The sequence below is a fragment of the Crotalus tigris genome, unplaced genomic scaffold (assembly GCF_016545835.1).
Source record: "Crotalus tigris isolate CLP2741 ecotype Arizona unplaced genomic scaffold, ASM1654583v1 scf7180000018590.145928, whole genome shotgun sequence".
Classification (NCBI taxonomy): Eukaryota; Metazoa; Chordata; class Lepidosauria; order Squamata; family Viperidae; genus Crotalus; species Crotalus tigris.
In genome coordinates, this window is record NW_024097091.1 from 12,109 (window position 1) to 145,928 (window position 133,820).

General features: G+C 47.3%; 7 protein-coding genes and 1 long non-coding RNA gene across 15 annotated transcripts; 5 read left to right on the plus strand and 3 right to left on the minus strand.

Moving 5' to 3' along the window:
* Positions 1-53,232: 53,232 nt before the first annotated feature.
* On the minus strand, positions 53,233-59,522 carry FBXO2 (F-box protein 2). Its single transcript, XM_039355002.1, has 6 exons — positions 59,370-59,522; positions 57,913-58,162; positions 57,536-57,662; positions 56,425-56,520; positions 56,206-56,341; positions 53,233-53,556 (listed from the first exon to the last, which is right to left on the minus strand). The coding sequence occupies exons 1-6, from the start codon at positions 59,370-59,372 to the stop codon at positions 53,422-53,424; spliced, it is 747 nt and encodes a 248-aa protein (XP_039210936.1). The 5' UTR covers positions 59,373-59,522; the 3' UTR covers positions 53,233-53,421.
* A 404-nt stretch (positions 59,523-59,926) lies between these two features.
* Positions 59,927-67,427, plus strand: LOC120313263 (F-box only protein 6-like). 4 transcript variants are annotated; one of them, XM_039354998.1, is made up of 6 exons: positions 59,927-60,394; positions 60,918-61,176; positions 62,137-62,263; positions 64,130-64,225; positions 66,091-66,226; positions 67,059-67,427. In XM_039354998.1, exons 1-6 carry the CDS (start codon positions 60,065-60,067, stop codon positions 67,203-67,205), a joined length of 1,095 nt encoding a protein of 364 aa, XP_039210932.1. In that variant the 5' UTR covers positions 59,927-60,064; the 3' UTR covers positions 67,206-67,427. The 4 variants fall into 4 exon arrangements, with proteins under 4 accessions (XP_039210932.1, XP_039210933.1, XP_039210935.1 ...); XM_039354999.1 differs by having other exon boundaries at positions 64,130-64,214; positions 67,059-67,124; XM_039355000.1 differs by having other exon boundaries at positions 60,211-60,398.
* Positions 67,428-67,918: 491 nt separating this feature from the next.
* Positions 67,919-75,424, minus strand: MAD2L2 (mitotic arrest deficient 2 like 2). Its single transcript, XM_039355004.1, has 9 exons — positions 75,377-75,424; positions 75,152-75,203; positions 74,520-74,638; positions 73,563-73,634; positions 72,641-72,741; positions 71,166-71,260; positions 70,884-70,957; positions 69,481-69,573; positions 67,919-68,369 (listed from the first exon to the last, which is right to left on the minus strand). The coding sequence occupies exons 2-9, from the start codon at positions 75,189-75,191 to the stop codon at positions 68,328-68,330; spliced, it is 636 nt and encodes a 211-aa protein (XP_039210938.1). The 5' UTR covers positions 75,192-75,203; positions 75,377-75,424; the 3' UTR covers positions 67,919-68,327.
* Positions 68,743-72,631, plus strand: LOC120313267. The gene is made up of 3 exons (XR_005558100.1): positions 68,743-68,982; positions 71,148-71,276; positions 72,472-72,631. It is a non-coding gene; the product is annotated as an uncharacterized LOC120313267 (long non-coding RNA).
* Positions 75,425-77,914: 2,490 nt separating the features above from the next.
* On the plus strand, positions 77,915-89,154 carry DRAXIN (dorsal inhibitory axon guidance protein). The gene is made up of 6 exons (XM_039355003.1): positions 77,915-77,959; positions 86,012-86,425; positions 86,939-87,235; positions 87,554-87,634; positions 87,778-87,867; positions 89,026-89,154. The coding sequence occupies exons 2-6, from the start codon at positions 86,023-86,025 to the stop codon at positions 89,136-89,138; spliced, it is 984 nt and encodes a 327-aa protein (XP_039210937.1). The 5' UTR covers positions 77,915-77,959; positions 86,012-86,022; the 3' UTR covers positions 89,139-89,154.
* Positions 89,155-90,787: 1,633 nt separating this feature from the next.
* Positions 90,788-104,434, plus strand: LOC120313268 (angiotensin II receptor associated protein). The gene is made up of 5 exons (XM_039355005.1): positions 90,788-90,907; positions 96,745-96,779; positions 99,287-99,398; positions 100,582-100,783; positions 103,787-104,434. The coding sequence occupies exons 1-5, from the start codon at positions 90,881-90,883 to the stop codon at positions 103,897-103,899; spliced, it is 489 nt and encodes a 162-aa protein (XP_039210939.1). The 5' UTR covers positions 90,788-90,880; the 3' UTR covers positions 103,900-104,434.
* Positions 104,435-109,695: 5,261 nt separating this feature from the next.
* On the plus strand, positions 109,696-121,052 carry CUNH1orf167 (chromosome unknown C1orf167 homolog). 5 transcript variants are annotated; one of them, XM_039355007.1, is made up of 10 exons: positions 109,696-110,040; positions 111,135-111,257; positions 113,256-114,762; positions 115,873-116,054; positions 116,188-116,326; positions 116,430-116,592; positions 116,747-116,919; positions 118,585-118,720; positions 119,884-119,994; positions 120,766-121,052. In XM_039355007.1, the coding sequence occupies exons 2-10, from the start codon at positions 111,176-111,178 to the stop codon at positions 120,817-120,819; spliced, it is 2,547 nt and encodes an 848-aa protein (XP_039210941.1). In that variant the 5' UTR covers positions 109,696-110,040; positions 111,135-111,175; the 3' UTR covers positions 120,820-121,052. The 5 variants fall into 5 exon arrangements, with proteins under 5 accessions (XP_039210941.1, XP_039210944.1, XP_039210943.1 ...); XM_039355010.1 differs by lacking the exon at positions 113,256-114,762 and having other exon boundaries at positions 111,118-111,257; XM_039355009.1 differs by lacking the exon at positions 111,135-111,257 and having other exon boundaries at positions 109,909-110,040.
* A 3,305-nt stretch (positions 121,053-124,357) lies between these two features.
* LOC120313270 (methylenetetrahydrofolate reductase-like) lies at positions 124,358-129,087 on the minus strand. Its single transcript, XM_039355011.1, has 2 exons — positions 128,884-129,087; positions 124,358-125,287 (listed from the first exon to the last, which is right to left on the minus strand). The coding sequence occupies exons 1-2, from the start codon at positions 129,070-129,072 to the stop codon at positions 125,072-125,074; spliced, it is 405 nt and encodes a 134-aa protein (XP_039210945.1). The 5' UTR covers positions 129,073-129,087; the 3' UTR covers positions 124,358-125,071.
* Positions 129,088-133,820: the final 4,733 nt, after the last annotated feature.

Sequence of the window (133,820 nt, forward strand, 5' to 3'; positions counted from 1 at the left end):
GATTTTCCAACAGCTCCTCTCCAAAGCTGCCTCAGCTTCAGCTGACACAACGCGGGAGGGTCCTTCTTACGTGCCTTGGGTCTGTCCCGGCTAGAAAAGTCAAGTAAACTGAGGCAGAAGGGAAAGGGATGCTTTCCTTGGAAACACACAAGAGAGCCCGTTCCTTCCTCTGCTCCTTCGCTTTGCCTCCATGCCTTCCTTCTTGCTGCCTCAACAGATCTCTGCAGGCCCCCAACTGCCCAGGAGGAAAACGGATGGACTTCCCTCCCTCCACCAGAAGTCTGCGCTCCGAGAAAGTCGTTCCCATCTCTTGCCTCAAGAGAAGGTAAATATGCTGAGATTTTCCCCTGGGGGCAATTGTCCTAGACACAACGCCAACACAATGCCAACTCATTTCCTTCCAATGATTTAAAGAATTATTTTCATTTTTGTCGTTCACGTTTCATTTTGTCCCTCCTTTGGCATCGTTCCTTTAATGATTCCGTTCCACCATTTCTTCGAGATTAGACAGACTAATGAATAGTAGCATAACAGAATTGGAAGGGACCTTGGAGGTCATCTATCCAACCCCCTGCTCAGGCAGGAAGCCCCATGCCATCCTGGACCCATGGCTGCCTAGTCTCTCCTTAAAAACCTCCAGTGATGGAGCACCTGCAACTTCTGGAGGCCAGATTGATTGTTCTCACTGTCAGGAAAATTCTCCTTCGTTCTAGGTTGCTTCTCTCCTTCATTAGTAGCTGACCACACGGTGCCCATTTCTGATCGTAGTTTGTCCCCCTTTTCCTTTTCCTGACCCATTGGTGGACCTCCCTACGATTCCCTGACTCTTTTCCCAACCTCCAGATTTCGCTTTACAAATACTACGGGGTGAAACTACGGAACTCGAGACAGAAAGACCTGGTCAAGGAACAACTGAAAAGTCTTCTGGGTTTTTCATTTCAAGAAGAAACAGACAGAGAAGTGAGTGGAAGTGGGGTTTCTGCAGGGGCTGAGCCCTCCATCTGTGTGGGGCCCTTGGTGCTCTCCGAGCCGGGTGGCTTTCTTGCAGACCTTTTGTTACCCAACTAGGTCACATCATCCGTGCTAGAAGGGAGTGGGGTTTGTGGGGAGGAGGAGGAGGAAGAGGAGGAGGAGGAGGAGGAGGAGGAGAACTGTCTTTGGTGCTCTCTGAATTTCATTTTTTTTAAAGACATTTCATTACCCAGCTAGGTAACATCATCTGTGCTAGAAGGGAGAGGGGATTGCTCTCCTTTTGCAGGTGGTTCTCAACTTACGGCCACAAGTGGGATTGGTATTTCCATTGCTAAACAAGGCAGTTGTTAAATGAATTGTGCTAGATTTTGTGACCTTTGGGGCTATGTTGTTTAAGTGAATCACCGCAATTGTTAAGGGAATCCTGCAATGCCTTTTTTATATTTGCTTTCTTCAAGGATGCTCTAACTTGGAAAAGTCACAGAACAAATGGTTGTAAGTCGAGGACTGCCTGTATTTAATTCCTGTCCACCCTCCCAAAGCTTGGAAGGAATAAAAAGAAGGGTGCAGGTAGTACGGCAGTTCGTTTAATGACCATTGAAAGTTAGGACGGCACTGAAAATGTGACTTATGACCGTTTCTCCAACTTACGGCCGTCGGAGCATCCTTAGAGTCACCTGACCAAAATTTGGGTGTTTGGTTCCTATTTGTGACGGTCGCAGTCTCCCAGGGTCACCTGATCCTCCTTTTGCGACCTTCTGGAGAGCGAAGCCAGTGGAGAAGTCAGAGGCACTTAAGAATTGTGTTACTAACTGAACAACTCCAGTGACTCACTTAACAACTTGGCAAGAAAAGTCCTAAAATGGGGCAGAACTCCCCTAACAAATGTCTTGCTTAGCAACAGAAATGTTGGGCTCATTGGTGGTTGTAAGTTGAGGACTACCCGTATATTAACAATAATAAGACGATAACATCAGTGACTCTTCTTGACCGAAAGAGGATGATCCTTTTTCCACTGGCTCATAAATTTATTCCTAGAGAGGCAGGAAGAACAAGGTAGGCAGAGGGTGAAGGACTGGAGCTGGGTCTCCACAGGGAGGCTCCAAGCGTCAAGATGGTGGCCACAATGCGGCAATTGTTCCATCCTGGCATGAATTTTTTGACCATGGGACTTCAAACTTGGCGACTTTCAGATTTGTGGACTTCAACTCCCAGAATTCCTCAGCCAGCACTCTGGGAGTTATAGTAATAATACTAATAAAGTTGGAAGGGACCTTGGAGGTCATCGAGTCCAACCCCCTGCTCAGGCAGGAAACCATTTCGGACAAATGGCTGTCCAGTTGAAGTCCCCAAGTCTTAAAAGTTGCAAGCTGGGGGATTCTGGGAGTTGAAGTCCCCGAGTCTTAAAGTTTGGAGACCTCTATTTTTGACCCATGGACCACTCTTGTTTGGAGCAAACGACTCCAGAATGTGGCTCACCTCGAGAGCAAAGAAGAGGTGGCTCTTGCTTAGCCTTTGTCACAGAAGCAGCCTGCAATAAAGACAGACGATGACGGGTCAAATGTTGAAATGTCCTAATTCGCAAGCATCGCTTTGCTTAGGGAATCTCTGAAGCCATCGGAGTGGTTGCCTTTTGCCATCTTCCTGAGATCCTGGTGGCCCTGAGGCAGGTTGGCCACTTTGTGCGTGCAAAGAAACCTGCTCTGCAAGAAGCCCCCTTTCAGGTAAGGCCAGAGATGGGCTTGCAAGGTCTGAGACTCAGGACAGAAGAACGCTGGGGGATTCTGGGAAGGAAAGTCCAACGTGTTACCAGCGCTGGGAGGTGGAAATTCTCCATCTCCACCTCCCGGAGGGCTGTTTTATAACGCTAGAGGAGGTTATGAGTTGCCCCAACAAACATCTCCAGTAGACCCAGAGATGCTTTTTCAGAAGGCAACTGGACTTTGTTTTTCCTTCCTTTCACTTCTCAGCCAAGAAGCTTCTTCTGTTCTGACTGAGAAGGGGATTGGACCGAGGGATGATGGAGAATAGTTCTTATCGCCTCATCCCTTCCGGTGGTTGATGACCACTTCCTGGACCTCAGTGTGGAGGTGGAAAAGGGACCCCAATTGGAGGCCAGACATGTGGACTTCCCAAAGACATCCAGTGGGCCATTTGGGATCCAGAACGGTGATCTAATAGGTCTCAGGACTTGATCCAGCCTCAGAGCTCTTTCAGGGTGTTTATAGACACCACCCCCCCGGTACAGTTCTTTCTCTGTTTATTATACAACAAAGAACGTAGATAGAACAAGCGAGTTGGAAGGATCCTCAGAGGTCTTCTAGGTCCAACTCCCAGCTCAAGCAGGAGACTGTATATCATTTCAGACAAATGGCTGTCCAGTCTCTGTTTGAAAGCCTCCAGTGATGGAGCCCCACAACTTCTGGAGGCAAGCTGTTCCACTGGTTAATTGTCCTCACTGTTGGGAAGTTTCTCCTTAATTCCAAGTTGCTTCTCTCCTTGGCTAGTTTCCCTCCATTGCTTCTTCTCCTGGTGCTTTGGAGAACAGGTTGACTCCCCCCCCCTCTTTGTAATCACAGGACCCACACTCTTGTTTTGAGAGACAAATTCGCACAGCCGTGATCCTGTGCTATGGCCACGCAGCCCTGGGAGCCCAGCCAGAGGACCTGATGCCTTTAGCGGAACACATTGTCTCTGAGATTCTCTTCCAGTATTGGACCAGGAACAAGGTAGGCTGGCTTCCACCCTGGACTTCTCTTTGCCCTTTTCTCAGAAAGGGGGGAGTCATGTCACCGGTCTTCCCGCTGAATTAAGATGGAAAAAGAACCCCCTGTGATTATTTTCCTGAATCGCCTCTCATTATTTCCCCTCTTTATTGCGAGAACAAGGACAATCTGGAGTCCTTAGCTGGGTTGCCTTCTTGCAGACATTTCATGACCCAGCTGAGTAATGTTATCAGTGCATTGTGGGAAAGGAGGAGGAGGAGATGTTCTTGGTGTTCTCTGCTTAGTTGTTTTCTTGCAGATATTTCCCTACCCAACTAGGTAACGTTATCAGTGCTAGAAGGGAGTGGGGTTTGCTCTCCTTCTACATACGAGTGGCTTGCCCTGTCAATGCCGGCAGGACTGTTGTTTTTCTTCTTCATATTTCCTTCATCTATTGTTTACCTCTGAACAGTTTCTCTGGTGTTAATCACCGCTTATCTGGGTTTGCATTGCTAGTGAGGAAATACAAGGAATGTCTGAGGAAATCCAGCTGGCTCGCAGAGCACCACCCCTGAGCGACAAAGACCCCCCTCTATTGAATTCTCTGACTGCCCATCTTAGAGGCAGAAGAGAGTAGAACGACAGAGTTGCTTGGAAGAATCCTGATCTCTGGATCAGCAGGAACCCTCCAGCCCCCAGTTAGGCCTCTAATTCAGATTCGCCCCCTATTCCGATTGCAGAGTAGATGTTTAAATGCTAGTTGTTCATTTATCTATTGGAGGGTCAAGCCGCCTTTATTACACTCAAGGCAGCGGACAAGCATAATATTCTTCCCTCCTTCCCCCAACAACCTTGTGAGATAGATGGACTGGCCCAAAGTCTCTCAGCTGGCTTTCATCCTAAGACGGGACTCGAACTCACAGTCTCCTGGTGATTGGCCCAAAGTTACCCATCCAGCCTTCACGCCTATGGTGGGAGTAGAACTCACCATTTTGGGTGACGGCACAAAGTCTCTCAGCTGGCTTTCATCCTAAGATGGAAGAAAAACTCAGAGTCTCCTGGTGACTGGCCAAAATCACTCAGCCATCTTTCATGCCTAAGGCGGAACCAGAACTCAGAACGTCCAGGTGATGTTTTGATTGGCAGCCCCTCAGAGTTCAACAGAAGGTGGTTGGCTGCATCGAGGTTTCAACCAATCAGTCCCTCCGCTTCCTTCTGGTTTCCTCTAACCCTCCGCTATCCACCCTGTGTAAGGACCTACCCGACTTTACATCTTAAGAAGACAGAACTCTTGGAATATCTCTTCCAACAGACATCTTTATTAAGAGAAGATGGTTGCAGGCGTTCTAGGCAGGATCTGAGGAGTTCTCTCCTATCCTTCAATGTTTTAAGTGTTCCCAAGTAGCCCCCACTCCACAGTTCTTCCGGGTGAAAATTCCCCCCCCCCCTTTTCCCTTAGTGCCGGCAAAAGGGAGACTTCAGAGAGGAGTAGATGAAAGGCGATGGCCATATTGTTATGGTCAGTCCTCTTGGTGAGAATCAACATCCAGTCCTTTTGAAGTTTAAGGAAGGAAGTGAGAGCCATAAACCCCCCCCCTGCTCATCCCCCTCCCCCTTCGTAGTATGGCAGAATCCAGAAAGAGCAGAAATGGGTTTTTTCCATAGTAGATCACTAGAAATGAAATATAATTGGATTCTGCCTTTTCCAGGATGAAGCCTTGACGAAAGCGTTCCTGACGTCCGTGATCAGGATCACCAAGGCTCTTGTCCAGACCAAGAGTCAGGATGTCCATTTACCCCACAAATCTGAACTGGCCCTCAATATAAATGTAAGTGGGGGGACAGGTGATCCCGGGACAATTTATTTCGGAAAGTGAATTTGGGTGGAATTCTATGGAATATACCAGGTTCTCCTCGCCTGCCATTCAGCCCCAAATGGTTGTTGCTAAGTGGGACAATTGTTAAGTGAATTCTGCCCCATTTTACGACCTGTCTTGCCACCGTTGTTAACCGAATCACAGCTGTTAAATTAGTCACATGGTCGTTAAGTGAATCCGGCTTCCTCGTTGACTTGGCGCAAAAAAGGGGATGACGTGACCCAGGGACACTGCGACCGTCATCCGTATGAACCAGTTGCCAGGTGACTCCATTTTGACCAGGTGACCATTAGGGAATGCTGCTGTGGTCGTAAGTGTGAAAAACCACCATCAGTCACTTTTTTCCAGTGCCGTTGTAACTTCGCATGGTCCTTAAATGGGTGGCTGTTCAGTGGAGGACGGTTGTGGTCTATTTGGCCAAGGGTGGCTAGGCACAGAGAGATTCTCTCAAGTGGGGTGAGACACTGTGCAGACGCCCCCCAGGGCAGGAGCTCTCGGTGAGCATGCGGAAGCACAGAGGGACCCCCAGCCTCCCCGCCATGATGGCAGCAGTAAAAGAAGGGAGCAGGAAAGGGGAGGAGGCTAGCGTGCAGACAGACGATGTGGGGAAAGCGAGAGAAGGCAGGACTGTAAGGACCAGGTGTTCAGCAGAGGGAGGGCACAAGGCAGAAAACGCTGTGTGACTCGTTGCCCCAAAGGTGCTTTTTCAGGAGGCAACTGGATTTCCTTGTTTTTCTTTGAAGACGTTTCGCTTCCCCTCCAAGAAGCTTCTTCAGCTCTGACTGGATGGTGGGGAACGGACGGGTTTAACTGCCCTAAGTGCAGGCTGGTTGTCAGGTGACCCCGAGGAAGACTCGTCTCTCGGAACTTCGGATCTGGGTCATAAGGAGTCCTGGAGAGATCTGTCACAACTTTAAATGGTGGCTAAGCGACCAGTTATAAGTTGAGGACTTCTTGTATCAACCAGAAAAAGCATAGGGGTGGGAATAGAGCCAGTTGCATGGTGGCCATATCTCTGGAGCTTGCTTTGATGTGTTTCCTCCTCCTCCTCCTCCTCCTCCTCCTCTCAGGAAGTCATTGAAAATGAGCCCGTGAGTCCCTTGTCCATCAGAATTCTTCATCAAGCGATCATCGCAATCACCTGCATGACGTACGTACCTGCACCGCCCTCACCTTTTCACCAGGGTTTGTAGGAACCGGGAGTTGGACCCAGTTATGGGATTTCCATGCCAAGTCCCCAGGCTCTAGAGCATGCGTTGAATTAGCAGGTCAGTCCCAGAATTTGGAAGGGTGAACAATTTGCAGGCTGGCCATCTGGACAGTTCAGATCTGGGAAACAGGTGAGCGTGCTGATTTAGATGTGAGGGGTCCTTGGTGCTAACCAAGAATAGAATAGAGATGGAAGGGACCTTGCAGGTCTTTAGTCCAGCCCCTGATCAAGCAGGAGAACCTATGCCATCTCAGACAAGTGACTGTCTAGCCTCTTTTTAAAAATCTCCAGTGACGGAGCGCCCACAATTTCTGGGGACAAGCTATTCCACTGGTTAATTATCCTCGCTGTCAGGAAGTTTCTCCTTAATTCCAGGTTGCTTCTCTCTTTGATCAGTTTCCAACCATTGTTTCTCGTCCTTCCCTCTGGTGCTTTGGTGAACGTGACCCCCTCTTCCTTGTGACAGCCCCTCAGATACTGGAATACAGCTATCCTGTCTCCCTATTTCTTCTTTTCTTTAGACTAGCCAAACACAAGTCCTGCAGCCGTTTTTCGTATGTTTTACTCTTAGGGCCTTTGATCTTCTTAATTGTTCTTATCTAATTTGCTTCCAAACTCTCAACATCTTTTTTGTGATATGGTGACCAAACGTGGCTGCAATATTGCAGGTGTGGTCTTACTAGGGTTGTATAAAGCGGTACTAATACTTCGCGTGATCTTGATTCTATGCCTCTCACAGTTCCTGTTTTTAAGCCAGGTCTCGCCCAATCCGTACTTGTAGCTTTGATTTTTCCTGCCTAGATGTAAATCTCCACCCTGAAACTCATTTTATTGGATAGGGCCCATTGTTCAAGGTTGACTCAGCCTTCCATCCTTCCGAGGTCGGTAAAATGAGGACCCAGATTGTTGGGGGCAATAGGCTGACTTTGTAAAACCACTTAGAGAGGGCTGTAAAGCACTGTAAAGCAGCATATAAGTCCAAGTGCTATTGCTCTGTCTAGTTTAATGAAAAAAAGGTCTGGGGGTGACACGATAGCAGTCTTCCAATATTTGAGGGGCTGTCACAGAGAGGAGGGGGTCAACTACTCTCCAAAGTACCTAAGATAAAAAATCAATATATGGAAACCTATCAAAGAGAGATCCAGGAGAAATTTCCTGACACTGAGAACAATCAATCAGTGGAACGCTTTGCCTCCAGAGGTTGGGGGTGCTCCATTACTCCAGGTTTTCAAGAAAAGACTGGACAATCATTTGACCAGGATTGTATAAGCACCATCAAAAAGCAAGGGTTGGACTAGAAGACCTCCAAGGTCCCTCCTAGCCTCACGAGTCTACGATCTTCTCACACCCCCTCCTCTTTTCTTGTTTTCATCAGTCGTTTGAAGCCTACATTGAACACTGAGGTGATGTCTAAGTTGGTGAACACAAGCATCCAGAAGGTGTTTTCCCTGCCGGCTATGACCATGACCAAAGTGAATGCAGGTAGCCCAAACCAGTCAACCTATACTCAGGTGAGCAGTCCAGATGAAGCAAAGCAATATGAGATCCATCTGGACCTTTGGTGGGAGGACAAGGTGAAACATGAATCAAGATCTCCTCAAAAGCTCTGAATCCATCCATTGAGCCAAATGGCACCTTGGCCTGTCCCTTCATCCCTGGCCTTGAAAGAAGGCTTCCATTTCTCATTCTACCTTTCTTGATAGGACTAGTATTTTTAACTTCTAAACATCTCCATGGTCTTCCTCACCAGCTTTTCCTCTCTTCCTTCACTACTACTACTACCTTCTTCTTCTTCTTCTTCTTCTTCTTCTTCTTCTTCTTCTTCTTCTTCTTCTTCTTCTTCTTCTTCTTCTTCTTCTTCTTCTTCTTCTTCCTCTTCCTCTTCCTCCTTCTTCTTCTTTGTTCTGGTTGAAGTGTCTTCTCAGGACCAACTCCCAATGCCTTTGGTTCCCATACGAAAGAAGGGCATACGGTGGTGCAGAACAACCATGATCTGCATGCATTAGCTATCATTCCTAGGTCATCTCAAAGAACCCTCAAGAAAAGGTACAACTTCTCTGACCTGAGTTTGATTCCTGCTCACTTTGGGGACATATCCACGACAGCTTCTTGGCCACAAGATGGAAGGGCAAAATCCTACGATGCAATTCCCAAAATAGAAGCAAAGCCCAGATTGTCTATTTGTTCCTGTTGAGATCCTAAGGAAGCTGCAAGAAAAGACTACATGGACATTGTGGATGTCCAACCTTGGCAACTTGAAGACCCTGGACTTCAACTCCCAGAATTCCCCAGCCAGCATGCCACAGTGGGACACCCCATTGTGGAAGAGCACAACTCCTGATATTGTTGATGCTGATAGATTTCCCTCCCAAATCAACTAGATCAACCATTTAATCAGAATTATTTCTGAGGGAAAAAGATTTACAGGAGGTCCTTGACTTACCACTGCAACTGAGTCAGAATTATGACCATAAGTCATTAGAGTCATAGGTTGAGGCACTAAGTGGCCAGACGGGATTTTTTGGCAGTTTTTGCAGTGGTCATGAAGTGAACGCGGCAGTCATTAAGCGGACACTGCAGCTATTAAGCGAACAACATGGTCGTTAAGGGAATCCATTAGGCCCAATGGGTATTTCTTGTTGGAAGCTAGAAGCAAATGCCCAAAACCAGCAATAAAGGTCAAAAAACGTGGGACAAGGCAAACAGCTGTAAAGGCGAGCCAGCACCCAAAATGCAATCATGGAACCTTTAAACTTTAACTTTGAAATTCTTACTTTGAAATTTGGTCTTAATGAGAGGTTGTCCTAACTTTAAATGGTCACTAAGCAACTGGTCATAAGTCGAGGAGAACCCATACTACTCCCATGTAGCTTGTCGAAGCAGCCTTTGTTTTCTCCTGCTTTTTCCACCAAGGGAGAACTTTGTAACCTCCCCAAGGGGAGCTGTAGAAATTCAAAAAATCTACCCATAAGTCAGATAAAGAATTCTGTCCAGCACTATATTGGGGCTAGTCTTGATAAAGCTAAGCGAGGTCAGGCACAGTTGGGTCTTGGATGGGCAACTGCAACTAGTCCTCAACTGACAACAGATCATGTAGTGACCGGTTGAAGTTACAACGGCATGGAAAAAATTGAGGTCGCAGCATCCCAGGGTCACCTGACCCCCTTTTGCGACCTTCCGACAAGCAACGTCAATGGGGAAGCTTGATTCATTTAATGACCGTGTGACTAACTAAACAACTGCAGTGGAAAGAAAGGTCGTAAAATGGGGCAAAGCTCACTTAACCATTGTCTCGCTTAGCAACAGAAATTTTGGGCTCAGTTGTGGTCGTACGTTGAGGACTGCCTGTCTTTGAATATCCTAGAATTGCAAGGAAGACATTCCACCTCTTAGTAAACCTTTTGTGGACGACAACATTACGGAAGTCCTTCTGTTCCTCGCTCTGAGCAGAGAAAGCATTTCCTCTGGCTCTTGAAGAAAAAACGGCCCTGCAAGATTGGCCGCTTCGTTTCCTGCAGAGATGGGGAACGAGGGCCATATTTCGGACTCGTGGCCTTCAATTCCCAGAATTCCTGAGCTTAGGAAGTCCACAAGTCATAAAAGTGGTCTCGTTCCCCACCCCTGGTTGTTCTGCCTCCTGGATGCGCTGCTCCTTCCTGTACGCCACCCCTTCCCTCTGATGTCTTCCTCCTTTTAGGACCTTTATCACCGGACGGTGACCGCCTGCAGCGCCATGCTCACCAGCTTGCTGTCGGAGGCTCCCAATTTGGATTCCCTGCAGGAGATCTTGATGGTGAGGCTTACTCTTGTTCTGGCTGGTTGCACTGGTCGGCCAGAGGTTCAGACGGGACTTGGCAATGTTGTCCACCCGTAAGAGTCCTTCCCAAGGACCAGGGATAGGCAGACGTTGCCGTTGGTTGGCAAAGTATTGTCACAGCTGCGGAATGGAACAACTCGCCAGGGGACAACTCGACAATTCAGTTTAATTATTTAGAACAGTTAAAACGTTGTTTGAATTTTTGTCATTCGCATTTCATTTTGTCCCTCTTTTGGCATCCTTTCTTTAATGATGCTATTCCACTATTTCTCCGATATTAGCGTAATCCTTCATTTAGTGGCCATTCGAAGATACAACGGCACTGAACGGCTGGTCAGAAGGTCGCAAAAGGGGACCGTGAGACCCCGGGACCCTGCAACCGTCATAAATATGAGTCAGTTGCCACGCATCCGAATTTTGATCCTGTGACCACGAGGATGCTGCAACGGTCCTAAGTGTGAAAAACAGCCACGACTCCCTTTTTCAGTGCCATTGTAACTTTGAACGCTAAATCCCAATAGCCCTTATCCTTATATGCCGCTTTACAGTGCTTCTACAGCCCTCTCTAAGCGGTTTATGGAGTCAGCATAATGTCCCCAACAATCTGGGTCCTCATTTTACGACCTCAGAAGGAAGGAAGGCTGAGTTGACCTTGAAACGGTCAGGACTGCGGGCAGAATTAGCCTGCAATACCGCATTCTAACCACTGCACCAGCAGGGCTCTCAATGAACTGTTGTAAACCGAGGACTGGCTTTATTCCAAAAATCTTCAATTACTGGTCTAGTTTTGAGTCTAGAATAGACCTAAACTGCCAAATGTCTCAACTTCATTTGGCTCCTTCAATTTTCTCCCCAGTGCTGGCAAATTCTGTGGATCTTCAAACTGTTAATCACAAATTCTTTCTTTCTTTCTTTCTTTCTTTCTTTCTTTCTTTCTTTCTTTCTTTCTTTCTTCCTTCCTTCCTTCCTTCCTTCCTTCCTTATCTCTTTTTTTTTCCTGGCAGCACACAAATATCTGGATTGAATCTCCCAAGATTCACGAGAGAGAGAGGGCCATTAAAAGCACCCGGTACCTCCTGAAGTTTGTTTCTGAACAGACAGATTTCGACGTAAGTCACAGTTCTGGATGAGAAGTGAAACTTTTTCAGAGGAAAAATAAGTAAGAAAGTCCAGTTGTCTTCTGGAAAAAGTGCCTTTGGGATGTGACCAGGATGTTGTCAAGAGTCCTGCTCGAGCAGCAAGTTGGAGGGGAATTAATCCACAGTCCCTCCCAGCTCTGTATTTCTCTGATTTTAACCTTTCCTTATTCTAAGGGCCTGGGGGTCTCCAGCATGGCTTGCTTGGCAGACGGAGGGGGGGAACGTAGTTCCTGCCAGGCTCTGGGCTGGCCTCACCCCCTAGTGACTTCAGACTCTCATGATGAAGCAGCACATCCCACCTTCGTCGCCACTGTTAAGATTCGGATCTTGAAAGCATTAAGCGAGAGGAGTGTTGAAACAGCAACAAGTTTATTTAACTCTGAACAGAAGCAACTCAAATAGCTGCTGCGCAACTATTTATATGGTCAGCCTCCAGGCAGCAGCCAATAGGCTTAAAGTAACAGTTTCCCGCCCAAAACCTAATTACCAGCCTGGAGACAGCCAGTCTGGCTTAAGTAACAGCAGCCCTTACATTAGACATTAAGCAAGTTATTCAAAGCAGTTATGACCAATACATTACACTAATCTTCTATGATTCTATGAGTCTAAGGTTCTATGATTATAAGGTTCCATGATTCTAAGATTGTATAATTCTATGATTCTGTGATTCTAACATGGTACAATTCTATGATTCTGTGATTCTAACATGGTACGATTCTATGATTCTATGATTCTAAATTTCTATCATTCTATGATTCTGTGATACTATGATTGTAAGATTCTATAATTCTAAGAATCTGTGATTCTAAGATTCTATAATTCTAAGATTCTGTGATTCGAAGATCCTGTGATTTGAAGATTCTATGATTATAAGGTTCCATGGTTCTAAGATTGTATACTTCTATGATTCTACGATTCTGTGATTCGAAGATTCTGATTCTATATTAGGCTGAAAGCTTCATGAGCCCCCTTCTCTTCTTTCTCCTCCTTTCTCCTTCCTTTCATTAGACCACAGCTGACTTTTATCTGCTGGGGCAGCTGGTGGCGTTGCTGGGCCTGCACATTGGTGACAGTGTCAAAGAAATTGGCCAGACCTCTGCAGAGGCCGCCTACCACCTCCACTGCATCATCCTGAACAAAATGGGTGAGAAATTTTGACTCCCTCGCCAAGGGGCTGCCGTGCTCTAAGGAGACCGCAGATGCACGCTGCCCAGGAGAGCAGTGGGTGGCACAGCCTCTGGCTTGACCAAGACCCTGGGCACTGGGCTTGGCAGAGTTGCCTTGAATGTGCAATTGATATTGGCTTCTCTCGGGGCCAGGGGTCCTTTTAAGGCTGAGTTCTCACGTTACGTGGGACAGTTAGGCTAAGCACCTCCGGTCACCCAGCGCGGGATTGTCAGTCTTGGCCCACTGTTTGTGTCTTAGCGTGTTTTGCAAAGCCACATTTTAGTAATTGGATGGCTGGATGTATTGTGGGAAGGGAGAAAATGGGTTAACAAAGTTACTGATTGGGTGGACAGTGTTAAGGGAAAAGCTAAAGGACGAGTGATTAGCCTTAGAATAAATTCTACGTTAGTTTTATAGTTTCAAGACCATTTCATATGTCTTCTCATGTTTTAATTGGGAGCCCTCCACAATCAGTTGAAAGGCAGGCAGTTGTACAAATGCTTTAAAAAGAAAGTAAAGGCTCTGATAAATTTGGTAAGTTAAAAGCTTAACCCAGTGATTGTGAACCTTGGCAACGATAAGACGTGTGGATTTCAGCTCCCAGAATGAAATCAATTCAGAGCCTAATGGTTAATTTGCACAACAGGCAAAATGTAGTCAGAGTTAAATCCAGTTAGATTCATTCGTTCGTTCATTCGTTCATTCGTTCGTTCATTCGTTCATTCATTCATTCATTCATTCATTCATTCATTCATTCATTCATTCATGTAATTTGTTTCTTATGTAACCCTGTTTATTTTCTCTTTAAGGTCCAGCCTATTGTGTTAATCTAAAAAAGGGATAGAGGGAGGGAGGGAGGGGACAGAGGGAGGGAAGGGAGACAGAGCAGGAAGGGGGAGGGAGGGAGAGGAAGAGAGAGAGGGAGAGAGAGGAAGGGGAGGGAGAGAGGGGGGAGGGAGGGAAGGGAGAGAGAGGGGGAGGGAGGGAGGGAGAGAGGGAGAGAGGGAGGGAGAGAGAGGAAGGGGAGGGAGGGGAGGGAGAGAGAGGGGGAGAGGGAGGGAGGGAGAGAGAGGGAGGAGAGAGGAGAGAGAGGGAGAGAGGGAGGGAGAGAGATAGAGAGAGAGGAAGGGGAGGGAGGGGAGAGAGGGGGAGGGAGAGAGAGGGAGGGAGAGGGGGAGAGAGAGAGGGAGGGGAGGGAGAGAAAGAAAGAGGGAGGGAGGACAGAGAGAGGGAGGGGAGGGAGGGAGAGAGAGGGAGAGGGGGGGAGAGAGAGAGGGAGGGAGAGAGAGGAAGGGGAGGGAGGGAAGGGAGAGGGGAGAGAGAGGGAGGGGAGGGAGAGAAAGAAAGAGGGAGGGAGGACAGAGAGAGGGAGGGGAGGGAGGGAGAGAGAGGGAGAGAGGGGGGGGAGAGAGAGAAGGAGGGAGAGAGAGGAAGGGGAGGGAGGGGAGGGAGAGAGAGGGGAAGGGAGGGAGGGAGAGAGAGGGGGAGAGAAAGGGAGGGAGAGAGAGAGGAAGGGAGGGAGGGGAGAGAGAGGGAGAGAGGGGGGAGAGCGAGGGAGGGATAGAGAGAGAGGAAGGGGAGGGAGGGGAGAGAGGGGGAGGGAGAGAGAGGGAGGGAGAGGGGGAGAGAGAGGGAGGGGAGAGAGAAAGAGGGAGGGAGGACAGAGAGAGGGAGGGGAGGGAGGGAGAGAGAGGGAGAGAGGGGGGAGAGAGAGAGAGGGAGGGAGAGAGAGGAAGGGGAGGGAGGGAAGGGAGAGGGGAGAGAGAGGGAGGGGAGGGAGAGAAAGAAAGAGGGAGGGAGGACAGAGAGAGGGAGGGGAGGGAGGGAGAGAGAGGGAGAGGGGGGAGAGAGAGAGGGAGGGAGAGAGAGGAAGGGGAGGGAGGGAAGGGAGAGGGGAGAGAGAGGGAGGGGAGGGAGAGAGAGAAAGAGGGAGGGAGGACAGAGAGAGGGAGAGGAGGGAGCGGGGAGAGAGAGAGAGAGAGAGAGCATGCCTGCTTTAGCATCACCAACCCTAATGCAAAGATGCACCAGGCTGGGGTTCGAGAGTTCCCCTGCCCAGGTTCCTTTTCCTTTTAGCAAGAATTTTTGTCACCCTACACAGCAAGGCTGAGCTCGGACAGCCATTTTTTTCTTTGCAAATGTTTGTTTGGCAAGGTCCTCAGAACAGCAATATGTAACACACACACACACACACAGGGCCTGAGGATGGTGCCAGGAAATGACAGTTGGGTGGGGTTCTTAGTGCTCTCTGAGCCTGGCGGTTTTCTTGCAGACCTTTCAAGACCCAACTAGGTAACATCATCAGTACTTTTCTCTGTGTTTTGCCCTCTCAGCACTGATGGCCATCATCACTTGCTGTGCAGGTTCTGAGGGGTTGCTTGATAAAAAAATACAGGAAACCAGAAGTTCCCTTTAAGCTTTACATTTTTATTCAGCTGAACAAAGCCCCGAATGAGAAGAAATCCGTGTATTTATTCCTTCTGATTACATAAGCAATCCACCCGGCAGAGCTGACACACATAAGATCAAGATTTCGCCCTGTAAGTCTGGCACACTGTAGCTAAGAAGGGAGAAAGCAGAAGTAGCTAAAAATGTTCCCTTTGGGGGGTTTCCCTAAAGACCTCGGACGTTCCCGGGTGGGTTAGGACGTGGGCTGTTTTCCTTGCTGCCCTTTCACGACCAGCCTCCATGACTCTGCAAGGGCCCAAAGTCAGCGGGGCTCTCGGCACATATTCACAATTGATACTTCCTATGCTGTCTCCTGATTTGGATCAACACACTGATGATGTTACCTAGTTCGGTCATGAAACGTCTGCAAGAAAACCACCAAGCTCAGAGAGCAGCAGGAACCCCCCAGTTCAGCCCTGAGCTACACATTTTCTCTTCGGTTGGAACGACTAAACCAGCAGTTGGGCGAAGGATGTTCAGAGGTTCTGAAGGCCAAAATCTGACCTTGTGTTTTTTTCCCTCCCTACAAAGCTCAAGAGATGGAGAAGAAGAACAAAAACAGGAAGGGGCATACAGTAGGGTGGGCCAAAGAAGATCTCCAAAGTTTGGGCCCTGGGATCTTCTATAACGACATCTCCAAAATGGCTAAGGTAGGTTTTAGTCCAGCCTTTTGCCTTCTTCTTCTTGACCTTCCTTTCTGTCCTCCTCCTTAGGACCTGGAGATGCTCCAAAAAGCCAGTGTAACAGTGGGGAGGGCATGATCCAAAGGCTGGAGTTTGGCTGTCCATCCCATACAATCCATGGGATGACTGTATAAGAATGGATTAGAATCAAGATCATGTGAAGAGTTAATACCACTTTGTAGTGCCTCAATAAGGCCACACTTGGAATACTGCATCCAGTTTTGGTCACCACAATGTAAAAAAGATGTTGAGACCCTAGAAAGAGTGCAGAGAAGAGCAACAAAGATGATTAGAGGGTTGGAGGCTAAAACATAGGAAGAACGATTGCAGAAATTGGGTATGTCTAGTTTAATGAAGAGAAAGACGAGGGGTGACAGGATAGCAGTGTTCCAGTATCTCAGGGGCTGCCACAAAGTAGAGGGAGTCAAGCTATTCCTCAAAGCACCTAAAGGCAGGACAAGAAGCAATGGATGGAAACTAATCCAGGAGAGAAGCAACCTAGAAATAAGGACAAATTTCTTGACAGTTAGAACAATTAATCAGTGGAACAACCTGCCTCCAGAAGTTGTGAATGCTCCAACACTGGAGGTTTTTAAGAAGAGATTGGACAAGCATTTGTCTGAAATCATGTAGGGTTTCCTGCCTGAGCAGAGGGTTGGACTAGAAGACCTCCAAGGTCCCTTCCAACTCTGCTATTCTATTCTAATGGACGGAAGAGGCAATTGCAGCTGTCATGTTGGCTTCTTTTTACCCACACCGTAATATCAATGAACATCATTGATGACATGGAATAAGCCCTGCCTCTCTGTACAATGTCCTTTCCCCAAATCTGGGTCAAAGTATTTGAACACAACCACCCCTTGTAGAGACAAGAAAGTCAAAAACCCTGATTCATCTCTGTGTGGTCTCCTTTTCTTCTCTCCGATAGGCCTTTGGTGAGCATCTCTCCCCCATAAACATCACAGACCTGATGCTGAAAATAATTGAGGCTCTCACACATGAGGAGAAGACCATTTGCCACTCTGCTGGAGTACTACTCCTCTCCTTCCTGGAGGAATGTTGTATGGACATGGAGGAAGTAAGAAATGGAGGGTTTGGAGCAAAAGGGATATAGGAGATTTTGTAGAAAAGAAGGATGAGAATGGATGAGACCTTGTGCTCTGAGGCCCTCTTGGTGATGACAACACTTTGGCTGGTTTTAAGAAAGTTAGGGCTGGATGGGAGACCACCAGGTGATCTTAAGGCTATAAAGTTGGGTAAACCTTCCAGAAGAAGGTAAGGGCAAAACAAAATAGACATGTTGTTTTCATAAAAACTTTATTTAGAGAGCCACTTGGATAGAGGGGTTTTTTTGGGCCCACAGTCACAATTCTGTGATGATATTTTGTCCCATTTATAGAGGGCCTCCGCGCCTCTATTGTGGCCAGTGCAAATTCGGTTCAGTGTTGTCCATATCACACGGGGCTTGATAAACCAGATGTTTTTTTCCAAAATGTAAGGCAAACTTTGACACTGTGTGGGCCAATTTTTTTCCCCAATGGGTGGGAGTGATCAACTCCACTGCATCTCCAGTGGAGACTGACACCGGAGCTCATCCCTCTGATCTCTGTTTTGCTGTAGATACCCAAGATCCTCAGGGAAATTTACCATCGTCTCCCCAACATCAGTGAACCGGCCACGAAAGAAAACACCCTGAAGTCCGTGTGTCACCTGGCATCTAAATGGGTGAAAGAAGTGGTGGACTTTCTCCTGGAACGCTCCCCGGATTGCGATCAGTAAGAACGTCAAGGAGATGACGACTCCTGTTTTCTTACGGTCTACGGAGATTCTCAATCATTCGTGATAGTGGAGTATATCTGTAGCTGGGGTGGAGGATGAGGGTGGAGGTTCGTCCTCCGAGCTTCTGCCTGGTTTCCGAATGTTTCATTACCAGGCTGGGTTTGTGGGATGTCGGTGTTCTGCTTGTAAGGGCTTCAGGTGTGGGTGTGTCGAGTGAGGGTTTGTGAGTCATCCGTGATGGGGAGGGGACCTCTTTGGCTTTGGGCAGGGGGTTGGACTAGAAGCCCTCCAAGGTGCCTTCCAGGCCTATGAGCCTAGGAATGAGAGAATAACAGAGTTGTTAGGGATCTTGGAGGTCTTCTAGCCCAACCCCCTGCTCAGACAGGAAACCTTACACCATTTCAGACAGGTGGTTGTCCAATCTCTTCTGAAAAACCTCCAGTGTTGGAGCATTCAGAACTTCTAGAGGCTGGTCGTTCCCCTGGTAAAATTGTTCTCAGTGTTAGGAAATTCCTCCTTAGTTCTGGGTTGCTTCTCTCCTTGATTAGTTTCCATCCATTTGTGCAAATGATTTGTGTTGGTGAACAAGCCCTCTTGATGTGGACTCCCCCCCGTGGGACCGCTGCCCCATATGCTGTGGCTTTGGGGGGGGCATGTAGGAATGAAAGAGGGGGAAGCTGAGCTGGTTTTCACCTTCATTGTGGTTTGCAGTGGTGGTGACTATCTTTAGCTCAGGTGAAGGAAGCGGGTAAAGATTCGTTCTTGTGGGTTGGTTTCCAAATGTTTTGTTACCAGGCTACGTAACAACTTCAGCAGAGTTTAGGGGATGTTAGTGTTCCTCTGTTTATAAGGGCTTTGTGTTGTGATGGGGAGGGTCTTGTGATGGGTCTAGTGATGGATCTTGTGATGAGTCAGTTGTGGGTCACGGGTGAAGATCTTGTGAGGAGTCCTGTGATGGTCACGTGCTGGTTGGGGGGAGTTGTGGTGGGTTGGTTGAGGGTCGGTGTCATCGCCGGTTGGCTGTGCAGTCGATTTGAATGCTGCAAAGGTTATAAGGATGAAAACTGGTCATACGTCCCTTTTTTCAATGCCGTTGTAACTTCAAACGGCCACTAAATGAACTGTTGTAAGTCCAGAACTACCTGCATAACTGTCCATGGAGATTCCCACTCATCCAGGTCCTCCTTATCCCAAAGGTGCTTTTTCACGAGGGAACTGGACTTTCTTCTTTTTCTGTTTTCTTTGAAGACATTTCGCTTCTCCTCACAGAACCTTCTTCAGCTCTGACTGAAGGGGAACGGAAGGGTTTCATTGATTCTTGACGTCCAGGAGAGATTTTTGTCTTGTTGTGGAAGACTGAAGACGGTGACCCTGAAGACGCAGATAAGCTTCCAGGTAGCTTGAACGACCCGCAGAAAGAATGCAAACGACCAGCTGCCTGCAAGGAAGAGAAGTCCTTTCATTGCCCACCATCCAGTCAGAGCTGAAGAAGCTTCTTGGCTGAGAAGCGAAACGTCTTCAAAGGAAAAAACAAAGAAGCAAAAAAGTCCCGTTGCCTCGTGAAAAAGCATCTTTGGGATAACGACCTGTATATTTCTTTTCTTGGATGAAAACCGTTAGTTTGGCCATCACCACAAGCTCCATCAGTTCTCTAATCCATTGGAGCTTTTTCACCTCTGGACTGACAGTCTCTTCTGAAAGGGGGAAAGAATCTGATTGGTCCAAATCTATTTTTTCCACCTCTGCAGAAGTGCAGGAGAGATATGGAGGGCGCTGACAGAAGACCCATATGTGAAGAAGAGACTTCTAAGAGCCCTGCAGAAAAGGCTGCAGGGAAGGCGCTGTCGTTGGCTGTAGACCCTGGGATGCGCACACTCCGTTCCCAGGGTCCAATTATCTGTTGCTGGTGGGCCCATCAGGGCTGAATGCCACCCTGGAGGTGAATTCTTTGAAGAAACCAAAATAGCCTCCGGAACCGGTGAGAGAAAGGCCGAGAGCTTCGCGTTTGCCACCATTTCCAGCAGATCATCGGAGACAGGAGTCAGCAGTTTCAGGAAGCAAGCAACCGGTCCAGGTGAGACGATATTAGTTTTTGTTGCAAAGTGGACCATTGAGAAAATTGCCTGCCTTTAAAGCAAAGCTGGAAGCCTAAAGGGAGGAGGAGGGGGGAGTTTTGCTTCTCCCTCACCCCCTGAAAAGTGGCGGTTTCAGCGTTTTAAGACTTTTGAAAACTTTTTGAACTCAAGCTGAATTGAAGGAATCCGCCTGTTTTATTATAGAGGGAAAGAAGACCTACTATTATTATAATTGGGAAAAGCCACCTTAACTGCTTTTTTTTTAGTATTTTTTAGAACGTTCGTTTTGTATATTTACTGTTGAAACTTTCTCCTTTTTTTAGTTTCTCCCTATGTAGGTGAGGAAAGAAACAGCGTCCCCTGGTGGTTATTTTGTAATTTTTATCTTTGTTCCTTTTTCTACACTAACTTTGTTGATTCAGCTGTGGAGTTTGGCTCAATGCCCAGACATTTTTCTCTCTCTGGGAGATTACTAAGAGAGACTGCTTTTCTTTTTTGCTGTGTCTGGTTCCCTTTTGGATTTGCTTTATTCTTTTCAAAATAAGGGAAACTGCAGAACAAGATTTGTAAGCTTTTTAACTGGACTATACATTGGATACTGTTTTTTTTACCCTGCTCCTTTTTTTATTCTTTCTTTTTTGTCAACCTTGCTGTATGGATATAAACATACCTTTTATGTCCTTTTTATTATTATTTCGTTTAGAGACCTTGTATTCCTTTTTATATTTTTTTCCAGCATTTCCGACATCCCTCAAACTCTGCTGAAGATGTTTCACAGTCTGCTAACGAAACATTTGGAAACCAACTCAAAAGCTCGGAGGACGAACCTCCACCCTCAGCCTCCACCTGAGCTACAGATATTCTCTACTATTACGAATGATTGAGACTCTCCATAGATTATAAGAAAACAGGAATCGTCATCTCCTTGGGGTTCTTACTGATCGCAATCCGGGGATACTCCAGCAGGTGGTCCACCACCTGGTTTACCCGTTTTGAGGCCAGGTGACACACGGACTTCTTTAGTGGGCGGTTCACTGATGTTGGGCAGTCGCTGACAAATTTCCGTGAGGATCGTGGGTAGCTACGGCAAAACAGAGATCAGAGGGATGAGATCCAGCGTCGGTCTCCAAACCCTGCGTTTCTTACTTCCTCCATGTCCATCACACATTCCTCCAGGAAGGAGATGAGTAGTACTCCCGCAGCCTGTGAAATGGTCTTCTCCTCATGTGTGAGAGCCTCGATGTTGTCATCAGGTCTATGATATGCGTGGGGGAGAGATGCTCACCAAAGGCCTATCAGAGAGAAGAAAAGGAGACCACACAGAGATGAATCAGGGTTTTTGACTCCCTTCTCTCTACAAGGGGGGGGGTTCAGATACTTTGTCCCAGAGGCAGGGCTTATTCCATGTTGTCAATCACGTCCACTGATATTAGGGTGTGGTTAAAAAGAAGCCAACTTGGCAGCTGCAATTGCCTATTCCTAGCCATTAGAATAGAATAACAGAGTTGGAAGGGGCCTTGGAGGTCTTCTAGTCCAACCCTCTGACATGGCTTCCCCATCACAAGACCCATCAGAAGATCTACACCTGTGACCCACACCTGACCCCTCAGAAGACCCACTCGACACATCCACACCTGGAGCCCTCACAAGAAGAATACCAACATCCAATATTTGCAAATAGTGGAGAGGTGGACCTTAGATAAGAAAGTGGGAATCACCTGAGCAGATGAAAATTTGGTAATTCAGATTAAAGATCAGAAATATGCTCATATTAAAAGAATTTATAATGAGTTAATAAAATTGGATTTGGAAACAGAGCTAGTAAAAGATTGTATGATTAAATGGGCTCAGAATATTCAGGAACCGATTTTATTGGATTTATGGGAGTTAATTTGGATTAAAAATGTTAAATTTACACAGGCTCCAAATTTGAGGGAAAATTTTTATCAAATGTTTTATAGATGGCATCTGGATCCTAAAAAGTTGTCTTGTATGTACCCGAACCTGCATCCTAAATGTGGGAGATGTGGTAGCTTGGATGCAACTTATTTTCATGTTTGGTGGACTTGTAAAAATATTAAAGCCTTTTGGATTATGATTTGGTGGAACATTCAAAAGGTTTTTAAGAGGAAGATTAAGTTTACTCCCCAATAATTTCTTTTGGGTATTTTTGTGGATTTTGATGCTAAAGAAACTATTTTAATGTTGACTTTCATAACAGCAGCAAGATTATTGGTGGGTCAATATTGGAAGAAAGACTCTCTGCCTTCTTTAGAAGAATGGGTATTTAAGGTTTCTAATTTAGCAGAAATGGCTAAAATTTCTCTTATTTAAAGGATCATTCACAAGAGAGATATGTTATTGTATGGAGAAGATGGATAGAATATGTTCAGAAGAAATATGGAACTACAAAATTTCATTTATTTGATGAGTAATGGATTTGTTTATAAAATTATGATGTTAAAGTTTGAAGAGAGTTAAGGGTTAGTATGATTTTGGTTATTGTATAATTAGTAAACTTAAGCAGAATATGTTTAATATGTTTGTATAACCCTGTACTTGGCTCTGGGAAGCTGGGGGGGAGGGGGAGGGGGGAGGGGTGGGGGGAGGATGGGTTGGAGGTTAAATAGGTCAGATAAGTAGAAATAGTTGTTTTCTTTTGTATATAATATTGATGTTTTAACTTGGAGAGAGGAATTGCTCGGGCATTTCCCCTGGACCGCATCCGGAGTGAGAAGATAGGAGGAAGGGGCGAAGTAAGTAGGAAGGTTGAGGAGAAGGAGGAGAGGGGGAGAGTGAGGAAGAAGAGAGAAAGAGGTAAGTAAGAGAAGAGGTTAGAGGGTGGATGCGGTTTGAGGGGAAATGGGTGAGCAATACCGAAAGTTGTCTGTATAAATTTACTTTATTCTTTATCTGAAGTATTCTTTATGAATGTAATGAAAAATTGAAAATAAAAAATCTTTTACAAAAAAAAAAAAGAATACTGACATCCCTCAAATTCTGCTGAAGATCTTACCCAGCCTGGTAACGAAACATTCGGAAACCAAGCAGAAGCTCGGAGGACGAACCTCCACCCTCATCCTCCACCCCAGCTACAGATATTCTCCACTATCACGAATGATTGAGAATCTCCATAGATCGTAAGAAAACTGGAGTCCTCAGGTCCTTGAGGTTCTTACTGATTGCAGTCCAGGGAGTACTCCAGCAGGTGGTCCACCACCTGGTTTACCTGTTTTGAGGCCAAGTGACACACAGACTTCAGGGTTCACTGATGTTGGGGAGATGGTGGTAAATTTCCGTGAGGATTGTGGGTAGCTACGGCAAAACAGAGATCAGAGGGATGAGATCCAGTGTCGGTCTCCACTGGAGATGCAGTGGAGTTGATCACTCCCACCCATTGGGAAAAAAAATTGGCCCCCAGAATGTCAAAGTTTGCCTTACAATTTGGAAAAAAACATCTAGTTTATCAAGCCCGTTGTCAGAATCCAATTATATTTCATCTTTAATCATCAAATATAGAAAACCCCAATTCTGCCTTCTCTGGATTCTGCCATAAGAGGGAGAGAAGGGGGAGAACAAAGGGGCTTTATGGCCCTCACTTCCTTCAGTATACTTCTAAGGAATTGAATGTGTTTATTGCAACATCAAAGAGAGACTTTGAATGTAAATAGCATCAAAGAACCTTACCATGACAAAGAGAGCTATTTACCTTTCATGTAGTTTATCTGAAGTCTCCATACAGACGGAAGAAAGGAGCAAAGGGGTGGAATTGTGATGCCTGAAACTATCACTGGAAGGGGGGTGATTGGGTGGGACTGCTGGGGAACCCCTTAAAACCTTGAATGGGAGAGCTTGGACCCCAAGTACTGTCTAGCACACCTGCAACCACTTCTTCTTAATAAAGGATTCCTGTTGGAAGAATTATTCCAAGAGTTCTGTCTTCTTAATATGCAAAGTGGGGTGGGTCCTTACATTAGACAGGACTTGCAAAATTAATCCACCTGGAAGGGAGGCCCTTGTCGGGGATTTTGCAAAAATTTACCATGTCAGACAATGGAGCAAGAGAGGGGGAAAACTCCCTGGAAAGAGAGCCGCTGACCCAGTTGGAACCTTGCCAGATGTTGGGATCCGAGAGGTCAGATTCCTCAGGAGAAGAAGTGGTGGAGACACGGGACCACAAGCCTCACTGGTCAATGGGCGTTGGAAAGAAAAGTGAGTGGGGAAAGGAATCAAGAAAGGTGACCCGGAGACGGGGGGCCAAGCAACCAGAATGGAAGCAGGAGATGGAGAAATCCCTGCACGCAAGTGAAAAGGGGGAAAGCTGGGCACCGTACTCAGACCGGATCCTAGAGAAAGCTATTGACCTGATGAAGAGAACTCTCAGCTCCCTAGGAGAGGAGAATCCTGAGCCCTACGGCCGCCCCAGCTCCTGGAACCGCAAAGGAAGAAACACCGAGGGGGACGTGGAACCTGCAACCCCAGGGACAGCTACTGATCCAGTAGCCCCCACCCCCTACCGGACCACAGATGGCAACCTGGACGGAAGACATTACCACCAACAACGGAGGCACCGATCCATTCCAAGACGTCCACCGTTGGAGGTGAAATTCAAAGGGGAGCCAACACGCTTGGGGTTTTTCCTAACCCAAGTCCTCAGCTACATGGAGGAATACGGGCAGGACATTCCCAGGGACAAAGCCCACATCCGGATCGTGCAATCTGCCCTGGATGGACCAGCTGCAGATTGGGTGGTGAACTTGCATGACTCCAATGCCCCAGAACTCAGTAACTTCAACCGTTTCATGTCCTCTCTGAGAAGACGATTTGAAGACCCCCTGGCTGATCGCAAAGCCCGTGAAAGAATAACAACGATGAGGCAAGGCAAACGCCCGGTGGCTGAATATACACAAAAATTCCGGGCCATTGCAAGCAAACTGAATTGGCCAGAAGACATCCTCCTTAGCCATTTCAAAGACGGACTAAATTATGATCTATATGACGCTTGCCTGCCCCGAGGGGACCCACACCAACTTGAGGAATGGTACGTCTTGGCAGAGGAAGCAGAGATCGACATATTGAAGAGACACCGCCGAGGAAAACAATGGAGCCGCCCCCCGCCTGAGCTGACACACGAACCGGTGAAATCATCGGCTACATCCAAGAAGCAAATGGGGTGTTTCAAGTGCGGAAGAGAAGGGCATCGAGCTGTAGAATGCCGTTCCAAAGCCCCCCAGCACAACCAGGACAGATCCCCAACCAACAAATCCAGAAAGTCTTCAGCTAAGCCAAAAGAAACAGCCATGAGAATGATGGACATTGCAGAACCCCCCACCTCTACTCACCAAGGGGAAAGAACTCCAGCCTACACCACAGGGCCGGTGGATGCCTCAGATGACAGCTCGGAGGGCGAACCCCTGGTAAGTGGATGCATCACACCCATCTTCAAAACAGTGACTATATTAATCCCCCCCATGCCCGAAGCTGTGAAGGTGAAAGCCTTAATAGACTCTGGCTGCACCCGCTGCCTCATTAGCCCAACACTAGTGGGGAATCTGGGCATCCCATCCAGGAGACTGGAACAACCAATCTCATTTGGCCAGCTAGATGGATCCATAGCAGGGGGGGTGCCAGCTACCCTAGCCACTCTGCCAATACACCTCTCCCTGGGCAACCATGAAGAGGACATAACGTTTGTGGTGACCCCAGGTATGGAATGCCCAATGATTCTAGGGATGGAATGGTTGAAAAAATGGAACCCCTGGGTAAATTGGAGGACGACAGAAATCAAATTCCCGAAGGGGGACCCTATGGACTTAAAACCCCAAGGGAGGCTACCAGAATCAAGAATAGAAAAAGCATCCATAGGAGAGGAAAAAAGATTAACAGAAATACCAGAGGAATATAGGGACCTTGCTGAAGTCTTCAGTGAGGAGAGGGCGAATGAGCTTCCCCCCCCACCGACCCACAGACTGTACCATTGAATTCAAGCCTGGGGCAAAACTCCCGAAGCCCAGATTATACTCCATGAGCCCAAAGGAGAAGGAGGAAATGGAAAGATTTATAAAAAAAAAACCTAGAGAGAGGTTTCATTGAGCCAGCCAAGCCTAAAGTGGCTGCCCCGGTCCTTTTTAGAGAGAAGAAGGATGGCTCTTTACGTTTATGCGTGGATTATAGGGCCCTGAATACAATCAGTGAAAGCAACCTATACCCGCTGCCCCTCATGAAAGACATGCTGTCACACCTATCGAAAGGGAAAAATTTTTCTAAACTAGACTTAAGGGAAGCTTACTATCGCGTGAGAATCAAGGAAGGGGACGAATGGAAGACTGCATTTAACTGCCCCATGGGGTGCTATCAATTCAAAGTCTTGCCATTTGGATTACAAGGGGGCCCTGCAGTCTTTATGCAATTAATCAATGACGTTCTAAGGGAGCACCTGTTTAAGGGGGTCCTTGTTTACTTGGACGACATTCTTATCTTTACTGAAACAAAAGAAGAACACGTCAAACTTGTCAGAGCGGTTTTAAAGAAGCTGCGAGCCGCTCACCTATATGCCAAACTCTCAAAATGCGAATTCCACCAGGAAAGGATAGACTACCTAGGTTATCGCATATCCCCACAGGGCATTGAAATGGACCCAGAGAAGGTCAAAGCAGTATTAGATTTGGCACCACCCCGCACAAGAAAGCAACTACAAAGTTTCCTGGGCTTTGCAAACTTTTACCGCCAATTCATCCCCTCATTTGCCTAGAAAGCCTTGCCCCTCACTAACTTGCTAAAAATGAAGGGAGCATCCTCAGTAAAACCTAGCCAGCCACTAACATGGAGAATGGAGTGCCAAGCAGCGTTTGAGAGACTAAAGAGACTTTTTTCTGCCGAACCAGTACTAAGGCACCCAGACATGGACAAGCCCTTCGTAATACAGGCAGATGCAAGTGATGTGGCAGTGGGGGCTGTTCTATTACAAGAAAACAATGAAGGTGTATTGCAACCCTGTGCATATACATCCAAGAAACTCACGGAAACAGAACAGCACTGGCCCGTATGGGAGAAGGAGGCTTATGGGATACGTTGGGCATTACTCACATGGCGACAGTTCCTGGAAGGCATCAAAATCCCCTTCCAGATGTGGACTGATCACAAAAATTTGGAAGCCCTGAAAATGTCCAGGAAACTCAATCCTGAACAAGCCCGCTGGTCCCAGCATTTTTTTTATTGAAAATTTTTTATTTTTTAAACATATAATCATTTATAAAAATACAATAAAATTTTAAAGTAGAAAAAAAAACCCTTACCCTCCCTCCCACCCCCAACCCCCCTCCCTTCACTTCCCAGAGCAGAATACAGGGTTAATAATAAAAAAATATATAATAATTAAGAAAAAAGAAAAAAAAGAAAAGAAAAAAAGAGAAAAAAATATCATAATTAACCTTTAACTCCATAACCTATAAAACAATTCTCTATAATATTCAAAATTCATTCATAAAATAAATGAAACTTTTTAATTCCATACTTTTTCTGAATATAATCTATCCACCTTCCCCATACAATAATATATCTTTCTTGTGTATGATCCTTTAAATAAGCAGAATTTTTTGCCATTTCTGCAAAACTAGATACTTTAAATATCCATTCTTCTAACGTAGGCAAGGAATCTTTCTTCCAATATAAACCTACTAGTAACCTTGCTGCAGTTAATAAATTCAACATCAAAATAGTTTCTTTTTCATTTAAGTCAACAAAAATACCAAGTAAAAATAGTTGAGGAGTAAACTTTATCTTTTTTCTAAAAATCTTTTGAATGTTCCACCAAATCATAATCCAAAAAGCCTTTACTTTTTTAAAATTCCACCAAATATGAAAGTATGTCGCATCATTATTGCCACATCTCCAACATTTGGGCTGTATATTGGAATACATACAAGATAATTTTTTAGGATCTAAGTGCCATCTATAGAACATTTTATAAAAATTTTCTCTCAAATTTTGAGCTTATGTGAATTTAACATTTCTTATCCAAATTGTCTCCCATAAATCCAATGAGATCGGCTCCTGTATATTCTGAGCCCATTTAATCATACAGTCTTTAACCAATTCTGTTTCCGAATCTAACTCTAATAAAACATTGTATATTCTTTTTATATGAGCCGGACTTTGGTTTTTAATCTGAATAACCAATTGTCTATCTTCTAGTGTTATTCCCTCTTTCTTGTCTACAGTCCATCAATCCATTATTTGTAAATATTGAAACCATGACTATAGAATATTTTGCTGCCTTAGTACATCTAGGGATTTCAAATGCCAATTCGAACCAGAGCGAATTAACAATTCTTTATATGAGATTTTGTCAAAATTTGTCCCCTTAGAACGCGGTTCTCAACCTATGGGTCGCGACCCCATTTGGGGTCGATTGACCATTTCACGGGGGTCTCCAAACCCCGCTGTCCATCATTTTTTTCCCTTTTCTAACTGTTCTACTTCCTTATTTGGCTATATAGAAAGTGCCGTTCCTGCCTCCCTCCTCCTTGCGCATGCGCAGCTTTTTTCTATTTAAAGTTAGGAAGTTTCGGTTTCGGAGCACGTGGAGGAAAACAACACAGAGGACAAGCGAGAGAGAACAAGCAGCGGAAAGCAAGAGAGAAAACAACTAAAAACAGTAAGTTTCCTCTCTGGCCTGCCGCTGAGCTTCCTCTGCTTGGCAGAGGAATATATGTACCGTATTTTCCGGCGTATACGGGTACTCTCTAATTATTTCAGTGGAGTTTAAGTTTGTAGTTCGTTTTGTTAAAGTTAAATAAATGAATCAAAAATTCTTGCATACTTATCTCTCTAAGCGTCAAGGATCGCAAAGCAACATGAGCCCCAAATTACTTTTGTGCATCAATTTCTCACTATTTCCCATTGTGCCAAGGCAAGGTTTTTTTTTTTTTGCATCGTATCGTAGAAATCCCCTCATTTTCCCTGCTGCCCAGCCGCTTCTCTCTTTGTTCCGGCCTCTCCCCTCGTCGCCTGCTGCGCTCTCCAGACTACTGTTTTGGGCTCCTCTCGCCACCACCCCCTCCCTCACTTCTGAGTGCCACCTCCGCCTCCGGAGCCGACCCTCCCCTCTGCCCGCTGCCCTGGTCAAGTCCCTTCGCGCGCTCCACTCACCACTCGCTTCTGTCCATTCAGGGCTGTTTGCACTCTGCTCCTCGTAGCCACCGATGCCACCTCCTCGCCATGTCCCAGCGCGGCGCTCCTGCTGGCGCACGCTCCACTCCCCGCTCGGCTTTAGGCGCCCTCCATTCACGAGGCGCACGCCAAACGCACCACAAGGATCGAGTCTCTCTCGGGGATGGAGGGCACTTAAAGTCGAGCGTGGAGTGGAGCGTGCGCCAGCAGGAGCGCTGCGCTGGGACATGGCGAGGAGGTGGCGGCGGTGGCCACAAGGAGCAGAGCGCAAACAGTGCTGAATGGAGAGAAGTGTTTCTCTCCATTCAGCGCTGTTTGCGCTCTGCTCCTCGTAGCCGCCGCCGCCTCCTCGCCATGTCCCAGCGCGGCGCTCCTGCTGGCGCACGCTCCACTCCCCGCTCGGCTTTAGGCGCCCTTCATCCCCGAGGCGCACGCCAAAGGCACCACAAGGATCAAGTCTCTCGAGCTCAACCTACCAGCAGGAGCCCCGCGCTGGGACATGGTGAGGCAGCGGCGGCTATGAGGAGCAGAGCGCAAACAGCGCTGAATGGAGAGAAACACTTCTCTCCATTCAGCGCTGTTTGCGCTCTGCTCCTAGCCGCCGACGCCGCCTCCTCGCCATGTCCCAGCGCGGCGCTCCTGCTGGTAGGTCGAGCTCGAGAGACTCGATCCTTGTGGTGCGTTTGGCGTGCGCCTCGGGGATGGAGGGCGCCTAAAGCCGGCCACGGAGTGAGGAAAGTGGGGTCAGGATGATCTGGAAGCTGAGGCAGGCAGGAGCCATGGAAGTGCAGTCGGTATCTGAGCCGTCGGCAGCGGCGGCGGGGGCAGTGGCCCCCGGCACCAGTGCTCTCCCTTTGGAACCGGCAAAGGATACGGACCGCCAGCTGCGTCTTCGCCTCTGTGTCCTCAACCGAGCAGGATTACGTGGGCACCCTGCGCTTCCTGCAGTCGGTAAACATCGGGGCTCCGGAGGGTATGCCTGGACCCCAGAAAGGGGAGGGGGTCACTGGGGCAGGCGAAAGATTGCGTCAAGGAAGAGGAAGGGCAGCTGTGCATCTGCTGCGGTGATGGGACCCGTGGCGGCCACTTGGCGGCCACGCCCACTCAGTGGCCACGCCCACTCAGTGGCCACACCCACTCAGTGGCCACGCCCCTGGGGTCACCACAACATGGGGAGCTGTATTATGGGGTCACAGCATTAGACAGGTTGAGAACCACTGCCTTAGAAGTTCCCTCAATTGCATGTCTGGGAATCCCCCAGATAGGTATTTTATAATTTAATCTATAATAATACTTCTTCCAAACACGATGTAAGGCATTCCTCAAAATATGAGATTTAAAAGTCCAATCAACTTTCTTATTAAAAATTAAATATGCATGCCAACCATATATTAAATCCCAACCTTCCAAAAAAAGAATATCCATATTTGTTAAATTAAGCCAATCACTTAACCAAGTTAGGGCGGCTGCATCATAATATAATTTCAAATTAGGTGCTGGTCCCAGCATTTTCACCAGTTCCAATTGAAGCTCAAACATTTACCAGGAAGAAAGAACTTCCTGGCAGATGCACTATCTCGCATGCCCCAATATAACAGTGCACGAACCACAGACTCTAGACCAATAATGGCACAGTCACAACTGGCAGCACCAGTAACCACAAGAACCCAAGCCAAATTAAAACCACAACTGGACAGCCAAACTGGAATTGAATTCAGAAAAAGTTTGGAAACAGATGAATGGTTCCAGAAAAACAAAAATGTGTGCACAATGAAAGACGGGTTGCCTTGGATAGGGGAAAAGTTATATATACCAACAACTCAAAGAGTCACTTTCATGCACCTTTGCCATGACACAAAATCAGCAGGGCATTTTGGATTTGTAAAAACTTTACATTTAATTAAACGGCAATTTTGGTGGCCATCCATGAAAAAGGACATTGAAAGTTATATAGCCAGTTGTCCAAAATGTGCCACGGCAAAGAGGTTGCAAGGGAAAGTGCCAGGACTATTGCAAACAGTGGCAAGTCCCTCAGCCCCCTGGAGAGAAATAGCCATGGATTTTATAGTGGAATTGCCAGAAAGCAATGGGAATACTGTGGTCTGGACGGTCACGGACTTGTTTTCCAAACAGGTGCACTTTATCCCTTGCCAAAAGATTCCCACTGCAAAAGCCTTAGCAAAACTTTTCATCCAACACATTTACAGATTGCATGGGGCACCCCAACGCATCATCTCTGACAGGGGGGTGCAATTTACGTCTGCATTTTGGAAGGAATTTTTATCCCTCTTAGGAACCACTCAGGGACTGACATCTAGCCACCACCCTCAAGGAAATGGGGGGGCTGAAAAAATGAACTCCGTACTTAAGCAATATTTAAGATGTTTTCTTAGTTTCCAGCAGACCGACTGGGCGGACTTACTTCCTTTTGCAGAAGTTGCCTACAATAATGCAGTCCACTCCAGCACAGGTTACACTCCTTTTCAAATAGCCACCCGTCAAAGTTTCAACCCCATGCCAGAATTAACCCCAAACGAACCAACGATCCCTTCGCTGAAAGAATGGATGGAGAAACTACAAAACACTTGGCCAATAGTCAGAAAAGCACTAGATGAAGCTAGGCAGGCATACAAAACACAAGCCGATAAAAAAAGGGTTGAGCCTATACCATTCATTATAGGAGAAATGGTGTATTTATCTACAAAATACCTAAAGTCCCTACAGCCCTGTAAAGAACTTGGACCAAAATATATAGGACCTTTTCCAATTAAAAGAATCATAAATCCAGTAACAGTAGAATTAGAATTACCCAAAAATCTCAGGCAAATACACCCAATTTTTCATTGCAGCTTACTGAAAAAAGAGCATCAGTCACCTCTACGGCCAAAAATCCCCCCCACCACCACCTCCAGTCATGGTAGAGGGTGAACAACACTTCGAAATAGAAGAAATCCTTGATTCTAGGAGATATCATGGAGCAACTCAGTACCTAGTTGCCTGGAAACACCTCCCTCCCTCACAAAACGAGTGGGTCCATAAACGTCATGTCAGAGCCCCGAGGCTATTGAAGAAGTTTCACACAGAGTATCCTAACAAGCCTGACTAAGTTTTATACCTGTTTTGTTTTCTTTCAGGTGGATCTCTCTTATTTTTAAGAGGGGCCGGATGTCAGAATCCAATTATATTTCATCTTTAATCATCAAATATAGAAAACCCCAATTCTGCCTTCTCTGGATTCTGCCATAAGAGGGAGAGAAGGGGGAGAACAAAGGGGCTTTATGGCCCTCACTTCCTTCAGTATACTTCTAAGGAATTGAATGTGTTTATTGCAACATCAAAGAAAGACTTTGAATGTAACTAGCATCAAAGAACCTTACCATGACAAAGGGAGCTATTTACCTTTCATGTAGTTTATCTGAAGTCTCCATACAGACGGAAGAAAGGAGCAAAGGGGTGGGATTATGATGCCTGAAACTATCACTGGAAGGGGGGGTGATTGGGTGGGACTGCTGGGGAACCCCTTAAAACCTTGAATGGGAAAGCTTGGACCCCAAGTCCTGTCTAGCACGCCTGCAACCACTTCTTCTTAATAAAGGATTCCTGTTGGAAGAATTATTCCAAGAGTTCTGTCTTCTTAAGATGCAAAGTGGGGTGGGTTCTTACACCTCTTTTTGCCCTCTTCAAGAACTGTTGTTGGCTTCCATAATAGCCTCCTTTTTCCATCTTCAAGAACTTCTATACGCTTCCATCAAAGGTTCCATTTGCCATCTTCAAGAACTGCTACAGGCTTCCATCAAAGAATCCTTTTGCCATCTTCAAGAACTACTATAGCTTTCTGTCAAAGCTCCATCTTCAAGAACTGCTGTAGGCTTCCTTCAGAGCTTCTTTTTGCCAACTTCAAGAACTGCTGTTGGTGTCCTTCAAAGCCTCCTTTTGTCATCTTCAAGAACTTCTTTAGGTTTTTGTCAAAGCCACCATTTGCCATCTTCAAGAACTACTACAGGTGTAAGGACCCTCCCCACTTTGCATCTGAAGAAGACAGAACTCTTGGAATAATTCTTCCAACAGGCATCCTTTATTAAGAGAAAATGGTTGCAGGCGTTCTAGACAGGACTTGGGGTCCAAGCTCTCCCATTCAAGATTTTAAGGGGTTCCCCAGTAGCCCACCCAATCACCCCCTACTTCCAGCAACAGTCTCAGGCATTACACTCCCACCCCCTTTTCCTTACTGCCGGCTGGATGGAGACTTCAAAGAAAACTACATGAAAGGTAATAGCCCCATTCTTATGGTTAGCTCTTTTGGCAATACACACATCCAGTTCCTTTCAAGTGTACCGAAGGAAGTGAGGGCCATAAAGCCCCTTTGTTCACCCCTTCCCTTCAGCATATGGCAGAATCCATAGAAGGCAGAAATGGGGTGTTTTATAATTGATAACTATAGATGAAATATAATTAATATAATTGGATTCTGACAACAGGCTTTTGTCAAAGCCTCTTTTTGCCCTCTTCAAGAACTGCTTTTGGCTTCCTTCAAATCCTCCTTTTGTCATCTTCAAAAACTGTTGTTGGCTTCCTTCAAAGCTTCCTTTTCCAATGTTCAAGAACTACTATAGGCTTCTATCAAAGCCTCTATTTTCCATCTTTAAGAACTGCTATAGGAGTCCGTAAAAGCCTCCTTTTTCCGTCTTCAAGAACTGCTGTTGGCTTCCATCAAAGCCTCCATTTGCCATCTTCAAGAACTCCTGTTGGCGTCCTTTGAAGCCTCCTTTTGTCGTCTTGAAGAACTACTATAGGGTTTTGTCAAAGCCTCCTTTTGTCATCTTCTAGAACTGCTACAGCAGAGGTTCTCAACCTTCCTAATGCCGTGACCCCCAACCATGTGGTCGTAAGTCGAGGACTACCTTTATTTCCCTGCGGGCGGGGCAGGAGGAGGCGCACACGCTCCGCCTCCTCTCCTGCGTCTGGAGCACATGCTGAGCAGGCCGAGGGTGCACGCAGGCCATCGCCCAGCAACCGCCTCAGCCCGGGAGCGCCGCTCATTTGTGGTGCCCCCCCCCTGCGCCGGCCGAGGCCTAGATGGGAAGCAGCAGCAACGGCACAGGCCAATCACCAGCTGGGCCACCAGCTGGCCCAGCCCAAGGGAGGTGAGGCACCCGCCGTGCCCCACATGCGCCAGCAACCCTCCCTCCAGCCGCCGGCCTCCCACCTCCCACCCCTGGCCCTCTTTTGCTTACATTTAGTAGTTGCTCAGCAGGGAGGGGTGGAAACATCCAGAAAGCTCACCTTAGCTGCAGACAACTTGCAGCACCTTTTGCAGACTGGGGCTTTTGGCGGGCTCAGCAGGGCAGAGACAGCCTGGACAATTCCTATTGGCTTTGGAAAGCCAATAGAATTAGACTCTATTCAAGAGAGTCTCTTCTATTGGCTTTCAAAAGCCAATAGAATAAAAGAGAGGAGCACAGCTAAGGAAAAGGGGGGAAAAATGGCGGGCTGCGTTGTTTGGCAACCCCCGTGAAATGGTTGTTTGACCCCAAATGGGGTCCTGACCCACAGGCTGAGAACCACTGTGCTACAGGCTTCCAAGAAAGCCTCCTTTTGCCATCTTTTGCTGAGAATACGGTTAAAGGATAGTTAACATCAATTTAGATGGAAGAAGAAGGAGCAGATACGGAGGGAGACCCAGGCGACATAGTATTGAATAACTGGAGGTTGTATAAAAATTTATAGAAGTATATACCGAGAAGGTTAGATAAATAGAAGTATTAATGTAAGAAAAAAATAATCTTATTGTATATAATACAGATAGGGAAATTTGGAGAGAGAAGTTGCTCGGACGTTACCCCTGAATTGTATCTGAAGAGGGATGAGAGGGAAGAAAGGAGAGGAGAGAGAAAAGAGTGAAGGAGGGGAGAAGGAAGTAGGAAGGTTGGAGGAGAAGAGGAGAAGTGGGGAGGAGAGTGGTGAAGGAAAGAGAAGAGGGGAGGAAGAAGAGGGAAGTAGGGAAGAGAAGAAAGGGAGAAAGAAGGTAGAGAAGAAGGAGTGTGGATACAATGAAAGGGGAAATGGGCGAGCAACACCAAAAGTCATGTGTATGTATTTATTTCATTTTATTAAAAGTATCTGTAAGGACCCTCCCCACTTTGCATCTTAAGAAGACAGAACTCTTGGAATAATTCTTCCAACAGGAATCCTTTATTAAGAGAAAATGGTTGCAGGCGTTCTAGACAGGACTTGGGGTTCAAGCTCTCCCATTCGAGGTTTTAAGGGGTTCCCCAGTAGTCCCACCCAATCACCCCCCTCTTCCAGTGACAGTTTCAGGCATCACAATCCCACCCCTTTTTTCCTTTCTTCTGGCTGGATGGAGACTTCAGATAAACTACATGAAATGTAAATAGCCTCCTTTGTTATGATGAGGCCTTTTGGTGTTAACCACATTCAAACCCTTTGAGGTTGTACCAAAGGAAGTGAGGGCCATAAAGCCTCTTTGTTCACCCCCTTCCCTTCATTGTATGACAGAATCCAGAGAAGGCAGAAATGGGGTTTTCTATAATTGATAACTGGGGATGAAGTATAATTAGATTCTGACAGTATCTTATATATGAATGTAAAAAGAATGTATGTTAACATCTGATAAATATCACGGTATATGTATGTGGGAGAGTTTGGAAAAATAAAAAATTATTTTTTAAAAAAGCCTCCTTTTGCCTTCTTCAAGAACTGCTGTAGGCCTCTGTAGCCTGTCACTTTTGACACGTGTGTCATAGGTTCCCCCTGAGTGGTGCACAGCCTGTCACCAGTTACCAGGGAGGACAATTAATGTTTTATTTTAATTCAGCAAACCAAATAGCAATGTATTGCATCATCTATATATACAAAGACTATTATCCAGACAGAGGACTCCAACTGCCTTATGGTACAAGGATGAAATATAAAATATCTATAGAGATGCAGGATATATTCAGGTTTTCCGTCTTCTTTCCATCCACTAGGCCAGTTCTAATCTGTAAACAACAATAGCTGGATGCAAAAAATAAAAGCCATTTACCACCTCTACATATTTGACATATTGCAATTACAGCAAGCTGCAGTTGTAGGCCAATTATAATTAATACCACTTTACAATGTTTTGGTAAGACCACACTTGGAATAACTGCATCCAGTTTTGGTCACCACACTATAAAAAAGACATTGAGACTTTAGAAAGAGTACAGAGAAGAGCGACAAAGATGATCAGGGGACTGGAGGCTAAAGCATATAAGGAAAGGTTGCTGGAATTGGGGATGTCTAGTTTAAGGAAGAGAAGGACGAGGGGGGACAGGATAGCAGCGTTCCAATATCTCAGGGGCTGCCCCAAAGAAGAGGGAGTCAAGCTATTTTCCAAAGCGCCTGAAGGCAGGACAAGAAGCAATGGATGGAAACTAACCAAAGAGAGAAGCAACCTAGAACTAAGGAGAAACTTCCTGACAGTGAGAACAATTAACCAGTGGAACAACCTGCCTCCAGAAGCTGTGAATGCTCCAACACTGGAAGTCTTTAAGAAGAAACTGGACAGCCATTTGTCTGAAATGGTATAGGGTTTCCTGCCTGAGCAGGGGGTTGGACTAGATGACCTCCAAGGTACCTTCCAACTTTATTACTATTATTATTATTATCGATCATCGCACAGTCAGCCAGATGTTCAGACTGGATTTGGCATTTTGTCTACCTATCGAGTCCTTACTCAGGGCCTGGGATAGGCAGATGTGGATGTTTGATGGTATTACAGATATCGTCGCAGGATGGAAGCAGTTCCTAATAAGGCCGCCTTTTGCAATTGACTAATAGCGAATTTGTCAATGCCAATTGTGTTCAAGTGGTGCTCCAGTTGTTTTGGGATTGCACCCAAGGAGCCTATGACTATTGGTACTACCCTTGCTTGCTTTTGCCACAGTCTTTCTATTTCTATTTGTAGGTCTTTGTATTTTGTTATCTTCTCCAGTTCTTTCTCTTCTATTCTGCTATCTCCAGGCACTGCCACGTCCACTATCCAGACTTTTTTGTCTTTCTTATCGACAATTGTTAAGTCTGGGGTGTTATGTTGCAGGTGCTTGTCTGTTTTATTATTATTATTATTATTATTATTATTATTATTATTATTATTATTATCATTATCATTACTACTATTATCATCATTATTGTTATTACCATTATTATCATTATTGTTATAATTGTTATTTATTATTTTTCTTGTCTTTAGTGCTTTTATTTGTAATGCTGGCACGTCACGATAATAAACATTGACTTGAATAGCTCTTTAGGCATGGTTACTTCAGGATCCTTCATTAGTTCTGGAAAGTCTTGAGTGGCGAGACTGTCTAACAGGGCTTCATGCAGGCACTCTTGCCTTGCCACCTCCCAAGTGTGTCTAGCAGAAGACCCCAAAGCAACGGGATTGTTGTCATGGTAGGATATGTCTGTTCTGACCCTTCCCCGTCCCCACTGGGGATCCCAATCCCTGGCCATGACATCTACAACGGTTTTATTTATTTATTTATTTTTAGGAGACTTATATACTACTTTAAGTGCAAGCACTCTCTAAGCCAGTGGTTCTCAACCTTTTTAATGCCGCGACCCCCAACTGGTCGTAAGTTGAGGACTACTCAATCGGTCGTAAGTCGAGGACTACTCAACTGGTGCAGCACCGTTTGCAGAAGGGGACTTTGGCGGGCTCAGCAGGGCAGAGACAGCCTGGACAATTCCTATTGGCTTTTGAAAGCCAATAGAATTAGACTCTATTCAAGAGAGTCTATCCTATTGGCTTTCAAAAGCCAATAGAATAAAAGGGAGTAGCACAGCTGAGGAAAAGGGGGAAAAAATGGCGGACTGCGTTGTTTGGCGACCCACCGTGGTGTACGCGGTGTACACCAGTAAGCAATGTGTGTATATATATATATATATATATATATATATATATATATATATATATATATGTAGGTCTTTGGTTGTTCGGGTTTTCTCCCGCGTAAAATTGGAAGTGTCTTGGCGACGTTTCGACGAAGTCCCATTCGTCATCTTCAGGCTGGTGTTTTCAGCTTCGTGCTTCGAAGCACGAAGCTGAAAAACCAGCCTGAAGATGACGAATGGGACTTCGTCGAAACGTCACCAAGACACTTCCAATTTTACGCGGGAGAAAACCTGAACAACCAAAGACCTACATACAAACACCCGTGAAAACCTCAGAAAACAAATATATATATATATATATATATATATATATATATATATATATATATATACACATTGCCCCCAACAATCTGGGTTGTTATGGTTATGGTGAAAAGCAGCTCTTGAGTTCCGTAGAGAAGATATGGTGGGACCTCTCTCTCATCTACCAATATCCCACTCAGTCTACCAAATAGAGAAACACACACATGAATCTGTGAGACTTGTAGGTGCCCACTAATGTTGACATCCTTATGGAGATGTCCATCAGCTGCATCAAGAAGAGCCGAAGGAAATTGTCCTTCCTTCCCCAGCCGTAATTGGGAATGTTGGCTTCTCCAGTAGGGAGCATGTCCAGCAAGGCTCCTGAAGCGCCAAGTGTGTTCTGATTGTTGTCATGGAGGCTGTAGCCAAGTGTGAGATTGTGCAGGAGCTGGGGACTCTTGTTGACCAGTTGAATGGCAAAAATACACCACAGCATATTAAAGTCACCAATGGAGAAGCTCCTTTGCAAAACACTGTTCATGTCATTATTGTCATCATGAATAGAAACAAGAAAATACTTTTTTGTTTTCAATTTAACCCTGAGGTGACTGAGTCTCAGGCCAATACCGGTCCAAATCCAGAGGCGAATGATAGTTACCCATCACCTTGAAATTTTAACGAGTGTTGAAAAGGTGGGATGGAGATCACCATTTATTTATTTATTTATGAGACTTATATACCGCTTTAAGTGCAAGCACTCTCTAAGCGGTGTACACCAGTAAGCAATGTATATATATATATATATATTTTACATTGCCCCCAACAATCTGGGTCCTCATTTTACCTACCCCGGAAGGATGGAAGGCTGAGTCAACCTTGAGTCGGTGAGATTTGAACCGCTGACCTGCTGAACACAGTCAGCTAAAGTGGCCTGCTGTCAGAATCCAATTATATTTCATCTTTAATTATCAAACATAGAAACTCCCAATTCTGCCTTCTCTGGATTCTGCCATAAGAGGGAGAAAAGGGGGAGAGCAAAGGGGCTTTATGGCCCTCACTTCCTTCAGCACACTTCAAAGGACTGAATGTATGTTTATTGTGGCCTCTAAGCGTTAACATATCAAAGAAGAGTAATTGCCTTTCATGTAGTTATCTGAAGTCTCCATCCAGACGGAAGAAGAAAGGGGATGGAATTGTGATACTTGAAACTATCACTGGAAGGGGGGTTGATTGGGTGGGACTACTGGGAAACCCCTTAAAACCTTGAATGGGAGAGCTTGGACCCCAAGTCCTGTCTAGCATGCCTGCAACCATTTTCTCTTAATAAAGGATTCCTGTTGGAAGAATTATTCCAAGAGTTCTGTCTTCTTAAGATGCAAAGTGTGGTGGGTCCTCACATTAGACAGGACTTGCAAAATTAATCCACCTGGAAGGAAGACCCTTGCCGGGGGATTTTGCAAAAATTTACCATGTCAGACAATGGAGCAAGAGAGGGGGAAAACTCCCTGGAAAGAGAGCCTCTGACCCAGTTGGAACCTTGCCAGATGTTGGGATCCGAGAGGCCAGATTCCTCAGGAGAAGAAGTGGTGGAGACACAGGACCACAAGCCTCGCTGGTCGATGGGCGTTGGAAAGAAAAGTGAGTGGGGAAAGGAATCAAGAAAGGTGACCCTGAGAAGGGGGACCAAGCAACCAGAATGGACGCAGGAGATGGAGAAATCCCTGCACGCAAGTGAAAAGGGAGGAAGCTGGGCACCGTACTCAGACTGGATCCTAGAGAAAGCTATTGACCTGATGAAGAGAACTCTCAGCTCCCTAGGAGAGGAGAATACTGAACCCTACGGCTGCCCCAGTTCCTGGAGCCGCAAAGGGAGAGACACCGAGGGGGACGTGGACCCTGCAACCCCAGGGACATCTACTGATCCAGGAGCTCCCACCCCCTACCTGACCACAGATGGCAATCTGGACGGAAGGCACTACCACCCACAACAGAGGCACCGATCCATTCCAAGACGTCCACCGTTGGAAGTGAAATTCAAAGGGGAGCCAACACGCTTGGGGTTTTTCCTAAACCAAGTACTCAGCTACATGGAGGAATATGGGCAGGATATTCCCAGCGACAAAGCCCGCATCCGGATCGTGCAATCTGCCCTGGATGGACCAGCTGCGGATTGGGTAGTGAACTTGCATTACTCCAATGCCCCAGAACTCAGTAACTTCAACCGTTTCATGTCCTCTTTGAGAAGACGATTTGAAGACCCCCTGGCTGATCGCAAAGCCCGTGAAAGAATAACAACGATGAGGCAGGGCAAACGCCCAGTGGCTGAGTATACACAAGAATTCCGGGCCATTGCCAGCAACCTGAATTGGCCAGAAGACATCCTCCTTGGCCGTTTCAAAGACGGACTAAACTATGATCTATATGATGCTTGCCTGCCCCGAGGGGACCCACATCGACTTGAGGAATGGTACGTCTTGGCAGAGGAAGCAGAGATCGACATATTGAAGAGGCACCGCCGAGGAAACCAATGGAGCCGCCCCCCGCCTGAGCTGACACACCAACCGGTGAAATCATCGGATACAGCCAAGAAGCAAATGAGATGTTTCAAGTGCGGAAGAGAAGGGCATCGAGCTGTAGAATGCCGCTCAAAGGCCCCCCAGCACAACCCAGACAGATCCCCAATCAACAAACCCGTAAAGTATTCAGCTAAGCCAAAAGAAACGGCCATGAGAATGATGGAAATTGCAGAAACCCCCACCTCTGCTCACCAAGGGGAAAGGACTCCAGCCTACACCACAGGCCCGGTGGATGCCTCAGATGACAGCTCGGAGGGCGAACCCCTGGTAAGTGGATGCATCACACCCATCTTCAAAACAGTGACTATATTAATCCCCCCCATGCCCGAAGCGGTGAAGGTGAAAGCCTTAATAGACTCTGGCTGTACCCGCTGCCTCATTAGCCCAACACTAGTGGAGAATCTGGGCATCCCATCCAGGAGACTGGAACAACCAATCTCATTTGGCCAGCTAGATGGATCCATAGCAGGGGGGGTGCCAGCTACCCTAGCCACTTTGCCAATACATCTCTCCCTGGGAAACCATGAAGAGGACTTAACATTTGTGGTGACCCCAGGTATGGAATGCCCAATGATTCTAAGGATGGAATGGTTGAAAAAATGGAACCCCTGGGTAAATTGGAGGACGACAGAAATCAAATTCCCGAAGGGGGACCCTATGGACTTAAAACCCCAAGGGAGGCTACCAGAATCAAGAATAGAAAAAGCATCCATAGGAGAGGAAAAAAGATTAACAGAAATACCAGAGGAATATAGGGACCTTGCTGAATTCTTCAGTGAGGAGAGGGCGAATGAGCTTCCCCCCCACCGACCCACAGACTGTACCATTGAATTCAAGCCTGGGGCAAAACTCCCGAAGCCCAGATTATACTCCATGAGTCCAAAGGAGAAGGAGGAAATGGAAAGATTCATTAAAAAAAACCTAGAGAGAGGTTTCATTGAGCCAGCCAAACCTAAAGTGGCTGCCCCGGTCATGTTTAGAGAGAAAAAGGATGGCTCTTTATATTTATGTGTGGATTATAGGGGCCTGAATACAATCAGTGAAAGCAACCTATACCCTCTGCCCCTCATGAAAGACATGCTGTCACACCTCTCGAAAGGGAAAATTTTTTCTAAACTAGACTTAAGGGAAGCTTACTATCGAGTGAGAATCAAGGAAGGGGACGAATGGAAGACTGCATTTAACTGCCCCATGGGGTGCTATCAATTCAAAGTCTTGCCATTTGGATTACAAGGGGGCCCTGCAGTCTTTATGCAATTAATCAATGACGTTCTAAGGGAGCACCTGTTTAAGGGGGTCCTTGTTTTCTTGGACGACATTCTTATCTTTACCGAAACAAAAGAAGAACACGTCAAACTTGTCAGAGCGGTTTTAAAGAAGCTGCGAGCCGCTCACCTATATGCCAAACTCTCAAAATGCGAATCCCACCAGGAAAGGATAGACTACCTAGGCTATCGCATATCCCCACAGGGCATTGAAATGGACCCAGAGAAGGTCAGAGCAGTATTAGAATGGGCACCACCCCGCACAAGAAAGCAACTACAAAGTTTCCTGGGCTTTGCAACTTTTTACCGCCAATTCATCCCCTCATTTGCACAGATAGCCTTGCCCCTCACTAACTTACTAAAAACGAAGGGAACATCCTCAGTAAAACCTAGCCAGCCACTAAAATGGACAATGGAGTGCCCAGCAGCGTTTGAGAGACTAAAGAGACTTTTTTCTGCCGAACCAGTACTAAGGCACCCAGACATGGACAAACCCTTCATAATACAGGCAGATGCAAGTGATGTGGCAGTGTGGGCTGTGCTATTACAAGAAAATGATGATGCAGTATTGCAACCCTGTGCATATACATCCAAGAAACTCACGGAAACAGAACAGCGCTGGCCCGTATGGGAGAATGAGGCTTATGGGATACGTTGGGCATTACTCACGTGGCGACAGTTCCTGGAAGGCAACAAAATCCCCTTCCAGGTGTGGACTGATCACAAAAATTTAGAAGCCCTGAAAACTTCCAGGAAACTCAATCCCAAACAAGCCCGCTGGTCCCAGCATTTTCACCAATTCCAATTTAAGCTCAAACATTTACCATGAAGAAAGAACTTCCTGGCAGATGCACTATCTCGCATGCCCCAATATAACAGCGCACGAACCACAGACTCTAGACCAATAATGGCAGAGTCACAACTGGCAGCGCCAGTAACCACAAGAACCCAAGCCCAAATAAAACCACAACTGGACAGCCAAACTGGGATTGAATTCAGAAAAAGTTTGGAAACAGATGATTGGTTCCAGAAAAACAAACATTTGTGCACAATGAGAGACGGATTGCCTTGGGTAGGGGAAAAGTTATATATACCAACAACTCAAAGACTAACTTTCATGCAACTTTGCCATGACACAAAATCAGCAGGGCATTTTGGATTTGTAAAAACTTTACACTTAATTAAACGGCAATTTTGGTGGCCATCAATAAAAGAGGACATAGAAAGTTATGTTGCCAGCTGCCCAACCTGTGCATCAGCAAAGAGGTTGCAAGGGAAATCGCCAGGGCTATTACAACCAGTGGCAAGTCCCTCAGCCCCCTGGAGGGAAATAGCCATGGATTTTATAGTGGAATTGCCAGAAAGCAATTGGAATACTGTTATCTGGACAGTCACGGACCTATTTTCCAAACAGGTGCACTTTATCCCTTGCCAAAAAATTCCCACTGCAAAGGCCTTAGCAAACTTTTCATCCAGCACATTTACAGATTGCACGGGGCACCCCAACGCATCATCTCTGATAGGGGAGTGCAATTTACGTCTGCATTTTGGAAGGAATTTTTATCCCTCTTAGGGACCACTCAGGGATTGACATCTAGCCACCACCCTCAAGGAGATGGACAAGCGGAACGCTGCCAGTCGGTACTTGAGCAATATTTGAGATGTTTTTTAAATTTCCAACAGAGTGATTGGACGGACTTACTTCCTTTTGCAGAAGTTGCCTACAATAATGCAGTCCACTCCAGCACAGGCTACACTCCTTTTCAAATAGCCAACGGCCAAAGTTTCAACCCTATGCCAGAGTTAACCCCAAAAGAACCAACGATCCCTTCACTGAAAGAATGGATGGAAAACCTACAAAACACCTGGCCAATAGTCAGAAAATCACTAGATGAAGCTAGGCGGGCATACAAAGCACAAGCCGATAAAAAAAGGGTTGAGCCTACACCATTCATTATAGGAGAAATGGTGTACTTATCTACAAAATACCTAAAGTCCCTACAGCCCTGTAAAAAACTTGGACCAAAATATATAGGACCTTTTCCAATTAAAAGGATCATAAATCCAGTAACAGTAGAATTAGAATTACCCAAAAACCTCAGGCAAATACACCCAATTTTTCATTGCAGCTTGCTGAAAAGAGAGCATCAGTCACCTCTACGGCCAAAAATCCCCCCCCCACCACCTCCAATCATGGTGGAGGGGGAACAACACTTCGAAATAAAAGAGATCCTTGACTCTAGGAGATATCGTGGAACAACTCAGTACCTAGTTGCCTGGAAACACCTCCCTGCCTCACAAAATGAGTGGGTCCATAAACGTCACGTCAGAGCCCCGAAGCTATTGAAGAAGTTTCACACAGAGTATCCTAACAAGCCTAACTAAATTTTTTACTTGTGTTTTCTTTCAGGTGGATCTCTCTTATTGTTAAGAGGGGCCGGATGTCAGAATCCAATTATATTTCATCTTTAATTATCAAACATAGAAACTCCCAATTCTGCCTTCTCTGGATTCTGCCATAAGAGGGAGAAAAGGGGGAGAGCAAAGGGGCTTTATGGCCCTCACTTCCTTCAGCACACTTCAAAGGACTGAATGTATGTTTATTGTGGCCTCTAAGCGTTAACATATCAAAGAAGAGTAATTGCCTTTCATGTAGTTATCTGAAGTCTCCATCCAGACGGAAGAAGAAAGGGGATGGAATTGTGATACTTGAAACTATCACTGGAAGGGGGGTTGATTGGGTGGGACTACTGGGGAACCCCTTAAAACCTTGAATTGGAGAGCTTGAACCCCAAGTCCTGTCTAGCATGCCTGCAACCATTTTCTCTTAATAAAGGATTCCTGTTGGAAGAATTATTCCAAGAGTTCTGTCTTCTTAAGATGCAAAGTGGGGTGGGTCCTTACACCTGCAGTACTGCACTCTAACTGCTGCGCCACCTCGGCTCATCATTTGTCGAAGTACTAATTTTTATCTGGCTATTAAAGGGGATTCAAAATAATTCAATCATTAAAATAGAACTATCATAAAAGGAAGAGGATTTTTAATGTGAGAAACAGTTACAAATTCTAAAAAAACCCATATTTGTTTCTATAAGGATCAGGAATTACGTATCAAGCAGCGGTTATAAAAATATGGAACTGGGCTGGGCTGGGGCCACCACAACCGTTTCAATCACTACTTTAAACAAAAGTTAGCATTCAAGTGACAAACTCAAGTTTGGGTGGAAGGAGGAAAATTATCTGGAGTTGTTACAGTTTTTATTCCGCCCCATCTTTGGATTTTAGCTACTTCCACAAAATAGGTTTGAAAGGGAGAAGCTTTGGAAATCCAGACGATTCAGGAAAGTAGACAGGTCCTATAATATAGGAGTCAGTGAAATAAAAAGAAAAATAGGAATGTATTAGGACTGCAAAGAGAGGAAATGTCAGGTCCCAAACGGTTCCCTATTTTACTTACCTTCCTTCTGTCCTTCCATCTTTGGGACCTGCCATTCTGTCGCCAGAGGGGAGAGCCCAGCGTTACTTGCGTGTTTGTATTTGCTCGCCAGTTCTGTTTCCTTTTCCTGATTGCCATGGGGAGGGATATGGTAGCTCTCCGAAGACGGGCGCGACGAGCCGGAGGTCAGCGAAGCCAGAAAGTCACGTGCCAAAAGCAACGGCTGATCGCCCCGAGACGTCAACTGATTGGATGCCATTCAAGTCCCCGTGTGGCTTTGGTGGGAGGGTTTTATGGCCTGAGTGACTAAATGGTATTAACGAACTTTTACCTCAGACCTCGCCTTGATTCCCCCACTGTTACTGATCCCCAGATAAAAGAATCCTGTTTGAAGCAGTGATTGCCTCAAGAGTTCGAATTCTTGGGAGAACAGCCGAAGTGGGTCGTTACAGGAAAGGAAACTCCAGCACAGGGAAAGACTTACGAAGGAAACTGACAAAAAGGAGCTTGGTCGAAAGTCATTGTTGTATGCCATATTTTTGTTAAACTGAGAATTGCACCAATGGGATGATCTCCTGGCCGGGAATAGCTCCCCTCCGGCCTTTCCCATCTCCGATGGCCCGGGCATATCGGAGGCCATTGCCTTGCAGGGGAGGAGATCTCCCTGGACCAGATTCCCTCCCTCCGACAGCCGATGCTCTTTTCCTTTGCGGCAGCAATCCCACCTCTGTGGCCAGTACATATATATATTTGAACCCCCAAAGATCAAATTGACCCAAATTGACTCCATACTCACAAAGCACTAGAAACTTGAAATTGCATCACAGTGATAGCCTGACATCTCATGGCCATTTTGAATATTGCAAGTGGAGGCCAGTGATAATAATAATAATAATAATAATAATAATAATAATAATAATAATAATAATAATAATAATAATAATAATAATAATAATAATAATAAAGTTGAAAGGGACCTTGGAGGTCATCTAGTCCAACCCTCTGCTCAGGCAGGAAACCTTATACCATTTCGGACAAATGGCTGTCCAGTCTCTTCTTAAAAAATTCCAGTGTTGGAGCATTCACTGCTTCTGGAGTGAATTCTGGAGGCAGGTTGTTCCACTGGTTAATTGTTCTGTTTCTCCTTAGTTCTAGGTTGCTTCTCTCCTGGATTAGTTTCCATCCATTGCTTCTTGTCCTGCCTTCAGGTGCTTTGGAGAATAGCTTGACTCCCTCTACTTTGTGGCAGCCCCTGAGATACTGGAAGACTGCTATCATGTCCCCCCTCGTCCTTCCCTTCATTAAACTAGACATACCCAATTCCAGCAGCCGTTCCTTATATGCTTTAGCCTCAAGTCCCCTAATCATCTTTGTTGCTCTTCTCTGCACTCTTTCTAGAGTCTCAACATCTTTTTTACATTGTGGTGACCAAAACTGGATGCAGTATTCCAAGTGTGGCCTTACCAAGGCCTTGTAAAGTGTTATTAATACTTCACGTCATCTTGATTCTATCCCTCTGTTAATGCAGTAGCACTGTGTTGGCCTTTTTGGCAGCTGCAGCACACGGCTGGCTCATATTTAGATGATTGTCCACTAGGACTCCGAGGTCCCTCTCACAGTTACTACTATTGAGCAAGGTATCTTCTATGCTATACCTGTACATTTGGTTTTTCTTGCCTAAATGTAGAACCTTGCTTTTTTCACCATTGAATTTCATTTTGTTAGATAGTGCCCAGTGTTCAAGTCTGTCCAGAACCTTTTGTATCTTAAGCCTATCTTCTGGAGTGTTGGCTATTCCTGCCAGCTTGGGGTCATCTGCAAATTTGATAAGTTCCCCATCTATCCCCTCGTCCAAATCGTTGATGAAGATGTTGAAGAGCACTGGGCCCAGAACAGAGCCCTGGGGCACCCCACTACACACTTCCCTCCATGTAAATGCGGTTCCATTGAGGACCACACGCTGAATATGCCGGTCAGCAAGCTACGGATCCATCTGGTGGTGATGCTGTCTACCCCACATTTTTCTATCTTGTCAAGTAGTAGGTTGTGATCTACTTTATCAAATGCCTTACTGAAGTCCAAGTAAATTATGTCCACAGCATTCCTCTGATCCACTAATTTTGTCACTTGGTCAAAGAATGCAATAAGATTTGTCTGGCATGATCTGTTTTTGACAAACCCATGTTGGCTTTTAGTAATAACTTTGTTTGGCTCTAGATGTTCGCTGATTCGTTGTTTGATTATCTTTTCCAGAATCTTCCCAGGTATCGAGGTCAGGCTGATAGATCTGTAATTTCCTGGGTCCCTTTTTTTTTCCTTTTTTGAAGATGGGAACTACATCAGCTCTTTTCCAGTCCTCTGGTAGTTCCCCAGTGCTCCAGGATCTTTGAAAAATATAGTTCAGTGGTTCTGAGATCACATCTGCCAGTTCTTTGAGAACCTTGGGGTGTAATCCATCTGGTCCTAGTGGTTTGAACTCGTCTAGGCTGGACAGGTGCTCACTTACCATTTTCTTGCCTATCTTAACTTGTTTTTCTATTCTGTTTTTATGGCACTATTTTTGATAGGTTGGTCTGTTTTTTCCCCTTGTGTAAAGACAGATGCAAAAAACAAGTTAAATAGTTCTGCTTTCTCCCTGTTGCTTGTCATCTTGTCACTTTCCCCCACTAATGGACCAATCATTTCCTTCACTTTTTTCTTGTTTTTTACATGTTGAAAGAAGCTTTTTTTTTGTTATTTTTTACTTTGGTCGCAAGCCTTAGTTCATTTTAAGCCTTAGCTTTTCTCACTTCATCTTTGCAGGCTCGGGCTATTTGCTGATATTCTGATTTAGTTATGTGCCCCTCTTTCCACTTTCTATACTTGTCCTTTTTATCTTTCAATTTGCCAGCCATGCTGGTTTCTTTTGAGAGTTGTTATTTTTCCTCTTTGTTGGTATTGTGCTAGACTGGGCTTTTATTATCTCACTTTTCAAAATTTCCCAAGCTTCTTGAGTAGTTTTCCCCTGGAGGATTCTCATCCATGGAATCCTTCCCAAGCCCTCTCTAAGTTTATTGAAATTAGCTCTCTTGAAGTCCAAGACTCTAGTTTGACTATGTTCTATTTCTTGTGCTTCCATAATGTTGAATTCCAATATTGCATGATCACTTCCCCCCAAGGTTCCTGTGGCTTCAACACCTTCTATCATTTCATCTCTGTTAGTGAGGATTAGATCCAATATGGCCAATCCCCTAGTTCCCTTCTCTACTTTTTGGGAGACAAAGTTGTCTGCTAGGTTTGTCAGGAATCTGTTTGGTCTTCCACTTGGTGCAGAGTTTGTCCCCCAGTTGATATCAGGGTAGTTAAATTCCCCCATTACTATTGTGATGTGCTTTCTACATACCTTAGTTAACTGACTAGCAAAAAGTTCATCTATTTCCTCTGTTTGGTTGGATGGCCTGTATATACACCTATGGCAATGTCATTTTCCCTCTTTTATATTGACCTATATAAATAAATATAAATATTGAGCCATATAAATAAAAGCAATCGGGGGACAGATCAGCGTAAATCCTGTCTGGGATTGGGCTTTGAACCCCTCGGATGGGACTAGAGGTGCAAAAGTCCTTCAAATTAAATGAAAATTGTTGCTTTAAAAGCCTATGGGAAATTGCATCGCAATTATAGCATGCCACCTCCTGGCCTTTTTGAATACGGCAGGTGGTGTAAAGAAATCTCCAGATATAATTTTTAAAATAACTCTACGTATAGTATGGCTATTTAGGAGAGATGCCGCATCATATTCTTTCCTGAGGATCTGTCAAGCCCTTGTGTATGTTTAGACCTTATAAACCTAAGAGATGTAGGTAGATATAAACCTAAGAGGTAATCAAGGAGAGAAGCAACCTGGAATTAAGAAGAAATTTCCTAACAGTAATAGTAATAGTAATAGTAGTAAAGTTGGAAGGGACCTTGGAGGTCATCTAGTCCAACTCCCTGCTCGGGCAGGAAACCCTACACCATTTCGGACAAATGGCTGTCCAGTCTCTTCTTAAAAACTTCCAGTGTTGGAGCATTTACTGCTTCTGGAGGCAAGCTGTTCCACTGATTAATTGTTCTCACTGTCAGGAAGTTTCTCCTTAGTTCTAGGTTGCTTCTCTCCTTGATTAGTTTCCACCCGTTGCTTCTTGTCCTGCCTTCAGGTGCTTTGGAAAATAGCTTAATTCCCTCTTCTTTATGGCAGCCCCTGAGATATTGGAATACTGCTATCATGTCCCCCCTTGTCCTTCTCTTCGTTAAACTAGACATACCCAATTCCAGCAACCGTTCCTTATATGTTTTAGCCTCCAGTCCCCTAATCATCTTTGTTGCTCTTCTCTGTACTCTTTCTAGAGTCTCAACATCTTTTTTACATCGTGGTGACCAAAACTGGATGCAGTATTCCAAGTGTGGCCTTACCAAGGCATTGAAGAGTGGTATTAATACTTCACGTGATCTTGATTCTATCCCTCTGTTAATGCAGCCTAGCACTGTGTTGGCCTTTTTGGCAGCTGCAGCACACTGCTGGCTCATATTTAGGTGATTGTCTACTAGGACTCCGAGGTCCCTCTCACAGTTACTACTATTGAGCATGGTGCCACCTATGCTGTACTTGTGCATTTGGTTTTTCTTGCCTAAATGTAGAACCTTGCTTTTTTCACCATTGAATTTCATTTTGTTAGTTAGTGCCCAGTGTTCAAGTCTGTCCAGATCCTTCTGTATCTGAAGCCTGTCTTCTGGAGTGTTGGCTATTCCTGCCAGCTTGGTGTCATCTGCAAATTTGATGAGTTCCCCATCTATCCCTTCATCCAAATCGTTGATGAAGATGTTGAAGAGTACTGGGCCCAGAACAGAGCCCTGGGGCACCCCACTACACACTTCCCTCCATATAGATGCAGTTCCATTGAGGACCACTCGCTGAGTACGGCCGGTCAGCCAGCTACGGATCCATCTGGTGGTGGTTCTGTCTACCCCACATTTTTCTATCTTGTCAAGTAGTAGGTTGTGATCTACTTTATCAAATGCCTTACTGAAGTCCAAGTAAATTATGTCCACAGCATTCCTCTGATCCACTAATTTTGTCACTTGGTCAAAGAATGCAATAAGATTTGTCTGGCATGATCTATTTTTGACAAACCCATGTTGGCTTTTAGTAATGACTTTGTTTGCCTCTAGGTGTTCGTTGATTCGTTGTTTGATTATCTTTTCCAGGATCTTCCCAGGTATTGAGGTCAGGCTGATAGGTCTGTAATTTCCTGGATCCATTTTTTTTTCCTTTTTTGAGGATGGGAACTACATCAGCTCTTTTCCAGTCCTCTGGTAGTTCCCCTGTGTTCCAGGATCTTTGAAAAATATAGTTCAGTGGCTCCGATATCACATCTGCCAGTTCCTTGAGAACTCTGGGGTGTAATCCGTCTGGTCCTGGCGATTTGAACTCATCTAGGCTGGACAGGTGCTCACTAACGATTTTCTTGCCTATCTTAACTTGTGTTTCTGTTTTGTTTTTTGTGGCACTATTTTTGATAGGTTGGTCTGTTTTTTCCCTTTGTGTAAAGACAGATGCAAAAAATGAGTTAAATAGTTCTGCTTTCTCCCTGTTGCTTGTCACCTTCTTGCCACTTCCACCCACTAATGGACCAATCATTTCCTTCACTTTTTTCTTGTTTTTTACATGTTGAAAGAAGCTTTTTTTGTTATTTTTGACTTTGGTCGCAAGCCTCAGTTCATTTTGAGCCTTGGCTTTCTTCACTTCATCTTTGCAGGCTCGGGCTATTTGCTGATATTCTGACTTAGTTATGTTCCCCTCTTTCCACTTTCTATACTTGTCCTTTTTATCTTTCAATTTGTCAGAGAGTTCTTTATGCAGCCATGCTGGTTTCTTTTGAGAGCTGTTATTTTTCCTCTTTGTTGGTATTGTGCTAGACTGTGCTTTTATTATCTCATTTTTCAAAATTTCCCAAGCTTCTTGAGTTGTTTTCCCCTTGAGGATTCTCATCCATGGAATCCTTCCCAAGCCCTCTCTAAGTTTATTGAAATTAGCTCTCTTGAAGTCCAAGACTCTAGTTTGACTGTGTTCTATTGGTTGTGCTTCTATAATGTTGAATTCTAATATTGCATGATCACTTCCTCCCAGGGTTCCTATGGCTCCAACACCGTCTATCATTTCATCTCTGTTAGTGAGAATTAGATCCAAAATGGCTAATCCCCTAGTTCCATTCTCTACTTTTTGGGAGACAAAGTTGTCTGCTAGGTTTGCCAGGAACCTGTTTGATCTTCCACTTGGTGCGGAGTTTGTCTCCCAGTTGATGTCAGGGTAGTTAAAGTTAATTGTGAGGACAATTAACCAGTGGAACAGCCTGCCACTAGAAGTGGAGGGTGCTTCATCACTGGAGGTTTCTAAAAGACTGGACAGTCTCTAGTCTGAAATAGTATAGGGCAGTGATGGCGAACCTTTTAGAGACTGAGTGCCCCAAAACTGCCCTGCCCCGCCACCCCCCGCCCACAGGGCCACTCACTACGCCATGGTGGCCACGCCCTCCACACGCCATGCATCATCTGTGTGTGACGGGGCATGAGGGCGGAGTCTTGTCCCCGCTGCCTGGCTGCCATGGGCTTGGCTGTGCCGCTCCATGTGGTCTGCGCCTGGGGGCGACTCTCCTCCAGGGGGGATGCTGGTGAGGAGGGGGAGGTGGGCTGGGGCGATGGCATGTGTGCCCACAAAGAGGGCTCTGAGTGCCACCTCTGGCATGTGTGCCATACGTTCGTCACCACTGGTATAGGGTCTTCTGCTCAAGCAGGGGGCTGGACTAGAAGACCTCCAAGGTCCCTTCCAGCTCTACTGATTGGTTGATTGGTTGATTGATTTTACGGCCGTGTTTACAGCCAGGGCGAATCAGTCCGGCCTTTGACACCATCAGGCGGGCTAAAGACGAGAGGCTGAGCGTTGATTTTTTCGCTCTCCGTCTTGCTTGTGTGGCCAGGTAGACGAAACGTCCTGCTCTTTCCTTGGAAAGAGAAAACCCCAGCCTCTGGAGGAGGCCCCCCAGGGTGCCTTGGCGTGGAGGAGGCGCTAAGCGGTGGGAAATGCAGCATGTCTGAATTTACAGGTAGTTCCTCGGCTTACCACCTCAGGGGAACCCAAAATTTCTGTTGCTTAAGCGAGACAGTTGATAAGCGAGTTTTGCCCCATTTTTAACAACCTTTCTTGACAGCGTTGTTAAGTGAATCACTGCTGTTGCTGACTTAGCAACGCGGTTGTTAAGTGAATCTGTCTTCCCCATTGACTTTGCTGGTCCGAAGGGCGCAAAATGGGATCACGTGACCCCGGGATGCTGCGACCATCATAAATAGGAACCAGCTGCCAAGCATCCGAATTTTGATCACGTGACCATTGGGGATACTGCAGTGTGGGAAATTGCAAAAATCAATGTTTCAGTGCCTTTGTGACTTTGAACGGTCATTAAATGTCGGTTGAGGACTATCTGTATTGTCTAGTTTAGCCGTTGGGGGCGTCTCTCTCTCTCTCTCTCTCTCTCTCTCTCTCCCTCCCTCTCCCACTCTTTCTGTCTCTCCCTCTCTCTCCCTCTCACCCTCTCCCTTTCTCTCTTTCTCTCCCCCTCTCTCCCCCCCCTCTCCCTCTCTTTCCCCTACAACATTTGACCTTTCTCTCAATCACAATCACAGCTGTGACTTTTTTTTTAAACTGAAACTGAATTTATTGATGCATTTGCCAAACGGAGAATGCAGGAACTTTATTCTTCCAACCACTGGAAAAAAAAAGGGGAAGAAGCGCCTCCATCTTGTTCTACTTTTATAAGGTAATCTTTGCCAATTCCAAGGCCTTGTTTTGCAGCCAGAGTTTCCAGGGGGGGCAGGCTGTTCCGTGGGCAAATGAGGGCTAAGGTTCCACCATCACCGTGCTGGATGTCACCCGGGCGCCGTACCAGCCCTTCCAAAACACCGTATCCTGACCGCCGTGTTCAAAATGGACGAATCGCACGCCGGGACCATACTCAGCGAAGGTGTGAGTGATCTTAAGTAAAGGAGAGAAAGATAAAATTCAGATGAAAGAGAATCAAATCAAATCTGTTTACTATTACACCACACTATAAAAAAGATGTTGAGACTCTGGAAAGAGTGCAGAGAAGAGCAGCCAAGATGATCAGGGGACTGGAGGCTAAAGCATACAAGGAACAGTTGCTGGAATTGGGTCTGTCTAGTTTAATGAAGAGAAGGACGGGGGGGGACAGGATAGCGGTCTTCCAATATTTGAGGGGGGTCTCACAGAGAGGAGGGGGTCATCCTATTTTCCACTCGAAGCACCTGAAGGCCAGACAAGGAACAATGGATGGAAACTAAACAAGGAGAGATTCAACCTGGAAATAAGAAGAATTTTTCTGACGGTGGGAACAATCCACTGATGGGACAGAAGTTGCCTTCAGAAGTTGTGGGAGCTTCATCATTGAAGGCTTTCAGGAAGAGACTGGACTGCCATCTCTCAGAAATGGGGTGGGGTCTCCTGCTTGGGTGGGGGGGTTGGACTAGATGACCTACAACAGCGGTTCTCCACCTGTGGGTCGCGATCCCATTTGGGGTCGAACGACCATTTCACGGGGGTCGCCAAACAACGCAGTCCGCCATTTTTTCCTCCTTTTCCTTAGCTGTGCTCCTCCCTTTTATTCTATTGGCTTTTGAAAGCCAATAGAATAGACTCTCTTGAATAGAGTCTAATTCTATTGGCTTTCCAAAGCCAATAGGAATTGTCCAGGCTGTCTCTGCCCTGCTGAGCCCGCCAAAAGTCCCATTCAGCAAATGGGGCTGCAAGTTGTCTGCAGTGAAGGCGAGCTTTCTGGATGTTTCCACCCCTCCCTGCTGAGCAACTACTAAAAATGTAAGTAAAAGAGGGCCAGGGGTGGGAGGTGGGAGGCCGGTGGGCGCAGGGAGGGTTGCTGGCATGCGTGGGGCCCAGCAGGTGTCTTACCTCCCTTGGGCTGGGCCAGCTGGTGGCCCAGCCAGTGGTCGGCCTGCGCCGTCACTGCCCCTTGCCAGCTATGCCTCAGCCGGCGCAGGGGCAGCACCACGCATCATGTGCGGCGCTCCCGGGCAGGAAAAGCCCCCGACTTATAACCGGTTGGGTAGTCCTCGAATTACGATCGGTTGGGTAGTCCTCGAATTACGACTGGTTGGGTAGTCCTCGAATTACGACCGGTTGGGGTCGCGGCATTAAAAAGGTTGAGAACTACTGACCTACAAGGTCCCTTCCAACTCTGTTATTCTGATGCCTATTACAGCCATATGGCCAGAAAATTATCCAGTTGTAGGCTACATATATACAGAGATATACAAAAATGCATGATATAATGATAAGAACACATATAGTAAAATTAATTTTAAAATTTAAAAAAGATGGATGTATCCAAAGAAAAAAGATGGTACAGCATCCTTAATTTATAGACATTTGTTTAGCAACCACTTCATCGATATTATAGTCAAAAGGCCGGCCCTATTAGCTGTTAACCAACAAAATAAAATGCCTCGTCACTAGTTAAGACAGTCCTATTAAAGTTAGGGTATATTCCACTGACATGTAATAATCAATGCCATCTGGAGTTTTTGGAATCTCCCATAAATTAGGCTATACGTTATTAAGCTATTAAACAGATTTTACTACACAGAGGGTACAGAAACCCATTCCTTCTTACTGACTGTGGGAAGTCAGCCACCCAGAGAAGGAAATATTAAAAGGGCAGGAAAATATATTTTCTCAAAGGATCTTGAAGAGGTAGGAAAGCATGTTTTCTTAATAGCCCCAAGTCTGCCTCCCCCAAGCAGAAGCCAGCTCTGTACAAATGCAGATGTAAACCATCAGGAAAGTTGGAGCTAGGAGATTAGGAAGACAAAGACTTAAAATCTGCATACCCCACCTGAGACAGGACATGGTAGGATTAACCCACAAAGGTCAAAGGCACAACCAAACTTGGGTCAGAATACATGACACAGGAAATAGCCTCAGAACAGGAACAGGAAATAACCCCAAACAAAAGGCTTCAGGGGCTATAAAAACCTATTTCCTACATGTGCTCAGCCCTTTTTTCTCTCCTCTTTGCTGCCAGAACCATCTTCCTGTCTGGCTCTCCTCTCCAATAAACTGCAACCTTTTTCCCAAAGCAGTTGCCATGTTTGTTCCCAGCTTGGATGAACCAGAATGAAGACTTTTCTTCCAACATGACAAAAGCAGAGAAGAATCAAATAGGTCCAAATGTAAATTTTGACAGAATTCGAAACAACGTCTTTAGACCCAGCTACCTCTATAAAATCACAATACGCAAAATCTAAAAATAACATTTTCAAATATATTTATCTGATTTATGTTTCCGAGGAATCCCCAGTGCCACTGCGCAGAATGTAGCCACCTGCGCTGTAAGAGCAGAGAATTCAAAAGGCCAGCCCTGTTTTATTTTAATTTTTTTGACCTTTTTTCCCCCTTTGCAAAATGGAGCCCCTTTTTCTCCGCCCAGGGAATGGGGGAGCGGCGTCCCACCCCCTAGTTTGGGAACAGGATGTCAACCTCCTGCTCAAGCATCCAAATAAAGTCTGGATAAATGAAAGAGCCAGAAAGCGAGGCCATTTCTCTCTCTTCCTCCTTCGCTTCTTGGGGGGGGGTCTCCTTCCTGAAACGAACCTCAGTCCACTCGCCCTCGTTGTCCTGGGGGACCGCAATGGTTTCGCTTTCGAATTCGGCCACCACATCTTCGCTCGCGGAGAGCAGCTTCACCTTCAAGTTGTAGAGGCAGCCGGCGTCACAGCGAGAGGCATACCTGGAGGAGGAAGTGGAGCGGAAAGCAAGTGGTGACCCAGGGCAGAACGGGTGGGCGACCCTCGGGGACCCCTGGCCACTCACCAGTCCTTCACTACAATTTTGGGCTGGGTGGTGTCCATCAGCTCCTCCCAGTAGCCTTCAGCTTGCAAGTCAATCACTTGGGATTTGCTGCACCAGCTGAGGAGCAAAAGAATAGATAAGCTTTATTGTCATTTTTTACTGTGGGCATCCTGGCACACGTTAAAAATGAAATTCTGTTGCCTGCTCTCAAAAGTGTACACATACATCACACACATGTAGGCATGCTATATACATACATATATATGTTTTCTGAGGTTTTCGCAGGTGTTTGTATGTAGGTCTTTGGTTATTCGGGTTTGCTTCTAGGAGCACGAAGCCAAAAACACCAGCCTGAAGATGACGACGAATGAGACTTCGTCGAAACGTCGCCAAGACACTTCCAATTTTACACGGGAGAAAACCCAAATAACCAAAGACCTACACACACACACACACACACACACACACACACACACATATGTATATGTATATGTATATATACACACACCTAGACCCTTACATATATAAATACATATAAATATAAATCACTGTCCATCTTGAATAAATAACAAAAAGAGGAAGTTGGAGAGTTCACAAGGTTGATCCTGTATGGAACAAAACTGTGATTGAATCTGGATGTTCTGCTTCAGATACCACAGAGTCCCCCCCCCCCCGAAGGTAACAAGGAAAACAGGTTGTGAAGAGGAGGTGTCATGTCCCAGACAATCTTACACACCCTGCTCAAGCAACACTTCTGTGCTACGTCCTGGATGGAAGGGAGAGAACTGCCAATGATCTTTTCTGCCGTCCTCACCACTCTCTGCACCGCCTTCCTGTCTGAAGCAGGGATGCTTCCAAACCAGACTGTGATGCAATATGACGGGCTGCTCTCGATCGTCCCTCTGTAGAAAGTGGTGAGGACAGGGGAAGGAAGATGTGCTTTCCTGCTGCTTCCAGGTCTGATGTTCTTCTTTTGACCAGAAGGACTAGATACTTGATTTTTTTTTTTTTTTACAAAAAAAATGAAAGCAGACTGCTTTGGCTCCCCTTGGGTCCCTGAGCTCTTGGGACATTGCAGCATGCACCCGCACCCGCCTCCAGAGCTGCCCAGCCGACTGTAAAATGGACTCACTCAAAAGAGGACACAAAATAGGTCTGGACTTCATCCCTGGGGAAATCCTTTCCGAAATCCCCCGGCAGCTCTTCCGTTTTCCAGCCGTCGCCACCATTTTGCACATCCTCCCAATGCTGGAGACCCTCTAGGACCGAGCAGAAAAGCCTCAAATGACACTCACTCTGCCCCAAATATCCCCCCCCAGCAGGGTAGGGGAATGAATTCTCCCGCTTGGAGGGAAAGGACCCTCCTGATGCCCTTTGAGGGCCTCCCCTCTGTAGCCCAGGGACCCCCGAGAGAGCCTGGCTCAGGAAAAGGGGCCAGGGGGGAGGGGGCTGCCCAGATCTGGGCCAGGGGCTGCCCCCTCCCCTCGCAAGGCTGGAGTATCCGTTTACCTTCGCCGTTTGGGTTCTTGATCAAATTCCGCTTCTTCTTATTGAGAAAGTAGACGGTTTGCCAGCTCTCTGTGCCTTCCACGTCGGCGTCGTTGCCCGCAAAGCCCTCCGCCTGGCATTTCAGCAGCCAGAGGGCCCCCCCGTCCACCAGCGCCTTCCACTGGGAGCAAACCAGGCGACACACCAGCACCAGGTCGAGGGCGGGCAGCCCGGCCAGGATCCGCACCAGGAGGGGCTCCGGAAGGGCCTCCTTGAGGGAGGGGCAAAGGGAGGGAGTTGGCCCACAGCTCAGACTGGCTCCTCAGTTTGGCTAAATGAAGGTTGGCCCCTGGCACCCATGCTACAGGCTCATTTCAGACTCTGCTGAGTTGGTTCCCCCCATTGCCACTCGGAAAGCAATAAAGGGAGAGCAGAATCTGCCTTCAGAGGCAACTTTCCGGCCGATCTAGTTGCTGACCAGGGATTTTGTTCGGAGATGGAGCCTAACAGGGCTGCCAAGGGGATGAGTCAGTCTTTCTTGCTGGATCCTCTGCAGCAGGGACTCCGTTGTCTTCCCCCTGGATCAGCCCTCGTCCTCCTTTACTCCTGAGCCTGAAATTTCCTTCCCAAATTCCCTCTTGCAGAGTTCCGGTCCTTGGAAGGGAGGGGGCTGTCCTCATCACGCCCACCACCCCCAGCAAGAAGGCGCAAGGACTTCTGTCCCTTTTTAGCTGCCTTTGGGGCGTCCCCTGCCAGCATTCACCCTTTCAGCACTGGAAGCTTTCAAGAAGGAACTGGACTGTCAGAAACAGCGTCGGGTCTCCTGCTTGGGCAGGGGGTTGGACTAGATGACCTCCAAGGTCCCTTCCAGCTCCATTCTATTCTACTGCAACCAGTTTTGGTCACCACATTATAAAAAAGATGTTGAGACTCTAGAAAAATGGAAAGAGGAGAGCAGCCAAGACGATCAGGGGACTGGAGGCTGAAACATAGGAAGGACCTGGGCATGGCTATAGTGAAGAGAAGGACCAGGGCAGACATGACAGCAGCCTTCCAATATTTGAGGGGGGTCTCACAGAGAGGAGGGGGTCAACCTACTTTCCAAAGCACCCAAAGGCCAGACAAGGAACAACGGATGGAAACGGATCAAGGAGAGGTTCAGCCTAGAAATACGGAGAAATTTCCTGACGGTGGGAACAATCAACCAATGGGACAGAAGTTCCTTCAGAAGTTGTGGGAGCTTCAGCACTGGAAGCTTGCAAGAAAGACTGGACTACCCTCTGTCAGAAATAGAGTAGGGTCTCCTGCTTCGGCAGGGGGTTGGACTAGATGACCTCCAAGGTCCCTTCCAACTCTCTAATTCTAATTCATTATTCTCTGACCCAATCCCTGCACCCCCGGGGGGGGAAGGAATTAAGGGCTTTTAGAGTTTGGGGGAGCTCAAAAAGAGGAGGGGGTAGGGGATCCCCAGCACTTACCATTGAGGGGGTGGCCCTGCGGGCGATGCCAGGCGGTGCAAACGGGCAGGCGGGCAAGGGTGGCGAGTGAGACAGCAGCCTGGCAGCATCTGGGGGAGCCGGCCGAGAGACTCCGCCTCCCTCCGGGGCTGGGCTGGGCCGGGCTGTTTGTCGCAGGCAAGTAACTCCAACGGGACGCCGGCCAGGAAGGGCTGGGAGGGGTCACTCCACCCCCACCCCCCCCAATCTATGCCAGTGCAACCCCCATGGCGGGAGGGGGGGCTAACTTGGCAAGGATTGAACAGGAGGGGGGAGAATACAGGGGGATTCCCTCTACTCTTCATTGGGGAGGGGGCTGAGGACGGCCCCATCACTTGGCAGGATGAACATCCCCGATCCGTCACAGTCCTGAGATTTCCTCGTGGTGTCCCATCCATGCCACGTAGCTTTCCAGATCATTCAGCGCGAGCAGGGGCTGATCAGGACGCGACGGGAGCCCCCCTCCCCAACCATTTGCGCTGTGGACGCCAAAGCAAAGGAAGGGGCGCTTTGCACACGCTCAGAAGCGCTCTTTCAGCGGCGCCCTTGGTTTAGCCGGCCGGATTCCCGGATGCCGCGGCTCTTCCCGGGGATCTGAAAGAGAAGTGCGGCGGAGACCCCCGGCTCCCAAGCACGGGGCGGGGGGGGGAGAAGGGAATCCCGCTCATTTGCATGCGATGACGCATACCCCGCCAGGCCACGCCCTCCACGCAGCAGGGAGATCTTCTTCAGACGCCCCCCCCCCCGGTCCTCTCCCCTCTTCTTCCCACCTGGAGACCCCGCAGAAGGTGAGCAGCCTCCCCGGACTCCACCTGCCGCCCCTGCCGGCCACTTGCGGGCTCCGAAGGGCGGAGAGAAGCGATGCAAGGGAAAAACCTGGGCAGCGAACTCGGAAGTCTGGGAAGCGGCGCGCTCCTCTTCCCTTTCGTAGCTCTGCCAGCCCTCCGGCCACGTTTCACTTTCGGTTTCGCCTGGGCGCTGTCCGCGGAGCATCAGCTGCGCTTCTGGCAAGTGCGGAGCCGGCGGCGGGTGGGGCGGGCGCTCCTCCCGGGGTGGGGGGCGGCCTGGAGGGAGGGGGAGGCTTCCGGGCGTGGGGGCGAGGAAGGCGGCCCGAGCGGGTGCCGGGGGGGGGGGGTCCACGGCCCCGGCTATACGGCTCCGGCTCTTCCAGATGTCGCTGCCTTCAGAAGAGACTAGAGCCAGTCACTTGTCTGAAATGGCGTAGGCTCTCCTGCTTGAGCAGGGGGCTGGACTAGAAGACCTCCCGGCTCCCTCCCAGTTCTGTTCTGTTCCTTGACTTGTTCCTGCCTGGAGCTGGAGACTCCATCGAGGACTGTTGGAGCCCGTGCAGGGCTGCCCCGTTTCCCCCCCCCCCTTTGATTAATCGTCAGCTCAGGTAGACTACCCCCTGCCAGGGAGGTTCTACCTCTGCGGCCCAGCTCCAAGACCTAGCCTTCCTCTCCCCTCTCTCTCTTCTTTCTTCTCTCTCTCTTTTTTTTTTCCTCTCTTTTTTTTTTCCTCTCTTCACAGGCGGCGAGCATGGAGACCCTGCCCGAGGACGCCCTGCTTGCGGTGCTGGTTCTCGTGCCCGCCCGGGACCTGGTGCTTTGCTGCCGGCTGGTCTGCTCCCTCTGGCGTGGGCTGGTAGACTTGCCTTCGCTCTGGAGGCTCAAGTGCCAACGGGAGGGCTACCGGCCAGAGCCACTGGACAGCCACGTCCCGGACTGGCGGGATTTCTACTTCCTGTGCAGCCTGAAGAAGAACCTGATCAAGAACCCCTGGGCTGAAGGTGAGGGGGGGGAGTCAAAGGGGCTGGGCTGCCTCTCTTTTGAGGGGGTGGGGTGTGTCAGGTTTCAGATCACTCAAAGTTTGTTTTCCCTGCCTCTCCTGACCAGCCTGCTCTGATCCTGGATAAAGCGAATCAGGGCGGGGATGGAAGACCACCAGGCGATCCAAACAGAGTTGCCAACATGGCTGAGCAATTTTTTTAAAAAAAAAAATCCTGAAATAACACAATGCCACCAGTTCCATAATTCTGCCTCCAAAAATTAGCCTGTTTTAAGGCAGGGGTCTTCAAACTTGACCCTTTTATGACTCGTGGACTTCAACTCCCAGAATTCCTCAGCCAGCCTCCATTTTGTTTGTTAGATTTAAGACCGGGGTCTTCAAACTTGGCCCTTTTATGACTCGTGGACTTCAATTCCCAGAATTCCTCAGCCAGCCTCCATTTTGCTTGTTAGATTTAAGACAGGGGTCTTCAAACTTGGCCCTTTTATGACTCGTGGACTTCAACTCCCAGAATTCCTCAGCCAGCCTCCATTTTGTTTGTTAGATTTAAGACGGGTCTTCAAACTTGGCCGTTTTAGGACTTGTGGACTTCAACTCCCAGAATTCCTCAGCCAGCCTCCATTTGTTTGTTAGATTTAAGACAGGGATCTTCAAACTTGGCCCTTTTAGGACTTGTGGACTTCAACTCCATGCGTGCCTGGCTGAGGAATTCTGGGAGTTGAAGTCCACAAGTCATAACAGGGCCAAGTTTGAAGACCCCTGTCTTAAATCTAACAAACAAAATGGAGGCGTGCTGAGGAATTCTGGGAGTTGAAGTCCACAAGTCATGACAGGGCCAAGTTTGAAGACCCCCTGTTTTAAGGCATATCCTCCTGGTTGTCTCTTATTCCTTACCTTGAAATGTTTCCAAAGCACTGAAACACACAACTTCTTTGTGTGTGTTTGTCTCTCTCCTCCACAGAAGGCTTTGAACACTGGCAAAAAGAGTTGAACGGAGGCAGTGGCTGGAAAATCGAGCAGCTTCCGGGAGATCACGGGAGAAATTTCCCTCTTCCCCATGTTCAGAAGTACTTCGTGACGTCTTACGGGTCAGCAGCGTGACAACGGCCAGCTGCGGGATTCCTTGGGGTTTTCTCACATCTGGATCTGACTGTCAAAGGACGGGCTCCTTCCAGGATGGGAATTTCCAGCCGAGTTTGTCCCACAGGCCGCTTGGAAGCTTCAAATCCCCCAGGATATAAAGTTTTATTTTTATTTAGTTTATGTACGGGCTGCCCATCTTAGCACAAGGCAGCTTCTACTATTAACAAAATAGAATTATATAGATGAATATCTATATGTTAGATTAATATATTATGTAGATTAATATCTTTCCCCCCCCCCCCGGCTCATCTTACTCACTCCCTCGCCATCTTTTAGCTACTGTATTTCGCATTTTTATACAGCGAGTCCTCCTCTTACAACAGTTCGCTTAGTGACTGTTGGAAATTGCAACAGCACTGAAAAATGTGACTTGTGACCGGTTTTCACACTTACGACCGTTGCAGCATCCCCAGGGTCATGTGATCCAAGTTGGTACGCTTGGCCACGGATTCACAATTACAACGGTCACAGCGTCCCGGGGATCATGACCTTCCGACAAGCAAAGTCAGTGGGGGAGGCCGGTTTCGCTTAACTGAACGACTGCGGCGATTCGCTTAACGACTGTGGCAAGAACAGTTGTGAAACGGGGCAAAACTCACTGAACAGCCATCTCGCTTAGCGACATAAATTCTGGGCTCAGTCGTACTTTTGTACAGGTAGTCCTCGACTTAATGACCACCAGTGAGCCCAGAATTTATGTCGCCCCATTTTACCACTATTCTTGCCACAGTCGTTAAATGAATCACTGCGGTCGTTCAGTTAGTAACACGGTTGTTAAGCGAATCTGGCTTTCCCCAGTGACTTTGCTTGTCGGAAGGTCGCAAAAGGGGATCGTGTGATCCCCGGGACGCTGCGACCGTCGTAATTGTGAACCCTTTGCCAAGAATCTGAACTTGGATCACGTGATCATGGGGATGCTGCAACGGTTGTAAGTTCAGTGTTGTAACTTCAAACAGTCACTAAATGAACTGTTGTAAATTGAGGACTAGCTACATAAAAATACAAAATACAATAGTTAAAAGATGGGGAGGGAGGGAGGAGGAGGAGCAGGGGTGGAGGTGGGATCCGATATTAATCTATCAAGCACCACCCTTATTTCAGCCATCGCTGTTCAAAACAGTGCAGACTTTCCCAGGAGGGGCTATACCAGTGCTTTTGAGGAGGGGTCCCTACCCTGCTCAAAAGCACTTGAAAAGTCCCAAAGATGCTTTTTTTCATGAGCCCAATGGACTTCCTTGTTTTTTTCTTTGAAGATGTTTCGCTTCTCATCCAGGAAGCTTCTTCAGCTCTGACTGGATGGTGAGGAATGGAAAGATTTATACTCCTTGCAAACAGCTGGTCATTTGCCTTCTTTTAGACGGTCGTTGAGGCCACCTGGAGGTTTACCTGTGTCCTCAGGGACACCTAAATAGTGCAAATAGGTGTGGAACTTCTTTGGACCTCTGAAAAGAAGAAGGCTCCACACCCATTTGCACCATACAGGTGACCTTAAGGACACAGATAAACCTCCAGGTGGCCTCAACGACTCTCCAAAAGAAGGCAAATGACCAGCTCTCTGCAAGGAGTAAATCCTTCCATTCCCCACCAATCCAGTCAGAGCTGAAGAAGCTTCTTGGAGGAGAAGGGAAATGTCTTCAAAGAAAAACAGGAAAGTCCAGTTGCCTTTTGAAAAAAGCACCTTTGGGACAACCAGGACCTGGATGACCGAGAATCTCCATAGACATTTACTTGAAAAACCATTTAACAATGATTCGTGGTTTGCGTTCCGCATGGAGGCCCGGAACAACCTGTGGTTTTCTCTTCCCGGCCAGATCATGCATGAAGAGGCAGCTGATCACCTTACGGGATGAAGGCTACTGGGACCAGTTGATGGATGACGCCCGGCCTGATATTGTGGTGAGCGACTGGTGAGTGGCAGGCAGGCGAGGCGGACGGACGCACGAGCACAAAATCGAGTTCGGCAGCGCTAAGAACGGCTCCCTCAGAGCAGGAGGCAGAATACGGCAACCGTTCCGCTCTCCTTGCTTTCGCACAAAAGGAATATAGCTACTCCTAACGGTTCATTTAGTGACCGTTCAAACTTACAACGGCACTGAAATCAGTGACCATTTTTCACACGTCCATTGCAGCATCCCCAACGGTCACATGATCAAAATTTGCCCGCTTGACAACTGGCTCATATTTATGACAGTCGCAGCGTCCCCAGTTCATGGGATCCCCTTTTGCTGCCTTCTGACCAGGCAAAATCAAGGGGGCAGCTGGATCCATTTAACAACCGGGTTACTAACAACTGCGGGGATTTGCTTAACGACGGTGGCAAGAGGGGTCATAAAATGGGGCAAAGCTCACATATTTATTTATTTATAAAATATTCCATCTTGCCATGGGTAACTCTGGATGGCTTGTGGTTATATCTAAGCTGAAACATAAAAAATTAAAATTAGACCTTAAAACCGAGGATACGTGGGGGGAGGTGGGAACTTTATTATTATTATTATTGATTATGGCACAGTCAGCCAGATGTTCAGACTGGATTTGACATTTTTGTCTATCTGTCAAGTCCTTACCAAGGACCTGGGATAGGCAGATAGGGATGTATGATGGTATTACAGATATCGTTGCTGAATGGACGATGTTTATTGTTGTTGTTATTATTTTATTCATTAAACATGAACCTCAGTCAACTGAACATTCACATTGGCTGGCGCTGATGGTTGACACAAGTTGCTGTCAGCATCCTAGGTGTCAACCAGGTATCTCCTTAAAATGTAAGATGTTCCGAGTAGCGCAGTTTTTTGTAACATTGCTGGAGTTATTGCAGGAAGCTGCAGTTTCTTGATGTATTTTGCAAAGTTTTTGGACATCGTTCCCAGTGCCCCGATGACAGTGGGTATCACTGTTACACGTTTCATCCACAATCGCTCAGCTTCGATGGCCAGGTTGTGATATTTTGTCATTTTTTTTCCCCAATTCTTTTTCTTTGACTCTGGCATCTCCTGGTACAATGGTATCAATCAGCTGTACGCTTTGGTTCTCTACAACTAGAATATCTGGCGTGTTGTGTTCCAAATGACGATCTGTCTGTATTCGAAAGTCCCACAAGATCTTCACCCTCTCATTCTCAACAACTTTTTCCACCCTATGTTCCCACGACTTTTCGGATACAGGGAAGTCGTACTTTTTACACAATGCCCAGTGGATTAATTTTTTATTATTATTATTATTGATCATCGTACAGTCAGCCAGATGTTCAGACTGGATTTGGCATTTTGTCTACCTATCGAGTCCTTACCCAGGACCTGGGATAGGCAGATGTGGATGTTTGATGGTATTACAGATATCGTCGCAGGATGGAAGCAGTTCCTAGTAAGGCCGCCTTTTGCAATTGACTAATAGCGAATTTGTCAATGCCAATGGTGTTCAAGTGGTGCTCCAGTTGTTTTGGGATTGCACTCAAGGCGCCTATGACTATTGGTACTACCCTTGCTTGCTTTTGCCACAGTCTTTCTATTTCTATTTGTAGGTCTTTGTATTTTGTTATCTTCTTCAGTTCTTTGTTTATTCTGCTGCCACGTCCACTATCCGGACTTTTTTGTCTTTCTTATCATCATCATCATCATTATTATTTATTTATTTATTTACCACCTCCATTGCGCTGATCCCCCATTGGGGCCCTTACGAAGAGATAGGGCCACAATACAGGACCACCTGTGTCCTTAACTGATCTCTTTTAAGAGCTGACATTCTCTCCTTTGGCCCCATCTGTCCCCAGGTACGCTGCGCGTTTCGACTGCGGCTGTCAGTACCAAATCTGCGTGAGACTCCTGTCCAAAGACTATATTGTTCTCCAGGAGTTTCTGCCGGAAAAGGTGGAGATCGAACAGTGGAGTGATGCAGAATGGCGCAAGGTGGGTTCCCACCCCCAAGATTCAGCTGGTGGCTTCAGTTGAGGGGCCAAAGGGTTCTTTATTTGCCAATAAAGGAGAATATTTGTAGCTCAGGGTTGAAATGAGGGGTCCTTGGTGCTCTCTGAGTTGGGCTGTTTTCTTGCAGACGTTTCATGACCCAACTAGATGACATCATCAGTACTAAAAGGAAGAGGAATATACAGAGAGGAGATGGGGGGTGGAGGAGAAAGATGGGAAGAAAAGGACTGTGGGGTCCTTGGTGCTCTCTGAGCTGGGTTGTTTTCTTGCAGACGTTTCTTGACCCAACCAGGTAACATCATCAGGGCTAGAAGGAGTAGCGTTTGTGGAGAGGAGGAGGAGGACTGTGGGGTCCTTGGTGCTCTCTGAGCTTGAGGGGGTTTTTTTGTGCAAACATTTCATTACCCAACTAAGCAACACCATTAGTGCTAGGAGGAGGGAGGTTTGCTGTCTGTTTATTATCCCTTCTAGCTCTGATGATGATATCCCCTTGTGGGGTCATGAAACGTCTGCGAGAAAAAAACCCAGCTCAGAGAGCACCAAGGACCCCCCCCGTTTTTTATTTTATTTATTGTTAAACTTACACGCGGCCCATCTCACAAACATAATGATTTTACTTAGCAAGTATTAGTGTCTTGCGGATAAGGCTGCTTGCCGTGTGTAACACGCACAATGTGGTGCTTTTAGAACCCACCACCAGGGTTAGAGCTGGCAGTTTGTAAAAATCCTCTCTGTAATTCTAGAATCGAATCTGGTGAGGAAATTGGACAAAATGCCACTTTTCACCTGCTCTTCGCCTCTTTCTCCTGCTCAGGTGTCGTACACGTTTCACAACTATCCTCCTGGGGTCCGTCACGTCTTATTTAGTCACGGAGGCCAAGACACGCAATTCTGGGATGGCTGGTACGGTGTGCGAGTGACCAACAGCAGCCTCACTCTGGGTCCCCAAGTGGCAGGTTGATGGACAAGGGCTGCGACGGTTTGAATGGACTACAACTCCCATTGTGCCCAGTAAGTGGCTCTGAGGGAAGGTCAGTCTAACCCAGGGGTGGGGAATCTGGGCTCTTTTATGACTGGTGGACTTCAACTCCCAGAATTCCTGAGCCAGCATGGGGGAACTATGGCCCCCTCATGACTCGTGGACTTCAACTCCCAGAATTCCTGAGCCAGCCATGCTGAGGGGAAGGGAGAGGTTTCCAAGCTGAGCCATGTTGGCTCAGGAATTCTGGGAGTTGAAGTCCACGAGTCATCAAAGGGCCAAGTTTGAAGATCCCTGCTTGTGGACTTCAACTCCCAGAATTCCTGAGGCACGCTGAGGGAAAAGGGAGAGGTTTCCAAGCAGAGCCAGGCTGGCTCAGGAATTCTGGGAGTTGAAGTCCACAAGTCATAAAAGGGCCAAGGTTGCCTACCCCTGGTCTAACCCTTGACATGGAAGGGAAGGACTTGAATTCCAGTTCACCCCAAAATCCACCTGGGTATTTTTCTCCGGTTGAAAAAAATAAATCTGTAGGTATTTATGGATTAACAGATATTTCTCCTTGCTTCTCCTGCAACACTGCAACGTCTGGAAAATTGTACAATTGTGGTATTTAATAAAAAATGGTTTAAGTCGAATCTGTGTCCCTTTTCTGGGTTTAACACTGAGGGCTGAAGTAAGGTGGCGGACGCAGCTGGTGCTCCCAGATACAACTCTTTTAAGTTTATTTACAGTGAATTTAGTCATCGTATTGTTCTACATTAGCACCTTGGAACACAGTAATAAACATTCACATAAATAAGACAGATGAGTGTAGTTGTACAAGTGTTTTCACAGCAAACAGACAGGACCACTTTCTAGGCACAGTTTTTGCAATGCCCCGTCCTCCCTCAGGTCTAGCAACTTGAAAAGGACCCGACTCTGAAGCGGCTGAAGAAGGGAGACTAGCCTGGTGGGATTTAAGAGCACTTTTAAGAGCAGCCAGGAAGGGACTTGGACACGTGGGCTGACAGTCCGAGCATCGAGCGAGCGGTCGCAGGAGACGGGTGCAGTCCGGGAATGTGTCACCTGGGTTGCAGCTTCCAAAATGGTTGAGGGGGGCTGGGTTCAAGTGCTTTTCTGGGCTCGCTCCTCTACGTACAGCTGCATCTGAAAGAGGGTTCAAACCAGAAATCTTGCATTTATTAGGAGCCCAAAAATAAAGAGAAGAGAAATAAAAATAATAGAAATAGGAATAAACAGAATAGAACAGAACTTAGAATAGAAAATAGAATAGAATAGAATAGAATAGAATAGAATAGAATAGAATAGAATAGAATAGAATAGAATAGAACCCCCTGCTCAAACAGGTAAACCTATACCATTTCAGACATGTCCAGTCTCCTCTTAAAAATCTCCAGTGATGCCCACAATTTCTGGAGGCAAGCTGTTCCACTGATTAATTGTCCTCACTGTCAGGAAGTTTCTCCTTAGTTCCAGGTTGCTTCTCTCCTTGATTATTTTCCATCCATTGTTTCTTGTCTTGCCCTCTGGTGCTTTGGAAAATAAATTGACCCCCTCCTCTTTGTGGTAACCTCTCAAATACTGGAATACTGTTATCATGTCACCCCTATTTCTTCTTTTCTTTAAACTAGCCAAACGCAAGTCCTGCACAAAGGTGCCTTTGCCGAGAGGCAGGATTTGGGCCACCGAGGACACACTGAACGGTGCTCTTCCTTTGCAGCTGTGCAAACCACACCAAGCACTAAGGAGGGGATAGAAGGTCAGTGCGCAGAGGAGCTGCCACTTCCTGGTCTGGGATCAAATGGGTTGTGTGAATCCCAAAAATGTGGGAAGAGCCAGCAATTTGATTTATTAAACACTGCTCTGTTGTGCAAATGCAACAAAGTAGGGCTGTTGGGGGGACTTAATTTTGCAGGAAGAGGTGGGGCACACTTGTCAAATAACACACACACACACACACACACACACATACACACACACACCTTTCCAACAGCAACAGAGCCGAGGGCCCATAGCTTCCAAGACGGGTAGAATATAAATTAAATAAATAAATGCAGGTAAAATCAATGCACCCTCTGGTGGCCAAAGGAAGGACTGCAGGCCCGTCGATCTGGACTCCGCCCTAGGATCAGGGTCATATGACCTCAGAGAGCCAATCAGGAGCCCCTCTTGGGTATAAAAGGATTTGCTTGGTTGGGGCCAATCTTCAGCTGGTCCTTCTCCAAGCTGGCTGGGCCCAGAAGGTGGATCTGCTCACCTTCAAGAGGTCCGAAGTCATGGTCTTCAGGGGGATCAGCCGTGGGTCGTGCATGTGGACATCCTGCTCATCGGCCAGAATCCAGGGGAAGTCCTGCAGGACAGAAAACCTCTTCATGCAAACTAGAGACAGCTGCCCCTGTGTTCATAATTTGAATTTAGGAGTTGTTTGCGTGCACAGCTCTAGCGCCCTCTGCTGGCACTGCTGACTAAACTTTATAGGACTTGCAGCTCAGCTACATTGGCAGATCTATATGCTTGATAGTAACCCCTGAGTAAGCAGAGCCAAGCTTAGGAAAGCATCTACCTTCCTAACGCTGACTAGCCTTATTTGTGAGTTACTTTCAAAGTATGTCCCAAAGGTGTGGTTTTTTTTTTTTTAGAGACAACTGGACTTTCTTGTTTTTGCTTTGAAGGTGTTTCGCTTCTCATCCCGGAAGCTTCCTCAGCTCTGACCGGATGGTGGGGAACGGAAGGATTGATACTCCTTGCAGGCAGCTGGTCATTTGCATTCTTTTAGAGAGTCGTTGAGGCCACCTAGAGGTTCGTCTGTGTCCTCAGGATCACCTGTGTGGTGCAAATGGATGTGGAGTCTTCTTCCTTTCAGCAGTTCCAAGAAGGCCCCACACCCATTTGCACCACTCAGGTGACCCTGAGGACACAGGTAAACCTCCAGGTGGCCTCAATGACTCGCTAAAAGGATGCAAATGACCAGCTGTCTGCAAGGAGTATAAATCTTTCCATTCCCCACCATCCGGTCAGAGCTGAAGAAGCTTCTGGGATGAGAAGCGAAACGTCTTCAAAGAAAAACAAGGAAGTCCACTTGCCTCGTGAAAAAAAAAACGCCTTTGTCCTGGATGTCTGAGAATCTCCGTAGATACTTCCAACGTGTGCACAGAGTGGTGCCTAAGAATGCATTATGTAAACAATGGGAAGGAAGACCAAATAATGGTCATTTAATTCTTAAACCTGGTTGGTGACCTGTAGTAAACTCGCAAAATCAGACACCAGGGTCAGGACTGGAAGGTCAAACTTTTGATTAACCCAAACACAAAAACAAATGCCGGGACAAGATTTGGGGTGGAATTTAGGTAGATCACCTTTCTTGTCATTTTTTTACTGTGGGCACAACAGCATACATTAAAAATAAAATGTAGTTGCTTTCTCTCAAAGTGTACACATAACACACCTTTAAACATGCTATATACAATATATGTGTAGACCTACACCCTTACATGTCATGCTTCAAAATGGGGCTAGTAGAAACGGAAGCCGGGATAAGATTTGAGATGGAATTTCATGCTTAAAAATGGCGTTGGTTGTTGTTTTTAAAGCCTGTTGGGGTGACCGATGTGGAGACAGTGAAACACAACTGCTCCCTTTGGGTCTTGTGTGATTCCTTACCTTGATCACTTGGATCTTCTCCATGTTGCGTGTGGCAGCTTCACGGGTGTGCACAAGGATGGTGAAAGTACAGCCTGCAACCAACAAGGCAGAGAGAGAGAGAGAGAGAGAGAGAGAGAGAGAGAGAGAGAGAGAGAGAGAGAGACTGTGATTAAATACAAGTAGTCCTCGACTTACACCAATTCGTTTAGAGACCGTTCCAAGTTACGACAAGACTGAAAATTGTGACTTAGGACCGTTTTTTCCCACTTATGACTGTTGCAGCTCTGCCGACTGTCCTACCTGGAGGGTTGTTGTTCAGCACAGCATCGCAGACACTGATCTTCAGAATAAAAGCCCGCAGAAGCTGCTCCACGTGGTTGAGCAGAGAATCGGAGCTGGAGAAGGGAAAAAGTAGATGAAATTATATGTGTGTGTGTGTGTGTGTGTGTGTGTGTGAGTGAGTGAGAGAGAGAGAGAGAGAGAGAGAGAGAGAGAGAGAGAGAGAGAGAGAGAGAGAGAGAGAGAGAGAGAGACTAGCTGATGAGGGCTAATGAGCCTGAAATAGCTATACTAGTCTCCCACTAACTCTTTGCCAGCCACATATTTTGAATATATATACATACATATATACGTGTGTGTGTGTGTGTGTGTGTGTGTGTGTGTGTGTGTGTTCAAAATTTGTGGCTGGCAAAGAGTTAGTGGGAGACTAGTATAACCCAACAGATAAGATATATATGTTTGTATATATATGTGTGTGTTATTAATAACAATATTAAAAACAAAAGAGTGATTCCTGGGTGTATTCATATCAAACAGCTAAAAAGCATGAGCACCAGGAAATTTACAAAACTATAAAAGTTTTAATTCGGTAAAACACCAAGCTTTCGTTGGCGACTGCCAACATCGTCAGGGTACATTCTTCCCCATCAACTAGAATGTACCCTGACAATGTTGGCAGCCACCAACGAAAGCTTGGTGTTTTATCGAATTAAAACTTTTATAGTTTTGTAAATTTCCTGGTGCTCATGCTTTTTAGCTATTTGATATGCGTGTGTGTATATGTATATATGTATATGTATGTATGTATATGTATGTGTATGTGTATATGTATATGGCTGGATTTATAGCTGAGAGAGTCCTCAGTGGTCTGTAAGGATTTATTTGCAAGATTTAAGACAAGGCCCCCAAACTGACTTTGAAAATCCACTTGAGATACTGGTTTACTACCTTCCTCAATATTTAACTCGGATTAAATATTGTTTTATAATTATATTATCCCCTTATCCAGCTCCATATTTCTCAGTTTTAATGCTATGAATGCTAATAATCAGGGGCCATGGAGTGATTAAACCCGTGTTTCTCAACCTTGGCAAGCTTGAAAATGCGTGGAGTTCAACTCCCAGAATTCCCCAGCTGGAACTCTCAGAATTCCCTGAGCGTTGGCTAATGAATTCTGGGAGTTGAAGTCCATGCATCTGATGCAGTACCAGCCTGGTCAATCGGATCCCAAAGCAGCCTCTAATCTGTATGTTAAGGGGATGTTTTTCCATGGGTTTCATTCATTATAGTTGCAAATCAATACTTCTTATTTTGCTCCTACATTCAGCAGTCTTGAATATTTGCTCTCCTCGCATTCTGGAGGATAAGCCAGAAATGGTGGCTGAGTTTCTGTGAAGGAAAGACTGGTAAACCAAGCTCTCCTGCCTTCCAGAATTTGGTGGGTGTGACGAGGTCCAGAAGGCCAGCATTCGGGGTTTAGGAATGAGGACCCTCACCTGATGGCCAGCAATGGTGGCTGCATGATCTCAAAGACGAATCTTTCTACTGGATGGTGTTCCTTATCAAGGATGACCACGACTACTTTCTCCACGTCGTTCTGAAAAAGGTTGCGAAACAAGCAGGATAAGAGAAATATTATCTCTCTGAAGAAGAACTCTGTGAAATCCAGAAGCCTGCACACAGGTAGGCCGTATTGAGCTGGTTCCCTTGGTTTGAGTATTCACACAAGCAGGTTTGCTATGAAATACCAGGAAATTGATACATCAAAAACATTTTGGAAGCAGGAGAACACAGCTTCCGAGACCTGCAAGTGGGCATCGCACACCTCCATACGAGGAAAAATTATGCATCATAAAGATCACTTGGAGGTGAGAGATACTTCCAATATAATCTACTGGATCCCCTCCATGGATTGCCCCTGTGACTATGTAGCACAGACGGGGAGGAAGCCAATCACCAGACTGCAAGAACACAAGGAGGAGACCCGAACTCAGTGGTAGCCTCACGCTACAATGAAAAAGTACATACATTCAATTTCGCAGCTACTAAGATTGTTGGACGGGCAGGTACAAAAACAGCCAGGGAATTTATTGAAGCCTGGGAAACGGGCCCTTTGCCCATCAACGGGAGTGCTGAATTTACCACCAGCCTATCAAATATTTAGGAGGCGATCTGCCAGCCATCAACACCCCAATCAACATCTACAAAACCACATACACAACAGGCACCATATAAATACCACACACACACACACACACACACACACACAGCCCAAAGCATGCACACACACATACACACACACACACACACACATACACACGTGTTCCCTGAGGATGGGCTCCAGCACGAATCCAAAAGCTCGGAAGACTCTGGTACCGGCGGCTGACCCAGATGCAGCCCCAAACATTTAAGACTCACCTTCTCTAACAAAGGTTTGACGCAGTGGAGGGTATCCTGAATATACTGATTGAGTTCGGGATGGCAGGACATCTGTGGAGGCAAGGCATTTAGTTCAGGTACCACTAGAAATCCGTTTGAGTTAACCCTCTGTGTTTCTCTTTCAAACAAACCTAGTTTTAGTTAATAGGGGGGATGCTGGCTGGGCAATTTATCTTGATTTCAGCCCAAGCAGACACTTAAAAGTCCTTAACAGGTTCACTGGAAAGCCCTGAATTTTCAGTTTTAGATCAATTATTTTCCCCCTTCTACTAAACCGCAACTCTAAATAGTTGGATACTCAATTAATTGCACAGTGAGATTTAATCCAACATAAAAGTCTCTGCTAAGTTTTGTGGGGGGAAAATATATCGGGCCTTTAACTGCACTCTATGCCTTTTATTTTCACGTCCTTTTTCAATATTTTTGTTTTAAATATGCATGGTGAGGCTAAGTAATTTTGGCTAGCAGTGGCTATTTTTTTTCAATTTTTAACTGCCTTCTTTTAATATGTACTACACTCTATTTTCACACAATATGAGCCATTTATCTCATCCCAACCCACTTATTTTGATTCCTATTTAAGAAAGCACATTTGGAATATTTTGTTGTTAAATAAGACCCTGGACCGATCTTTTAAGTGACTGAAACTGCAAACATGAATGAAAGATAACTGCAGCTTCTCTGAACGTTTTTAGAGTTGATTGGCAATGCTCCAGTGGAAAATTTTGTAAAGAGGCATAAAAGTTAACAAATAAATGTGGCGTGGAAAGGAGAACTAGGTGTTTAACCACCTCTAAAAGACGTTTTAATTTGCAAATATTCTACATCTTGCATACAAGAGCATTTTTTAAAAAAAATCTTCTAATGTCAGGTCAAAACTAGGATAGACCCCTATTTTTTTTTTATACATCCAGTCTGTACTGTATTACCTCTTACCTGAACAGGTACATTATATTTTTTCCTCTTCTGGAAAATTCCAGTGGGGTAAACTTCTCGGACGTAAAGGATAAGGTGAATGGCTACTTCTAAAAATTCAGAAAGGACATCAGCGACCACTAGAAAAAAGAAGAAAAGAATGAAAATAAAAACGAGTTTTTTTTTAAAGGGGGGAGGAATTGGAAAGATCAGCTTAAACTGTATTTAAATTTGGTACTTGAGCCGCTTCATTTATTATTTGTTATAATTATTATTAATTATAATTATTTAAATTATAATGCCCCCCACTTTATGCAGAAAGGACTCCACAAGGGTTGAACTGATTATAAGCAGAAATCATTGATTAGTTTGGCAGATTGGTCCACTGAATAAATAGGCAGGTGAATTTTAACTGTATTAAAAATCACAACATCCTAGCAATAAAAGCAGCGTTTCTCAAAGCTTGGCCACCGGAAGAGGGGTGGACTGCAACTCCCAGACTTCCCTGGGGCCAGCTGGGGAATTCTGGGAGTTGAAGTCCACACCTCTTCCCGCGGCCAACCTTGAGAAACGTGGAGCCGATGGGACCTTTCAGGGCTTTGAATGCAGCCCGATAGCAATTCCGGGAAGAGCCCGCGATCTCCTCGTGGTACCTTGTCCGAAGTTGAGGTCCTGGCGCGTTAGCGTGGTCATCCTCCCGGAGGGCTTGCCAAGAGAAAGACGAAGCCTGGTCAGCAGGAGCCGCGGGGGCTGCAGCCCCTTCCCCCGGGAGGGACGGGCGGAGGCAAAACCGCGGGGCTCCGGGGGCTGCCCTGGCCCCACCGGGCGCCCTCCGTCCCGCGCCTGCCTCGGAGCCCCGAGCCGGGCTCCGGCCTTACCTTCCCGGCGGCGGAGGCCGCTCCGATCTGATGGCGGCGGAAGGCGGAGCGGCTGTTGGACGCGCCCAGCCCGGCTCGCTCGCCCGCCCGCCCGCCCGCGGTCTTAGCGCCCGGGCTCCGCGGAGACCCCTTCCTTCCCCTGGCTGGGGATGATGGGCGCGGGAATGCAAGCCACAGGGGTCGGGAGGGGGGCTGCCCTTCCTTCCCCTGGCTGGGGCTGATGGGCCCGGAAATGCAAGCCACAGGGGTCGGGAGGGGGGCTGCCCTTCCTTCCCCTGGCTGGGGCTGATGGGCCCGGGAATGCAAGCCACAGGGGTCGGGAGGGGGGCTGCCCTTCCTTCCCCTGGCTGGGGCTGATGGGCGCGGGAATGCAAGTCACGGGTCGGGAAAGGGGGGCTGCCTTTCCTTCCCCTGGCTGGGGCTGATGGGCCCGGGAATGCAAGCCACAGGGGTCGGGAAAGGGGGCTGCCCTTCCTTCCGTGGGCTGGGGATGATGGGCGCGGGAATGCAAGCTACAGGGGTCGGGAGGGGGGCTGCCTTTCCTTCCCCTGGCTGGGGCTGAGGGGCGCGAGAATGCAAGCCACAGGGGTCGGGAGGGGGGCTGCCCTTCCTTCCCCTGGCTGGGGATGATGGGCGCGGGAATGCAAGCCACAGGCGTCGGGAGGGGGGCTGCCTTTCCTTCCCCTGGCTGGGGATGATGGGCCCGGGAATGCAAGTCACAGGGGTCGGGAAAGGGGACTGCCCTTCCTTCCGCGGGCTGGGGATGATGGGCGCGCGAATGCAAGCCACGGGTCGGGAGGGGGGCTGCCCTTCCTTCCCCGGGCTGGGGATGATGGGCGCGGGAATGCAAGCCACAGGGGTCGGGAAAGGGGGGCTGCCTTTCCTTCCCCTGGCTGGGGATGATGGGCCCGGGAATGCAAGCCACAGGGGTCGGGAAAGGGGGGCTTCCTTCCCCGGGCTGGGGCTGATGGGTGCGGTGATGCAAGCCACAGAGGTCGGGAGGGGGGGCTGCCCTTCCTTCCGCGGGCTGGGGATGATGGGCGCGGGAATGCAAGCTACAGGGGTCGGGAGGGGGGCTGCCTTTCCTTCCCCTGGCTGGGGATGATGGGCCCGGGAATGCAAGTCACAGGGGTCGGGAAAGGGGACTGCCCTTCCTTCCGCGGGCTGGGGATGATGGGCGCGCGAATGCAAGCCACGGGTCGGGAGGGGGGCTGCCCTTCCTTCCCCGGGCTGGGGATGATGGGCGCGGGAATGCAAGCCACAGGGGTCGGGAGGGGGGCTGCCTTTCCTTCCCCTGGCTGGGGCTGATGGGCCGGGAATGCAAGTCACAGGGGTCGGGAAAGGGGGCTGCCCTTCCTTCCGCGGACTGGGGATGATGGGCGCGGGAATGCAAGCTACAGGGGTCGGGAGGGGGGCTGCCTTTCCTTCCCCTGGCTGGGACTGATGGGTGCGGGAATGCAAGCTACAGGGGTCGGGAAAGGGGGCTGCCCTTCCTTCCGTGGGCTGGGGATGATGGGCGCGGGAATGCAAGCTACAGGGGTCGGGAGGGGGGCTGCCTTTCCTTCCCCTGGCTGGGGCTGAGGGGCGCGAGAATGCAAGCCACAGGGGTCGGGAGGGGGGCTGCCCTTCCTTCCCCTGGCTGGGGATGATGGGCGCGGGAATGCAAGCCACAGGCGTCGGGAGGGGGGTGCAGGAGGACAAGGACCACCCAGCTGCAGGCGCCGCGCCAACACTTCCCCTGCGAGGCTTTACTCCCGAGTAAGCAAGAAAAGAGGGTCTTCCCCCCCTTTGTGGGGAGCGATCTCAAAGGGGAGCCTAGGAGCGGCACCGGCCCCCCACCCCACGCGGACCCCCCATGGACTGAAACGCCGCGGGCACCTGCTTCCAAATGGCTAGGCTGGAGCTTCAGCTGGAGAGGGGGGCTTTCCCCCTAATCCTAATCCCCTCCCTTCAGGGTCTTGTGGCCAGCCTGTTCCCCCCCCCCCCCCCGTTAAGCACCCTTTCTTAGGGGAGTTTCCCACAATGCACCTGGGAAGGGCTTGAGGATGGAGGCTGGGGAGACCAAGCAGGGCTGCGAGGTAGGCAGAAGCGATGTGGGGGGGTTGGCGTGGCAGGTGGTTAAATGCCCCCAATTCTCCCGTGGGGGGGGGTGGAAGATAGATCCACCCCTCCTCATCTGCATTTCCCCATGGTGCCCTTTTCTTCTCCGGGGCTGAGGTCCACTGGCTCCATCCCAGCTCTTTGTTCCCTTTGTTGAGCTGGGTCCCTATTTGGGGGGGGGGAAGAGAGAAAGTCTCTGGAGAGGCGAGCGCCCCTCCCCTCTTTGCAATGCCCAGCTATCACTTATTCCACCCCCTCCCACTAAAAATAAATAAATAAAGCCTGCCCAAAACACACCCCTTTTCACACCCTCCCCTTCTCCTCCTCCAGCCTCCCCCCCCCCAGGAGAGAGGCAGGGGAGGACCCCAGCCCCAGCTTCCCCCCCTCCCGCCTCTCCGCTTTGCCACTAGCTGGGCCAGTCTGTCAGAGAAGGCAGAGGCAGCCAGTGTGGTGGGTCCATCCTTCTGTCGGTCACTCTGGGTGGTGAGTAGCCCAAAGTGGTTGGGGGGGTCACTGGGTGGGTGGAGGAGAGGCAGGGTGGACCTCCTCACCTGCCTTCAATTCCAGACTTTGGGTTAAAAAACCCCAGAAACTTAAAAATGTTCCATTCCTGCTAAGTGACTTAGAAAAATCTCTGTTTGGCTGAAGAAATTAAAAAGCAGGACGTGTATTTTCCACTAAGTGGGGGGGAAAAAACAACAAATCTCCTACTGTATATGTTTGTGTGTTGGGGGCTGTGTGTGTGTGCATTTGATTAACTGCATTTTCAAAAGAGATTCTGCCTTCCACCTGGTGCCTCAGCAAAGGTGAGCCGGGACAAGGACAGCTGGGGATATAATTCAGGATTGGGCCTATGGAGGTGGGAAAGGCTTTTAGGAAAGACATTAAAAACTTAATTTCTAACAATTGCATTCCCGTGTTTGCATTTGATTTTTGCATGTGACTTATTTCAGTGGCATCCCTCCAGGTTTGGTTTTTAAAAACTGTGCTGTAGTCATCCTAACAAAGGGACTAGAATCATGCTGAGTCCGTTTGGCTCGGCGGGTAAGCCTATTAATCGATAAATCCCCAAATAATGATGAGGATAATATTACAGCTACTACACTCTTGTGTGATACTATCTATCTTCTCCCTGGAGAATGCAAACAAAAGTCCCCATTCTCCCCCCCCCCTCCTTTTGCTTCCAAGGGATACACTCAGAAAACGTTATTTTTTAAACAAAAAGAAATGCATTTATTTATTTTAAAAACTGTCCCAAATGGAGGCTGAGTTGGTGATTGAAATTGCAGATAAAGTCTACATTGTCAAACTTGAGGCTGGAAAAGGGGGGTGATCATTAGGGCAGACAGTTTCTTTATCTCCCCCCTCCCTTTTTGTCAAATTCCTTTTTTTAGAAGGGTTTGTCTTTTCTTTGAACAAGCTTGCACAAGCCAGCTCTTTCACATGCACACAAACACACCCCACTGAGTTGGTGTGATTGCCAATTTTATTCCCTCTGATGGGCTTTCAGAGAGAGAGAAAGGCTTATTTTTACAAATATGAAGAATTTGCCCTTGACTCAAAACTTCAAATGCCCAAAAGAGAGAGAGAGAGAGAGAGAGAGTTTACAATAGCAAGGATTTAACTGCAAAATGTGGCTTCAATTTGCCAAGCAGGAATATCTCGGTTGGCTTTGAGCTTCGCGGTGGACATGCCAATGCGGGGTTTGGCACTTTTTTTTCAGCCCAATTGATGTTTTATTTTCCTGCCAAGCATGGATTCCCAGATTCTACATTTTACAACTGTGATTTTATCTGGGGTTGACCCTGAGCTGGTGGACTTGCTTAGGAAAATAAATCTGCATCTTTGCTGCTCAGTTACCTGGAACATGTAGTTTGGAATGCATGCTAAGTGTTAGGTATGTTTTTTTAAAAACAGCTTGGGTTATCTTATCTTATCCTATCCTATTCTATTCCATTCCATTCCCTTTTTATTCTATTCTGTTCTGTTCCGTTCTGTTCCATTCCATTCCATTCCATTCCTGTTCTATTCTATTTTATTCCATTCCATTCCACTCTATTCTATATTTATTCCATTCCTATTCCATTTCTATTCTATTCCATTCCATTCTATTCTTTTTATTCTATTCCATTCCATTCCACTCCACTCCATTCTATATTTATTCCATTCCTATCCCATTTCTATTCTATTCCTATTCCTATTCTATTCTATTGTATTCTATCCTATCCTATCCTATCCTATTCTATTCTATTCCATTCCACTCCACTCCACTCCATTCTATATTTATTCCATTCCTATTCCATTCCTATCCCATTTCTATTCTATTCCTATTCCTATTCTATTCTATTCTATTCTCTATTCTATTCTATTCTATTCTATTCTATTCTATTCTATTCTATGTTCTGTTATTCTATTTTAGTCTAGCCTAGTCTAGTCTAGTCCATTCCATTCTTTGGTGGTTATTGTGATTTGTCCTGTAAACAATCCACACAATATTCACTCACATCAGGGTTTTTCAACCTTGACAACTTTAAGAGGTGTGGATTTCAACTCCCAGAGAGTTAAAGTCCACACCTCTTAAAGTTGCCAAGGTTGAAAAACCCTGATTTAAGGGGCTGATGGCTTTCTGAAGCATCGTGGATCTTAACAATTTCAATGCAGTTTTTGGCAACTCTCCCTGTCAATTGCTTGACGTATGGTTTTTTTTTTCCCAGCCTCCTTCGGCTTACCGCCTAGAATATTTAAAATATTTTAAACCTGAAATAGAATACTTTTTGGAAAATAAGCCCCACTGATGTCGGAAAGGGAGTTATTCTCTTGTTTTCCCCCAAATGTCGTGCCTTTGGCTGATTTCAGGAAGCTAAGTGGGATCAGGCCTGGTTACGGTGTGGATGGGTGTAGGTAATTTTGGAAGAGGTTTTGATTCTGTAACGCAGAAAACTGGGTTAACTGAAAGAGATTTTACCTGGCTGAAGAATATTTGGGATTGTAGGTAATCCTCGAGTTACGACTGAGCCCAAAATTGACATTGTTAAGTGAAACATTTGTTCAGTGAGTTTTGCCCGTTTTAGGACTTTTCTGGCCATGTTTGTTAAGGGAATCTCACTGCATTTGTTTAATTAGTCAGTAAATCTGGCTTCCCCCATTGACTTTGCTTGTCAGAAAGTCACAAAAGGGGATCACGTGACCCCCCCCCCGGGACACTTCCACCATCATAAATGCGAGTCAGTGGCCAAACATTTGAATTTTGATCCAAAAACGGCCCTAAGTCTCTTTTTTTTCAGTGACATAACTTTGAACGGTCACTGAAGGAATAAATACAGGTCGAGGATCGCCTGTGTTACTTAACACACAGCAGCAAAGTTATTTGTGTTTCCCAAACAAGACCACCACAAGGTTGAAGTCCTTGACTTACAACAGTTTCATTTAGTGACCGTTCGACGTTACAACGGCATTGGAAAAAGGGATCTGTGAGCATTTTTCATACTTACAACCATCCCCCCCATGGTCACGTGATCAAAATTCGGACACCGGGCAACTGACTCATATTTATGACGGTCACAGTGTCCCTGGGGGTCACGTGATCCCCTTTTGCGACCTTCTGATAAGTGAAGTCAATGGGGAAAGCTGGATTCACTTAACAACCGTGTGTGACTGGCTTAACAACCATGGTGATTCACTTAGCCGCCATATTTATTTATTTATTTATTTATTTATTTATTAGACTTATATACCGCTTTAAGTGCAAGCACTCTCTAAGCAGTGTACACCAGTAAGCAATGTATATATATATATATATATACATTGCCCCCAACAATCTGGGTCCTCATTTTACCTACCCCGGAAGGATGGAAGGCTGAGTCAACCTTGAGCTGGTGAGATTTGAACCGCTGACCTGCTGAACACAGTCAGCTAAAGTGGCCTGCAGTACTGCACCCTAACTGCTGCGCCACCTCGGCCATGGCAAGAAAAGGGGTAAAATGGGGCAAAACTCCCTTAACAGCTATCTCGCTTAGTGACGGAAATTTGGGCTCCCGTTGTGGTCGTAACCCAAGGACGATCTGTATTCAAGTCTTGGAACTACTTCACCTGGAACGGTGCCAGGTGAGGAGGGGGCTGCTTAGAGCTGCCCCTCTCTGAAGGCGGGGGGGGGGTGTGAGGGGGAAATTGCCCCCCCAGCCCTGAAATGAATCCAAAACAGGCCAAATTTCAGTCAGGCAGATCCGAGGCGGTGGAGGGGGCCGATTTTTACCAAAAATCAAAGCAGGGCTTGGCTTGGAAAACACAAACAGATGGGGGGGGGGCATGTGGGAAGAAGGAAACAGGGCTGTCATTTTACACAAGCGATTGTGTATCTTGCTCTCTCTCTGTTGTGGCCCAAACGGCCTCTGCCGCTGGAATTCGGGAGAGCAGATGGAGGCTGGCTCAGCGGGGCGGGAAAAACTCATTTGGCCAACAATGGTGGTTTCCCCCCTTTCCCCATCGCTCGCGGCAGGGTGGCTGGGGAGCCCAGCTTGGGCTCAAAGGCCATCCTGGCCCCGGCCAAATCCCGCCGATGCGGCTCCTTTGGCAACACAAGGCAGGCCCGTCCAGTCCATCCGCTTGGAAGCACAACCCAACAATAGCTTGTCCCAAGAGCTGCGATTGTGGCTCAGCATCCTTCTTCCTGCGAAGTTGTCATCCGGACAGGGAGTGTCATGTGGGGAGGGAGGTTGTCACGCAGCCCGGGCGGCTGGTGTGAATGCCGCACCTGTTTTGTGGCTTGGCACGCAGACCAGCTTGCCTGACACGATGTCCCGAGGGGGGAACTCCAAGGACGCCGGAGCCCTGGCAAAACTCTGGCTCGGTGGGAGGAATCTCTGAATGTGAGGAAGCTGCCAGGGACTCCTCAGAGGACGAATGCCCGCCTCGTCTGCCTCCGAGTCTTTACCGTTTCAGAAAGGAAACTATGCTGTGTTTGCTCAAAGGTTGATTGGTTGATTGGCCCTTGGGCCCTCTCAAAGGGCAAAGTTCCAGAAACAAATTATTACTAAAATTAGATAAAAGCAGTTTAAAATGGAATTAGATAAAACACAATTTAAAATGAAATTGGAACAAAATAAAACGAAGTTGGACTAAAATACAGTCTAAAATGAAATAGTTTAAAATATAGGTAATATATAATAAAAATTTATATATCTTATTATATTATATTATATCTTATTATATTATATCTTATATTACATATTTATTATATATAATATCTAATGTTATCTAATATTATCTTATATTTATATTATCTTTTCTTATATTATCTTATATTATATGACATATTTATTATATATATCTAATGTTATCTATTATCTAATGTTACGATATTATACTTTACTATATTTATATTGTAATATCTTATCTTTATTATATTATATTACATTACATTATATTGTTTCCTCAAAGTTTTGTAAACTACTGCTTCCTCATCTGATCCAGCTCATCGGGAATTTCAAACGGTTGAATTGACTTTTTTCGCCCCTGCTTCTGCGGCTTTTTACAAATTTTACCATCTTATTTTTATTATTATTATTTTGCCTCAAGGAGTTGGGTTTCTTTTTAGCTCTGGCCCTTGAGATGCTTCGAGAAAGTCCTCAACGTACAACCACAGCTGAGTCCAAAGTTTAGGTCACCAAGTGAAACGTGCATTGTGAGTTTTGCCGCATTTTACGACCTTCCTTGCGAGGCGGTGAAGGGAATTGCTGCCGTCGTTAAGGGAGTCACACAGTTGTTCAGTGAATCTGGCTTCCCCAATTGACCTTGATTGTCTGAAGGGGATCACATGGCCCTGCAACTGTCATAAGTACATGCCAGTGGCAAGCGGCTGAATTTTCATCACCTGACCATGCACTTTATTTGGTGGTTATTGTGCTTTGTCTTAAACAAACAACACAATATTCACGCAAGTCAACTTTGGCAACTTTAAAAGATGTGGACTTCAACTCCCAGAATTCCCCAGCCAGGAGTTGAAATCCACACGTCTTCAAGTTGCCACGTTTGAAAAAAAAAAACCAACTTAAGGGCTGATGACTTTCTGAAACTGCATCTCTTCATCTCTGGCAGAAGGGTGAAAAACGACCCCGAGTCCCTTTTTTTCCAGTGCCCATTGTAACTGCGAATGGTCACTGAATGAGTGGACGTAACTGGAGGACTATTTGCAGCCGTGACGAGCCGAAATGGGGATATTCGTTCTTACGGCGAAGGAGGAACGCGGGATTTGGGCATTTCTTGGTGCCCAATTTGGGGTGGCAGCAACAACGCTGCTTTTTGCCTCGAGCAGCAAAACGTTGTCGGGATAGCCTGGAAAGGGGGGCAGGTTTTGTAGCCCTCTGCCAGGCTGGAAAATGTGTGGCATCTGCTAAGGCTTTTGCACGTCTTCTCCTGACGTTTCGCCTTGAAGGCAGAGCAGCTGGGAAGTGGAAACAGACCAAGAATGTCAGCTAGTCTTGCTTGCTCCCCCCCCCTCAAAAAAAACCCCACTTTGAGCAACAGCTGGTGCGTGGCGATGTGTCGTCTGGTCCTCTGGTGCTGAGCGGTGGGGGGCTGCCTCTCCAAGGGGGACGCCACACTTGATTAATGACCCGATTTGCATCCGGCTGGCTTCCCAAGGGGAGGCTGGCGCAAATGTTCAGATTCAAACCCAGGTCTGTGGGGGGGGGGAGAGGGTGTGCTGCTTCCCTCAATGCTTGGGGCGGGGGGGGGGGGAATGAAACGCCAAAATGAGGGTCCATTGTTTGGAAAGGGAAGAAGTGACCCATCTGGAAACGGAGGGGAAGGCGCCGATTCCCTCCCAAGCGTTGCCTGGAAAGGTTTTGTGGCCTTCTGGGAAATAAATTCTGCTAGAAAAAGTGACGTGTGTGTGTGTGTGTGTGTGTGTGTGTGTGTTAGATTAAATAGAATAAACAGAGCTGGAAGGGACCTTGGAGGTCATCTAGTCCAACCCCCTGCTCAAGCAGGAGACCTTATTTTATCTCAGACAAATGGCTGTCCAATCTCCTCTTAAAAACCTCCAGTGATGAGGAAGGAAGGGGAAAAGAAGGGAAAGGAAAGGAAAGAAGGAAAGGAAAGGAAAGGAAAGAAGGAAAGGAAAGGAAAGGAAAGGAGGAAAAAAGAATAGCAGAATAAACAAAGCTGGAAGGGACCTTGGAGGTCATCTAGTCCAACCCCCTGCTCAGGCAGGAAACCCTATACCATTTCAGACAAATGGCTGTCCAATCTCTTCTTAAAAACCTCTAGTGATGAGAAAGGAAAGAAGGAAGGAAGGAAGGGGAAAGGGAAGGAAAGGAAAGAAGGAAAGGAAAGGAGGGAAAAAAAATAGCAGAATAAACAGAGCTGGAAGGGACCTTGGAGGTCATCTAGTCCAACCCGCTGCTCAGACAGGAAACCCTACACCATTTCAGACAACTGGCTGTCCAGTCTCTTTTTAAAAACTTCCAGTGTTGGAGCATCCACAGCTTCTGGAGGCAGGCTGTTCCTGGTTAATTGAATTGTATCAAACATCTTGTTGTAAAGCAGGTGCCAAAGTGTCCATGGCCGCCATTTTGGGGGGTGAAGGCATCAGCTCGCGACGGAATACAGGTCATCCTCGACTTACAGCAATTCATTTAGTGACCGTTCAAAGTTATGACCATTTTTCACACGTCCGCTGCAGCATCCCTGTCGTGATCAAAATTCGGAGTCTTGGCACTTGGCTCATATTTATGACGGTTGCAGCGTCAGGTGATCCCCTTTTACAACCGTCTGACCACCAAATTCAATGGAGAAACCAGATTCACTTAACCACCGGGTGACTAACCTCACGACCGCAGCGATTCACTTAACAACCGGGGCAAGAACAGTCGTAAAATAGGGCAAAATTAACTTTACAAAGTCTCGCTTAACAACAGTGGGCTCAACGGCGGTCATTATTCGAGGACTAATTGTACGTGGTCCAATGGGAAAGAGGAAGGAGGTTCTTTTTTATCTTTCTGTCTCTATGATAAGATCAACCCTAGAGTGGAATGTTTGGAATAAATGCCGGTTCGGATGGAGCGGCTTATTCTTCCCCCACCCAATCTTCCATCGGTGCCTCTCTAGGAAGGATGCTTTCTCATCCTGGAGGTCCCACCTGTACCGTATTTCCCCAAAAATAAGACCTGGTCTTATATTCATTTTTGCTCCAAAAGACCCATTAGGGCTTCAGGTGGTCTTGGTTTTTTTCATATACAACAATACATTTATTCAAATCAATAATGTCAATAATATTTATATTTAATTATATATTAACATTGTTATTTTGTAATTCAGTACGCCTGTTGTGTGCTGCAACGGCTGTCCTAAATGCGTCCCTCTTCCCTGGGGCTTACTTTTGGGGTAGGGCTTATATTACAAGCATCCTGAAAAATCGTGCTAGGGTTTAATTTCCGGTTAGGTCTTATTTGGGGGGAAATACGGTAGGTGTGATATGGACAGCTATGTAAATTTGTTTTCATAAATAAATACATTTCTTGTTTTTAATTTGTCCAGGGAAGAAAAACATGGCTTGTTCTTCCCTTTGGCTCTTTTCTGTACTGCTCCTCTCTCCAATGGCCGCCAACACCCCCGAACACGACAACCGCTTCCCGAGCCAGGATTCCTGGATGCAATCCTTGCGAGTCGCCTCATACCGACACAGACAAGAGCTGGATAACCAGCAAACAAACCACGATGGGATGCTGCCCGGGTTTCCAGGCTCCAGAGAAGCCGGTGGTCCCAGCTTGGAGGGGGCAGAATCCAGGGGGGTGGAACGGCCGGCCGACCTCCGGCAGAAAGGCACCTTTGGGGGGTTTGCTGTCCCCTCCCCCGAGCAGGAGAATCAGAATCCGATACCCGAAAGGGCGAGGAAGCAGGGCCAGGTGCATCGGCGCCATACGCGAAGGAAGAGGCTGAAACAGCACCAAGGTACGGGCAGAGAAGAGTGGGGGTCCCAGTCCCCCAGAATGGGAGGGGGAATTGAGTTTAGTGGTCCTTTGTCTAACCAGCATCTGTGTAAGGCAGGGGTGGGCAACAACGGCCCCTTTAAGACTGGTTGGCTCAGGAATTCTGGGAGATGAAGTCCACCGGTCATAAAGGGGCTATTGTTGCCCTGCAGGAGGGTGTTGAGCGAAGGGTAGGCATAGATGACCTCTGAGGTCCATTTCCCAGTCTTTTTAGGATGGCCGTATGCGGGACAGTGGCTGACACTGAGAGAGAACCTCCAGCGTAAGGAGCAGTCTACCTGCCCAGGCGAACTGGGCCCCCAAAGCAAAGGCCTCTTTGGTTAGCGGCCGCAAAAGCCCTTCCTGGGTCAAATCGCCAGCTGATCCTAAGAGCAGGGCTCTTAGCTTTGTAAAGCCTCCACAGACCGGAGCAGTCCCTCTGAATGGCAGAAAGCCTGGCACGGTTCTCCTGCTCTGGCTCTTCCCCTCTTTTCAGGGAAAGGCTCCAAATTGAGACCCCGGGCCTTGGTGAAGAAGCCGGGCGGCCTTGTGGACCATTTTTGGCCCTTCCGTGGGGAAGGGGCTGCAGCTGGCTCGGCCCCCACCTCCCTCCCCAGCCCCGTGCCCCCGATGCTGACGGAGGACCCCCTTCCTGTTGGGGCCATGTCCTCCCAGCCCCAGTTCCGCGAACGGCAGGAGGGGGACGTTATGCCCACCTTGGACATGACCCTCTTTGACTGGACGGATTACGAAGACCTGCGGCTGGACATCTGGACTTCTGACAGGAAAAAAGGTAAAGTCCCGTTGACGTCTGGGGTGCCCTGAAAGGGAGACCTGGCTGGGTTGGGGAAATCCACGAAAAGAGACGTCCGACGGGCCCAAGGATTAGATGGAGCCTCCATGGTTAGGAAGAGTCTATCCCAGTGTTTCTCAACCTTGACCATTTTAAGGCATGTGGACTTCAACTCCCAGAATTCCACAGCCAGCATTGCTGGCTGTGGAATTCTGGGAGTTGAAGTCCACATGCCTTAAAATGGTCAAGGTTGAGAAACACTGGTCTACCCCTTTTTTTTAACCATTTTCCTCTACTTTCTCTCGGTTGCCCTGCCAGGGCGGACTCCTAAAAGCGGCAACGAGACCGCGTCGGCCGAAGGAGGGGAGTCCTGCGATCATCACTTGGACTGCCTCTCAGGTGGGTGCTGCTTTTCATGGGGACTAGCCTCGTCAGAAAGGAGAAAGACAAGGCTGGGTTTACGAGAGGGTAGAATTTCCCCTCTGGGCTGATTCGATGCTGCTTGTGGCTGTCTGTTCAACCGGTCGTTTGTCCCGGCACAGGTAGCTGTTGTGATTTGCGCGAACACCTCTGCAAGCTGCACAACCGTGGGCTTAACAACAAATGTTACGACAATTGTATGTGCACCGAAGGTACTTGAAAAAGGGGGTCCGTCTCTTGGGGAGGGGGTTACAAAGAATTGGGGGTTGTGGCATTGCCCTCCTCATTCTGGGACATTTTCCCCTGAATAGAATACAATAGAATAGAATAGAATAGAATAGAATAGAATAGAATAGAATAGAATAGAATAGAATAGAATAGAATAGAATAGAATAGGAGCTGGAAGGGGCCTTGGAGGTCTTCTAGTCCAGCCCCCCACTTAAGCAGAAGAACCTATACCATTTCAGACAAGTGACTGTCTAGCTAGCCTCTTCTTAAAAATCTCCAGTGATGGAGTGCCTACGATTTCTGGTGGCAAGCTGTTCTACTGGTTAATTGTCCTCACTGTTAGGAAGTTTCTCCTTAATTCCAGCTTGCTCTCTCTTTGATCAGTTTCCAACCACTTTTTCTTGTCCTGCCTTTTGGTGCTTTGGAGAATAATTTGACCCCCTCTTCTTTGTGGCAGCCCCTCAAATACTGGAAGGCTGCTATCCTGTCTCCCCTGTTTCTTCTCGTCTTTAGACGAGCCAAACCAAAGTCCTGCAGCCGTTCTTTGTATCTTTTAGTCTCCAGGCCTTGGATCATCTTAGTTGCTCTTCTCTGAATTTTTTCCAAACTCTGAACTTCTTTTTTGTGATGTGGTGACCAAAATTGGCTGCAGTATTCCAGGTGTGGCCTCACTAGGGTTTTATAAAGCGGTACTAATACTTCGTGTGATCTTGATTCTATGCCTCTGTTTATACCACCCAGGATTGTATTAGCTTTTTGGGCTGCTGCTGCACACTGCTGGCTCATGGTCAAGTGATCGTCCACTAGGACAGGGGTCTTCAAACTTGGCCCTTTTAGGACTTGTGGACTTCAACTCCCAGAATTCCGCAGCCAGGCACGAGGAATTCTGGGAGTTGAAGTCCACCAGTCATAAAAGGGCCAAGTTTGAAGACCCCTGCACTAGGACTCCGAGGTCCCTCTCACAGTTGCTGTTTTTGAGCCAGGCCTTGCCCAGTCTGTACTTAAACCCTTGATTTTTCCTGCCTAAGTGTAAAACTTTGCTTTCCTCCACATTAAAATGCATTTTGTGGGATAGGGCCCATTGTTCAAGTTGGCCAAGATCTTTCTGCTCTTTGCTCAAGAGTGTTTCTCTCCCACGCTAGGTCTCCGCTGCTACGCTAAATTCCACCGGAACCGCAGAGTTGTCCGACGGAGAGGCCGCTGCGTAGATCCAGACTCTGCGGATGGCAATCAGGGGTCCTTCCTTAATGTCTAGAAAGAGAGAGAGAGAGACTAACGGGGGGGGGGGGGAATAAGTGTGGCACGGTTAATTTATAACTTTGGGGGTGGACCGACCTCAAAGGCACAACTGGAATTAAGTGGGGGGGGGGAGGAGGAAAACTTTCTGAAATAAATTGGGCCTTTTTTCCCCAAAGTTGGAGTTTGCCTTCTGTATCTCTTTGCGAGTCAGCGTTCCAGCGGTATCTCCTTCCCTGCCTTGGGAGAGACTGGAGGCTGAGAGGAGAGCCGTGTGTGGCAGGATTTGCAAAAAACAACAACAACAACAAAAAACTGGGTTTCAGTGTCTCATCCAGAGATGCAACAGCTCCCCTCTCACAGCAAAGTATTTCTTGAGAAAATACGAAAAGCTGTAAAACTGAATTGCTAGTTTGAAAATGAAGGGAATGTAGGTACTCTTGAAAAATCACCAAGCACTTACTTGTTTGCTGTAGTGCAGTGTTTCTCAACCTTGACCATTTTAAGGCATGTGGACTTCAACTCCCAGAATTCCACAGCCAGCATTGCTGGCTGTGGAATTCTGGGAGTTGAAGTCCACATGCCTTAAAATGGTCAAGGTTGAGAAACACTGCTGTAGTGTTTAGCTGCATTAAAAAAAAACAGGACTAGAAACTTGACTTGCAGCACACAAGTGAAAGGAAACCCTCCCCTTCTATGTTTGGGGGGGTGCTCTCTTGCTTGCACCCTTTTCCTTCGCAGAACCCCTGCCTGAGGCTAACCCTTGTGTCCAGCTTGCATGTTTCAGTTTTGAATAGTTTCGCCTCTCAAAATAACACCTCTGGGTCTCCTTTCCTCAACGCACTTCCAGAAGCCTGCTGGGTGGGTTTAAAACAGATGTTGAAAAACTTAGCTGGGAGGAGGGCACACACAGTGATTTATCCCCCTGCAGATTCCTCCAAGGGAGACAAAAATTGCATGCGAGTCCCTTGCGTGTAAAATACACGGATACAGACCTGCATAAATAAAAGTATTTTGTAAATGCTGGCAGTCCTTGACTTACGACCACAATTGAGCCCAAAACCTCTGTCGCTAAGTGAGGCATTTGTTAAGTGAGTGTTGCCCCATTTTACGACTTTTCTTGCTGTATTTGTTAAGGAAATCCCTGCGGTTCTTCAGTTAGTAACTTGGTTGTTAAGTGACTCCGGCCTCCCCCGTTGATTTAGCTTGTCGGAAGTGGCCAAAGCTCAGCAACTGGACTCGTATTTACGACGGTTGCAGCATCCTGGGGGGGTCAGGTGATCCCCTTTGGCACCCTTCAGACCAGCAAAATCAGTGGGGAATCCGAATTCGCTTAACGAGGGTGTGACTCAACAACGGCGGCGATTCACTTAAGGACGGTGGCAAGCAAGGTCGTAAGGACGGGGCCAACCGTCCGGCTTTTAGCCACAGGAACGCTGGGCTCCGCGGCGCTTGCAAGCGGCAATGCAATAAAAGGAGAGTAAAAATTGCTACAAGGAAGGGCTGGTGATTAGTTTGCAATCCTCTTTATCTCGACATGACTGTGTTACAATGGAAGGGGGAGAGCAAGAGAGCCCTCTGCACAAGCTCAGAGGCTCGCTGCCTCGGGAAGGCGTCGCTCCGGAGCGGCTCCGCTTGGCGGGCGGGCCGGACTTTGGGGCTGCCCCTTCCCGGAGGAGGAGAAGGGACGGAGGCAGGCCGGGGCGGGGCTGGCCGGGAAAGAAGAAGGGGAAGGCGGCGGTGGCTCCAAGCGCCTTCGGTATGGAGATCCCCGCCGTTAACTTGAAGGTAGGTCGAGATTCAACCTGGCCAGGTGCGGAGGGAGCGCGAGTCCCGGGGTGGACGCGTTCCCACGACCCTCTTGATCCAGGAGGGGGAATCTAGCTTGCGGACAGGATCGGGGCGCGCTTCCTCGTGGGGGCAGCGGGTCGGAGAAACCCGGAAGGCGGGCGGGCGGGATGCGTGCCTGCCCTCTGCCTCCCCGCAGACACGCGAGAGCCTCGGGTGGGCGTTGCGGAACGTGGGGACGGGTGCAGGGCGAGCGGAGCCACCTGTCGGCCGACGGGTCGGCTAAGTCTGCCAAGGCAAAGGGGGCGAGGAGAGCCGCGGGCAAGAAAGTACACACACACACACACACACACACACACACACACACACACACACACACGTACGTGCAAAGGCGTGTGTAAGGTCCAGCTGCAAACGTGCAGACCTTGGCAGTTGGGGTGAAGGTAAGCTTCCGCCTGCCCATCCACCTGACACCCCTGCAAGGTAGGCACGCTGGCTCTTCCCCCGACCCTGGGGGGGGGAGAAGGGAGAGCCGTTGTAAGTCTTGGGAATGACCCCATGGGTGGACTCCAAGCCATAAGCTTCCTGGCACGTGCTGTGCAACAGACCTCTGCCCACAAACTGCAGGAAGTGGTTGTGTTGATAAGAAGGGTTAGTGTGTGTAACTGAGTGAGGAGTAGGCCATCACAAAGTGACAGCCTCCTTGTAGGTGGGCTTGCACAGGGGCTCTGGTGTGCTTGCACAGGTGTGTTGGGGCAGGGAACACAGGACTTTGCATCCCCTCCAATGCTGGTTTGCACTAACTGTAGCTGAAAACAAACTTGGTGGGCTCTGAACTGTGGCTTAAACAGTGTTTCTCAACCTTGGCAGAGCTTGAAGAAGTGCGGACTTCAACTCCCAGAATTCCTCAACCTGCTATGCTATGCTGGGGAATTCTGGGAGTTGAAGTCTGCACCTCTTCAAGTGGCTAAATTGAGAAATGCTGATTTAAATCTTCTCTCCCTAATTTGGTGCCACACAATTTCTTCCTGTGTAGCTGAACTTAGTCCTCTGGATAGAAAGCCAGCCCTACAAGGCGGGACAGGACCCCGATTTTGATGGGCTAACTTTTTAAATGCAGGGAGGCTGCGGCAGTGTAACCTTGCAAATAGGATACATCCCTTTTCATCGAGGTCCCGCTTTTGTGATGTCGTTACACTGTATTTTCTGAAATCACAGAAACCTTGGACAACGTTTCGGGTGCCTTTGAATAAAATGGGTCTCTTTGTTTGTGAGAAGTTACACTTGCTTTCCCCCCCCCCCGTAGTCCTGGCTTTGAGGCACAGGCTGCAATTAACAGACCAACACTGATTAACTTTATCATGTATGGGGGGGGGGGGAAGATGCCTTAACTCTTGCCTTGGCTTGGCTGTTAATTAACACTCTGCAAACGGAGAGCATAAAACAAGCAGCACTCATCCAGCAGCAGAGATTTTTAAATGCACTTTTTTTTCTGATTTAAAACGAAAAAACTTTTAAAACCTTTACTGAGTTTTGTGGTTTGTAGGTAATTTAGATAAGAAGAACCTAGGATTGGTAAACGTTGGGCTGTTTGGCTCCTGAACCTAAACAGTTTAAGGTAAAAGTAGATTAATAGAACCTGTCCCAAATTTAAAGTAGAGTAGAGTAGAGTAGAGTAGAGTAGAGTAGAGTAGAGTAGAGTAGATAATGGAATGGAATATGGAACATGTAATAGAATATAGAATAGAATAGAAAATAAGGAATAGAATAGAATAGAATAGAATAGAATAGAATAGAATAGAATAGAATAGAATAGAATAATTAGACGAATAGACTAGACTAGACTAGAATAGAATAGAATAGAGTATCTTTATTCTCATTCTGTAACTCACAATGAAATTAAGTGCTGTCCACAGTGCACACTACACACAAGTAAAAACTACAAATAAGAACCCATATTATATACAGACATCTTTCACATTCTGTTCACCATTGCACTGCCCCTAATATTGCACTTCAGGGTTGCTTTTTCAAAAGGCAACTGGACTTTCTTGGGTTTTTTTTTCTTTGAAAACGTTTCCCTTCTCATCCAAGGAACTTCCTCAGTTCCGACTGAACTGAGTGAACGTCAGTGGGAAATTGAAGAAGCTTCTCGGATGCGAAACGAAACATCTCCAAGGGAAAACGTCCAGTTGCCTTTTGAAAAACACACACACACCCCTTTCGGACAACCGTGACCTGGATGACTGAGACTCTCCCTAGACGTTAATAGAGCCCCTTTGTTCAGAGGCAGTCTACCTTGAAAGAGTTGGAAGACTTGCGCAAGGGCCGAAGGAGTTTCATTTCTGCTTGGTTTCCTGTGGCAGAAGCTGACCCCAAAGAAATGGTTAACTCAGCAGCCCCGTCTGAGCGTCTGCCAAAATTGCGCAATTGCCTAAACTGTGACAGAGAATCCGTGGGGTTCCCCCACCCAGGCCAGGCCATGTCTTCTCGGTGTGTGTGGAAATGCACACTTGAGTCATTTGTTGTCAAGCGGATGGCTCAGATGCCGCACAAGGAAAAGCGTGAGACCGAAAAGCAAGGAAAATGCAGAGCGGGCAGAGGGGGGAAAAGAACCAACCAGAATTGCCAGATTCTTTTTACCTGTCTTGAAGTCATAGGGTAGGTTCTCCTGGGGCCAAGAGCCAGGCGGACGGACGATTCCCTGAGCATTGCCCAAATTTCCTTTCCTTCCTCATTCTGGGCATGGGTGTGTGTGTGTGTGTGTGTGTGTGTGTGTGTGTGTCCTGCTCTTACTTCCTGGCTTAAATTTTGTTTGGGCACGATAACGATTTGGAAAAGCTGCTCCCTGGGATTGGGATAAGAGTCTTGGCACATCTCTAAAGATTTGCTTTGAAGGCTTCCTTCCTTCCTTCCTTTCTCCCTCCCTCCCTCCCTCCCTCCCTTCCATTCATCCATCCATCCATCCATCCACTAATCTATCCATCCCATCTCTCCTTCCTTCCTTCTTCCTTCCTTCCCTCCTTCCCTCCCTCTTTCCATCCATCCATCCATCCACCAATCTATCCATCCCATCGCTCCTTCCTTCCTTCCCTCCTTCCTACATTCATTCATTCATTCATTCATTCCCTCCCTCTTTCCATCCATCCATCCATTCATCCATCCACCAGTTTATCCGTCTCGTCCCATCCCATCTCCCCTTCCTTCCTTCCTTCCTTCCTTCCTTCATTCATTCCCTCTTTCCATCCATCCATCCATTCATCCATCCACCAGTCTATCCGTCCCGTCCCATCCCATCCCATCTCCCTTTCCTTCCTTCCTTCCTTCCTTCCTTCCTTCCTTCCTTCCTTCCTTCCTTCCTTCCTTCCTTCCTTCCTTCCTTCCTTCCTTCCTTCCTTCCTTCCTTCCACAAACCAATCCTTGGTTACTTGCAGCATAAATGCAAAACCAGTATTCAATCAAAAACAAAGGCTACACTATAGCAGCAAACAGGATGGTGAACAACACACACACACACACACACACACACACACACAGGAAAAACACATACAAACACAACTAGCAACCCACCCTTGGCCTGCTGATCATTCGCATCATCCGGATGCCCGAGAAGAGATGCCAGGGCAGAGAAGGCCCACGTTCCTGCCAGTTGCTACTTTCTATTGCTGCAGTCTGGACCCCTTGAAGCCTTCAGATGGTCTTCAAGGGCAGCCCCAGGCAGAGTGTGTTGCAGTAATCAAGTCACAAGGTGATTAAAGCATGAGTGACGGTCTGGATCTAGCAAAAGGAACAATTGGCAGATGGGATGGCAATTGGACACTATGGGAATAAGCCTGTGAGTTGGCCAGCCGTATAAATATGTGCAATAAATAATAAATGCGGAATTGCACAGCCTTTGGGGTCTGGGACAGGCGTGAAAAACATCCGTAAAAATTACACTAAGCAATTTGGAACTGGGAACGCTTGCAAAGCGATCTGGATGTTTGTAAAAGCTGCCGTCTCTGTGTTTTGTTTTGTGTTTAATATTGTGGTTTTTATGGGGAAAATGCAATTAAGGATTATGAAACATTTATTTGCCTCCCTGCAGGCACAGACAGCCCTCCCACTCCTGTTTTAATTTTGGAAGCCGCAAGGGGGAAATTAAATTTGTCGAATGTGCTCTGCACGTGCACTGGGGCTTTTCATGTTAATAACGTTGCCCTCTAAATACCCTGGGTGGATTTTAATTAACTGAGCAGCTTTTTATGGGTGGATCTTCTGAGAGAGCCCTTTAAAAGACTTGCCGGCTTATATAGTCAGATTTTTTTTCCTCCAAGACAAAATAAATGATAAATACATCCCTCTATGTTTCTCTCCTTTAGGACTTTTGAAAAAGAATTAATAGCAGGTAGTTGGCATGGAAACATGACAATTTAATCTGTATTTCTATCTTCGTAGATTACATTTTAGCTACCGTTAAAAAAAAGCTGAAAGCCCTTCAGAAATGAATTTAGGAACATTTATTTATTAATGTTATTATTTCCAGGCTACAAATCAGAATTTTAAGCCAGGATAGAAACAGTTGAGAAGTAAAGGAAGGCCGTTTGAGGCTTGCCCGGAAGTATTTTTTAAGAATGCAAGAAGAAAAAAAGCTTAATCATCCATTAGCAAATTCCAGCATTTGAGATGGGAAGTTGTTCAAGAAGAAAGTGAAAAATATTTCAATGTAGATTTGACTGCAGGAAGGAAGAAATTTTGGGGAATTTGGCATAAAAGGAGAGCCTTGTGGTTTTTAAGCCTCTTTTCCTGGCCTGGTGAAATTTTAGGAACTAAGCATGTTTTTTTAAAAAAAAAAAATGGATTCACTTCTGCAGATATTATTCAGAGATGATGCAGCTGTATTTAGGATTTATCTCTCCCTAGCTTTCATGTTTTTCCAGATGTGCTCGTATACACCTGTGCAACTGGTTTATTATTCCTGAATCTTAAGGCACAATGTTGATTTATTGGTTGTTGAGTGGCTTTTTTGTGGTTCCTGAAATGCCAACCAGTGTGATTCATGCCACAGGCTTAAATGAAATTACACTCTGGATCTGAAATGGATGTTATTTTTTTTTTAATTCTCTTGGTTTAATGTGCCTGCCCAGATGTTTTCATCTTTGCTGGATCTGCATTCTGGTGGCATGACTAATTGTGTTACAGTTTTGGGTTGTTTTTTTAAAACTGCCTAGAGCCAGCCGTGGGGAACGTGTGACATGTGAAAAAAATATTTTTAAAAAATGAATAATATTGGCCTTGTTGCTTGCTTGCTTGCTTGCTCATGTGGGGTCAAAGATGCAAACTTCCTGTTTCCTGGTTTTCAAGGAATTCCTCACCACCATAACCGAGATAATTCACTGAGCTAATGATGCTTGAAATCAATTTTATATACGGAATAAAAGAGATTAGGGTTTGTAAGGCCTTTCCACATAAAATAGATGTGTTAGATAATTAGGGCATGTTATTTTTATCGCTGAGTTTGGAGGAATGTAGCAGCTAGGAGTATCTCAGAATAGCGCAAATTTGGCACACTGGTGTGAAGCTTCATTCAAGTGTGTGTGTGTGTGTGTGTGGGTAAGCGAGTGTGTATTTTTGCACAACCCCTGTCACCAACCTGGTGCCCCTCCAGATTAGCCCAGATCCAGAACTGAGTTCATTTCGGCTTTTAAAGGGCTCCCTTTAAAAAAAAACACAAAAATACACATCTGGAATTTGTAGGGATTTGGCCGAAAAGAGACATCGAACGTTCCCAGTGAATGTCTTTGGAACAAGAAAAGTTGGTCAAAATGGGTTTTTAATTCCTTCTGTTTCACTTTTAGGCTATTGTTCTGGTTCACTGGCTCTTGACCATATGGTGAGTGATACACTCGCGCTCTGGAATTTGGGGGGGGGGTGTCAAAAAAATGTGCAATGCAATGGTTCCACATTTATGTAAGGTTCTACATTTAGGCAAGAAAAAACAAATGTACAGGTATAGTGTAGGGGTACCTTGCTCAATAGTAGCAACTGTGAGAGGGATCTTGGAGTCCTAGTGGAAAATCATTTAAATATGAGCCAGCCGTGTGCTGCAGCTGCCAAAAGAACCAACACAGTGCTGGGCTGCATTAACAGAGGGATAGAATCAAGATCATGTGAAGTATTAATACCACTTTACAATGCCTTGGTAAGGCCACACTTGGAATACTGCATCCAGTTTTGGTCACCACGATGTAAAAAAGACATTGAGACTTTAGAAAGAGTACAGAGAAGAGCAACAAAGATGATCAGGGGACCGGAGGCTAAAACATATAAGGAAAGCCTGCTGGAATTGGGTCTGTCTAGTTTAATGAAGAGAAGGACCAGGGATGACATGATAGCAGTGTTCCAATATCTCAGGGGCTGCCCCAAAGAAGAGGGAGTCAAGCTATTCTCCAAAGCACCCGAAGGCAGAACAAGAAGCAACGGATGAAAACTGATCAAGGAGAGAAGCAACCTGGAACTAAGGAGAAACTTCCTGACAGTCAGAACAATTAACCAGTGGAACAACCTGCCTCCAGAAGTGGTGAATGCTCCAACACTGGAGGATTTTAAGAAGAGACTGGACAGCTATTTGTCTGAAATGGTGTAGGGTTTCCTGCCTGAGCAGGGGGTTGGACTAGATGATCTCCAAGGTCCCTTCCAACTTTATTATTATTATTAACTCTGCCATGGGTACACTGCCACGCACAGGGATCCCCTCCATGTTATACATTAAACGAGGAGTAGAAAGTCTGGTTTTGATATAAACAGTGTTTAAACCGTTGCAGATTGATGAAAAGTGGGACTCCAAGCCTGTGTGGGGCAGAGAATGTGGAGCTTGGTCTGCTGATGAGACAGGGGGGGTTTTGGGAAATGGGCCAAGCTTCTTGATATTTTGAGTCTTTACTTAAATGTATATATATTTTGCAGCTTTCTCCTGCATGTTTTGAAGTCTCATTGATAGTCTGATCTCATATGCCAGTGTTTCCCAAACTTGACAATTTTATGGCATGAGGACTTCAACTCCCAGAATTCCACAGCCAGCAACGCTGGCTGTGGAATTCTGGGAGTTGAAGTCCACATGCCTTAAAATTGTCAAGTTTGGGAAACACTGGCATATGCTAACAGAGGAGAAAACACTAAAGGATGATTTTATAAAGCCTTAGTAAGGCCACACCTGGAATACTGCGTCCAGTTTTGGTCACTTTGTTGAGACTTTGGAAAAAGTGCAGAGAAGAGCAACTAAGAGGATCCAAGGCCTGGAGAGTAAAAGATACAAAGAACGGCTGCAGGACTTGGGTTTGGCTCGTCTAAAGAAAAGAAGAAATAGGCGAGACATGATAGCAGTCTTCCAGTATTGAAAGTGCTGCCCCAAAGAAGAGGGAGTCAAGCTGTTCTCCAAAGCACCAGAAGGCAGGACAAGAAACAACGGATGGAAACAAGGAGAGAAGCAAACTGGACTTAAGGAGAAACTTCCTAACAAAGAGAACAATTAACCAGTGGAACAGCTTGCCACTAGTAGTTGTGGGTGCTCCATCACTGGAGGCTTTTAAGAAGAGATAGGATAGCCATTCTCCAGAATGGGTATAGGTCAGAGGTAGGCAATCTTGGCTCTTTTATGACTGGTAGACTTCAACTCCCAGAATTCCTGAGCCAGCCTGGCTCAGCTTGGAAACCTCTCCCTTTCCCCTCAGCATGGCTGGCTCAGGAATTCTGGGAGTTGAAGTCCACGAGTCATAAAAGAGCCAAGGTGGCCTACCCTTGGTATAGGGTCTCCTGCTTGAGCAGGGGGTTGGACTAGAAGAACTCCAAGGTCCCTTCCAGCTCTATTCTGATTATTATTACCTTTAAATTACATTATTATAGGTGCTCCTCGACTTACGACCACAATTGAGCCAAATATTTCTGTTAAGTGAGACAGTTAAATGATTTTTGCCCCATTTTATGACCTTCCTTGCCACAGTTGTTAGTAACATGGTTGTTAAGTGAATCCGGCTTCCTCCATTGACTTTGCTTGTCAGGAGTTCGCAAAATGGGATCACATGACCCCGGGACGCTGCGACCGTCATAGTACGAGTCATTTGCCAAGCCTCTGAATTTTCATCAAGTGACCCTGGGCATGCTGCAATGGACATAAGTATGAAAAACGATCATACGTCACTTTTTTCAGTGCCGTTGTAACTTTGTGAACGGTCACTAAATGAACGGTTGTAAGTCGAGGACTCCCTGTACTTTATTTATTATTTAGATTTATATCCTGCCCTGGGCAGTGTTTATAATGCTGCTCCTACTTTCCTTCACAACAACCCTGTGAGGTGGGTTGGGATGGCAGAGGGCACAGATCGAACCGTCTTCTGCCTGCAGGGGCTGCATGGATTACTGGTTACCAGAAACCTACGACTGGAGTAACTTCACCGTCTTGGCCCTGGGCGTCTGGGCGATTGCGCAGCGCGACTCCGTGGATGCCATCTTCATGGTTTGTGAATCTTTGTCGGGGCTTTGATTCGGTAGCCAGCCGGAAGAAGGGCTGATTGAGAACAGAAGTTGGGGCTAGCCGTATAAAGTGGTCAGTACCTCTTTACAAGGCCTTGTTAAGGCCACACTTGGAATGTTGCCTCCAGTTTGGGTCACCGTGTTGTTCTTTATGCAGTGTAGATTGGAGGTGGCGATCCTTTGAGAGCCCTATGCAACGAAATTTCATTTTCATGGATGCTGATTAGCGTGCATTTAAAGTGACAATAAAGCTATTCTATTCCATTCCATTCCATATATTCTATTCTATTCTATTCTATTCTATTCTATTCTATTCTATTCTATTCTATTCTATTCTATTCTATTCTTTCTTATTCCATTCCTTTTATATTCTACTCCACTCCACTCCACTCCACTCCATTCCACTCCTATTCTATTCTATTCTATTCTATTCTATTCTATTTTATTCTTTCATTCCTTCTATATTCTACTCTACTCTATTCTACTCCACTCCATCTCACCCCACCCCATTCCATTCCATTCCACTCCATCTATTCTATTCTATTCTATTCTATTCTATTCTATTCTATTCTATTCTATTCTATTCTATTCTATTCTATTCTATTCCTTGTATGTTCTACTCTACTCTACTCTACTCCACCCCACCCCACTCCACTCCACTCCATTCTAGTCTATTCTTTAAAAGATGCTGAGACTCTAGAAAGAATGCAGAGAAGAGCAACAGAGATAGATAAAACATACAAAGAATGGCAGCAGGAATTGGCTAAGTCTAGTTTAGTGAAAAGAAGGACGAGGGGGGACGTGATAGCAGTCTTCCAGTATTTGAGGGGCTGCCACAAAGAGGAGGGGGTCAACCTCTTTCCCAAAGCACCAGAAGATAAGAAGCAATGGATGGAAACTAATCCAGGAGAGAAGCAACCTAGAACAAGGGAGAAATTTCCTGACAGTGAGGACAATTAACCAGTAGAAGGTCTTGCCTCCTGGAGTTGTGAATGCTCCAACACTGGAGGTTTTGAAGAAGAGACTGGACGTCCGTTTGTCTAGAATAGTACAATCTCTCCTGCTTGAGCAGAGGGTTGGACTAGAAGACCTCCAAGGTCCCTTCCAACTCTGCTGTTCGGTTCTATTCTGTTGACGATGCTCTTTGGTTGTGTCTCCTTCTCCAGTTCCTGACTGGCTTGCTGTTGACCATCCTGACCGACATTGTCCACTTCAGCCTCTACTACCAGGTGGTGGAAACGAAGCTGAACGACACCTTGCGCTTTTGCACCGGCATGGCCATTTTTAGCCTCCTGCTCAAGCCCCTCTCCTGCTTCTTCGCCTACCAGATGTACCGTGAACGGGGAGGAGAATACGCCCTGAACCTAGGTAAGCTGGGACCGTCTCCCGTCTCCAAAACCATCCTGGGCACGGTCCTTGTCTCCCCCGGAGGGGAGTTTTCGTCCACTCGGTCGGTTTTCCTTCCCAACTAGGAATGATTGGTTGTTGTGCTTGCTTTTCCAGCACTCTCTGGCCCTCGGTTCCTCGGCTTTGCCCACTTCCGCCCTGCGCTGCAGCCCGTTCTGGAGGGTCTTTTTTTTATTTGGTCTCTCTTCCTTTGCAGAGCTGGAGAGCCCACCGGCCAGCCGCTTGATCCAGGATAGTAGTGACCCCAACCCTTTTCCCCTCCTGCGTGGCTTTTGAAGTTAACTTTCTCTTTCATTTATTGGTGGTTTCCCTTGGATTGTGGCTTGCAAAGTGCCTCCTCTGTTTTCTCCTCCATCTTCTCCTTCTCCTCCATCCTTTCTTTTCCTTTCCTTTTCTTGCATCTTCTCCTCCATCTTCTCTTCCTCCTCCTCCATCTTCTCTTCCTCCTCCTCCATCTTGTTTTTCTCCATCTTTTCCTTTTCCTTTATCTTCTCTTCCTCATCCATGTACTCCTCCATCTTCTTCACCTTCTCTTTCGCCTTCATCTTTTCTCCCCACCTTCTCCTCCATCTTTTTTCTTTTTGTCCTTCTCCTCCGTCTCCTCATCTTCCCTTTCTCTTTCATCTTTTCATCCATCTTCTCTTCCTCATCCATGTTCTCCTCCTCATCCATGTTCTCCCCATCTTCTCATTCTCCTCCTTCTCCTTCTTCTCCTTCTCCATTTTCTCCTCCATCTTCTCTTTCTTCTTGTCATTCTCCCGATCTTCTCCTCCACCTCCCATCTTCTCCTCTCTTCTCTTCCTCAACCATCTCCTCCTCCATCTTTGCTTTCTCCATCATCTTTTCTCCTCCATTTCTCTTTCCCCTTCTTTTTCTCCTTCTCCTTCATTTTCTCCTCCACCTTCTTTCTTCTTGTCCTTCTCCTCCATCTTCTCCTCCACCTCCCATCTTCTCCTCCATCTTCTTTTCCTTGTCCATGTTCTGCTCTATGTTCGCTTTCTCCATCATCTTTTCTCCCCCATCTTCTCCTTCCCCTTCTTTTTCTCCTCCTTCATTTTCTCCTCCACCTTCTCTTCCTCATCCATGTTCTCCCTCTTCTCCCCCTGCTGTTAGAAGCTCCGTAACTGGAGGCACAAAGCCCTCCAAATCTCAAGAGTGTCTTCATGGGTGCAGCATCTTCTTCCAGGCGTCTAAAGAAGCTAGCTTTTTTTTCCTGCAACAGGGGAGCACAACTGGGACTTTATTTAGATACCTGTCCCGTAACATGGGGGCTGTAAATGTGCAATATTAAAGCAAGATTTTGCAAAGGTGTGTGATCAGCTGCCTCCTCAATTCCAGACCCAAGTATTTACTGTTTCTACACCCTGATTTTGCTGAAGCAAGAGGAGTTATTAAGTGGGGAATAATGGTGCAAATGTCTCTGTGTGGTTTTTTGTTTTGTTTTGTTTTTTGCACTCTTTCAGAAGACATGGAGACCTGGGCAGAATCAGGCCTCCCTTCCCAGCCAGCTCCTTAGAAAAATTATAAACCGGAAGTGGGTCCAGACACATGTTTCCATGCCTCTTTGCTCCATCTAAGCATCAAATTGCCTAACATGATCTGGTGGCACTGAGAATGGACTACAAGTCCCATCATTCTCCACCCCTTGCCAACAACTGCTGAGGTTTAGGAATCCCATAATATTCAGATGTGTCCCTGTTCAGGCACGGAGCTTCTTCCAGCTATATTTTTCCCAGATTCTCCAAGATGGCCACTGTATTACACTGTATTATAAGAGCTCCGGGTTTTGAAACCAATTCAGTCCCAGTTTTTGTGTTGTTCTCTGGACCTGCTTACCAGTGTCAACAAAGACCCAAGGAAATGAGCCTCTTTTAAGGTGGACTGCCTCCTGCTTGGGAGGTTTTATTTACCACACATCCTTTGGCTTGGCTTCTGTTAATCGGTTGAAATTTTGTAAGTGTTTTAATTTAGACCAGGGGTAGGCAACCTTGGCTCTTTTATGACTCGTGGACTTCAACTCCCAGAATTCCTGAGCCAGCATGGGGGAACTATGGGCCCCCTCATGACTCGTGGACTTCAACTCCCAGAATTCCTGAGCCAGCCATGCTGAGGGGAAAGGGAGAGGTTTCCAAGCTGAGCCAGGCTGGCTCAGGAATTCTGGGAGTTGAAGTCCACGAGTCATAAAGCGGCCTAGGCCAGAGGTAGGTAACCTTGGCTCTTTTATGACTCATGGACTTCAACTCCCAGAATTCCTGAGCCAGCATGGGGGAACTATGGGCCCCCTTCATGACTCCTGGACTTCAACTCCCAGAATTCCTGAGCCAGCCATGCTGAGGGGAAAGGGAGAGGTTTCCAAGCTGAGCCAGGCTGGCTCAGGAATTCTGGGAGTTGAAGTCCACCAGTCATAAAAGAGCCACGGTGGCCTACCCCTGATTTAGACTATAGCGGGTTGAATTTTGTTAATTCACTGCTGCAACCCGTTGTAGCTACGAGGCCCTGTTCACATAGGGTTTGGCTGTGCCGAACCGAAGCCAACCCAGCCAAGGCCATTTGGGGTAGCAAGAATTGTGTGGTGCCTAAACACATTTCTCCACGCAGAGACAGCCAGCCAAATACATCTAGCTAAGTGTTCATGTTGATTCTCCCTCATCCAGGTCATAGTTATCCCAAAGGGGCTATTTTTCAGGAGGCAACTGGACTTTCTTGGTTTTCTTTGAAAACGTTTCACTTCTCATCCAAAGAAGCTTCTTCAGCTTTGACTGGATGGGGGGGGGAGAAACCATCTAGCTAAGCTGTCAGACACCAATCTGGCCATGAACTTGGAGAGCGGGCAACTAAATTTCATTTTGGAGGTGTGTCGTCGTGCCCACAGTAAAAGAAATGACAATAAAGGTTATCTCTCTAACTAACTGGGGGAGAGGCGAGGCCTTCCCACTAAAATGTCTCTCAATCTCACCTTTGCAGGTGTGCTCGGCGTCAGCCAGGAAACCAGCGCCTACCAGTCCATTGAGACGCCAGACCCGCCGCGCCCGTACCCCGACGTGGCTAGCAGGGGAGCCCAGCCACCCTCTTACTGACGGCCTTTGGGGGGATCTGAAGCAACCGGTCCCTCTTTGGAAAGAAGACTCACCCCGTTTTCTCCTGGTGTGACACTCGAGGGGAAGTTTCTCTTTTCGGACGACGCTCTCCGGCTGAGCCTCCATCTGCGAGGAAGATCTTAAAATGTGAATATTCCCACGGGGTCCCTCCATTTTTTCGCCTCTTGCCTCAGTTGCCGAGTTTCTAAACCAGTGTCTTCGCACAGACTTGACAGACGCCCCCCCCCAAAATGTGCTTTTCAATGGGGAAAAGGCGTAGCTTTTCCGCGGTGTCGTCCAGCGTGGCTCGTGGCAATAGTGGCCAACCTGGCCTGGCTGATGTTTGCAGAAGACGGCGGTTGAAGGAACGGCTGAAAGTCATAGAGAGGCAGTGAACTTTTATCTCCAGCCTTGCCTTAAACCACGGCTCCTCTATTCCCATCGATCGCTTAGAGTGCCTTAGAATTTGGTTTTCAGGGAGAATTAAAAAAGCTTTTTTCTTTTTTAATAAAATGTTGCTCAATCAATTCTCAAAGGTTTCCGTGGCTTTTCACTGGGGCTGAGTTGGTAGATTTCCGTGGTCCTCGCAAAGAAGCAGTTTGGGAGGGAAAAATAAAAAGGGGAAATGCTAAATTGGGGAAGGGGTCTTGTGCCATCCAAGCTCTACTCCAACTCCCATCAACCACTGTCAGTAAGACCTGGAGCTGCATCAACAAAAAAAAAAAAGGTGAATTTGAAGGATGCCCTTCAGTCCTGTTGCTTTTTTTTTTTTCAGAAGATTTACCAACTAAATCCTTTTTTAAAAAATGTCCCCTGCTAATATTTTCTTTTGATTGCAATTTTCACAGTCTAGATTTCTTTCTGGAGTCTGGAGGAGGGGGCTTGGATTACAGCTCCCAGCATCATTCCCATCATTCCCAGCGACGGTGGGAATGATGGGTGTTGGGGCTGAACACAATGGAGGGGAAAATTGCTTTACGGATTCCCCGTTGTGGCAAATTATAACAGGGCGTTGAAGCAAATGACCCCGGCGGACAAAGGATTTTAAGGTGTGATCAGAAGGCAGCTTGGTTTGAAGAAATATCAATTTTTTTAAAGAAAAAAAAGACAGTTGTTTTGCTAAAATTAAAAAGCAAAGGGAAAAATGCAAGAATAGGACAGTGCAATTTTGCATTCTAATTTGTCTTCTGCTTTGGAGATTTTTACAAGCCTTGTTCCTCATTTTTTTTGTTTGTTTGTTTGTTTGTTTACTTTCCATCCTGGCAAATTTAGAGGATTTATTTTGTCAATTGGAACACTAGTGTTTAAAACAAACCAGGTTTGTTGAGAATTATAGATTGTTTTTTTCTCTCTCACTCACTTGATGTCTCCCTGATGGGGCTGAAGGGGACCCGTCCACCTGAATTCCTTGGCTTATGAGAAAAATACTCCTTTTATGCTCGGGGAGGACAAGCCAGCCTTGTTTTTGGAAGCAGGAAGAATGTAGCTAAAATTTGGTTGTCTGGGGATCCCACATCTCCCCCAAAGTTTTTTTTTAAATGCTGAATGATAGACAAGGAGCCTGAATGCTGTTTCCGAATGTCAAGCATGTACAAGTAGTCTTTGACTTACAATTGTTCATTTAGTGACCGTTCAAAGTTACAACCGCACTGAAAAATGTGACTTATGACCATTTCTCACACTTACAACCTTTGCAACATACCCACAGTCATGTGATCAAAATTCAGATGCTTGCCTTTGTGGTTCGAAGCTTTGAGCTGCCCAGAGTCCCTTCAGCTTCGATAGAAATTAGAATAGAATAGAGCTGGAAGGGATCTTGGAGGTCATCTAGTCCAGGGCTTTTCAACCAGTGGGACGGGTACCACCTGTGGTACATTGGCACCTGGCAGGTGGTACGCAACCCTCCTAGAAAAGTAGTAGTGGGGGAGGAGAATGAGCTGAACCAGTGGCAGCACCGCACAAGCCTGAGCGAGAGACGGCTGGAGCTGCAGGGCTGTCAGGGCTCAGCGGAAGCGCCAGGATCAGTGCTCCTTTCCAGCTAATTGGCGATTCTTCAGGACTGTCAGGGCTCAGCGGAAGCGCCAGGATCAGCACCAGGCTCCAGCTGGAGCGCAGCGCTGATCCTGGTGCTTCTACTGAGCCCAGAAGAAGCGCCGATCAGCTGGAATGTTGCAGCATCTCCAGGGTCTTGTGATTTACATTCAGATGCTTGGCAACTGATTCATATTTATGACGGTCACAATGTTCCAGGGTCATGTGAAGTGACCAATCCTGCTGCGACCACCCAGCAGATGAGGGGGGGGGATAAAAACCAAACACCCCCCACCCCACCCCCGCTGCCAATCCTCAACAGAAATGCTCACAACAATGAAAACCTCAGACAGGAGGAAGAGTGCGGCCGGGTGGGCAGGCAGGTATCTTGCTCAGCTGTGGCTCGGGGGGCACTTTTTTCAGTGCCATTGTAACTTTGAACAGTCACTAAGCGAACTGTTGCAAGTCGAGGACTACCTGTACTTCATCACTTTTTTCCTTTTTTTTTTTTTTTTTGATCATCAAGTTTTTGACACCTTGCTAGGCGACTGGTGGTACTCGGATGTTGCTATGTCCTAAAAGTGGTACAATGGGTGAAAAGGGTGAAAAGCCCTGTTCTAGTCCAGCCCCCTGCTCAAACAGGAGAACCTAGACCATCTCAGATAGGTGATTGTCTAGTCTATTGAAATAAATAGAAATAAAAGCGAAGTAATTGGAACACAGCATTGCAACTTTTCCTTTCTCTTCACCAGATTTCACTTCATTCCAGGTAGGGGAATGAAGCTCTCCCTCACATGTGCTTTCCATCCCAGATCTTCAGTCTCGTGAAAGAGAAAAGAAGGAGTAGGGGGAACGGGATAGCAGTATTCCAGTATTTGAGGGGCTGCCCCAAAGAAGAGGGAATCAAAACTATTTTCCAAAGCCCCTGAAGGCAGGACAAGAAGCAACGGATGGAAACTCATCCAGGAGAGAAGCAACCTAGAACTAAGGAGAAACTTCCTGACAGTTAGAACAATTAACCAGTGGAACCACCTGCCTCCAGAAGCGGTGAATGTTCCCACACTGGAAGTTTTTAAGAAAGGACTGGACAGCCATTTGTCCAAAATGGTATAGGGTTTCCTGCTTGAGCAGGGGGTTGGACTAGAAGACCTCCAAGGTCCCTTCCAGCTCTATTCTGATTCACACACAAACATGTGGGACTTTGTAGGTGCCTAGTAAAGTTGACGACTGGGTGGAGATGTCCCTGCTAGCTCCATCAAGAAGAGCTAGAAGGTTCTCCTTCCTTCCATTGACCCCAATTCGGATTTGAGCCTGGTGCTGAAAACGATGAAGAACATCAGACCCGAGGTGCAGGTTTCGTTGTCTTTTATTGGAGTACCCCGAAAAAATGAATCCTGGCCAAAACTGCCAGGGAACCCCAAACCACAGAATTAAGAAAGCTTTATATAGTTTCACTAAAGCAGAAGGTGAAGCAAAACATCCAGATTCAGCCATAGTTTCATTCCATACAGCATTGACCTTGTGAGCTCTCAAGCTTCCTCCTTCCGTTATATATTTAAGATGGACAGCGTTTAATGTTTATTTGTTATGAACATGTAGGGGTATGGGTCTGTACATAATGTTGTTCATAGTATGTTAGGTGTGTGTTATGTATGTGTTTACTTTGAGAGCGGGTGACTAAATTTCATTTTTCATGTATGCCGTTGTGCCCACAGTAAAAAATGACAATGAAGGTTATCTTATCTTATATCAGTGGTTCTCAACCTGTGGGTCGGGACCCCATTTGGGGTCGAACGACCATTTCACGGGGGTCGCCAAACAACGCAGTCCGCCATTTTTTCCCCCCTTTTCCTTGGCTGTGCTACTCCCTTTTATTCTATTGGCTTTTGAAAGCCTCTTGAATAGAGTCTAATTCTATTGGCTTTCAAAAGCCAATAGGAATTGTCCAGGCTGTCTCTGCCCTGCTGAGCCCACCAAAAGTCCCATTCTGCAAACGGTGCTGCACCAGTTGGGTAGTCCTCGACTTACGACCGGTTGAGTAGTCCTCGACTTACAACCGGTTGGGGGTCACGGCATTAAAAAGGTTGAGAACCACTGTCTTATATCATCTCATAAACATTTCAATAATAATCTAGCAATTATTCTATTGGTCTCTAGCCGTCCCTATTCCTAAGCCTTGGCTAATGAATGCTTCAGGAGTTATCTAATGCACATCCTATTTGCTCCAGGCCAGGGGTCTTCAAACTTGGCCACTTTAAGACTTGTGGACTTCAAATTCCAGAATTCCTCAGCCAGCCCTAAGGGCTGGCTGAGGAATTCTGGAAGTTGAAGTCCACAAGTCTTAAAGTGGCCAAGTTTGAAGACCCCTGACTCCAGGCCATCTCTATTCCTAGCTTTTAGCTTAGCTTCCAAGATGCCTGAGTCTTTGTTCCTTTTACCAGCTTTTTAACCATCCAAAATTGTTACACGCTTTACCCCTGCATGTTCCCTGTGAATAAGGATTCCTTTGTTCTTAGCAGACTCCTCCCTTACAGACTTCCTGGACTCGTTTGAATTGTGTGCCTAATCTTGCTTTGTTTTGGCATCCAGCCCATCACTTCCACATCCAGTTTTCGGTCACCTCATGACAAAAAAGATGGCGAGACCTTGGGAAAAGTGGCAGAGAAGAGCAACTAAGAGGATTAAAAGCATGGAGACAAAAACATACCCAGAATGTTTGCAGGAATCGGGTATGGCTAGTCTAGAGGGGGAAGAAAGGACCAGAATTCCAGTATTTGTGGGGCTGCCATAAAAAAGAGGGGGGGTCAACTTATTTTCCAAGAGCAAGACAAAAAATAACAGATGGAAACTAATCAAGGCGAGAAGCAACCTAGAATTAAGGAGAAACTTCCTAACAGTGAGGACAATGAACCAGTGGAATTGCTTGCCACTAGAAGTTGCAGGTGCTCCATCACTGGAGGCTTTTAAGAAGAAATTGGATGGCCATTTCTCCAGAATGGGTATAGGGCAGGGGTAGGCAACCTTGGCTCTTTTGTGACACGTAGACTTCAACTCCCAGAATTTCTGAGCCAGCCTAGCTCAGCTTGGAAACCTCTCCCTTTCCCCTCAGCGTGGCTGGCTCAGGAATTCTGGGAATTGTAGTCCACGAGTCATAAAAGAGCCAAGGTTGCCTACCCTTGGTATAGGGCAGTGGTTCTCAACCTTTTTAATGCCGCGACCCCCAACCGGTCGTAAGTTGAGGACTACTTAACCGGTTGTAAGTCGAGGACTACTCAACTGGTGCAGCACCATTTGCAGAATGGGACTTTTGGCAGGCTCAGCAGGGCAGAGACAGCCTGGACAATTCCTATGGGCTTTGGAAAGCCAATAGAATTAGACTCTGTTCAAGAGAGTCTCTTCTATTGGCTTTCAAAAGCCAATAGAATAAAAGGGAGTAGCACAGCTAAGGAAAAGGGGGGGGGGAAATGGCGGACTGCATTGTTTGGTGACCCCCGTGAAATGGTCATTCGACCCCAAATGGGGTCCCGACCCACAGGTGGAGAACCACTGCTATAGGGTTTCCTGCCTGAGCAGGGGGTTGGACTAGATGACCTCCAAGGTCCCTCCCAACTCTGTTGCTGTTATTGTTATCATTAAAGAGAGATCCAGCCTAGAGTTAAGACGAAATTTCCTGACAGGGAGGACAATGAACCAGCGGAACTGCTTGCCTCCAGAAGCTGTGGGTGCTGCATCACTGGAGGTTTTTAAGGAGAGACTGGTCTGAAATGGAATAGGGTCTCCTGTTGGAGCAAGGGGCTGGACTAGAAGACCTCCAAGGTCCCTTCCAGCTCTCTTCTGAATCTGATTCCGAACGGGCTGAACTCGCTTGGCGGTGTTCGGCCGTCGCAGCCTCCCTGCCGGTCCCCTTCCCGGAGCTCTCGGCGCTGCGGCCGTGCGAGACCCCCTTCAATTCCCCCCGCTGCATCTCCGTCCGTTGAAACAGGCGGCGCGGGGAGGCGCTGCAACGGGAAAAAAGGGGTGGGGGTCGTTTTCAGTGTCCTCCCCCCTCCTGCCTCGCTCCTCCGACTGGGAGAAGCGGGTTTGCTTCGCTAAGCGAGACAGCCGCCGCAGGTGAGGCGCTTTGCAAACTTTCTGAAAAAGTTTATTTAATCGGTGGGGGGTCTTTGCGTTGGTCCCTACCGCTCCCCCCCCCCCAATTCAATCTTTGGTTTTATGTTGTTTAAGTTTTGCGATTTCTTTTTTTTTTTTTTTTTTTTACATTTTTTCAAAATGATCAAACTGAAAGCCAGCTGGGGGGGGGAGGGGAACCCTTATATGAATGAATTAAAGGAGACAGAATTTTATATATATATATATATATATATATTATTTTAGTGTCTCTGTTGTTGACTTAAAGCAGTGTTTCTAAACCTTGACAATTTTAAGTTATGTGGACTTCAACTCCCAGAATTCCACAGCCAGCATTGTGGAATTCTGGGAGTTGAAGTCCACATGCCTTAAAATTGTCAAGGTTGAGAAACATTGCCTTAAAGGGTTCTTGAAATGTTAGTTTGCAAAATCGGGCAGGTTTCCAAAGGAAAAACAAGACCTTTTAATGATTCTTCCTTTTTGGGATTGGGGGGCTGTGTCAGGGTCACCAGATCCAATTCCAAATATTTTGCAAATATTTCTTGGTAACTGATCTGCCACGTACATTAGTATAAATTGTTCTTTTTTTAAAAAAAAAAAACTGTTCTTTAAAAAAAAAGCACCGCCCAAGGGTGCCCAGTGCCTTTAAAAATATAATGGGTTGATTATCCCCTTGACTAGTGGCAAGGGATTATGGGTGCTGTAGTGTGGAATAATATCTGGAGGGCAGCGAATTGAATACTGAGATAGCTGCCATTTATGCATTTATATATGAAGAAATACTGTGGGGTCCTTGGTGCTCTCTGAGCTTGGTGATTTTCTTGCAGACGTTTCATTTGCCCGCCTAGGTAACATCTTGTCAGCTAGGAAGAAATCATACAATGCAGCCAAGTTTCTAGTCCTCGTGGCTTGCACGGAAGAACTTGGAATGTTAGTGTAAGGCTGTTTGCCTCCCTGGTTGCCCCCCACTTGCAGAGAGGGAAGGTCCCAGTGGCTACAGCTCACAGCCCACCCACCCCCACCTTCCTGACATCCCACCAGTCCAAAACCTCATTGCAGCCCAACAATCCTGCAAGGTTGGGCCGCCTGCGATTCAGGCAACGCTTCTAACCCGGAGATGGAATGGCCCCAAAGGATCCAGACAGCTGCAAGGAAAGAAAACATACCCCCGGCTTTAAGTTGCTGTGTGGCCCCAAAAGGTAAGCCCTGGGGAGAATTTGGAAAGAGGGGGAAAAGGCGATTGGGAAATATAATGTATAGGCTGCCTTCAAAGACTTTTGAAGGTTTTCTGCCTTGTTGGTTGTGATGACCCAGGGCACAGCACAAAGGCAATGCAGTCAGCTGGCAAGGTAAACAGTTCTTTAACGGCTGCAAATTTCCTCCAAATGCTCCCCCATTTGCTGGCAAGCCTCCAACCCAAACACACACACACACACACACACACACACACCTACCTTCCAGCCAACTCTGGCTGGAGGCAGTTTCAATACAGCCTGATTAGTACACGAATGTCCTCGAGGCCATAAAGATAACAAACCAAATATTGACTTAATGAATCCGTTTGAATCTCAGCTTGCAAAGAGAGAAGTCAAAATGCAGTCTGAGGTCGTAATTCAGGAAATCCATGTGGTCAGCTGGTCTGGTAGTCAAGGTGGCCAGGTTTTCCAACAAAGGCACAGAACAAGAGCAACAATACACAACTGATCTCCTTGTATCTCCTTATATCTCCATCCCCAGGTGTGCCTTGTGGGGTGGGGCGGGGTGCTCTCCTCCGGAGTAAGTGAGCCTGCCTGCCTTGTTCCCTCCTCCTCTCCACCCTCCTAGCTCTAGGATCAGGTGGGGGGAGGACTTGCTCCTCACCTGAACTCTGCCTCCCCTGTTCCATACCTGAAGGGCCCTGGCCGGCCCCAGCCTGCTCCTCCCCACAGTCCTCCGAAGCCACAGACCCCTCTCCCTGGGCCTCCACAGGGTCCTGTTCCGGCTCCATTTCCTCCTCCGATTCAGGCTCAGACGGAGTGTAAGGACCACCCCAGGTTGCATCTTAAGAAGACAGAACTCTTGGAATATCTCTTCCAACAGGCATCCTTTATTAAGAGAAGATGGTTGCAGGCGTTCTAGGCAGGATCAGAGGAATTCTCTCCCATCCTTCAATGTTTTAAGTGTTCCCAAGCAGCCCCCACCCAACAGTTCTTCCGGGCGACAATTCCCTCCCTTTTCCCTCACTGCCGGCAAAAGGGAGACTTCAGAGAGGAGTAGATGAAAGGCGATGGCCATATTGTTGTGGTCAGTCCTCTTGGTGAGAATCCACATCCAGTCCTTTTGAAGTTTAAGGAAGGAAGTGAGAGCCATCAAACCCCCCTGCTCATCCCCCTCCCCCTTCGTAGTATGGCAGAATCCAGAGAGAGCAGAAATGGGTTTTTTCCATAGTAGATCACTAGAAATGAAATATAATTGGATTCTGACACGGAGGCATGACACCCGTCTTGGAACCAGCTTTCTTTTCTTGCTGAGAGGCAACTTATGGGAGTTTGAGGTAGACTGCCTCTGAACATGGAGGCTCTGTCAGAAATGCAGTGCCGGGATGAACTAATCATGCCTATCCTGGGTCCTTGGGAAGAACATGAGAGCTGGATAAACATGCCAAACCCTTCTCTAAAACAGGTTTTTACAGTCACCAGGTAGTCCTCGACTTACGACGTTTCATTTAGCGGCCATCTGAAGTCACAACGGCACTGAGAAAAGTGACTTTAGGACCGTTTTTCACACTTAACGACTGTTGCGGCATCCACCAAGGTCACGTGATCACAATTCAGGCGCTTGGCGACTGATTCACATTTATGATGGTCGCAGCGTCCCCGGGGGGGGTCATGTGATTCCCCCCTCTGGCGACCTTCTGACAAGCAAAGTTGATGGGGGAAGCCCGATTCACTTAACGACCGTGTGACTAACTTCACAACCGCAGGGGGTTCCCTTAACCGTGGCAAGAAAAGTCGTGAAATGGGGCAAAACTCGCTCAACACGTGTTTTCCTCAGCAGAAATGTGGGGCTCCGTTGCGGTCGTAAATTGAGGACTCCTTTCAGACGTTCCAGCCTGACTTTTGAGGGGGGGGTCACGTATTCATGGAGAGTCTTGGGGAAGGAAGAAACAATGAGGTCCATCTCCTTGACTCCTTCACTTCTATTTTTCACCTCTCCAGAGCCGAGAAATATCCAGAAAAACGTCAACGTTGATCTCTTCCTGTCCTCGGGAAGCCATCTTGGAGAACTCTGGGCCCGGTCCGGTGCCAGCATCCGTGGCTCAAATCATCTTGGAGAAAACATTCAAAAAGGTTTACGGGTCACATATGGAAGGAGAGAGACCCCCGGCCCGTGTCAGACCAATCTCTCTTGCCCTCCCTGGGGTCTCCCCAAAGCCTCCTTGGTCCGTCAGCAAAACAACCTTGAGTCCAGCCTACACAGGAGAAGATGGGAAGGTGGGAACTTAAAGGAGACCCCTCCGAGGGCCTTCCCGGAGAGACCCCGTGACGTTCCCAGGAATCCATCCCAAATAAAACATAGAGAAGGATATTTGCTGAAACGGCCACACGAGCTTTTTGCTGGGTCAAGAAGAAGCCATGAGGACCTCAAGGCCCGTGGAGAGTCCTCCTCACCCATCCGGTTTTCAGGGCATCCATCTCTTCGTTCCTCACCAGAGCGTTGTCCTCTTTCGATGACCTTCAGTGGGATTGGTGACTCCTCACCGCCAGGACCGCCCCTGACTTTGGACAGTCTGAAGTCTTCTGCTTTGGTTGATGGTCATTCTTCTCCTGAGGGAGCTCAGGCCCCCCTAAGGTCTTCTCAAAGCTCTGCTGATCAGTGCCGGTCCCTCCGTGGGCTTAAGAAGGAAAGGTCTTCCTTCTCTTGTGAATCCCGGCTACCTTCCTGGCTTCCTCAACCAGCAGGCGGGCCACAGATCTCCACCTTGGCTGTGAGAAAGATCCAGGCTTCGGTGGAAGTGAGAAGTAAATGGCGGACTATGCTTAGTGCCACCTTGTTGACCTGTCAGGGAGACTGCTCCAGGAGCAGCTCAGGAACACCACAGGGTACAAACAAAAAGGCCAGCTTGAATGAGTTGAGGGACCAGGGTGACCTGAGGACCCTTGACCCAGAAGGACGTCATTCTGGAACCTTCTGTGGCTCTGAGTTGTATCTCAAGAACCTTCCCCTGGATGTCTTCTCCCTCAGGAGTTTGGAGAGTTCCCTCAAGACCTTGCGTGCAGAGTCTTCTCCAAACCGAAGGTTGTCCATGGAGGACACCCGCGGAGAGAAGCCACCAACTCTTGATCCTTCTGGAGCCCCAGAGATCCTGTTAGGTCACCTCTTTGGGAAGAACGTTGGAGATCTTCCCACGCACGAAGCTGGAGATAAGTATGGAGAAGCTGGCGAAGACCCCATCACCCCCTCCTCCGTTGAGGAGGCCGGTCTGTTGTCAACCCATCAGAAGGTCCACCTCTTTGAGGAAACCATCTGGAAGGGTCCCAGAAAAGGTTTCCAGCCTGTCTGGCCACCGCACCTTCGGAAAGATGGGGGTCTCCTCCGAGAATATTTTGTCCTTCTGGAAAATAAGAAATTGGGTGGTGCTTTCAACAGATGGCGTTCCCACTGCGGGAAAAAGCAGCAGGTTCGTCTGCTGGCGTTTCGAATCCAGAGTGGGCTGATCAGGCGGTGAGTAGCTGTCGTCGTAATACAGGTAGTCCTCGACTTACGACAGTTCATTTAGTGACGACCGTTCGAACTTACAACAGGGTTGAAAAAAGTGACTCACGGACGTTTTTCACGCCTACGACCATTTGCCACGTCCCCAGGGTCACGTGATCAAAATTTGGACCCTGGGCGACTGACTCGTATTTAGGACGGTCGCAGCGACCTTCCGACAAGCAGGGTCAATGGGGGAAGCCAGATCCGCTTAACGGCCGTTACTAACTTACGAACTTCAGGGATTCGTTTAACAGCTGTGGCCCAAAAAGTTGTAAAATGGGGCAAAACTCGCCTAACAAATGTTTCGCTTAACAACAGGAATTTGGGACTCAATTGTGGTCGTAGGTTGAGGACTGCCTGTCTTTGATGGTGTTTCTCCTCTTTTACTAAACCTGGTTATTGTCCCATCGCTTCTCACGTTCCCCTTTAACCAGCATTTCAACCCGTCTCCAGTTCTGCTGCTGATCTTTTTAACTGTGGTTTGTTGGCCTGAGCCACTGGCTGGCTATTCTAGGTTAAGCCTAACAAACTAGGATGGCTTAACGGAATGGAGAACCTGGCTTGGTGGCAACAGTGCAAAACAGTTTTGTAACTTTTAAGTGTTGTTATCTTCAGAATTTTTTTATATTTCTTATTTTTATTGCATGGTGAGCCGGCTAGAGTTGCCCTGGACTGTAAAAATGAGCGGGATATAAATTTAATAAGCAAATAATGAATAAGAATGGTGGTTTGCTAAACCTGAGGGTAAACATGGGGTGCTATCCAGACATTCCTTCCTTTTTCTGTCCCCCCAAAAAGAAATCCTGACTGACGGATTGGTCCTTTCTTTGCCTATTTTTGATTCTTGGATGGAAACTAATCAAGGAGAGAAGCAGCTTAGAATTAAAGAGAAATTTCCTAACACTGAAGACAGTTAACCAGTGGAACAGCTTGCCACCAGAAGTTGGCGTCACTGGACGATTACTTATCTGAGACGATAGAGGCTCTCCTGCTTGAGCAGGGGGCTGGACTAGAAGACCTCCAAGGTCCCTTCCTATGCTGGTTGATTGATCTTTCTGCTGTCTTTGGTCTTTCAAGATGCTTCAAAGCCTGGCAGAGTTTGGCCCAGTGGAAACGGGACAGCAAGGCAGCCGTGGAGCATCTGTGGGCCCAATCCTTGAGGGTGTCTTTCCGGCAGTGGTGCCTAACGGTGCAAGCCAGGAGAAGCGCCAAGCGGGCGGTGATTGAGCTGCTGTGGGCCAAGGGGCCAGGCTCCGGCGGTAAGTAAATAAGGGTAATCATGGTAACCGCTTGGTGCTCCTTTTGGGGCGAGCCTTTGCCCTGCTCTTCGCCCTTTCCTGGGGTGACCCACGGAAGAAGCACGACCAGGCTCTTTGTCTCCAAATGCTCCAGGGCCCCGGGGGGACCCCGACAGAAGGAAGTGGCCCCCAAAGTATGCGGAAAACGCCTTAGACTCTCTTTTCCACTTGAGGATGTTGCAGGAAGCATTTCTGACTTGGAAGGCGAGATGCCAGGAAGCGCGCTGGGCTGGGTAAGTGGCTGGTTTTCAGTTCCCCAAATGTATGCCCTTCGCTCTTCTCTGAAAGGCAGGTTTCTAGTCCTCATGGACGCTTGCCGTCTCTTTCACCCCACAGGGCTTTCTATCGAGATTCGACTCTGCGGCAGCTACGGGAGGCTCTTGCACGATGGCGCCGGAGGACCCGGGTTCTGAGTCCTCTTGGGCTCACTGAGGGCTCTCTCCTTGTGTCGGCGGATTTACAAGAATCTCCCTCCTCTGCCTTGCCCAGCGCCAGTCAGGTTTGTGTTGCGTGTGGCGTCCTTGGCAAACTTGCAGCGTTCCCCTCCAGCTCGTCAAGCCCAAATTTGGCAAATAAAAGAAGAACAATTTTCATTAGCCTTGCAAAGGTCGGCCTCCTGGATTAAGGGTGTGTTCTTTCTTTACTGGGGGCAGGTGGTTCAACTGGGAGAGCCCAGCCTCATCGTCCTGTCCTCCTTGGGGACTGTCGGAGAGCCCAGCGGCCTTCCTGCTCCCGCCTCTCGCTGCCCAAGATGCAGTTTTGACTGTGAAAATCCTCCCCATATCGCGGATCAGGATTCTTCTCTTCGGCTTAATTGGCAGGCAGCGTAAGCTTTCCGGTTTCCCCACTCGGGAGTTTCCCAGCATGAAAGATTCAGCAGCGATTGTTGTTAGTTGCGAAGTCGTGTCCCACCCATCACAACCCTATGGACAACGTTCCTCCAGGTCTTCCTGTCCTCTACCATCTTCTGGAGTCCATTCAAATTCACACCTCCTGCTTCAGTGACTCCATCCAGCCATCTCATTCTCTGTCGTCCCCTTCTTCTCTTGCCCTCCATCTTTCCCAACATTAGGCTCTTCTCCAGTGAGTCCTTCCTTCTCATTAGGTGGCCAAAGTATTTGAGTTTCAACTTCAGGATCTGGCCTTCTAAAGAGCAGTCGGGGTTGATCTCTTCTAGGACTGACCGGTTGGATCGCCTTGCAGTCCGGGGGACTCGTAGGAGTCTTCTCCAGCCCCAGAGTTCAAAGGCCTCCATTCTTTGGCGCTCGGCCTTTCCTATGGTCCAACTTTCACAGCCACACATTGCAACTGGGAAAACCATGGCCTTGACCAGTGGTTCTCAACCTGTGGGTCGGGACGCCATTTGGGGTCGAACGACCATTTCATGGGGGTCGCCAAACAACGTAGTCTGCCATTCCCCCCCCCCTTTTCCTTAGCTGTGCTCCTCCCTTTTATTCTACTGGCTTTTGAAAGCCAATAGAATAGACTCTCTTGAATAGAGTCTAATTCTATTGGCTTTCCAAAGCCCATAGGAATTGTCCAGGCTGTCTCTGCCCTGCTGAGCCCGCCAAAAGTCCCATTCTGCAAACGGTGCTGCACCAGTTGAGTAGTCCTCGACTTACGACTGGTTGAGTAGTCCTCGACTTACGACCAGTTGGGGGTCGCGGCATTAAAAAGGTTGAGAACCACTGGCCTGGACTATACGCACTTTTGTTGGCAGGGTGATGCCTCTGCTTTTTAGGATGCTGTCTAGATTTGCCATAGCTTTCCTCCCCAGGAGCAAGCGTCTTTTAATTTCTTGGCTGCAGTCCCCATCTGAGGTGATCTTGGAGCCCAGAAAAATAAAATCTGTCACTACCTCCATTTCTTCCCCATCTATTTGCCAGGAATTGAGAGGGCCGGATGTGATTAGCTCTTCCTAAACCGCAGTCCTCGGCTTACGACTATGATCGAGCCCAAAGTTTCTCTGGCTAAACGAGACAGTTGTTTTGCCCTGTTTTACAACCTTCCTTGCCACGGTCGGTAAGCGGATCCCTGCAGTTGAGTTAGCAACGTGTTTGTTAAGGGAACCTGGCTCCCCCCATTGGCTCGGCTTGACAGAAGGTCGCCAAAGGGAGTCACATGATCCCGGGGACACTGCGCCCATCATAAACAGGAACCAGTTTGCCAAGTGTCCGAATTCCAATCAGGTGACCCACGATGCGATGGTTGCAAGTGTGAAAAATGACCACTTGTCTGCTTGGGGACTCAAAGCTTTTCCAAAGCAAACTCAGTTAATTTTGACTGCCCGTTTTTGGTTCTTGAGAGCTAGAAACCTGAGGGGTGACAAATGAAAACAACAGATGAAGGAATTTCCTGGGATGGGTAGGAGCACCACCAGCAAAATTATATCCAGGTGTCTGCAGATGATGTGCATATTTAAACCCTGGGTCAAGGAGTTATGCGCCTCCTTGTGGGGCTAACTCTTCTGCCCCTTGCGCCCCCCCCCCAGGAGCAAATATGGAAGGCTGTGGAAACACAAAGTCCAGCTGCATCACTTCTGGGCTAGGCGGGACGCCCGTCAACTGGCGAAGGCCTGGCTGCGTTGGAAAGACGCCTGCCGTACCGAGCTGGTGGTGCAAACGTTGGTGAGTAACTTCCACAGCTTGTACAGCTGCGGGAATCTGGGCCCTTGCTTTAAACTGCCCTTACGTTTCTAGTCCATATTAAGCAATGGGGAAAGGAGATGCCTTATTTGCAGCATGATGGAAGGGTGGTTCAGATAGTTGCCCCCGTGCTAGAGAGCAGACCCCGTTTCTGGGTTGGCATGGAGGCTGGGGTCCTGAAGGTGCTTTTTCACGAGGCCACTGGACTTTTTTTGTTTTTCTTTGAAGATGTTTTGCTTCTCATCCCAGAAGCTTCTTCAGTTCTGACCGGATAGTGGGGAGTGGAAGGATTGCTACTCCTTGCAGACCGCTGGTCCTTTGCATCCTTTTAGAGGGTCCTTGAGGCCAACTGGAGGATTACCTGTGCCCTCTTTGACCGCTCTTTCAAACCAGGGGTCCTCTCTGTCCAAAATGTGGATTTTGCTGTCTTCGAAAGAGGGGCCTTCGTCTTTTCAAATGCAGATGGACTTCTGAATCTTGTCCTGATCGGTTTGTTCTCCAATATTATGCCATATACCAAAGTCCACATTTTGGACAGAGAGGACCGCTGGGTTGAAAGAGGGATCCAAGAGGGCAACTATGTCAAAATGCCCTTCATTCCAATCTACTACACCGTCCTTTCAGCAGCTCCAAGAAGGCTCCACACCCATTTGCACCACTTAGGTGACCCTGAGGATACAGATAAAACCTCCAAGTGACTCTTTAAAAAGGATGCAAATGACCAGCTGTCTGCAAGGAGTATAAATCCTTCCATTCCCCACTACCAGTCAGAGCTGAAGAAGCTTCTTGGGTGAGAAGCGAAACGTCTTCAAAGAAAAACAAGAAAGTCCAGTTGCGTCTTGGGAAAAGCACCCTTGGGACAAGAATGACCTGGATGACTGAACATCTCCATAGAGCTGCAGGCTGGGGGATTCTGGGTGTTGAAGTCCACACATCTCAAAGTTGCTAAAAGTTAAAGACTCAGAGGGACAGACTCCTACAGAAGGATGCTGAATAAGCATGCTTGTCCTTCCTTTCTCAAGTGTGGGTCTTCTGCAAATGTGAGAGCTGCTAAAATCCCCCATCTTGGCTACTCCGGGCCAGATTTGGGGAGGATTTTAACCAGGGTTGGGGGCTCTTTATCGGTGTCCTGCCTCCTCCCGCAGGTATGGCAGAGACGGGCTCAGTGGGGCTGGAAAATATGGAGACGGTGCTGGTTACAGCTTCAGGTGGCCCAGCGTTTCCGCGAAGCCGAAGAGGAACAATTGCTCAAAATAGTAAGAAGGATGCATTTTGGGTACGGGGGGGATTAGCAACCCCTTCCCCATCCCCTCACTCTGGGGTTGGGTGGTGCTGAGGGTCTTGGAGTCTTAGTGGACAATCAGTTAAAGATGAGCCAACTGTGTGCGGCAGCAGCCAAAAAAGCCAATGAATGCAATCCCAAGTTGCATTAACAGAGGGATCCAATCAAGATTGCTTGAGCTACTAGTACCCCTCTATAAAGCCCTAGTAAGACCACACCTGCAACCAATTTTGGTCTACGTGCTATAAAAAAGATGTTGAGACTCTAGAAAAATGGAAAGAGGAGAGCAGCCAAGAGGATCAGGGGACTGGGGGCTAAAACACAGGAAGAACGGCTGCAGGACCTGGGCATGGCTGGTCCAGTGAAGAGAAGGACCAGGGCAGACATGACAGCAGCCTTCCAATATTTGAGGGGGGTCTCACAGAGAGGAGGGGGTCAACCTACTTTCCAAAGCACCCAAAGGCCAGACATGGAACAATGGATGGAAACGGATCAAGGAGAGATTCAGCCTAGAAATAAGGAGAATATTTGACGGTGGGAACAATCAACCAATGGAACAGAAGTTGCCTCCAGATGTTGTGGGAGCTTCATCGCTGGAGGCTTTCAAGAAGAGACTGGACTGCCCTCTGTCAGAAACGGTGTCGGGTCTCTTGCTTGGTTGGGGGGGTTGGACTAGATGACCTCCAAGATCCCTTCCAACTCTTGTTATTCTATAAACAGTCTACCCTGGGCCATCTCTTTGCAGGCTTTCGGGAAGTGGCGTCGTCTGGCGGCCGTCTCTCGTGTCCGGATTGAATGAACATCTGGCTGGATCTTTTTTGTAACCGGCTGCAGGATGGACAGACTGCAGGACGGTGGCACAAGGGACACACACAGCAACCTCACAAAGAACCGGGCTTTGCACTACAAACTTATATTTGCACATTTTGGACTGGCGAGGGGGGGGGAAGACGGTGTAAAAATTGAGCCACGCCGAGGATCAACCAAGCTGGTTTATTCTGAGACAATCATTAAAATTCAAGTTCCTCCTTTGCTGCTTTGCGACGGGTGGCCCCTATTTGTCAAGGCCCCTCTGAAATTCAGGAAAGTCCCTTTGTGTGAGGCAGACCCCCCCCCCTCCTTAGGATAAGTCAGGATGGGTTCAGCAACGGAGCAAGCAGTCTTGCCCCGATAGTCCTCGACTTACAACGGTTCGTTTAGTGACCGGCACTGACAAAATGATTTGGACTGTTTTTCACACTGAACGACCGTCGTAGGAACCTCAGGGTCATCAAGATTCAGATGCTGGGCAACTGACTCGTATTTATGACGGTCGCAGCGTCGGGGGGCCACGTGATCCCCTTTGGCGACCTGACAAGCAAAGTCCAGATTTGCTTAACAGCTGCAGGGATTCACTTAACAACTGAGGCAAGGAAGGTCATGAAATGGGGTGAAGTCCACTTAACAAATGTTCCATTTAACAACCAAAATTTGGGGCTCCATTGAGGTTGTAAGTCTGCCTGTGTTTGCTCGTTAAAGCAGCAAGAAACAAATCTGGTGGGGGGGAAACCATCTGCCCTCCCCCCCCTCAGAAACATCCCTCACAAGGGACTTTTCCCTGTTCATCTCGGGTTAGTAATAAAGTTGGAAGGGAGCTTGGAGGTCATCTAGTTCAACCCCCTGCTCAGGCAGGAAAGTTCCCCCCAGCTGTTTCCTTCTGGACCTTTGGGGAGAGAGAGATGGACAGGCAGGGATGCTCGTCTCAGTTTGGGCTGAACGGAGGCGACAGTTTTATTTTTTATTTGTGTCCTGCCTTTTATTATTTTTACAAATAACTTCAGGGGGCAAATGTACCCCACACACCTTCCTCTTTTTTTCCTCAGAACAGCAACCCTGTGAGGTGGGTTGGGCAGAGGGGGGGGGGGCTGACCCAAAGTCACCTCGCTGGCTTTCATACTTAAAATAGTACTAGAACTTACTGTCTCCTGGTGATTGGCCCAACGTCAACATCATCCAGCTGGCTTTCATGGCTAAGGCAGGACTAAAACTCACCGTCTCCTGGTGATTGGCCCAAAGTCACCCAGCTGGCTTTCATGGCTAAGGCGGGACTAGAACTTACCCTCTCCTGATGATTGGCCCAACGTCAACATCATCCAGCTGGCTTTCATGGCTAAGGCGGGACTAGAACTCACCCTCTCCTGATGATTGGCCCAGTCACCCAGCCGGCTTTCATGGCTAAGGCGGGACTAGAACTCACCGTCTCCTGGTGATTGGCCCAGTCACCCAGCCGGCTTTCATGGCTAAGGCGGGACTAGAACTCACCCTCTCCTGATGATTGGCCCAGTCACCCAGCCGGCTTTCATGGCTAAGGTGGGACTAGAACTCACCCTCTCCTGATGATTGGCCCAGTCACCCAGCCGGCTTTCATGGCTAAGGCGGGACTAGAACTCACCGTCTCCTGGTGATTGGCCCAGTCACCCAGCCGGCTTTCATGGCTAAGGCGGGACTAGAACTCACCATCTCCTGGTGATTGGCCCAAAGTCACCCAGCCGGCTTTCATGGCTAAGGCGGGACTAGAACTCACCGTCTCCTGGTGATTGGCCCAGTCACCCAGCCAAGTTTCATGGCTACGGCAGGACTAGGATGCACACCTTCCCGCTTTCTAGCCCTGTGCCCTAACCACGAAATCAGGCTCTGGTGTCCACAATGATGCCAGATGCAGATAGGGGAGATCAGCAACGGGCTGAGAATCTTCGCTTTTGTTTACGCAAAAGGAGGATCCCCTTATGAAAGAAAAGCTTCACCAGGGGTCAGCAGCCCTCTGGAAGGGGAACAGTGTGGAAGGTGCTAAGAAAACACACAAGAGTGAAAAAGTACAAATTGATAAAGAGTTTGAAGGCCGGGAAGAGGCGTGGGGGGAATCCTTTGCAAACTGTGGTTTAAATGTGGGCTGCATTCCCTTTGGCAACCGGTTTGAGGCCTGGAAACAGGCTGGGCCTTGCACAGTTGGGTTGCACCTGGAAACCACCCAGGTTTGCCTTAGTGGCTCGACATTTCTGCTGCTAAGGGAGACGGTGGCTAGGTTGCGTTTTGCCCCATTTAATGACTTTTCTGGCCACAGTTAAGGAAATCACTGCAGCTGTTAAGTCAATATCACGGCTGTTAAGTGACTCCAGCTTCCCTCATTGACTTTGTTTGCCAGGTCACCAAAGGGGATCACTGAACCCCCCAATCTGGGACCCTGCAGTTGACAAACTGCCATCGGATCATTTCCTGCTTCTGAGATACTAGTCCTCAACTGGAGCCCAAATTTTCTGTTGCTAAGTGAGACATTTGTTAAGGGAGTTTTTTTTTTTTTAACATTTGACATCATGTCTCCCTGCAGTTGTTAAGCTAGTCACCCGGTTGTTAAGTGAATCTGGCTTCTCCCATTGAGTTTGCTTGTCTGGTCGCAAAAGGGGATCCTGGGATACTGCAACCGTCATATACACGACATAGCTGCCAAGCATCCAAATTTTAATCATGTGGCCACTGGGAGTGCTGCAAAGGTCGTAACTGTGAAGAATGGTCATAAGTCACTTTGTTCAGTGCTGTTGTGACTTTAAACGATCACTGTTGTACGTTGAGGACTAGCTATACCAGGGGTAGGCAACCTTGGCTCTTTTAAGACTCGTGGACTTCAACTCCCAGAATTCCTGAGCCAGCCTGACTCAGTTTGGAAACCTCTCCCTTTCCCCTCAGCATGGTGGCTCAGGAATTCTGGGAGTTGAAGTCCACGAGTCATAAAAGAGCCGAGGTTGCCTACCTCTGGCCTAGGCCTAGGCCACTTTATGACTCGTGGACTTCAACTCCCAGAATTCCTGAGTCAGCATGGCTCAGCTTGGAAACCTCTCCCTTTCCCCTCAGCATGGCTGGCTCAGGAATTCTGGGAGTTGAAGTCCACCAGTCATAAAAGAGCCGAGGTTGCCTACGCCTGAGCTATACGAATCTTTCTTTTCAAAGCTGCTCAATTCTTCCCGCCTGGAGGAAGAACAGAAACGCCTAATTTTACAGAAACAGGTTAAAAACACAGGATGAGAAAGGGGGGTAGGATCACAACTCTCATCGTTCCCTTGCTTCTGAGGGCATCGTCTTGCAGGCTGGGAGTGAACCCTCCGGGGCAGAGAAAAAACCTCAACGCCCACTTTGAGGCGGAGGATTTGAACCCGGGCTGTTTGCAAATGCAAGGGCTGGAGAGGGTGGGCATGGAGCCCTTTCTGCTGGGTAGGTGGGGGGGCAATTTTCTCCTTGGCACTGGAGACCCCAAAGCGCCACCACCTTCGGACGAGGCCGTTCTTGTGATGCCACGCCTGGGGACGTCCTGTGTTAAAAGTCATTTTATTCCATTTTTCCTTCCTTTACAAAGGTTCCACTGACTGCCATTCCCCTGAAACAAAAGGTGGGAGGGAGTTCTCGGGGTCTGCCTCTTACAACAATCAAAATAAATAGGGGTGGGGTGTGGGAAGGGGGTGAACTAGAAAAGGGGGCGGCTTGCAAGTCTCAGCCAAGTTGGCCGTGCTGCTCTTCAGGAAGTTTAGACCAGGGTCCCCAATCCCTGGGGCCATGTGGCCCACTACCGGCCCTCAGTTTTGTTCAAAGCCGGGCCGTGTGAAGCTCCATTTGCAAAGCGACAGGGAAGCGCACACAAACGCACACGAAGCTCCGCTCCCACGAGCGGAGGGCACTAACCCTCGCGTGCAAAGCTCCATTTGTGTGAAGGGAGCTTTGCACACCAGCACAAGCACCCCCCACCCAAACTCGTGCACGAAGCTCCATTTGCATGAGGGCGCACGCACGCACCGCTCGCACAAATGGAGCTGCATGCGTGTGCCTGCCACTTGCACTCGCACACACACACACACACATGGCCAGGCCGGGCCGCCAAGCTACAAAAACTGGGGGCCACCGGTTTAGAGCACCGGTCATCACAAAGTGTTTTGTTTTTTTTTAAGTGGGAAAGCCAGCAGGAGGATTCTCCTGGGTTTCTTAGCTGCCATGAGTTGAGATGGAGTTGAGAGCTGTGGAGCCCCGTTTCAAAGCCCGGAGGTCCTCTGCTCCTCTCCTGGACTGTTCAACTGTTTGTAGGTGTCCTCCAAAACCTGCCAGAGGCAACTCTCTATGGGGAAGTCGTTGTCCACCAGGTTGACCAGGTAATAGTTGTCGTGAATGTACTGGATGATCATGCGAGAAGGTGATTCTTCTTCGTACAGCTTCGCCCACTGCTCGATCCACAAGGCAAAGGCCTCGTCCTGCCGGGGGGGGGGGAGACAGACGGGTTAGAATAAGAATAAGAATAGAATATAGAAGGGAATTGAGAAGAGAATCGAATAGAAGAGAATATAGAAGAGAATTAGAAAGATTGTATAGAATATAGAATATAGAATATTGTATAGAATATAGAATATAGAAAATAGAGAAGAGAATATTGAAGAGAATAAAGAATAGAATATAGAAAATAGAAGAAAAGAATATAGAAAATAGAAAAGAAGAGAATATAGAATTAGAATAGAATAGAAAATAGAATAGAATAGAAAGATTGTAGAATAGAATAGAAGTGAAGAGAACATAGAAGAGAAGAGAATATAGAATATAGATTATAGAACAGAACAGAATAGAATCTGGAAGGGACCTTGGAGGTCTTCTAGTCCAGCCCCTGCTCAAGCAGGAGAACCTCCTATACCAGAGGCCCCCAACCTTTTGGGCACCAGGGACCAGTTCCATGGTGAAAGGTTTTTCCACGGATCGGAGAGTGTGTGGTTTCATGTGCTGCCTGCATCCCACGGATGGGGCTTTGTTTGCCAGTTGCTGGCATGCCACGGACTGACCGGTACTGGTCCATAGACCAGGGGTTGGGGACCCCTGTCCTATATCATTAGGGTTGCACATTTTAAAGAGGTCTGAGGCAGCAGAAGATGGCAAGACTTGAACACAGGATTCAGCCTAGGAGCTGTTTCCCAAATGAATACAGGGAGTCCTCAAACCTACAACAGCAACTGAGCCTCAAATTTATGTTGCAAAATGAAAAGTTTGTTCAGTGAGTTTGCCCCCATTTTACAACTTTCCTTGCCGCATTTGTTAAGGGAAGGGGGAGCGGGGGGAGGAGAGACAAATTTAAAAATACAGGTAGTCCTCGGCTTACGACCAAAATTGAGCCCAAAGTTTTATGTTGCTAAGTGAGTTTTGCCCTATTTTACAATCATTCCTGCCGCAGTTGCAGTTGTTAAGCTAGTCACACATGGTTGTGAAGTGAATCCGGCTTCCCCCCACATTGACTTCGCTGGTCGGAAGGCCGCCAAAGGGGATCACGTGACACACACACCCCGGGAGACGCTGCGACCATCATAAATATGAACCAGTGACCAAGCGTCCAAATTTTGAATCATGTGACCACGGGGATGCTGTAACGGTCGTTAAGTGTGAAAAACGGTCTGCATCGCATGAGAAAAGCACATCCTCCTTCCCCTGTCCTCACCGCTTTCTACAGAGGGACGACCGACCGAGATCATCCCGTCATGCAGCATCACAGTCTGGTGTGGAAGCATCTCTGCTTCAGACAGGAAAGTGGAGCAGAGAGTGATGAGGACAGCAGAAAAGATCATTGGTAGTTCTTGCATCCAGGACGTAGCACAGAAGCATTGCTTGAGCAGGGTCCACAGAATTGTCTGGGACACTACACACCCTGTTCACCACCTGTTTTTCTTGTTACCTTCTGGGAGGTGGGGGGCTTCGTGGTACCCGGAGCAGAACATCCAGATTCAGTCGCAGTTTTTTTCCATGTAGCATCAACCTTGTGAACTCTCAGGTTTCCTCCTTCCATTACGTATTCAAGATGGACAGTGACTAATATTTATATGTTGCTTTTATGCAAGGGTGTAGGCCTATACATATGTTGTACATAGTATGTTTAAATGTGTGTTATGTATGTGTACACCTTGAGAGCAAGCAACTAAATTTCATTTTTAACGTGTGCCGTTGTGCCCGCAGGAAAAAATGACAATAAAGGTTATTTAATCTAAAAATCTAATCGGTCACAAGTCACCTTTTTTTAGCGCTGCTGTAACTTCGAATGGTCATTAAATGAACTGTTGTAAACCGAGGACTACCTATAGCAGTGGTTCTCAACCTTTCTAATGCTGCGACCCCATAATACAGTTCCCCATGTTGTGGTGACCCCCAACCACTTATACATCACCGGGTGCCAGGGGCGTGGCCAAAGAAAAGGGGGAAAAAATGTTGGACAGCCTTGTTTGGCGACCCCTGTGAAATGGTCGTTCAACCCCAAATGGGGTCCCGACCCACAGGTTGAGAACCACTGACCTATAGCTTTCACCCACCCCTCCCTCCAGGAAAACTGTCTGAAGTTACTGCAAGATCCCAGATCCGGAGTTCTGCAAGGCTGCAGTTTGCAATCCCGTTAAGCAAGTCGCAAAGTAGAAATTGCAAACTTCAGGGTCCTTTAGGAGGGAGAACCGAGTCTAAACAGCTTTCCAAGGTCCGAAGGAGACGGGAATTACGTGGGAAGAAACCGAAAGGTTTAAATGTAAATGTTTAAATGTAAACCACAGTTTGTTTAGTGACTGTTCAAAGTTACGACGGCGCTGAAGAAAGTGACTTAACGACCGTTTTCCACACGTACGACTGTTGGTCGCGTGATCAAAATTCGGATGCTTGGCAACTGCTTCACGTTTATGACGGTTGCCGGGGGTCACGGGATCCCCTTTTGCGACCTGACAAGCAAAGTCCATGGGGGGGGAAGCCGGATTCACTTAACAACCAAGTTACTAACTGATCAATTGCAGTGATTCACTTAACTGGGGCAAGAAAGGTCGTAAAATGGGGCAGAGTTCACTGAACAACCGTCTCACTTAGCGACAGAAATTTGGGGCTCCGTTGTGGCCGTAAGTCAAGGACCACCTGTATACATTTTTCAAAATTAAACGTCTCCAGACGTTTGCACTATTAATGAGGATCAAACCAGAGATTAACTCATAAATGTGTTCATCTGGGGGAGCGTTGGAAAAATAAGCCTTGCTGATTATTTTCTTTCCAAGAAGAGTGCAGGTATTCCTTAAGTTAAAAGAGTTCGTTTAGTGACCGTTCTAAGTTACAATGGCAGTGAATAAAAGTGACTTATGATCATTTTTCACACTTGACGGCCACTCTAGTATCCCACTGGTCAAGTGATCAACATTCAGACGCTTGACAACAGACTCACAATTATTGACGGTCGCAGTGTCCCGGGGGGTGGGAGGTCACGTGACACCCCCCCCCTTTTGAGACCTCCTGACAATCAAAGTCAATGAGGAAGCCAGGTTACTAGTTTAAGTACTGTGGTGATTCACTTAACGTGGCGAGAAATGTCGTAAAACGGGGGCAAAACTCCCTTTGGCAAATGTCTCGCTTAGCAACATAATTTCTGGGCTCAATTGTGGCCATGGGGGTGTCAAACCCAATCGCGTCACATGATGTATCGTGACGTTTTTTGCCTTCGTGGAGCCGGGCGTGGTCTGAGCGCGACGCATCCAGACGGCGGGTTGCCTGTTTGATACCCCTGCTCTAGTTCAGGGGTCCCCAACCCCCAGTCCGTGGACCAGTAGCAGGCCGCGGCATGCCAGCAACCGGTCCGCACAAACAAGCAAAGCCCCATCCGCGGGTTGCAGGCAGCACACAAAGCCACGCCCCCTCCGATCTGCAGAAAAACCTCTCTCCATGGAACCGGTCCCTGGCACCCAAAAGGTTGGGGACCCCTACTCTAGTTGGTAGCTTCCCGCTGGATCGTGGCCTGGACTGTGAGAAACAGGCTAAGCAGAGATATGCAGGTGGGGAAAACGAAACGGAGGTTTACCTTCCAGTACATGAAACTAACTGGGTCCACCACTGTGGGCTGGATGATCTCTCTGCCCGGAAAGATCCCCCACGTCACAGCGTTGGGCTGCATCTCGTGAGCGTTGGTGACGTTTTCTCCCTGCAGAAGCAACAGAAAAGGGTTGGAGAAGAGGAAAGGGGCCAGAGATTTGATTTTTTTAAAGGTCATTGCCGTGGAGAGCTGTGACACCACCTAACTATTAGACCACACTTGGAATACTGCATCCATGTTTATGGAGATTCTCACTCATATAGGTCACAGGTCGGCAACCCGTGGCTCCGGAGCTGCATGTGGCTCTTTGAGCTTTCTCCTGTGGCTCCTACACCACAGGGCCAGTGGATGCCTCAGATGACAGCTCGGAGGACCCACCCCACTTTGCATCTTAAGAAGACAGAACTCTTGGAATAATTCTTCCAACAGGAATCCTTTATTAAGAGAAAATGGTTGCAGGCATGCTAGACAGGACTTGGGGTTCAAGCTCTTCCATTCAAGGTTTTAAGGGGTTCCCCAGTAGTCCCACCCAATCAACCCCCCTTCCAGTGATAGTTTCAAGTATCACAATTCCACCCCCTTTCTTCTTTCTTCCGTCTGAATGGAGACTTCAGGTAACTACATGAAAGGCAAGTATCCTGCTTTGTTATGATAAGGTTCTCTAGTGCTAACGCTTTGATGTTACAATAAACACACATTCAGCATTCAGCTCTTTGAAGTGTACTGAAGGAAGTGAGGGCCATAAAGCCCCTTTGTTCTCCCCCTTCTCTCCCTCTTATGGCAGAATCCAAAGAAGGCAGAATTGGGAGTTTCTATATTTGATAATTAAAGATGAAATATGATTGGATTCTGACATCCGGCCCCTCTTAAAAATAAGAGAGATCCACCTGAAAGAAAACACAAGTATAAAATTTAGTTAGGCTTGTTAGGATACTCTGTGTGAAACTTCTTCAATAGCTTCGGGGCTCTGACATGACGTTTATGGACCCACTCATTTTGTGAGGGAGGGAGGTGTTTCCAGGCAACTAGGTACTGAGTTGCTCCATGATATCTCCTAGAGTCAAGGACTTCCTTTATTTCGAAGTGTTGTTCACCCTCCACCATGATTGGAGGTGGTGGGGGGGGGAATTTTGGCCGTAGAGGTGACTGATGCTCTCTTTTCAGCAAGCTGCAATGAAAAATTGGGTGTATTTGCCTGAGATTTTTGGGTAATTCTAATTCTACTGTTACTGGATTTATGATTCTTTTAATTGGAAAAGGTCCTATATATTTTGGTCCAAGTTTTTTACAGGGCTGTAGGGACTTTAGGTATTTTGTAGATAAGTACACCATTTCTCCTATAATGAATGGTGTAGGCTCAACCCTTTTTTTATCGGCTTGTGTTTTATATGCCTGCCTAGCTTCATCTAGTGCTTTTCTGACTATTGGCCAGGTGTTTTGTAATTTCTCCATCCATTCTTTCAGCGAGGGGATCGTTGGTTCGTTTGGGGTTAATTCTGGCATGGGGTTGAAACTTTGACCGGTGGCTATTTGAAAAGGAGTGTAACCTGTGCTGGAGTGGACTGCATTATTGTAGGCAACTTCTGCAAAAGGGAGTAAGTCCGCCCACTCGGTCTGCTGGAAACTAAGAAAACATCTTAAATATTGCTTAAGTACGGAGTTCATTTTTTCAGCCCCCCCATTTCCTTGAGGGTGGTGGCTAGATGTCAGTCCCTGAGTGGTTCCTAAGAGGGATAAAAATTCCTTCCAAAATGCAGACGTAAATTGCACCCCCCTGTCAGAGATGATGCGTTGGGGTGCCCCATGCAATCTGTAAATGTGTTGGATGAAAAGTTTTGCTAAGGCTTTTGCAGTGGGAATCTTTTGGCAAGGGATAAAATGCACCTGTTTGGAAAACAGGTCCGTGACCGTCCAGACCACAGTATTCCCATTGCTTTCTGGCAATTCCACTATAAAATCCATGGCTATTTCTCTCCAGGGGGCTGAGGGACTTGCCACTGTTTGCAATAGTCCTGGCACTTTCCCTTGCAACCTCTTTGCCGTGGCACATTTTGGACAACTGGCTATATAACTTTCAATGTCCTTTTTCATGGATGGCCACCAAAATTGCCGTTTAATTAAATGTAAAGTTTTTACAAATCCAAAATGCCCTGCTGATTTTGTGTCATGGCAAAGGTGCATGAAAGTTACTCTTTGAGTTGTTGGTATATATAACTTTTCCCCTATCCAAGGCAACCCGTCTTTCATTGTGCACACATTTTTGTTTTTCTGGAACCAATCATCTGTTTCCAAACTTTTTCTGAATTCAATTCCAGTTTGGATGTCCAGTTGTGGTTTTAATTTGGCTTGGGTTCTTGTGGTTACTGGTGCTGCCAGTTGTGACTCTGCCATTATTGGTCTAGAGTCTGTGGTTCGTGCGCTGTTATATTGGGGCATGCGAGATAGAGCATCTGCCAGGAAGTTCTTTCTTCCTGGTAAATGTTTGAGCTTAAATTGGAATTGGTGAAAATGCTGGGACCAGCGGGCTTGTTTGGGATTGAGTTTCCTGGAAGTTTTCAGGGCTTCTAAATTTTTGTGATCAGTCCACACCTGGAAGGGGATTTTGTTGCCTTCCAGGAACTGTCGCCACGTGAGTAATGCCCAACGTATCCCATAAGCCTCCTTCTCCCATACGGGCCAGCGCTGTTCTGTTTCCGTGAGTTTCTTGGATGTATATGCACAGGGTTGCAATACTCCATCATCGTTTTCTTGTAATAGAACAGCCCCCACTGCCACATCACTTGCATCTGCCAGTATTACGAAGGGCTTGTCCATGTCTGGGTGCCTTAGTACTGGTTCGGCAGAAAAAAGTCTCTTTAGTCTCTCAAACGCTGCTTGGCACTCCATTGTCCATGTTAGTGGCTGGCTAGGTTTTACTGAGGATGTTCCCTTCGTTTTTAGTAAGTTAGTGAGGGGCAAGGCTATCTGTGCAAATGAGGGGATGAATTGGCGGTAAAAATTTGCAAAGCCCAGGAAACTTTGTAGTTGCTTTCTTGTGCGGGGTGGTGCCCAATTTAGTACTGCTTTGACCTTCTCCGGGTCCATTTCAATGCCCTGTGGGGATATGCGATAGCCTAAGTAGTAGCCTAGTAGTATATCATTTCCTGGTGGAATTTCGCATTTTGAGAGTTTGGCATATAGGTGAGCGCTCGCAGCTTTCTTTAAAACGCTCTGACAAGTTTGACGTGTCTCTTTTTGTTTCGGTAAAGATAAGAATGTCGGTCCAGTAAACCCAAGGACCCCTTTAAACAGGTGCTCCTTAGAACGTCATTGATTAATTGCATAAAGACTGCAGGGCCCCGTTGTAATCCAAATGGCAAGACTTTGAATTGATAGCACCCCATGGGGCAGTTAAATGCAGTCTTCCATTCTTCCCCTTCCTTAATTCTCACGCGATAGTAAGCTTCCCTTAGGTCTAGTTTAGAAAAATTTTTTCCTTTCGATAGGTGTGACAGCATGTCTTTCATGAGGGGCAGAGGGTATAGGGTGCTTTCACTGATTGTATTCAGGGCCCTATAATCCATGCATAAACGTAAAGAGCCATCCTTCTTCTCTCTAAAAAGGACCGGGGCAGCCACTTTAGGCTTGGCTGGCTCAATGAAACCTCTCTCCAGGTTTTTTTTTATAAATCTTTCCATTTCCTCCTTCTCCTTGGGCTCATGGAGTATAATCTGGGCTTCGGGAGTTTTGCCCCAGGCTTGAATTCAATGGTACAGTCTGTGGGTCGGTGGGGGGGAAGCTCATTCGCCCTCTCCTCACTGAAGACTTCAGCAAGGTCCCTATATTCCTCTGGTATTTCTGTTAATCTTTTTTCCTATCCTATGGATGCTTTTTCTATTCTTGATTCTGGTAGCCTCCCTTGGGGTTTTAAGTCCATAGGGTCCCCCTTCGGGAATTTGATTTCTGTCGTCCTCCAATTTACCCAGGGGTTCCATTTTTTCAACCATCCCATCCCTAGAATCATTGGGCATTCCATACCTGGGGTCACCACAAACGTTAAGTCCTCTTCATGGTTGCCCAGGGAGAGATGTATTGGCAAAGTGGTAGGGTAGCTGGCCACCCCCTTGCTATGGGATCCATCTAGCTGGCAAATTGTAGATTGGTTGTTCCAGTCTCCTGGATGGGATGCCCAGATTCCCCACTAGTGTTGGGCTAATGAGGCAGCGGGTGCAGCCAGAGTCTATTAAGGCTTTCACCTTCACAGCTTCGGGCATGGGGGGGATTAAGATAGTCACTGTTTTGAAGATGGGTGTGATGCGTCCACTTACCAGGGGTTCGCCTTCCGAGCTGTCATATGAGGCATCCACCGTCCCTGTGGTGTAGGCTGGAGTTCTTTCCCCTTGGTGAGCAGAGGTGGGGTTTTCTGCAATTTCCATCATTTTCATGGCTGTTTCTTTTGGCTTAGCTGAATACCCTCTGGGTTTGTTGATTGGGGATCTGTCTGGGTTGTGCTGGGGGGCCTTTGAGCGGCATTCTACAGCTCGATGCCCTTCTCTTCCGCACTTGAAACACACCATTTGCTTCTTGGCTGTATCCGATGATTTCACCGGTTGGTGTGTCAGATCAGGCGGGGGGCGGCTCCATTGTTTTCCTCGGCGGTGCCTCTTCAATATGTCGATCTCTGCTTCCTCTGCCAAGACGTACCATTCCTCAAGTCGATGTGGGTCCCCTCGGGGTAGGCAAGCATCATATAGATCATAGTTTAGTCAGTCTTTGAAATGGCCAAGGAGGATGTCTTCTGGCCAATTCAGTTTGCTGGCAATGGCCCGGAATTCTTGTGTATACTCGGCCACTGGGCGTTTGCCTTGCCTCATCGTTGTTATTCTTTCACGGGCTTTGCGATCAGACAGGGGGTCTTCAAATCGTCTTCTCAAAGAGGACATGAA

What these genes read in the sequence shown, in the direction of transcription:
- FBXO2 (XM_039355002.1), bottom strand. An exon ending in TATTTTGTGTCCTCTTTTGA is followed by an intron (nt 56,521 to 57,535) that starts GTGAGTCCATTT and finishes TTTGCTCCTCAG; the next exon opens with CTGGTGCAGCAAATCCCAAG. An exon ending in AAAATTGTAGTGAAGGACTG is followed by an intron (nt 56,342 to 56,424) that starts GTGAGTGGCCAG and finishes TTCCTCCTCCAG; the next exon opens with GTATGCCTCTCGCTGTGACG.
- LOC120313263 (XM_039354998.1), top strand. Translation starts at nt 60,065, where the DNA reads ATGACGCATACCCCGCCAGGCCACGCCCTCCACGCAGCAGGGAGATCT. An exon ending in GAGCATCAGCTGCGCTTCTG is followed by an intron (nt 60,395 to 60,917) that starts GCAAGTGCGGAG and finishes CTCTCTTCACAG; the next exon opens with GCGGCGAGCATGGAGACCCT. An exon ending in GTGATGCAGAATGGCGCAAG is followed by an intron (nt 66,227 to 67,058) that starts GTGGGTTCCCAC and finishes TCTCCTGCTCAG; the next exon opens with GTGTCGTACACGTTTCACAA.
- MAD2L2 (XM_039355004.1), bottom strand. Translation starts at nt 75,191, where the DNA reads ATGACCACGCTAACGCGCCAGGACCTCAACTTCGGACAAG. An exon ending in AATATAATGTACCTGTTCAG is followed by an intron (nt 73,635 to 74,519) that starts GTAAGAGGTAAT and finishes TTGCCTCCACAG; the next exon opens with ATGTCCTGCCATCCCGAACT. An exon ending in CCACCATTGCTGGCCATCAG is followed by an intron (nt 71,261 to 72,640) that starts GTGAGGGTCCTC and finishes TCCCTTCTCCAG; the next exon opens with CTCCGATTCTCTGCTCAACC.
- DRAXIN (XM_039355003.1), top strand. Translation starts at nt 86,023, where the DNA reads ATGGCTTGTTCTTCCCTTTGGCTCTTTTCTGTACTGCTCCTCTCTCCA. An exon ending in GAGGCTGAAACAGCACCAAG is followed by an intron (nt 86,426 to 86,938) that starts GTACGGGCAGAG and finishes CCCTCTTTTCAG; the next exon opens with GGAAAGGCTCCAAATTGAGA. An exon ending in TCACTTGGACTGCCTCTCAG is followed by an intron (nt 87,635 to 87,777) that starts GTGGGTGCTGCT and finishes GTCCCGGCACAG; the next exon opens with GTAGCTGTTGTGATTTGCGC.
- LOC120313268 (XM_039355005.1), top strand. Translation starts at nt 90,881, where the DNA reads ATGGAGATCCCCGCCGTTAACTTGAAG. An exon ending in TCCCCGCCGTTAACTTGAAG is followed by an intron (nt 90,908 to 96,744) that starts GTAGGTCGAGAT and finishes TTTCACTTTTAG; the next exon opens with GCTATTGTTCTGGTTCACTG. An exon ending in CCGTGGATGCCATCTTCATG is followed by an intron (nt 99,399 to 100,581) that starts GTTTGTGAATCT and finishes CTCCTTCTCCAG; the next exon opens with TTCCTGACTGGCTTGCTGTT.
- CUNH1orf167 (XM_039355007.1), top strand. Translation starts at nt 111,176, where the DNA reads ATGGAATGGCCCCAAAGGATCCAGACAGCTGCAAGGAAAGAAAACATA. An exon ending in CGGCTTAATTGGCAGGCAGC is followed by an intron (nt 116,920 to 118,584) that starts GTAAGCTTTCCG and finishes CCCCCCCCCCAG; the next exon opens with GAGCAAATATGGAAGGCTGT. An exon ending in AGGAACAATTGCTCAAAATA is followed by an intron (nt 119,995 to 120,765) that starts GTAAGAAGGATG and finishes ATCTCTTTGCAG; the next exon opens with GCTTTCGGGAAGTGGCGTCG.
- LOC120313270 (XM_039355011.1), bottom strand. Translation starts at nt 129,072, where the DNA reads ATGACCTTTAAAAAAATCAAATCTCTGGCCCCTTTCCTCTTCTCCAAC. An exon ending in TTAGTTTCATGTACTGGAAG is followed by an intron (nt 125,288 to 128,883) that starts GTAAACCTCCGT and finishes CCCCCCCGGCAG; the next exon opens with GACGAGGCCTTTGCCTTGTG.